The sequence below is a fragment of the Melopsittacus undulatus genome, chromosome 6 (genome assembly GCF_012275295.1).
Source record: "Melopsittacus undulatus isolate bMelUnd1 chromosome 6, bMelUnd1.mat.Z, whole genome shotgun sequence".
NCBI classification, from domain to species: Eukaryota; Metazoa; Chordata; class Aves; order Psittaciformes; family Psittaculidae; genus Melopsittacus; species Melopsittacus undulatus.
This window is the reverse complement of record NC_047532.1, coordinates 7,041,138-7,185,316: the sequence shown is the minus strand read 5'-3', so window position 1 is coordinate 7,185,316 and position 144,179 is coordinate 7,041,138. Positions and strand designations below refer to the sequence as shown.

Sequence of the window (144,179 nt, the reverse complement as noted above, 5' to 3'; positions counted from 1 at the left end):
AATTTAGTTGTTGTGGATAATCTGTTTGTTTCCTTAGTGCTACATAGTTCAGATTGATTTTGCCATTATTTTCAGCTCCACAGGAAAGAAAATGTGTAAATAGCTTCCCTTTTTTTTCAAATTGTGGCAATCATTAACTGTCAACAGACCATCAGACAATCAAAAGGCAGCAGCAGAGATCACCCTGTAAGAAGGGAAAGACCACAAGCTCTACAGGCACTCTCAGGCTCAGGCAGAGCTAGTACTCAGTGAACACAGCAAAATTCAGGCAGCCCTCCTACTTCTGGCCCCACACAATCATGGAAATCCACGTTTTCCTCAGTGAAAAGAGGGATTATGAGCCCATAAGGCTGTAACATGTCCCTGCGCTTCTGGGAGAGTGCACACATAAGACGCTCTGAGCCTTGACGTTCTCCTGCAGAGCTCAAGACCTTCTTGCTCAAATATCACACCCAAGAATGCAGCAAGCTCTCTGCCAAATGCCCTGCTTGAAGATCACCTGCTGGTACCACCCTGCATCCCCTCAATAATACATCCCTGAGCGCTACCAGGGAAAGTTAAAGTCACTCCCAGTTCTGAGCTCCAGACCTACAATACAGACAAAGCCAACTTTTCTGTTCCAAAGCCACTCCTTACTTTTCCTTTTCTTCTGACTTTTCTTGTTCTTCCCCACCACTTACCCATCATCTCAGACAAACCCACAGCAGTAGCTCCACATCTTCAGACCATCATCTTCACACCAAACCCTCCTTCTTCCCCCAGCCAATAGTGCAACACAACACACCCCAACACTTACCTAAAAGCTTGCATCCAAAAACTGCTCTCCAAACTCCACCACCAGCCCAACCCTCCTCCTGAGGCAGCCCTCTCCTGCTGGGCTTTGCCCCTTTTGGCTTTAACTCAGTATAGCTGTGGCAGGTAGGGCTGCCTGAGTAGGGCTTGTGAACAACCAGGTGATAGGTACCCCAGTTGTATTTGAACACCCATTTTTGTGAGATGAGGCTTACTTATGAAGGGTGAGCAATCACATACCACCTCTTTTTCCCCTTATATTTGAGATTTCAGCAAGTCAGGGAGAAATATACTTCCTATTTAGAAAACACTGCTCATGTAGAGCTTGATGCTCCTCTACAAAGTATCAGCAGGTATCATAAAACAAAGCTCCTACTGCTGCTTGCTTCCAGGATTAAAATCGTGTGGGGACTGGGACGTAGTTCTCCTAGCAACAGAGATCCTTCTCCTTACAGTTTCTAATTCACGACATGTCAAAACTACCCATGTACCATCTCCCAGCCACAAGAAACAATCTACCCTCCATTTCACTCCAGCCAATCTGGTTATTTTATGGCTCAGAACAGCACACATCACTTACTGTTGCAATCTGCAGCACAGTTGTACCAAGAGCAACACTCTTCATTTCCCAGAAGATTAGAAGAAGTCTTTAACCAGGCCAAATACTTTAAATAAACATTTGAAGACATGTTTGCATTCTGGGAATTCTTCAATGCTAGCAGATGGATTGATAGATGCACTAGATTAGTTTGGGTACAATATGATCCAATGTGATACTCAAGTGATTCAAGCAAGGAAACCACATGCAGTGCACTGCTTAAGGAAAAATTGTGTGTATTCTTGTCAGGAGCATTAAGATGTTTTGATGCTAACCCTCTCCCCACATACACTTCCTATACAAATATGCCCTGTTTTCATTCATGGCCAGATGGCCACAAGTCCCTCAGTGTTTCTTGAAGTGAGCATCACAGGGAAAATCTTGTTCTCACATACCCTGTATTACACAACTCCAGGGGAGACTGTAGTGGAGCATTTCTTGTGAGGCCAGTGCAGGACTGATGGCACATCCAGTTTTGATGGGTGAGAGATCTGGACACCAGACAGGAAGGAGGAGCATCAAATGTCAAAGCTTTATGTTATGTCAGGTCTTCACATCACCTTTTCACTCACCTCCGTATAATAGACTACCCTTTTCCTCAGCAAGTATTTGAAAACAGTTCCTGAGTTTATCCTGGGAGCTGGAAAAAGAAACTGAGGTTTCTGTGTCCAGCAAAGCTGTCTGTGCTACACAGCCTGGCTGTCTCTGAAGGCAGCATCTCTTTCCCGAGGCAGGCTTTTGAAGAGCTGTCATACTGTGACGTCTAATGTTCAGCTCATGTGCCTTGTTCTTGGATGCCAGCCTTTCACCCTTCGTACTCAGTGTCATTTCGCTGTCAGAGCAAGAAGAGCTGCTGCAGAAACTGCAGTAGTCATGATTGCTAGGGCTGGGGTTGGTGTACGCTCTGTGCAAAGGGGAATGATGGCATGGTGGCAGCCAGGTGATGGCTTGAGTCTGTTTACTCCTGGCATAAGGGTCATATTCTGGCTGAGGACTGATATTGACACCTCAATTTACCTCTTTCCCAGACTTTTCACTAAATTTTCCCCTTAATGAGTGGTTCCTGGAGTGTTTTGTAGGGAGGGGTGGGACTAGCTTCACCTAAATGCATGGCGTTCTCTACCTGATGGTGCCTTTGTTCCCCCCTTAGTATTGTGTCTTTGTCATAGCACTTACCTCTCTGGGAAAATGACTCATGTACATGATGATCGGATAGTTTGATAAAGGAAAAATTACACATATTATACCAGAAAGGAAAATGAAAGATACTTTCCAGGCCTCTGTGTGCACTAAAATAGGCTTCATTTTCCTGGACCAGCCTAATCTGGGACACTCACTTACCATGGCCCTAAGAGCTATATGAAACCTCTGGCACAGTTTTTAGCTTTGTCTCCCACTACTCCTGACTGAACTTCTGCATGGACAGTAACTCCCCTTTCCTTATGACCATGGCTCACCAGAGCCTCTTACCACCTTGTTCAAGGTGTTGAGGTTGTACCCTGGCTGCTGAGGATACTGTTGGCACCGTGATCACCTGCCTTCAGCTTGGTTTTCCTTTCCTGGCTTTCTTTCAGTGCTAGATTCCATGCATAGACAAGACAGGAAAGGGAGGATGGAAGGAGAAAAACCTGCCCCCATGCTCAGACTGTCAGTGAATAAACAGCAAGGACTGAGCAGGATGTGATGGTTGTTTGCAGCAGGCAAATCTAGAAATTAAAGAAAGATGTCACCTGGTAGGTGGGGAATACAATGAACCACACTTTCTGCTGTCCTGTGCACAGCCCTTCTACTGACCTTGGAAAGACAAAGGGGATAAGACCATACAGCTCATGTATTTGACTGTGAGCATAATATGAGCTTGTGAAAAGCTGCATTTGCAGGATGCAGCTCAGCTCTGGTGAAAGCCTCTGGCAAACTCCTACTGTTTTCAATAGCATGCATGGAGAAATCCAGAAACACCAGGCGCTCTGTTGATGTAACTTGATGGATTTGTCAAACACGTTTTTGCAGTTTTACCATTTTAACATAGTTTTATGTGGTGCAGAATCACAAGCTTTTTCTGTGCTTGATGCAGCTTAACTGCCTTGAATTGCTTATAATGGAAAGCTGACCTTTTGTGTGCTGATGCCATACCACATCATGTTGAGGGAGGGGGTTTGGAGGCAGCATGTGCCAAGGTTAGGAAGAGAGCAGTTTGCCGCAGTGGGGTTGTACTACGTGTGCAAGTCTCAACCTGGGAAAGTGGGAGGCGAGCTGTACTGGTGGGAATGACAACTCTGGGAGGTTGAAAGGGATCAGCAGGTATCCCTTGCATTGCACTTGCAGGATGGCAATGGAAAAGCATTCCCATCCCTTAGCAGATGGTGTGTGGCCCATACAAAAGGCAGCAGGGAGGAGAGAATTCAGGTGGAAGAGGCAGACCATGGCAAGGAGATGGCTGCTGCACACTGTAAGGGTTAAATGTGTCTTGCTCTGCCAGGCAGTGTGGCCTTAGGGTCTGAAGAGAGGGTAAGTGTCACAGAAGATATGGGGAAGAAAATGTCAGATCTTGCTAATTGTCCCATGAGCGAGGGAAGGGAGAGGATCCACACTCTGCAACATGCAAGGAAAGGCTCCCTGGTTATTGCTGGTTTTGAACACTTGGTTGAATGAACTCACTTTCTTTCAGCCAATCTTCAGAAGTCTTGGAGCAATTCAAACTGTTTTTGGTTGACAGCAGCTGCTCCACTGCCTGTGAAGAGGAGTGTGGAGCTGAACATGAAGGAGGAGCAGAAGGAACAGTAGCGGAGAGCAGCAGCTCTGCAGTGGCTTGTTTGTTTGGGTGTCAGCCAAACTGGAAATGGGGACATGTGTGAAGCAGGGTCAGGGGAAAGTGAACAGCAGAGAAACTGCTGAACATCTCAGCCAAGACTTTGTCAGTTGCTCAGCACTAGCACAGCTGGTGCTCTTGTGAGGATGTTTCAAGCTGTTATTAGTCCCTGATCCTCACAAGCCTGGCTGCAGCAGTGGAAATGGAGTGGGAGCAGGGTCCAAGAAATGAGTGAGAGCCTCTGACTGCTGCCTTCAGAAGTTGGTCATGGGTTGTGCTGCAGGTCCCCCATGCCTATGATGGAGGTCAGAGCCTCACCAAGCTCTTTTACAGGCCATAACTGAGACCATCTATATTGCATTGCACCTCTCATCTTTACAGATGTGATGAGGATGTGCAAACTGATGGGGCTTGAAATTACAGTCTCAGCCATGCCTACAGTCCACTTGGACAAAACAGTGCTTTGCCTTCTTATCAGGGAGCAGAGGAGGACTCTTCTAAACACATGTGGTGTCCCCACTTACCACACAAGCACACCCTGTGAACTACAGGAAGATGTTTCCCATGTTCACATGGACAGGAACTGTTAACTGGGTAGAGGCACTAAGACAGAATAGCTTTGTGCTGGATGTGTATGTGCTCCATCATGTGCACATCTATCTCCCAGCCAGAGACCATCTGTGGCCTTGCTAATGCTCAGTGGGGAGCAGGAGAGGTGGAGGAGGTGTGGATGCTCCCTGGACAACAACACAGGCATTGGGGGCTGTAGGAACTCACCAGTGCTCATTTCCAAGCCAAACCCTGGCTCTTGGACTCAGTGCAAAGAGCCTCAGACATCAGGTACATTAACAAGTAGGCTTTAATGGTCCTCAGCAGGCAACCTTGGCCCTGCCAGAGTTCCTGCAGCACAGCCGGGAAGATCAAAGCTGTCACGCATGATTGCCAACCTGACTGATGGTGATGCAGGGGAACAAATACAATTAAGCAGGAGGGACAAGGCTCTGCCTAGGTCTTCCCTGACAGCAGTGGGAGGTTGGAGAGCAGCTGGTGTTGATCTGATGTCATGTCCTGGGTTGGGTACTGGTCCCCAGCTTAGTTTCACACAGTGCTATGTGGGAGTAACTCAGCTCTTGGCATCCAGTTTTCAGCCCTTCCTCTGCTCTGAGTGAATGGGGATGGTCTCTCCTCCTCTCTTCCTCCTTCCCTGCTCTGTAATTCAGGGAAGCACCGTGGTCTTTTCAAATCCCTCACCAGGAGCCCAAGTGGGGGATGGGGAATTTCCCTGCGGTAATCCCACTTCTGATGCTGACTTTGTAACAGACACTTATAATGAATTAATTATGCATTATTAGCATCCATTATTCATTCCTATTATGTGTACATACATGTGTGGCACTGAATAATAAGGGAATTATGCCAAACAATTAAATGGCCCTCCACCGAGAAACAGCCTAGAGAGGAGGGACTGTATCATAGGCAGAGGGTGGTTAGGGAAGACTGGCATCAAACTGGATGGGGGAAGGAGGCAAACAGACTATGTAGGAGGAAAGCCAGGGCAGAAGGCAAGAAACTGGAAGAGATGTATGAATTACAGCTGGTTGAACAGACTATTTTTCATGCAAGTGAACATAAAACAATCAGAGGAAATCTGGGTCAACCTTTTTGGGAAAACAAAGTAAGACCCTAAAGGTCATTAAAGTCAAGCCTAAGTGGTTCCTTGAGCAGGAAAAGTTTCCTTTATTGTCTAGTCTGGTTTTTAATGTTAGGCTAAACAAAATTTGCATTAGTTTTGGATTTTAAAAATGTCCATTTCAAAACATTTTATTTTGATGTCAAACCAAAAAATGTTTCAATAATGTCCTGCATGCTTTCAGATGAAACTTTTTGTGGAATTTGACCCAAATTTGGGGTCTACCTCAGAAAGGAAAATTATTGGCAGTTTAGCAATTTTTCAGCAATTTTTCAGCCATTTGTTTTGCTTATTCATGGCATGGTGGGAAGGGAAGAGGAAGGAATCACCCAGTGCTCAGGGGAGAAAGGCAGATCAACCAGCACAGCTCAGAGATGCAGCTGGTGTGCAAAATACCAGAGCTACAGCAAAGCTGGAAAGAGGAAGCTCAGGTTTTCAGAATCCATCTTACTCGGTGGAGATAATTACAAGTGCCACATTCCAAATTTCTTCTTCTGGGAACTCTCTTCTTTAATAAACTTGTTCTAACAAATATATCACAGCCTCTCTAGTACTCAGCACATATCAAAGCCATTTTTAAGATTGAAGAGAACACTGTGGGTGAAAAATAGGAACCAGTGCTAGACATTGTAGGGATCTAAATCTACCTCAACTGTAATACAATTGGATTAACTTGCTTATTTCACATACCCACTACTTAATATGTTAATGAATGCCTGTTTCTGAGCTTGGGTCAGTGCTGAAACTGGAGTCCAAAAATCTCAGGAGAGGCAAGGACCAGTGGGACTTGCTCATGGTGTTCCCCATAGAAACACAGCACATCTTGTCTCTGTACTGGTTTGGGCTGACCTCAGTAGACTGAGCACAGCAGGAAAGAAACCCTCTGGAGGGGTTTGGGTTGACGGCTACTTGATTTGGTCTAGAATACTTCTCTTAGTCCTTTCCAGTTCTTTATATTCTCAGGGAAATGTTTGTACCAGCATAGTTCTAGTGAAATAACTAGACAAAGAGCAATTTTTTCACAGGAGAATCCAATATGCTAACAAAAGACCTTGTTTTCTAAATCAATACAATTAAACCAGCTGCAAAAAGAAAATCAACAACTTCCTAGGTGAGCTTTAAACCTAGGCTTTTAAGAGCCTTTCATTAGACAGACACAAATGCTGTGAGGATGCCCTGATTTCCTATTGCAAGTTAGTGTGAGGCCATGAGGAAAAGATTACAATTAACTCCCTTGCCTCCAAATAAACACTTCTTAACCCAAACTGAGAGTACCCAGACTGCCATTGCTACCTTGAATCAGCTACTAGTTCAGACAACTACTGTAGGCAGAGCCTGACCTGTGTGGAGATGGCTTGTTCCCCACATAAGGAGCAATGACCCATCCAGCTATTTTGTTTGCCCCATGTTCTTGCAGCAGTCTAGGTTGCCAGTAGTTTATAGGAAGCAGGAATACAGGGATAGGAAGAAATGTGCTGCTTTCCTCAAGGAGGCTGCAAGGAGTATCTGAAGTTTGCATTAAGACCAACAAGACCCAAGGGAGAGAAAGGTCCAAGGCTCAGTCTGCTGCAGCTACAGCTGAGTTTTGTCATAGTCAGGTCTTGTGGGAGTTACAAGTCACAAGTTACAAGTTTTCACCAAGATGCAGGAGCTTATTTACAGCTGCTGAAATTCTCAGAGTGATGAGGGCTGAATCAGAGATCCTCACCCTCCCCTTTCTGTTCCTCTTGCATTTCCCAAACCCACATCTGTCATATACCTTTTCTACTCAGAAGAGGCTTTGCCGCACAGGAAAGGTGCATCAGTTTTATGTAACACAGAGTTGAAGCCAAGACAGACACCTGCACAAGCCCTCTTCTTGGCACCCATTGTACAAGCTTTCAGAGCCAAAAGCACCACCTCCTGCTCCTCAGTGACAGCACTGCTAATCTCAAGGCTTTATAGCCAGATCCAAGAAAGGGAACTGATCGATATCTCTTAGAATAATAGAATCACAGAATAGTTAGGGTTGGAAAGGACCTTAAGATCATCCAGTTCCAACCCCCTGCCATGGGCAGGGACACCTCACACTAAACCATATCACCCAAGGCTCTGTCCAACCTGACCTTGAGCCCTGCCAGGGATGGAGCATTCACAGCTTCCCTGGGCAACCCATTCCAGTGCCTCACCACCCTTACAGTAAAGAACTTCTTCCTTATATCCAATCTAAACTTCCCTTGTTTAAGCTTTAACCCATTACTCCTTGTCCTGTCACTACAGTCCCTAATGAAGAGTCCCTCCCCAGCATCCCTATCATCTTCTTTGCACTCCCTTAGACAGCAAGACTCAGGTACTGACCAGCCCCATTTCCCTTCAGACTCAGGAGAACAGTGCGAGGAGCATCCCCCAGTGTCCTCTGATGGGTTGCTGAAGTAACACTGCTGTCTTGCAAGGGGCTGTGCAAGCTCCCATCATGGCCACAACTGTGACACTGCCTTAATAGTTAGAGAGGGATGTGGAGAGCAAGGCACAAAGCCAGCTGCCAGCACCACATGCCTTTGGCTAGCAGAGCTCAGCCCTGCAGGCAGGTACCAGGGGCACCATGAGCAGCATGCATGGAGCAGCCAACAGTGGCTTATCAGCAAGATGCTTCTTGGGGCATCCCACTAGGACATCAGGCCTTTGTAGGAACAGCACCAGCACTGAGACTGCAGAGAGGAGCTGCTGGCAGACTGCTTGTGCCCAAAGGGTCCTCACAAAGAGCTGGGTGGGTGGCTGACAGCCTGGGAAAGGAGCCATTCAAAAGCAGAAGGAAGTAATTTTTCCAATTCAGGTGTGGTTTTGATGTTTCATACGCATTTTTTTCTTTTTTCCAACCTAAACGAGGATGGAAATTTCAAATGGAAAAATAACTTCTAAAATTGACCAAATAAGAACGTCTGAGCTGCTGAAACATTGTCCTGATTTTTTTATATGCCATAGATGATGAACTATGACTGGATATAAATTTATGTTAAAAAGACTGTCCTTTTCTGAGCATATTTATATAGGTATTTATTTATTTATTTATTTATTAAAATATATACTTTATTGAGACCTTCCCTGTTCCACATCTGCTTTTGCCTCACATTACTAAAAAGGAAAAGAATCCACCCAGGCATCCTCCTCTCCTCCCCCCCATCTTCCTGCAAGGACTGTATAGGCCATGCCTGCATTCATATACCCAGGGGACCCTATATCTGGATTCCCAGGGGAAACTAAAAAGTTGGAGGCCTGAGGCTCAGCCTTAGATCACAAGCACTGGGTGAACTAAGGCTAAATTTCAGCTTCATAAATAAAAAATGGAGGAGGGCAGACATAATTTGCTCTGTGGGTTTTACCCAGGGGCAGGGATCGAAGGCAAAAAGAAAGCCATGAGTGGGTTAAAAGCACAGCTCCTAAATCAGGGAAAGCCTAGATTTGGCTTATAATAGTAGAGGAGGAAGCTGATGGAAGACCAGACAGCACATTTGCTATAGGAAATCAGTCTACCTTTTTGCCCACCTGAAGATCCATAAGAAACATTAGGGCAGCACCAAGAAACCATGAAACAAATCCAAAACATGCTTGGTGTTGTACAGATGTAAAGGAAAGAGGCTGCTTTGCTCTGAAAGGTTTGCCTCTGCTCATTACCCACTCTGCAGTGGCCAATTCTGCACCTGGGGCACTTCTGTGTCCCTCTTGGGAACATCTCATCCCCCTGGTCCCACTGCATCATGGTAGCAGTCATCTTCCTCTCCTGTTAGGGACAGCAGGAACAGGACAGGCACCATGAGCAGTGCCTGGGGAGAAAAGGCCTTTACTCACATGGTGCTACGTCAAGCTGGGGAGCAAAGAGCTTTTTTCTGTGTATTTATGGAGATGCTATGTGGCCATTGCTCTGGAGCCTCTCCTTGCTATCTCCCTCATGCAGCCACCTGGCCCTGTTCTTGTACTCCTTTGGTGTCCTTGCCACCACCCTGCTACCAGTCTCCCCTGCCCACCAGCACCCCTTCACTCCCCAGCTCTGGGGGACAGGGCTCAGCTGACTGGGAGGAATGGTATCCATAGACAGAGGGCTGGCAGGACACCCAGCTGTGCCGTTTGCACTCCATCCTTGCTGTACTTTTCATTTTTGGTTGGGGAAAGGGGAGCAGGGGGTATTTCATTTTGCTGCTTTAAACACGTGCAGGATCATCCGCAATAAGAACATTGCTGTGGTCATTAAAAGCAAGTGAGACATGCTGACTCCCAGCATCAACACTGCCACCGAGGGACAAGGTGAGAGCCGTTGGTCTCTCCAGGGATTCCATGACTTTCCTGAGATGGGAGCAACTGGTGTATTTGGGTTGAGGTGAAGACACTCTCCGGATTAGACTCTAGATAAGGAGCCCAGATATCGCCTGGAGAAGAGGGGAAAGACCAAACCATCTATCCATAAGACATAAATAATCAGTGCAAGATCCTTCGCTGGGACAAAAGCATGTTATTCTCTTGGCTTCCCATCACCACTGCTGTTTCATGAGTTCTTCACGAGACAAAGCCACACTGACCTGTTCTAGTGCTGGTGGCATACCTATTTTGAGGTTGGCCTGGATGGCTTCCACCTCCAATGTCTAAGGCATGGAAACTGGGGGGGCCACCTGGAGATGACCCCTCACCAGACCCCAGTAAGACCCAAACTATTCTCATCAGTGTTAACAGCAGAGAAATAGAAGCTTCTTCCAAGCTGGGCAAACCCTGGAGCTGGTGGGCTCTTCTACACCCCCTGCTTGGCTCACAACCTCGTGGCAGAGGATATGTTATGTCTGAGAGACAGCAAGGTTGAATTATGGTTTGGTAGGGTCCTAGATTAGCAGTGTTTTAGAACAGAAGCACTGGCACTGTGAAAGATCAAGCAAAAAAGGTCAAATCCATTACATCAACTTCTATTTTGGCTGAAAATACATTCGCTTTTAACATTAAAAAAAATGTTTTTCCTGGGGTTAGTATTTTAGTGGCATTTATGGGAAAAGCAGACCACCGCTGTCTTGCTTTTCAGGAATATTTTTGGATTTGTTAAGGCTCCTGTGGTCTCCCAAGCTAAAAATATTATTTGGGTTTTGGTTATTACTGCTGCCAAATATAAATCAAAACCAAAGCCCCAAATAGAATCTCATTAGAGGTTGTTTAAAGGTCAATTTAAAGAGTCCCTGTAAGATGGATTATTAAGATTGTGTTAGGGCAACCTGGCCTGGATCTTGGAATGGGTTTGGAGAGGTGCAAATTCCCTTCCTGTCAGCAGACATGCTCACTTGTCCTGATGAGCACCAGAGCCAAAAGCTATCCATCACTAAGCTACAACTGTTCACTGCAGTTGCTGGTCATTTGGTCATTTGCCAAGGTGAGCAGCTCCAGAGATGATGTCTTCAACATGAGAGTGAGGGGAAACACAGGGTCTAGAAGCTTCCATTCTGAGCAGCAAGAGCCATTGATGGAACCACAAGCCCTCGTCAGGACTTGGCTAGGAACTGAGGCCAGTGTGGAAGCTCATCTCTGGCTGCAGAGGGATTAGAGATGTGTGCACAGCCACAGCGATATGATATAAAAGGCATCACAGAAACATGGTGGGATGGCTCTTATGACTGGAGTGTTGGAATGGAAGGTTACAGGCTCTTTAGGAAAGACAGGCCCGGCAGACAGGGAGCGGTGTAGCTACTTGTGTTAGGGATAGGCTAGAGAGTATGGAACTCGGTACTGGTGATCAGTTAACAGAGACCTTGTGGGTCAGGGTCAAAGGGAGAAGAGCTATGGGGGATATTACTGTGGGGACCTGTTACAGACAGCCTGATCTAAAGTAAGCTGTGGCTGAAGCATTCTATAGACAGACAGGAACAGCCTCACGCTTGCAGCCCCTTGTCCTCATGGGGGACTTCAACCACCCTGATATCTGATGGAGAGATGTAACTCTCTCCATCAAATGGAGAGATTGCACAAGCAATCCAGGAGGTTCCTCGATTGTGTGGAAGACAACTTCCTGCTGCAAGTAACAGAGGAGCTGACAAGGAGAGGTGCCCTGCTTGACCTCCTGCTCACCAAAAGGGAAGGGCTCATTGGAAACGTGATGCTCCAGGGAAGCCTTGGATGCAGTGATCATGGTCGAGCCTGAGATCCTCAGGACAGTGAGAAGAGCGTGCAGTAAACTCACTGCCCTGGACTTCAAGAGAGCAGACTTTGGCCTCTTCAGGAACCTGCTTACTAAGGTTCCATGGGATATAGCCCTAGAGGGCAGGGGGGCACAAGACTCTTGGATGATATTCAAGGATCACCTGATACAAGCTCAGGAGTGTTGTATCCCAACTAGAAGGAAGTGCAGCAGGAGGGACACAGACCTCCTTGGATGGATAAGGAGCTGCTGAGGAAACTTAGAGAGGAAAAAAGAAGCTTATAAAAAGTGGAAGCAAGGACAGGCGGCCTGGGAAGAATACAGGGATGTTGTCCAGGAAGCTAGGGGCCAGGTCAGGAAAGCCAAGGCCCAGTTAGAATTTAATCTGGCAAGGGATGTGAAAGGTAACAGGAAGAGATTCTATAAGTATGTAGCAAACAAAAGACAGACTAGGGACAACACGGGCCTCCTCCGGAAGCTCTCAGGAGAACTGGCTACCCTGGGTTTGGAGAAGGCTGAGGTTCTTAATGACTTCTTTGCCTCGGTCTTCACTGGTAAAGGCTCTGACCACACCACCCAAGTCTTGGAAGGCAGACACAGGGACTGTGAGAATGAAGACCTTGGGCCCACTGTATGAGAGGATCTGGTTTGAGACCATCTTATGAACCTGAATGTACACAAGTCCATGGGACCTGATGAAATCCATCCACGGATCCTGAAGGAGCTGGCAAATGAAGTTGCAAAGCCACTGGCCATCATATTTGAAAAATCATGGCAGTCAGGTGAAGTTCCTGACGACTGGAAAAAGGGAAATATAACCCCCATTTTCAAGAAGGGGAAAATGGATGACCCAGGGAATTACAGACCAGTCAGTCTCACCTCTGTGCCTGGCAAAACCTGGGAGCAGATTCTCCTGGAAGGCATACTAGGACACATGTAGAACAACAAGGTGCTTGGTGACAGCCAGCATGGCTTCACTAGGGGGAAATCCTGCCTGACCAATTTGGTGGCCTTCTATGATGGGGCTACAAAAGTGATGGACAGGGGTAGAGCAGTTGATGTCATCTACCTGGACTTGTGCAAAGCGTTCGACACTGTCCCACATGACATCCTTGTCTCTAAACTGGAGAGACATCAATTTGATAGGTGAACCACTCGGTGGATAAAGAACTGGCTGGATGGTCGCACTCAAAGAGTTGTGGTCAACAGTTCAATGTCCAGCTGGAGACCAGTAACGAGTGGTGTCCCTCAGGGATCGTGTTGGGACCGGTCTTGTTTAATATCTTTGTCGCTGACATGGACAATGGAATTGAGTGTGCCCTCAGCAAGTTTGCCGATGACACCAAGCTGTGTGGTTCTGTTGATACGCTAGAGGGAAGGAATGCCATCCAGAGGGACCTTGACACACTTGTGAGGTGGGCTGATGCCAACCTCATGAAGTTTAACCATGACAAGTGCAAGGTCCTACACCTGGGTCGGAGCAATCCCAGGCACAGCTACAGGTTGGGCAGAGAAGAGATTCAGAGCAGCCCAAGGAGAAGGACTTGGGAGTGCCGGTTGATCAGAATCTGAGCATGAGCTGTTAGTGTGTGCTCACAACCCAAAAACCAACCTTATCCTTGGCTGCATCAAGAGGATCGTGACCAGCAGGTCAAAGGAGGTGATCCTGCCCTTCTATTCTGCTCTTGTGAGACCTCATTTGGAGCACTGCTTACAGTTCTGGTGTCCTCAACATAAGAAGGACATGGAACTGTTGGAACAAGTCCAGAGGAGGCCACGAGGATGATCAGGGGACTGAAGCACCTCCTGTATGAAGACAGGCTGAGAAAGCTGGGGCTGTTTAGCCTAGAGAAGAGAAGCTTCATGGAAACCTCAGAGCAACCTTTCAGTATCTGAAGGGGGCCTATAGGGATGCTGGGGGGGACTCTTTGTGAGGGACTGTAGTGACAGGACAGGGGGTGATGGGTTCAAACTGAAACAGGGGAAGTTTAGGTTAGATATAAGGAAGAAATTCTTTACTGTGAGGGTGGTGAGGCACTGGAATGGGTTGCCCAGGGAAGTTGTGAATGCTCCATCCCTGGCAGTGTTCAAGGCTGGATGAAGCCTTGGGTGATATGGTTTAGTGTGAGGTGTCCCTGCCCATGGCAGGGGGTTGGAACTGGATGATCTTAAGGTCCTTTCCAATCCTAATTATTCTATGATTCTATCAAATAACAGAATAACCAAGTCAGAATCCCACAGGGCCTGAAGCTGCTGCTCCCCCTGAGTGCACGTGAGCACTGGCATTTGGGAATGAGATGCGCACATGGAGAGGAAGCTGGGGGTAGGGAGAGAAGAGACGCAATGGTGTAGATGAGCTGCAGAAGCCATGCTGGGACATCACAAGTTCCCCCGAACAATCTGGTATAAGCAGAGAAAATCATTACGATGAATTCCAAGTCCCAAATTTGCATCTTTGAAACTAGGATTGTAGAGGAAAAGGTTAGACTCTTTTTCTGTTTGTTTGTTTGTTTATTCATTTTCTGAAGCTCAGATTAGAGCTGTCACCAGAAGGATAAGCACTGAATCCTGGGTTAAATATTTCATTTCCACAGATGCTAACATCAAGTTGGTTACAAGAAACTCTTTTGCATTGTTTTTCATTTGGGATTTGTTTTTTTGCTGTTGCTTTCAGGCTTTCATTTAGTTTTATTTATTTCTTTACACAGCCTTCTGCTAAATTTTGGGGTGAACAATGGAACCAATAATTAAGCTCAAAGAAATTGATATGAAACTGAAAGGGGGAAGTAAACCCACATCACCTCTGCCTTTCCTTACAATCTTCCTGTGCTCAGCTCATCTGCCTCATGCAACAGTCAGGGAGAGCTTTGCCCTAATTCATGGCAAAGAAGAGATTTTTCTCGAGTATTACCAGAGGTGGGGATCAATTTTAGACAGCAGGGAGTGCTGCCAGGGTCACTTTTATCTTGCTGATCCCCTGTGCATCACTGACGTCAGGGAGCCCACCTCAGACACGCAGGTAACATTGCTTCTGGTACAATCAGCAAAGAGAAGCTAAAGAAAGAAACGATGCTGAGGAGCCACAGCTCCTTTTGTTATATTTCAGAGAATCACTATAAAAACTTCACATGGGAAATTATGTTTATGCTTCAATGCAGTGAGCAAGAGCATTCCATTTCCCTCCTCTGCCATTCAGGCTAAATTCAGCTCTCTCTGACATTGGTATCTTTGGAATACATCTGCTGAATTTATTCTGGATTTCCACAGCGGCATCTGGGAGCAGAACAAGGAACCTTATTTATTTATTAAGGCTATATGGGTTGGAGATTTGTTGCTGCAGAAGGAAACTTCCTCAATATATTTTATGCTTGGTTGCGGCGGATTCAGTGTTACCTCCAGAGGAACAGAGCCAATTAGCAGAGCCAGGGCTGCAGCAGCGTGCACACTGCAATCCTCCTGTGCTGCTGCTGAGAGTGCCAGCTTCCAGGAGATCAAGCAGGGTCTTTCCTGGCTGAGGAGCCTTTGACGTCGGCGCTGATGCTGAGGCAAGGGAGACACGGATGGATTAAAATAGCTCAGCTATTATCATCTTCACTCAAAATTCTGGTTCAATTTAAATTCCTTTGTCAGGAGAACAAGAAAACTGACTTTTTCTTTGAGCAGCTCCTCTCCCTCCTGGCTCCAGAAGCATCTCAGTGCTAGGAACAGCAGAGTCCAAGGCCTCACAACAAAAGGCACCATTTGGCTCCCAGGGAGGTTCCCAAATTTCTTCCAAACACAACCAAGTGCTGGTGGCTCAAGTTGCACGTCCTACTGGACACAAGATACAAGAGGCCAACCACTGTCCCAGTTACCTTAGAGGTAAAGAACCAACCCACACAAAGAGAAGCCCCATGGGCTTGCTGTGCTCAAAACACATTCTCTGTGCCAGGAACTGGAGTTCCAGTTTCACCTTCAACCAGGGCAGGTGGCTCCTGACTTCCTTCACTGTTGCATGTGGGAAAACAGCCATTAATGGCATTTTCCACTTTGCAAAATGTGTCACCTCTGGATGCAATTCTCTCTGCATTTGTGCAGACTGGGATGTTCTCAGACTGGTCTTCAGGAGCTGGCACATTAGGTTTCCCTTATAAGCACATTTAGGTACTTGGTGCTTCAGAGCTTGGGCATACCCAGCTGTACATTGGTCTAGTCCAGGAGGGTGACACCCGTGTCTCTTCTTCATCCAAGCTCTGCCCTCCTGCTTTCCTACATTATATTACTGCATAGAGACTATTTCTCTCACTGCTCAACAAATGGGTCTATGGGATGCCTCAATACAAAAACGCCTCTGAGGAAGTGGTTGAATTTTTCTTGCTCTTCCTGAAGGGAAGACTTCACTATAATGCCCAGTATGACTCTAGCATGGACCCTTCCTTCAGCACCTCAGATCCCGGGGTGCCATCAAGCTACAGAATAATACAGAAAGGCTGACACCTGCACCCACCATCTTGCTTCCTGAACATGAAAGTATTTGATGCCTACCATATATGATGTGACTCAGAGACAACTCCTTTCAGTATGAGGTACATTAATGCCATGTGCTCAGCAGTGTCTGCCTCCAGCTCACAGCGCATGGGCAGGACAGGGATGTGCTGACAGGAAGAAACCCAGGCAAGGAGGAGTAATGGGTAGAGACATGGTTCTGAATGAGGTCCTTATGCAGCTGGGCCAGGTCACACATGCACACCACAGCCCACAACCATCCCCTGCCAAAACTGGTGCTCAGCTAAAGATTTGGAGTGGTGAGTTCCTGTACCCCATCTGTAAAGCAAGTTCTGCCTGTGGGAAAATAGGAAGAACATGGGCAATGAAGGAGGAAAAGCCATCATAGACATCATCCAGTGGGTTTACAGTACCTCTGCTCTAACACCTACAGCCTTCCTCAGTTTCCCACCTTCTCTCCTTCCACCACTCTGTTGCCCTCCCCAGCCTCCAGATCAGAAGATGGTTTTCTTTCTCCTCTCTTCCTTCCCAGTGGCAATTCTTGCTGAATGCGTGACAAGAAGATGAGCACGTTTCACACACAGCTGCCCATCTCTGGAGACCACTGGAGCGAGAGCCAGAGCTGCATCACTGGGTACTCTGCGGCAGGACTCCCGGGAACCATCCTCCCCTTCCCTGGGGATGGGGCTGCTCTGCTGATGTGCTTGGCTGGGCATGAATAGGGCTCATTAGAGATGGAGGAGTCCTGCTGGCCCTGACTGTGGTGCAGGCAGCACAGCATCAGCGCACCCCTCATTCACTCTCCTCTGCATGTCTCTGAAGTGGGATTCATCTCCTTTCAACCCTTTCAGAGCCACCCCTGGTCTCCAGCTGGAGATGGGCACTTCCCAGTCATCCACCCCAGCCCTGCAGCACACGGGTATCTTCTCCAGGGAAGGAGAATTTAAGATGGAGAGCCTGGGTTTCTATTTAAGTACTGCAGCTGCTTCCCAGTAAGGAGATAGCATGCAAAATGTCTGCCCTCCTGTAGAGCCTTGTCATGAATTTGCAGAGGATCACTATAACCCTCCTCTGATGAGGGGCTCTCCAGGTTTGCTCTCCTGAGTGTTTGGTAGAGCAGTGTGCCGCTCACTGCATCCCTGGCCCTCACTCTGCTCATCCTCACTGTGCTCTGCAAACCCCTTGCTTCTGACATGATGGTTATCAAGGCTTTTTCTAGCTCTGCTCCCTGCTATGCTGGTGTCACCTTGTTGGATTTCAGGTGTGCTCTGGGACTCAGCTCTCCATCTAAAACGAAGGGGTAACATACCACCTTGTCAAGGGGCCATGATGGGAACAAGCAGAAGTATACCAAGGAACATTCAGCTGCATAAAAGATGAATTGAGCAGATGGCAGTGATTCTGCCAAGCTCCCCATCACTGCTGACCACATCTGTCCACAAAGCAGAGCTGACAATGCAAATTTTGTGTGGGAATAGTTGCACTTGCCCATAATGGCACTTGCTGCTATACTTGTGATACCAGTGCCTCAATGCCCCTGAATCCTGACCCCAACGCAGAGCTGGTCTCTGCTGGATTCTTATATATGGCCCAAAGTAGATCTGGCATCAGAAGCAGAAGTGCATTGGATGGACTTGTGACTGGCTTTACCACAACTGCAGTGATCACAGAATCCCAGAATCCCAAGGGCTGGAAGGGACCTCGAAAGATCATCTAGTCCAACCCCCCTGTTCAAGACTCTTCCCCAAACAATACTTGTGCATGAAGAAGAATCCCCTCTGCGCTTTCTTGCATGTTGGGGACCTTAGACTGCTCCTTTTCACTGTTCACTCATGTAACCCAAGTGGGATTTTCCCCTTAAGGCACAAGAAGAACCATACTGATTTGGGACAGCTATGTGGGTGTTGCTAATTTCTGCCCACATCTGCCTCATGAATGCAAAACATGAGCTCCTAGTTGTCTGTATGAGAGTACATGATAAGAGAGTATATGAAAAGCTCTTCAGCTGCCTTCTCCAAAATCCAGGGATCTCCCTCCTGAAAAGCATCCACGGGTGAAGAAAAGGCCTCTGGCTGCTCTAAGGAGCAGTGCTTTGCCCCAGCTCACTAGCTGCAAACCCATGCAAACTCTTGACCAACCCATCTCATTCAGGTAAATCCCAAGCTTTAGGACTAGAACTTAAAAAGTATCCAGGGGAGAGGAAAGCAGGATTATCACATCCCTTTAGAAAGATTAGTTTCTATGCAGGGAAAGCCCCATTCCTCCCTCCCTCCCCAGCTTTGGAGGAATTGCCCACACAGTTTTGATTTAGTATTTCCCACCTCTCTTCCTCATTTCAAATCCTGAGGCTCTCCACACCTTCTGCGCTGGAAACAAAGCCTTAAAATAAATTAGAGGAGAAAGGGAAAAGAGTGCACACTGATCCCCCAATTAGCACAGAGCACTTAAGCAGTCAAACCTTTGCATGCTAATTGCAATCAGTCCAAACACAAAAAGCTGAAGCGACAAACCCCACAGCTAATTCCAGCTGATTAAGTCACTCCCCATCCCAGCGGTTGTGTGTGTTTCTGGTTTAATTCCTTGGCCTCTGGACACAACCTGCTGATAAAGGCAGAGCTTTATTTTTACTCTCCTCCACCCACATCAGTTTGCTTCACTGAATCCAATTCCAGGGTCATGTCTGCACACCCAAGTTCTTTCCCCTGGTCTGGACCATGGCGTTGGTTCTTGTGGTGCCAGGGACAGCCCCAGGACTGAAGGTTGGTGGTGTGGGGTAAGGAGCAGGGGAAAGCAAAGCAAGAGCCAAAACGGAATTCACAATATCTCTGAATAACTCAGGTGGGAAGGAGCTCTGCAGGTCTTTGTTTAACCCCTGACCAAAGCAGGACCATCTTTGAAGTTAACTTATGTCCTCCAGGCAAATAGCAAGTATCTGTAAGTATGGAGATCCCACAGCCTACCTGGGCCTGTGTTTTGATGGCTAACTACCTTCCCTATGGAAATTTTTTCCTTTTATGTAACAGGGTCTCCCCTGTTTCAATTCTGTCTCTCATCCTATTACTGTGAAAATTAATTAGGACCAAATTAAATCAGAAAGGGAGTATCCAGACAGAAGAAGAGCTCCCAATTCTCTGTGAGAAGCAGGGTGCACAGCACAGCCTCTTCTTTGAGTACAGCAGGCTCAAACCAAGCCACAGATTCAGACTTTCTGGGGATTTAGCTCCAGATCAAGATGTGTGTAACTACATACACCAATACATACAACTCTCAAGAAAGAGCCTCTCTGTAGTTTTCCCCAAAAAGGGGCTCCTCTTTCCAGTATTCAGCATAGATATGGTGAAGATAAACCCAAGACTAGAGCTGCACACACTGGGTCAGACTCTGCATTATAGTCCCTGCACCAGGTCCTAAGGATGCCAGGGGATGTCATGTGTCAGAACAAGTTCAAGGTGTGGATCTTCAGTTGTGGAACAGGCAATTCTTTTTGAAGGTCCTGACTGAGAAAGCTGGGACAGACATTTAGAGGAAAAAGAACTAGGAAAACTAGGAGCTAGTTGTTGAAGGACCCAGAGGACCCTGAGGTTTGCATGACCTCTCTGGTCCCCATTATTCCTGTTACTTTAGCACAGGATACATCATGAAATGTCAAATCGGTCTTTTGAGCTTAGAAGCAATGAGGTCTGCAGCTCTTGTACAGAGCTCACTGAAGGGTTTTCTTTTCTTATTGTTACTCTGTTAATTAGTTCCTTTAATCAAAGTGTTCTTTACTTATGAGCAATTCTTGGAAGTGAAAGTATAAATAGATTGAGGGCTCAGGCTCTCCTCTCACACACATCCTTCTCAGGTCCTGCAGCTGGGTGCAGAGGGGATGGTGCAGCATGGCTCACGTCAATGAGCAAGGGAGAAACAGGTTCTAGGTCACCAGCACTCCACAGGACAAGGGATGCACAGTGTCACCTTGGCTCTGCCACTTCCAATCCTGTAGGTGCTCAACTGCCCTCAGGATTAGGTTTTACATAGCCAAACATGCACTTCAAACACACACCCTTTCTGTAGAAAGGATAGCTCAGTCTATTTATGTGTAGTACATTGTGTTCAGGAATATCAAAGCCCAGCACTACAGACAATGCTGAACTTCTATTTCCTCCTGTAAGCAGGGCTGTGCTCATAGAAATGTGCTATTTTTAGTTAGTCAGAGTAACGGAGCAGTTCTCACAGAAGGGTGGGACATGAACAGTGTATGGCTTTACACTGAATCAGACAGAAGGCTCAATTCCTTTTTTAGTCCTACATGAAGAAAAGAAATGAAGAAATGAAATTGCTTCACAGAACTGGGGCAGGAGGAAAAAACCCTGATCCTAACATAGGCTCAGCAGTTCCAGTCAGGATGTGGGAAGACTGCCCCTTTTCTACCCAAAGGGGTTTGAAACAGCAGGTCCTACATCTCTTTGGTGGGGAGGGCATACCAGGCTCCTCCATCCCTCCCATTCTGATGGCTTTGAGTTACACGAGGAACAAGATATTCACTATTACAAGAGGTGGACACTGTGGACTGCATCCCTAGAACATATTCTCTAGCAGCAGGTATAGAGTAGATTTCACTTCACACCTAGGAAAGGATAAGGAAACGGCAAGTAGATCACTACCCCCTCTACTATTTCATTGCCTGCCTTTAAGGCCCTCTTGGCTGTGTGTTCAGGAAAATTTCTCATGGGTGGAATGAGATTGCACCATGCACCATATAGAACAGGTCCTGACCAGAGGAGCTTGCTGACCAAGCACCTGAACACTCCTACCTTCCCTGCTCATTGGGGTAAGGTACTCACCAAGGTAAATCCCAAGGTGCTCAGGAAATAGCCACATTTGCTGCCCAAATTTCTCCCTCCACAGACCAGCTGGGAGCCAGACCAACAAGACATGAGACTTCCACCATGCACACTAAAAACTAACCACATCTAGGGGACAACAACTTCAGCTTTCTGCAGGTGTCCCCCAGAAGAGCTACTTGGTCTATGAGGAACTGAGAAGCAACCCAGACACTGCAGTGTTGATCCCTCATCTTCTGATTAGGCAGAACTGCCCCCAGAATGCAGCCAGGGTGAGGAAATCAGTGATCAAAGGGAGTCCTTTGGTTTGCTCCAGCCTCTCTCAGATACCTTCCTTCCCTCTTGCTATGTACTTACAGAAATACATCATTTAATTAATCAGCCTTAAAGGAAAAATAGAACCCCCACACAGGTAATGGATCTTAACACTAGCTGGGTTTCCAGGGACAGAAACTCAAATCAATTACTGGAGCTCACCATTCATTCATCTACATTAGCAAATGCATTTGCCTGCTGTTCCAGGCCCTGACCACCCAGGTACAGTGCCTGCAGGAGGTATGTATGGCATTTAGCAATGACCACTGTTTTCACATTTCCCACCACTTCTTGAATAAGAAAACAATAGATCTCAGCAGTTTCAGTGTCAAGAAACAGCCTGTGCAGGCCTGAATTACTGGACACCATGGAGGACAATTAACACATCCCAGGAAGTCCCTTGCACGCTTCAAGGCTTCCTTAGAGAACTTCTGCCACGCCATTCCTAGAGCACAGGGGCTCTTGCATCCCAGCCTCAAAGCACAGGGCTTTCGTCAGGTGTGTTTTGGCTGTCTCAGGTTTTACCTTTTTAAACTGAGCTCTTGCAGCAGTCCTGCTACCAAATACTGCTGGATCTTCTGCAATGATGGGAAGCAGCAAGAGCAAAGTTGCTCCATGAGCTGTGATGAAAGCAATCACAGCACAACAGTACCCAAGCAGAGCAGGGCTAGCAATGAGATCAATTGATAGCCCAGTGTGAGACAAACCCAGTGCTTACTCCACCAGCAAACCAGGACAGAGCCCAGCACAGTTCATATCAGGACTAGGTCTCAGATGAGGCTGTTCAGGTGACTTAAAGCCTGTTAGTGCAGGCAAGGCCTGACACAGGATAGCAAACAGCATGGCTCGGATGGATTCTTTGCAGGTACCTGGTTTGCTTCAGTGGGTTTACCTACTGCAGGAGGGAGGCCCCTGCAGCTTCTGCTGCTCACTGGTATAGCACAGCAGCTTCAAATATCTGCCAAGAAAAGAGAGAAAAGCTACCCTTCTTCCTTTCTTTCTTTGTCCCCTATGCCAACATCTGGTGGGACTGAAGGTGTGTTGATAAAAGGAGTAGAGAAAAGGCAGAGCACAATAATGAGCTGCACGGCTTAGTCCCTACAGCTGAAATAGAGAGATGTAGGGCTGGTTCACAAGAAACTTCCACACCTCAGATGCGCTAAAGAAAACAACCCCAAATCTCTATGGACAAGCTTAGTCTGTGTGTGAGTCCACCATGGTATTGAATAATTCACAGCACATTAAACAAAACAAAGGTGCTCAACCTGCCAAGAGAAACTGGCCCCTATAGTCTGGTTAGCTGTCACTAGTACCAGGTTCTTCCAGCCCTAGTCTTTTCTAAGTGATAACTATTTTCAGCTGATAACTGTGCGTATCCTTTGTTTCATTCATACTCTTAGGAGCCTTTCTCATCTCTCACTTTTATTTATGCTCTGTGTTTGACTTTGTATAATGCATCCTGTCTTCTCCATTTGCCTTCTGTCTGAAACACTTAACCAGCTGAGGTTTCCCCCTCTGAAGATTTTCCTCTCCTCCTGTAAAGCTTACAGAAGTGCTAACTCCGCATCTTTGTTCCTCCCAGGAAGATGCATGGCGCAGGTAGGGCTGCTGTCCTGGGACTGTGCAGTACTCTTAGGTTAATTTGTGAAATTCAGACTCAGCAGCTGCTGCTACTCCAAGGGAGAAGAAAAATGCTGATGGTAACAGCTGCCTCTGTGATTTATGAGCCATACTGGAGCATCTAGCAAGCTCCAAAGAGCTGCATATGGAAGGGGATTTTCCTGTGAATTACCTTCTTTAAGGAAAGGTACTAGGTATATATTTGAGGGGAAACTGCAGAGGACTCCCTCAGTGATGAGCAGTTCCATCTTCCTTTTGCCTGTCAACCCCCTCCCTGCTGTATGGAATTATGACAAAGTGGTGATCTGAAGACACCTTCAGGGAAAGGATTATCTTCTGTAAAACACTGACCGCTCACCTCTAAGATCTGTGGAGATCACACAATCACAGAATCCCAAGGATTGGGAGGGACCTCGAAAGATCATCTAGTCCAACCCCCCTGCAAGAGACCCCAGTACCTCAACATGAGTGTCTAGGAGCTTTGTGTAGTGGCATGTAGGTCAACGTGTGCAAATCTGTAAGGCAGTGAGAAGATGGGTGAAACATCCTCTTCTGTTTTACCCTCCTTGACACCGTTCTGTGGAGAAGCTTTTCACACAGTTATGGAGACCCAGGGCTCACAACAGCTTCTGCCAATGCAGCACTCACATTGTCATAATAGGTCGTAGGACTTTCTCCTTAAGTTGCACAGCATATCCCTTATCCTGCCTCCAAGGACATTACGATGCTTCCCACCACTCCAGCTGGACAGCTCTACCAGTAAATGACATCAGCTGATTGGGATGACAGTCCTGTCTCGTCCTTCTGAACCATCACTGGATAGGGAGAAAGCTCTTCTCTGCAGCAGGAATCCTTGTAAATTCCCCATAAGGACCACAAATGTTCTCTGATTCTGCCACGCTCCAGTGGGTAGGGTACAGCACCTAGGGGATATAGAGACCTGAACTCTATGTTTCTGGTTTTCTTGTTTATGTCATTCTTGGGTGTTCCCTCTTGCTCTGTTCACATACCTCCTGGGGCATTCACGTGCTCCTGTAGTGTGAATCATCATTGCCGTTTCATAACATGAAGCCAGGTGGACACTTTATCCAACAAAAATGTAACAATGAGCAGTCATGTACTCCTATGCCATTCTTTGTTTTCAGAGCAAAATTTATGGGTTTTTTTTCCCTTTGTCCAGCAAAGCTGACCAGAAACACTGCTGTGAGACAGTCCCAGAAGAGAAAGCTAAATTCTTCTGGGGTTGGTGCTGGGATATATATATATACATATATGTATATATGTATATATATATGCATATATATATGTATGTTGCAGGGGAAGGATGCTGGGGAGATTTTGGGCCTGGTACAGAAATACTATTAGACACAAATATTCACTAATCATTAGTTATTTGCTTTTTCACTTCCTCAAAATCTTGATTTTGACTTGAAACTTATTACCTAATTAATAAACACTTAATAGCACATTCCCTTAATTTATCTGCTGGTAACTGGCTCCAGCACTCACATTTATGAAAGCTTGTCTCCAAGTCAGAAACTAACTTTTTGTTTTCAAATGCAAACACAGCCCTGGATGTATTCCCATGAATCGAAGAACATGTTGTTGTTTTTTTGAAGAAGGACTTAGAACTAGGCTCATGGTTAATTCAACAAATTAAATTAAACCAGTTGGCAACTCTGATTTAAAGTTGGCTCATTTTCACCCATCTGACTTCAAAATGGCAGAATGGATTTTGCTCAAATGAGGAAAAAAAAAGAAAAGAGCTTGCCTTTGGGAAAAGGAACAGAGATTAGAAATAGAAATACGAAATAATAATAGTATTTTTATATCCTTCTTGTTCATCCCATGTTAAGCAGAACAAATGGCTTGCCAGCGCTCTGCCTGCAGGTGCGCGGCAGGGGAGGGATGTCTTTGTCAGATGACAATGACATCCAAGTGCAGACTGAGATGCCATAGTGGTTTCTGCTCCAGCAGGATTGTGACCAGCGGTGCTCAGCAGAGTGCTGACTTTCTGCCCCTTTCCTGTAAAGAGACTCCATATTTACCTGCAGCACCTACATTTAAACTCAGTATTTCAACAAACTGGGCAACAGCTCCTGTTGTGCTCTTCACAGCTCCCTGAGGAGGGTGCATCTCCGCATAGCAACTGAAAGATGAATCCAGTTGAAAATGTTCTCATCATTCACCAATAAACCCACAGAGTGAAAGAATATACAGTGTGAGGATGTGGGTGGGTGAGGATGGATATACCCTGTGAGATCGGGTACATGTTAGATGGGCCATCTCAAAACAGCACCACTGTGAGCTCTGTACCATGCCACCAAAATGCTGGCTTTTTCCACAGAGGGATAGCTCTTTCCTGAGGGCTTGTACAGCAGAGATTTTTGACAGGGAGCATGAGGAGCACAGCCTTGTATCTACCAAATCTGCTGATACTGCTTCTTATTTCAACAACTGATACTTTCTAATTGGTCTTGCATGTTTACCTGACAACATCTCCTAAGAGAATGGTGTGAGTGCTAAAGCTGAGCTCTTCTCTTGTCGCACGAGTGCAAGTACAGGGGAAAGGGATGGGTAGATCTTTCTTCCATATAATGGATACAGGCTAAAGTCAGACACTTCCTTGACTCAGAATAATGAGCTTTAGGGAACTCCTCTAAATCCTGATTTACGACTTGCCCTGTAAATACACAATGCAAATGAGACTGATATTTAACATACAGGCTATAGAGGTGAATTTTCAGTCCTAGAACTGAGGTAGTAATACAAAAACACTGTCTGTAACAGTTTATATAAATCGCATTTTTAACCATGAGCTCCTCTAAAGACAATGATTCCAGCCACAGTCTTTGCTATCGTAATTTGTACCTTCAGTATTGCAGTACTCTCAGCATGATGTCAGAACTTCAGTGAAGCCATTCACCAAAGTTGGTGCAAACCCTGACATGATGCTTGTTAGCAATATCCATTGCTGGGTTGTTTGATCTCAAGCATATTAGCTTTCTGGTGGTTTATAGGAAGGTTTGATGGTTTGGGACATTTTGGTCAAGCAGTCAAAGACCTCAAACCTAGCCTTGGAAGTAGGAGGTCCTCAGTTTTATGGAGGAGCTTTCATCCCTTCAGCAGATATGTCCTGTGATGATGAGTTACTTTTGCCATGTATTTGCTGCAGCCCATCTTCCTACACTGCCCTTTTGGTGTAAGAAACAGCATCAGAGCTGGCTGTTGGAAAGGAATGTGGGCTATCTCCACTTTGTTCATGATTTAACAGCTCTGATGGGGCTAAAAAGTCCATAGCGGGATTCAAGGTTGAATCCTCTGTCTGGTGCCGCATTTCCCAGGGGCTGGTGAGAACACATGGAACAGTTAATATTTAAACTGTTGACACAGTGCCCGATTTAGACAGCTGCTTCAGTGTCACCCTCATCTGGGGAAGTGAATTGTCTGGGGGAAAGCCGCATGATCTAAACAGCAAGCACAAAATGTCTAGGCTCCCTCAAACCACGTGCTTTGGTTGCAGCTGAGTTGGCTTGGTTCTACTCTCCAGGCAGAGAATGACTTACAAGGGCTTTACAGCACAGGTTCTGCTAGATGAAACTTCACAAGACAACTGTCTGGAAAACGTTTGTTGATCTTTTTCCTTCAAAAAGTCTGCATTTTTTCCAAAGCCTGTAAAAAGAACAGTGAAATCATGCTCATTCGAACGCAATGATTCCAGCTGCCTTGGAATAAAATCTTTCATTTCATTTAAGTTTTAATGTCTACTTTGTATTCTAATTTAACTTCTCTGAATTTCCCTCCTTCTGCCTCTTCCTGCTTGACATTAGTCAATGAGAGTTGTGTAGATAGAAATCAAAACACAATCTATTCTTGGACATAAAATGCTCCAAAGATATATCAATGAAAAAATGAAACCTTTTTGATACCGAACATTTCACATGCATTAAAGACATTAGTTTGAAATTTCCAAAGCAACTCATTATATAGAATCTCTGTTCTTTCCCAAATTTAAGAGGTTATATACTTGCTTTAACTCATGATAGCTGGCAGAGCAATGCACTAAACTCTGCCAAGTTGCTACGTTCCAAACTCTGGGAGGTTGATCTGCAGAGGTATTTTCTGCAAATACAGTTAGGAAGGAGTGTATTGATAGTCCTTCATGCTGTTATGCACACTGATCTGGAGGATTCCTTTCTACAAACTGTGTATTATTCTGGATATAAATTCCCAAGCCATTGAAAAGCCAGAGGAACTTGGATGCTTTAATCTCTAAGGGGTTTTGAAACTGTGGAGCTCTCATTGTTTGAATACTCAGTAAGTTTATCAGAGCCATTGATGGAGGGAGCTGGGTCTCTTTAGCTTGGAGAAGATTGAGGGGTGACCTCATCAGTGTTTACAAATATGTAAAGGGTGGGTGTCAGGATGATGGAGCTAGGCTTTTTTCAGTGATACCCAGTGGTAGGACAAGGGGCAATGGGTGTAAACTGGAGCATAGGAGGTTCCGCGTTAACATCAGGAAGAACTTCTTTACTGTGAGAGTGACAGAGCACTGGAACAGGTTGCCCAGGGGGGTTGTGGAGTCTCCTACGTTGGAGATATTCAAGGCCCACCTGGACAAGTTCCTGTGTGATGTATTCTAGGTTACCCTGCTCTTGCAGGGGGGTTGGACTGGATGACCTTTTGAGGTCCCTTCCAACCCTTGGTATTCTGTGGTTCTGTGAATATCCCTGCTGTTACTAGCAGAAAAATCTTTTCAGTATCCCATGACAGAAGTGGACAGGTATTGAATTTAATGGGGTGTTTATTGCTGCAAATGTTGTAGACCTGCCCTCTCTGGGCTTCCAGGATGTCTGGGTGAATACTGGTGTTGCTTACTAAGGACATGGGTTAATATGGCAAAATTGCTGTAATTTTAATCTAGACAAAATATTCTTCGTAAAAGGACAGAGGATAGTTATCTTGGGCAAGTGTGAACCCTGGGGACTGTCTGTGGATATGAAACAGCTATTAGCATGTTGTCCCAAACTATGGCTAGAAGAAATCATTAAAGCTTTTTCCCTGTTGCAGTATGAGATCTACTCATGGAAACCCGAGGGACAATAGACTAAACAGAAGAGAACAGGAAGGTGTGGTGAGATTAACAGGGCTAGAATCCCACTTCAAATTAAATGAGATGGCAAGATGAGGAATTATTTACAGCAGTTAAACATACACACATTTATCTCTTTAATACAATGAAGGAGGGGTAGAAGGAGCATCACAGAAGCTCTCCAGACTGGCAGGTTACAGGAAATGTAACTCGCCATCACAGCTTGAAAAGATTTCTGGTTTGCTGCCCTCTGCTCTATTCTTTCATCATTAAAGTGTAAACATGGCAGACAGCACCTGCTTGCTATTTCTTTTTTAAAGCTACCAAATAATTGGCTTTTACTCTTTCTATACTGGGGGCAAAGCCTCTTTATCTTTCACTTGTGATTTTGGTGAGGCTGAGACCCTCAAGAGTTTGGACATCCGAGCCTGTGGACCAGATGTCTAGCTCACGTGTTAGGTTTCTAAAAACTTCAGCTTTAAACAGTTATGGGGTCAGTGGAAAGGAATTCCAAGAGGAAAGGGCAGCAATGCTCCTAGGGCATCCTCACTGTCAGGAAAGGGCAGCTTCTCAGGTCAGTATGGCTTGGGGCTTCTAAAGACAAGAACTGTCCTAATGGCTGGTGGGGGGAGCTAAAAGTTGAGTTGTAATATTTGAAGAAAGGAAGGTAATGGTTTTATATTATACATAGACTTCAGATATTACCTGCCAAATGCCATACAGTTGGTTTGCTGAATGGGTGGTGGCTTCAGTCAGTGTTGGAGAGGGGAGCAAGAACTAGATTCCATATGTTGGGTGCTGAATGGAGTTCCTAGCATGATTTTTCATCCTGACTTTTCACCCTAGCACCCACACTGATGCCACTGGCAGTAGGTCCCAGTTAAGAAGAGATTCAGATGCCTGAATGCCCAGCTGGAGCATATCAGACAGTGTAAATCTTCCTGTTTTCCTGCTTGAGTGTGGCAGAGAGAGCATGTCTCTGCTTCAGGGGTGTAAGGATGGTTCCACCAGTGGCAAGCAGGTTGCCAGCATCCCACTTGCATTCCTGCACTGTTCAATTCCCCTATATTTTTAACCCTTAGATGTATGCTTACAGTGTAAAGCCACAGAGGTGTGGAGCAGACTAAGCTGTGAAAGAACACAGCCTGGATGGAGCATGGACACAGTGCAGCTGCAGTGAGCAACTTTGGGCTAGTAACTGTTTGCACTACAGAGAACTGGGAATTCAAAGCTAGCTCCCTCCTTTTATCTGCATTCACAGCTGACCATGCATCTCACCTCTCTAACAACATCCCCCTGTATCCCCACATTCCCTTGCTACGTGATGCACCTGTCTGCTCAATACATTTGCCCACTCTGCCCTAGTTGTCCATGGTTGTTCACACAGCTTTACTTGCCCATTCAAAAAACTTCTAGATGACCCCAAAAGACTAAGTCTTTTAAACTTTTAAAATGAAATTTGTGAGTTTAAGACTCAGCCAATTAACATGAAATACCTCAGTGCCTTACTGATAACGGTCCTGTCCAATCCACTTTTGGTTAACACAGCGAAGTCCATAAATCCTTGAGTACTTCACTTGCTTGTGGAAATAGGACTCAAGAGCCTTTGAAAATGTAATCTATGAACTTTGTTCATCAGAGTTAGGGTAAGTAATTCACCTTATGGTGAAATAATAAGTCTAGGGATTTATTCTCGTTTTCCCTTAGGGTTTAGGAACTGTCACAGAGCTAGTGCATATCCCAGCTCTTGGTTAAACCCAGCAGAAAGCTTGGACACGCAGAAAACTTTGCTTATGTCTTAGTAAAGTCTTAAGTCCTTTGGGCACATATTTCAAGTGGCATCACTACAGTTATGTTCTAAGTTAAGGACTTCGTGAGAATCCTCTGGATGGTAAGGTCAATTTGCTTTCTGAGGCCAGTAATACAGATTTGGCCTAAGGACAACACCTTGAAATGGAAACATGTAAGAACATTCAAACCAGCAAAGAAAAAGTTGGCTGTTTCTCCTTTAAAGGCTGTATTTTATAAGTGTTACTTTTGTTTTGGGTAAGAAAAAGAAAAAGGAAACCCCCAAGCCCAAGAAAGATTCCTAACCAATTGATAATTAACAGTGTTCAAGTACATTTATGTCCACATACAGCATTTGTTAAAAAAAGAAACAGTTTTTGTGTTTCAACACCTTTTTTTTCCAAAAAAAACAAAAGAAAAAGAAGAAGAGAAGAGATGAATGTACACATTACATCGGTTTGGCACTGGAATGGACCATTTTTAAAAACATTTCTCGTCAGTATTTATAATGGTTTGTACAAAATTGTAAACTGTTTTTCAAGTTTGCTTGTTTTGTTCATGATCACCTTTCAAAAACCGCAGGAACAAAAACACACCAAACGGGACCCCAAAATCAAACCAAGGAAACTCTCCCTGCCCCTTCCCCTTAGAGAAGGTGAAGGAGACTGTTTCTGAAAGCAGCCGGCAGTAACGGGTGAGCACGTCCTGCTGCATGGTGGGCTCCAGCTGACACAGGACGGCTCTGAGAGCAGAGTGCCACCCACCAATCACACCTTCCAGCCTCTAGAGTAGACAAAGATGGCTCTTTAGGTCATTTTATTTTATTTCTTTGTTGGTTCCCCCCCCTTTTTTTTTTCTTTTTCCCCTTTTTTTCCTTTTTTACAAAAATTTCTACATCTAAATCACTTTCTAGAAACATTATTTTTCCTTCTTTTTTTACATCAGTTGAAGCAGAATCTGCTTTTGTGAAAAAAGACAAGGATCAAGGTCTTATTTCATGCAGAAAATGCAAATTAAAGATCATAAAAATGGGTGGTTTGTTCTGTTTTTTTGTTGATTTTTGTTTGTTTTTGTAACGCTGTACAAGATGCAATGCAGCCACTCAGAGTATGTTGAGATGGTCCACAGCAGTCCCTTTGATAGTATACATTGACAATGATCTCCCTGTCCTGTTGTCACTGTTGTTCAGTTAGTTGTTTGTCTGAATTTCAGGCCACATAAGATGTCCCCAGTTAGAAAAGACATTGCCGCTTCTTCATCTTTGAGAGGAAGATGGAAGGGTGCAGTTTAAGAGGATGATACATTGGCATAAATGGTCTAGGTTTTCCTGGGAAGGATTTCTGAGCCTTTGAGATCTCATTTTGTTCACTTTGATACTTCTTGGAATAACATCCCTATAGTGAGCACATTGTGAGAGGGCATTTATCATTCAGAAACTGGTTTCTCTTCTGAAAAGGGATGTGATTTCACACTAAGGAACAATATTATGACATGCCAGGCAATGGAAAGATAAAACATCACAGACTGGACAAAGGTTCTGTCACTAGGGTTGAGTGTATTCCCAATGGATGGGATATTTCTGGGTAACTCTTGAGGCTTTCTTTTATTCTCAGTTTTCCATGTTCTTCTCCAGCATCCAGCTATTCATCCTTCCGGATGTTAGAAACTTCTGTGTGACAACTGCTGAGCCTTTCTAGAGGGTTGCTCGCTAAGGATCTTTCTTTTTGGTCTGCCAAGCACATTGGCTCCAACCCAGTGAAGCTGTCAGATTCAGGCACAATTTTAAGCAGATGTGCGGCCATCAGGTCTCCTCCTGTGCTGACTTGAGAAAGGGATGGGGTTTTGCTGAGCTGGCGCACGGTGTGGGTTTAATCTCACCATGCTTCTCTGCTTTGCCCATCCCCTTCTTGCTTTGGTGCAGCTGAAATGGGAGAGGGGGAAGTTGTGTCAACCTCCCCTCCCTTTCTAACCTCTTCCTTCACCATCACCTAGCCTTGACAGAGGCTGAAACTCGGGGACTTCTGCTCAGTCTCTGCTTGTGAGAGGCTCTGGGGCACATCTCCCATTTCTCTGCCCCCAAATTCATGGGACTGGTGAGATCTTTGGCAACAGCTTAGAAGCTGCATTAACAAAATATATATTCCTGTTGAAAACACCCCTCATGGGTCCCCAAATAACACTGAGGCAGGTATCACAGGGGTCTTCAGACTTCAGGTCCTCTGGGCCATTGCCTCTAGAGAAACAAGGATAAGTATCTGCAGATATGCCAGTGTCAGCTTTCTTGTGAGGTGCGCCTCCTCCTCAGCTTCCCACCTGACATGTCATGATATTGTGCACAGGCACTGCTGCAGTGCCTCTCATCTCCTGCACCCACCACCAAGACCCTCTGGTCTCATTGGGAATGGCCATTGCCTCAGCAAAGCTTGGTGCTGGAGCAGCACAGGCTCCATGGCCCTGGGCACAACCAGGGAACGGTGATGAGAAAGAAGAGACTAACCAAATGCACCATCCCCTATAGGTAAAAGTAAAGAGGACCTGCTCAAAGACTGAGTGGGGTTGAGAGAGTCCATCCCAGTGTGGGGCAAAGCATCTGTCAGTGAAGAGGCAGTGCTGGTTCCTTTCTCTGCAGAGAAGAGTTGAGATCAGCCACTGAGAAATGCCTCTGCTAACCTGAGACAGGACGTTCCTGATGCTGAAAAACTGTCACTGTCCCTTGTCTGAGTCCCCAGGAGGTTTCAGCATCACAGTAAAGGCAATCATGTTTTCCTTTCTTGATGGCCTGTCTTCTCCCAGCCTGTTGGTTCCCAAGTCCTCCCCAGCAGGCTCAGCAGTGCTAGGGCTGCCTGTGCAGCTGGGGAACGTGAGCCACAAGACAGCATAACCAGTGAAGCAAACTGTAGCCAAAGACATGTCCAGAGGGCTGGGAAAGTCAGGGAAAATATCTTTGACCCTCCTGCCTGGATACTCTGTCCGCTGGGTCCCCAAATAAGACCTAGACCCAGCATCTGAGTATGGCAATTAACCCAGGAGCTGCCCACGTCATTCAGCTGGCATGGCACTGAGAGCTGGGAGGCATCAGCCTTTAAGGCAAACCAATACTGTTCTGCTGTTTAAAACAGATACTGGAGGAGAAATTATCACCCTCTCCAAAAAAACAATGTTACTCACCATGTGCTATCTCATCATTTTTGGGGGAACAGTTTGCCAGTGTAATTGCTGATCTCAGCCTGTGTAAATGATAAAATGTGAATCCCTGTATCATAAATGGGTCTACCGCTCCTCATCTCCCCACTTTGTCACACACATATGCGATACTATTCTGTAAATGCTTCCTGTCTGTGGCACTGGCAAGTTCTGGATATCTTAGATGGGAGCAGGCAGCCCATAGCATAGAGCTGAGAACAGGTGGCTTGAGATAGTTTGGGTCCATTGTCTCTAGGAGATAGATGATGACAGCATAATCTTCTTGGAGCAAGGATAGCATTCTGTTCCAGGGTTTTCTAGTCTAGAGCACAATAGGGTGCAGGAGCTCATGCTCACACAACTCCTTGTTTTGGCTTTGCAAAAAGCTTGTCCTTGCTTATCCACCAGTCCTATTTGGCCCACTCATCAGCAGAAATGGCTGAGTCAGGGCTGTGTGGCTGCACCGTGCTGATGTACTCTAGCTGGAGTAGCATCTGCAGTGGAAAGAAGCCTTACTGCTGAACAACAGCCTTTCCTAAGAGAGCTGACACGTCCCTTTGGTTTGACTTCCACCTAAAGTTTTTTTTTCCTTCAGCCTCACTGCAGTAACACAAGCAACACAACACTCATTGACCCAGCTATAGGAAAAAGCCAGTTCTGCCCCATGGAGGCAAGACTGTCCTCTGCTTTTCCAAAGCACTAAACATAAGACAGGTAATTTCTCATATTGCTTTTTGCTCTTGACACACCTCCCAGTCCAGACAAAGATGGATTGTAACACAGAGGGTCACCTGTATGTCTCAGACTCACTACCATCATCATCCTTGACATTCCCCATCACTTATTTCTGCTGACTGGAAGCTGCATAGAAACCAGGAGCCCTTCAATCCAAATTCAATCAGTGCCCTACACTTGAGCCTACACATTTGTACTTCTGCTGAAGAATTTGTCTGTGCAACGCCAATGGCCACTAAACCAGATAACTAAGCTTAACAAATTTAACACATAATCTCTGTTTTTCACTCCCTTCTAAACCCATTCTTCACAAAACTTGCCAAGAACAGCAAGGTTCTACTGAATTGCAAAGCATCTTAAGATAAATCTTCATATTTTCTGAGCAGCTGGACATTTCCTAGCACTTACCACGCTAGACTAAGTCACAGGGCAGAAAGCAGCAGCAGCACAAGTAAGTTCAGACTCATACTGCCTTCATCCATGTTACTTCATTTATGCAAGTGATACTTGAGATTGTCTTCACCCCCATCACTACATCCCAAGGTACAGTAAGGCATAGTGCAGGTTGGCTCTCCAGGAAGAGACCATGTGTGCAAGAGGTTAGAGTTCAATACACAGCCTCCTCCTCCTCCCATTGGCCTCAGGGGTGGTAGGATTAAACACTAGAAGTTACTTATATACCATCACTTCCAACACTACTGCCCACCTCTTCTGTACTGCGCTTGGAGGTGGATCAGGGAGCCAGCCCTAAGGTCACCATCCCAGCGGGCTGCACCTCTGTGTGCAGGCACAGGCACCAGGTTTGCTCTCCAACTCCTGTGGGAAAAGTCTGGGGAAATGCGTTATAGTATCAGCCTGGAGGACAGTGCTTCTTTATTACACTTGTCACCTTTCAGCTGTTCTTTACTTCCGAATGTACAGAACCATTTTTATTTGGTTTACATCAAGACATTAGAAATCAAACATTTTCAAAAAAAAAAAGAGAAAAATAAAGAAAAAAAAGAACAAAACCAAACAAAAAAACAAATGAAAAATAAAACCCAAGCCCCAAGACTATATACATCTTCTCCTCCCGAGTCTCCGCTCCCCTCCCTCCCTTCCCACCCTTTCACCCTCCCTCCCAGCATCTGCGTTAGGTCCTGCTTCCAACACATAGGTTTCACATCTCTCACCCAAACCGATACTCCCAACCCAGTTTCCATGTCTACTGTAAAGACATCCCACCCTGCTTGGTAAGCCCAGTCGCATCTCCAAGAAAGCATTTGGTAACCCACACGGTGTTTCTTGCCCAGTTGTCTCTGATCTCTGACACCAGGGGAGAGCTCAGCCCTACCCCAGCTTGGCATTTGCTCCTCTGCGCATCCCAGTCCAGCTCCTGCAACACTGTCCTGATGCAAATGATTGTCCCTGCTTAAAGGGACTGAGCGCATGCTGATGGCATTGCACCAATATCCTATTTCTGACCTCACCATCTCCCAGAGACCAGGAGCTCTGCCATGGCTGGGTTTCCTCGAGTGCTGCCTGCAGCTATACCCAGCCTGTCTGACACAGTGGAGGTCCCCAGCTTTCAGTGCTCTAGTCCCTTCAAACCTTGTATTGCACATATATTTTCACTATTTACTTTGCTTCTGAAGTTACAGGTCTCTCCCATCAACAACTCTCCCCTCATCCAATCCTCTCTGTCAGGATTTCAGTAACCACCTTCCCTAAAGCCTTTGGTCTGCAGCTCCAGAGGTTTGTCCCCTGCCTGATAACAGAGATTTAAAACCCCTTCCTCCTCCTCACAAGAAAGAAAACAAAACCAGCTCCCCCCACCCACCCCTTATCTCCTCCTGCCAGAGCCTCTGGAGCAGATCTGGTCAAACAGACCAGCTGAATCAGTTCCCCGCATGGCTCTGCTTCTGGGAAGTGGATGTGCTGTCCATTGGACAGAGGAAGTGCCAAGCCTTGGCAGGTTCCCTACTTATTTGCAAGACATAAGCTGCTGGCGTGGTGTCAGATGTGCATGCAAGAAAGCTGGATGCCAGTTAAGACCTACAGTCCTGTTTGTTTCATGCACTGTGAACTTAACCTATATACACTACGGGCTGGTTTATGCTTGAAGACATGAATATAAAGGTATATATTTTCCTTTTACTTTAGTCACCAAAGCCTTACTTTCACCCATGGAATAGCAGGGATTTGCTAGAAGGGCTCTTGTTTTCCTCTTTTGCTCTTTCTCTCATTCTCTTTTCAGTTCTTAATACTCAAGGTGAAGGGGGGATAGGAGGGGGACAGGTAGGATTACAGTCCCAAGGTCCTAGTTCCTAAAGGTCCCTGAGTGACAGCACTATACAGTATCAGAAAATGAAACAATAGAGTTGTGTTGGCCATGTATATCCTGAGAGAGATTTCATTTCTATTTCTCCTCTTCCTTCTCCTCCTCCACATGCCTGCCTTAGGCTGTCATACATGGGAAAGTTGCAAAACGTTCTCCCCCAGTCCAGTTCCCTCAGGCAGCCCGGAGCATCCCTCATGCTCGTGTTTGCAGTCTCTGCTAAAAAACACAACCCAGCAAGCAGCAATCTTGCCCCAAGCTGCAAACAAACCAAGCCCCTATCAGAATTGCCTCCTGCACCACTACAGTGAAAGTCAGAAGCAGCTCCACTTTGGGACATTCTTTCCTCCCTTTTTCCTACTCTTCCTTTACAAAGAAAAGGCAGACAGCAACGGACACATGAGCTGCAGTGTGAAAATCCCCTCCACTTTTCCTATGAGATGATCTTTGTACCCACTGCATGAGAGGTTCATGCCTTTCCTCATGCTTGTGATGGCTTGAAGCCTCTGAACCTTAAGTGTAATCAAAAATGCCTTTTTTTCTCCACTATCTTCTTTCTGGATCACTGGACCTCAAAATGAGACATGGGTTTGTTGTCTTTCTTAGTGGTGGATCTGGACAGCTATGGAGGGTGAAAATGGGGGTGCCACCTCAGTTACGGAGGAGAGCATTTCTAAAGGCCTTCAGCATTCTTCCCTCACCCCTGTATGGGAACATATTTTCTATTACTCGTTTGAGACACAGGACACTCAGTTGTTCTCCAGATTTCTGCCCTGTCACCAGAAATTATAAGACAGTTCCTGAACTGTGAAAAGTCCTGACCTCACACTCTTTGGCAAAGATTATTGTGTAGGACCAAATAGTCCAGATGTCTGAATATATTAAGACTGACTCTATGAAGTAAAACTGACCTGGTAATACCAGGTCAGAAACATTCAAAGAGAGAAACTAGGACAACTCCTGATAAGAAAGAGAACCCAGCCAACAGAGAACCGAGGCAATAGCAAAGGAGTCTGGCTTCCAGTCCCAGCAGGTGAAAAAATAAGCTGGGCTGAGCTTTTTCCCTGGAAAGCTTTTGGATTGTCTCTATGAAATTCTGGGCTCAATCTCTGATTGAAGCCTCAAATATGAAAGACAGCCCAGCTGTGCCTGATCTCCAGCTGGAGGCCCTGGGCTGTACCTGCAGGGTGCTGGATGGGGTCAGTTAGGACCCTACTCTGTGTGGGGCTCAGTGCCTAAGCAGCAAAGAGCATAGCGGGTTTTGCATCATCTGTGTGCTGTTGCTCCTGCTGGTCTTTGGGACCAGTTGAGAGGGCTCTCAGGTCTCTAACTCCTAACACACATCTGTCAGGCTTTTACTACAACTATCAAATGACTGGAGGTCCTGAGTCATCTCCCCCAGCTTCATAGTATCTTACCACATAGCCGTTTGTTCTCCCTCCAATGGTTATAAGCTTCTTATAACTACCTCGTTTTATCCCTTCTCTGGTTCTTACCACCCTTTACATTGCAATCACATATATAAAGGGTAAGTGTTTAGATATTGTATTTATTCATCAATCAGCTGGTTAGACTCCCCTTGAAAACTGAACCTGCTGATAGCCTCCATCAGGAAACTGCATTCATCTGACATGCATATATCCACCTACATTATACTGCTGATGTCATAAAACACAACCTTATGACTTCCATTAAAACCTTTAAAAGCCATTTCCAAATAGAATTCCACTAGAAAGCATAAGCTTCTCCATTGGCCAGGTTTTAACTTCCTGTGTATAGGGTAAACAAAATTACCCAATCCAGCACTATCATTCAGCTCCATTCACTTTTCAGGCTTACTCCTGTACAGACACATCTAGACCATAAACTATAACAATATTGGGAAAACCCATTTTCGACAGCATCATTCTTGAATATGGAAACCAACAAGAGACTGTTCTGCAGGACAGCTGGAAATCTAAGTCTGATTTAACAATTGTGCTAAAACCTTGGTGAGTCCAAGGAGGCCTGGACCAAATGTGTGCATGCATGAACATGAGAGGGGGAGACAGAGATAGGGAGTGATTGAGAAGGATGGATGCCCTATTTCTATGCTTAGGATTGTTAGTAGAAAATGCATAAGACACATTAATGATATAAAAATAACAATACTTATTACTCTGATGGGCCCTGATCCTGCTTCATCCAAGTCAAGGCAAAACTCTTCATGACTTCAGTGCTACTAGGTCAGGCCTATAATGAATGATTCACATTTTCTATAGAGACATGAATGATTGATTGAATGAATGAATGAATGAATGAATGAATGAATGAAAAGCTGTGCATTAGATGCATCTGTCATCTGAAAAACAGGAGTTTCCCTGGTCTCAGAGGATCACTCTGCTCTCCCAAACAATGAGAATCAAGGAAAAAAGAAGGGATGCTAGCAGGAAAATAAAGGAATGGCTGGATTCAAGGTAGTGTGTATGTCTGGCATGTAAAAACCTCCATCAGGTAAGAACAAGGTTCTCATCTTTACTCCAGGAATGGCAGAATGACCTTAGTTTTAAAGTTTTGCACTTGTGAATTTATTATTTTCATGGCTTTTGTTAATATTATAAGGGACATTATTAATCATCAGTGATTGCCAAGCTGGCCAGTAATTCAGCGATTTTCCTGTCAGTCACTGGCTCCTTTGGAAAAACTTGACCTTGCTGTCCAAGGCCAAGTTAGTTACCCTTCTGTACCTTTATAATGAGTGCCTGTGGCTGGAAGCTGCTGCAGACTTAGGGGCTTCCATAAGCACTGACAAGCTCAGGATTTTCATTGCAAGCTTCACCCTGCCCAGGCTTTGAAGACTGTTTTCTTCCAGCAGGATGGTGCTGCATGGAATTCTACAGCATCCTTAGTTACATCTTCTGCAAGAAGGGACACAGGGTGCTCTTCTCTACACTCCACATATATTAACAGACATAAAGCAAGGCCTGATAGAAGCAGTACAGATCAGAGGGTTCCAGCCCACAGTTTGCTTCTGAACTTCTTAGGAAAGGGGATAATTATAATTTCCAGACTTTTTCATTCCAAAGCACAAAGTTAAATGACAACCACCCTTTCCAGCACCTTGCCATAGGCTATGGTCACTCAGTGGGCTGGAGTGTGAAGTCCCTTGTCTGGCACAAGGAACAGGTATGGGGGGGAAGGGTTGAGTTTTCAAGAGTCCTGCAACTGCCTTTCTCACCAAACGCAGTAAGAAAGACGCAGTGTGGGAATGATTTGGAACACCCCCCCCCCCCCCTTTCAGGGCTGAATCAGCTTAGTCTATGAGAGATCAGATGCCAGCAGTGAACAGCAGCACTGTCCTGTTGCTGACCCCCAAAGCCCTCTCTTTCCTCAACAAGTATATATTTGCACAGTCTATCTCCCCAGCTCCGTCTCTAGTACGAGCTGAGACTCCGACCTCCAACCTCACAAAGCTGCAGTGAGCAAACAAAACCCTGCTATTCCCCCAAAACACTGCCAGTTAAATGTCATCTGTGTTCTCTTTCTACAAAAGACATTACAAAACCCCCCTCCCCAGCTCCCCTCCCCAGAAAACATGCTTGCACGCACACATCCGTATCTACATACATGCGCACATACACGCACACAGATGCTTCGCACACACACACACGCACTCATACAGGAAAAACAGTTTGCAAACTCCTGAAGGTGGAAAAAGGCAACTTGCAAATGTGCCTTTGTTTTTGATAAGCTCCCTCCTCACTCCCCCCCTCCCGTAACCCCACATTGCCCCTTCCCTCCCAAATAATTGCCTTGTCCTCCCCCCTTCCCAGCTCTTCCAAAATAAATATTCTTTTTTATTTGTTGGTTTAAAAGATTCTTTTAGGCTTGTAAGCAAGAGAGAGGGAGAGGGAGAGAGAAAAAGAAAAGAGAAATCTCATGGCATGAGAATGAACCCACTGTCTCATGAATCCATGAAAGGATAAATATGAAAGGGTTAAGAGCAGTGACAGAAGAAAGATTAAAAAAATATAACAACACTGAGAAGAGGAAGATGAAATTCAGTAGTGAAATGGAAGTGAGGATAGCGCGTTAGTGAGCACAGCCAAAGATAACCTATCGCCCCACCAGCTTTTGACTCGATTTCTTTAAATCTCCCTCCCCCCCTTTTTTAAAACTTTTTCTTGTTTTTTGTGTGTTTTTTCTTTTTTTATGTCATTTTTTCTCTTTTTTTTCTTCTTTTTTTTGATTTTTTGAGTGTTCTTTTTTTTTGTGGTTTTGTTTGTTTGGTTTTTTTTACAATGGTTGAAGTCCTTCAGCAGGAAACCAAAATCAAGGCAAACACATCCCTCCCTGAAACCAAAGCCCCTCCCATATACCCTTCTCTCCCTTACCCCCCCAACACACACTCCGTGGTTCTACATGTGCTGAAAAGAGAAGAGTAAGCTTAGAATAAATCTAATGAATCAAAGGAATAAATGATAATGATAGTAAAGAGTAAAACCCAAACCCAAAAGACCACAACACTCCTGTGTTGTCATTGTCTGAGTGTCTGTCCCTATCTCTCTTGGAGGCTGCAGGCATCAATTTACATAGTACAACCAGTAAACAAGGTTGAAGAATCCAAAGGTGATTGGAAAAATGATTCGTGACCACTTGTCAATGGTGCTGACGTCTGCCAGGTCTGGGATTTTGAGCTTCAGCTTAGATGACCGCCGGCGGAGACGGCTGTTGGCACGGTTGCGGGCTGCAGCATGGTGGGTCAGCGGACCATGGCGGTCCAGGGTTGGGTGGTGACCAAATCCATCCCGAGAGGCCAGCTGCTTGCGGAACTGGATTCCTGAGCCTTCGAAGGACATGACAGAGTTTCGAGAGTCGCCAACACTGCTCATCATGTCCGTGGCCAGCAGCTCATTGTTCATCTCCAGAGTGCTGAGGAGGATGTTACCGTAAGGGTCAACCTACAACAGGGAAGACAGAGAAAAAGGTAGGGGGGATATCCTGTGTACAAAGCACACAGGGACACCCTCCGGGATGATGCTGAGCTGTTTTCTTTGTAGCAATACTAGTGACAGGGTCATTTTGTGAGCTCTGAACCTGGACTTTTGCATTTGAAAACGTTGTCCCACCAGTGCCGGAGTCAAAGGACTAGCCACATGTGCTTGCAGCAGACTTCTAAGTTGGGTAGTATGATTTGCCCAACACGGTAGAAATAAAAGCCACATGGGTACTTCTGGGTACACAAGCTCTATGCAAGAGGATTGTCCTGATGAGACTGGCTTGAGGATGACGGCAAAATGATCAGGGAGAAAAACATTCCCAGTAATCACCAGACAGGGGAAGTGGAATTGATCTCTCATGATGAGAAAGACTGCTCCACAGCTCACTCAGGACTGAATGAACAGTGGAGTCTGAGGTTTCCTGCCACAATGAAAGAAGGGGACAAACCTGCTCTCTCACCCTCTTCTCCTCGTAACGGTGACGCTCATTGTTGGCCTTGCCGATCCGTTCACTCTGTTTCTTTTGCTGCCGGGGGCCTCGCCCGAAGAATATGTAGTTGACAAAAGCATACTCCAGGAGTGCCAGGAACACAAAGACAAAGCAGCCCATGAGATAAACATCGATAGCCTTGACGTAAGGGATCTTTGGGAGAGTCTCCCGCAGATGGGTGTTGATGGTAGTCATTGTAAGTACCGTGGTGACCCCTGTAAGGAGAGGGTAGGTGCTCAGTTACGAAGGTGGGATGGTTTCCTGAAATGCTACCCTCATTTACCCTACCCCTTTCTCCAAGCTGGACAACCTCAGAAAGGACAGGATCAGTGCAGCTGGGAAGAGAAGTGCCATTATTTTTTGCCCAGCTGCTTAGTGCAAATCACTGCAGACTACAAACCAGATGCCAACAGTGGGAGAAAATGTCAAAGCTGAGTATCATCAGGATGATGGGCATAAACATCCTCTGGACCTTGGATCTTTAAATCCTCCCTGATCTTCCCTCTTTGCCTCAGCATGGTAGGAAACATTTCAGTCTCTCTCAGCCTCTTCTCCCTTTTTTCTACTTCATGAACACATCAGGTTTCCCTACACGCTACTGAATGCCTCAGTATCCTTGACATGAATTTATAATTGGCTGTGTCTTTCCAATGCCATGAATAGGAGATAGAGTGAAGAGATTCCCTCTTCATGGTGCTTTCTTTCTGTGCCTACATCATAGGCTTCTGTCTACATCCTTGACCCCATCAATTCCCACCTTCCTCTCACCAGCTTTACCACTCACTACTTCAACTATAATCTGTACACACTCCTCCCATGGTTCTCATGCTCTCCTTTATAGGTCTAACTCATATTTCTCGCATCTTGAATAAACATTACTTGGTCTCACTGAACACATTTTCCCCATCTACTCAGTCTCCAAGAGCCTGGTGCACCATAATTACTCTCATAGCTTCAGTCTTCCTCAGTTTCTTCTCAGCCTCCTTCCTTCTCTGGACTGTCAGAGTGGCCTCAGATCTGTCTCTTTGACAGTCTTCTGCCAACTTCATTAAGATGGCAATGAGCCTTCCTGCTTAATTTGAGCGCAGTAACTTTCCCTCTTCAACCTAATCTTCTTTTCCGACTTCTCTAGCTCAGCTGTCCTGCTTTTCTTACTACCTTGCTGATCTCTTTTCTTCCAGTGTCCCTCCTCCTCATCTCTCTTTTGGCAGCTCTCTTAGTCTCCATGACCTTAATTTGCTATTCTGGTCTCAGCCCTACCTCTACAGTGATGGCTCTCAAACCTCTTTGTGCATCCTGGACCTCTGCTTGTCCTGCTTCCTTTTCACCCTCATGGACTCTTTAGTGTCATTCTTGATAAAAGATTAAAGATTTGGAGAACTAATAGTCTTCAGTTCACAGAAGAATAAACAGAAGTGAGATATATTTTTACTCACAGAATATATTAGTTTGTCTATATTTAGACAGTAGTCTAAATATCCAGAAATCTGGGGCAAAGAAACGTGGAATAGAATGTTATCCACATCTCCATTAAGAACTGGACAAGTTGCAATGGAGACTTTGGACAAAGAAGAGCTTTTTGATTGAATAAGCAGGCAAATCTGGAGATAAAGCCCAGAGGAAGCTGTGGAGTCTCCTTCTTTGAAGCTTTTTAAGGACAAGTTATATAGAGAGCTGTCAGGAATAGTTCAGGGAGAGCTGTTACAGCTCTGATCTACAATGTTTTTCTTCTGTCTTCTCCTCTGAATCCAGATGTCAGCAGAAATTCAACATCTGTGCATCTCATGTCCATCCTTCTGCTTGTGCTTTCACTGTGCCAGTAATGTCTGCCATGGACTCTTTTTTCATCCCTCAGTGATTATACTCTTGTCAATGCAACTTACCTTTTTAATTTACCATGTTATCGTTGCTCCCTCCCTGCCTCCCTGCTCAGCCTCTCCAAGCAAGCACAGCCAAATCATCTATTTTATATCATTGTATAAAACATCCTTCCTTTGCATCTTCTCAAACTCTGTCTTCTCCTAGAGTCAATTTCAGCCCCCAACCTTTTCTGCAGGACCTGGCCTCTACCTGTGCTTGATTGCCTCTCCAAGCTGTTTCCCTTTCACAGATGAAGTCCTTCTCCCTCCTTGGCTCTCCTATTTCCTCTGAACTTTCTAACATGTTGCACAGCCCCATTCTCATATGCCAGCCATCCCCCCTTTCTCCTGTTCCTTCTCCAAAATCCTCAACTGCAATCCACCCCCACTTCCCTTCTGTTGCTTAAAAGACTTCATTTATTTCCTCTTATAGGAAAACATTCCTATTTAGGGGAACATGCACTTAAGAATTCAGACTTCAACTACTGTGCCACATTTGCCTTGGTTATGAAGGTCTTCAGCTACAAAAAGTGTCTGTATGTGGCTTAAACTATCATGAAAACGTGTAATGCCATTTCCTTTATTTTTTTCATCTTTTAGCCATTCATCCACCATTCTTCCTACTCTTTGGCCACCCACCCTCAGCATTTATCATCCAACTAACTGGTCCTGGCACACCCGTTGGCCAAGATGTGTCCAGATTTTCTTAAGAAAACAAGTACAAACCAGAGTGAAGGAACTTATGGGCTCATGGCACGTCATAGTCTTACACGTATGAGAAGCTACGGTCACTTATGCTTTTGTTATAGAGTCTAAACTTGCACCCACAGAAATTCATGGGAGAACTTATACTGATTCACATAATACAGCTTGAAGCTTGGGAAGTACTGATACTTCCGAACAGAAAAAGCAGCTTTTCTGGATGAAAATTTGTTTTCAGAAAAAAATGTAATTCTTTTTGGATGACAAGATTAAGAGTCCTATGTGGCCTTCTTAGCTGCTACCTCATGAAAAAGAGGTATTTTCTTATAGATGTCCCAGCTGATCTCCCTCAAAAAAGCACCTTCTACAACATATAATGAAAAGGTACATACCCAATGCCACTCGTGCAGCAGAAGCATCGTAATTGATCCAGAAGGAGACCCAGGACAGGATGGTGATGAGAATAGATGGCATGTAAGTCTGCAGGATGAAGTAACCAATGTTCCTCTTAATCCGGAAACTCAAGGATAAGCGTAGATAAGAACCTGTCAATTAGATATTAAAGGGAGATGTTTGAGAGGAGGGAATGGCTGTATTTATGGTAAGAGCTTAGGTTAGAAATTGGAATTCTATTTGGAAAATGCTGTCAAGAGGCAGGGATAATGAGAAATTTCTTTTTTCTCTTCATTTAGTTATGCAGACTCATCAGTTTTTAGAAGGGGGCTCTTCAGAGTCTGCTCAGATGGCTCAGAATATTAAGAAGAAAGGAAATTCTACATAAAATACATTATCACATCAAGCATCACTGGAGAATGTCCATTCAGTACTGAAACTGCTATTATGGTGTGTGCCAATTTGATACAGGCTTACACAGGAGACTTTAACCCTATATCTAGATGCAGTGAGATGATTTTCCGATGTTTCATGTGCTAGCTTTGCCTCCAAACAGCAATGAAGATCTGAATCATATTTTTCCCTAGCTGTTCTAAAAATGGGTTATGGTCAGACTGGGTAAATTCATATGCAAATAGAGTACTGTTAGTTAATCTCTAGGTCTTTTTTGTTTCTTTCCAAGTTGTTGCAACTTCTTCCTAATCTTTTTCCAAATCTAATGGGGATACTGATATTTCTACAGTTCTTTCATTGGAGTAGGGTCATTCAGACAGGAACAAAGCAGGACCTCTCTCATTGCTGTGAACCAAAGTCCAAGTCATTCTTCCTTACCCTAGGCAACACAGCAGTCTGAAACATGGGTGTAATCATGGGTTGGCCGTGAAAATTACAAGACAGTCCTTAATGATCAAGGAAGTAGACTAGGAAAAAGAAGGTCATGTTCTCCCAACATTATATGCCATTTGCATAACTTGAACACAGTATTTCATCAATCTTTTCATGAAGGTCTTACCTATTTAGACTGCAAATTTCTTTTGGAGGAACACTACCTCCTGTTGCAGGTCTCTAGATCACCAGTGCAATGGCACCTTGCTCCCAGCATACCCCGAGGTGCTATTGTAGCAACATCACCATCTGCCACCACTGCTGATGGGCTCAGGCTGTGACTTCATGGCATTTCAAAAATTGTCCTATTTAGCAGGTGTGTGGCATGCTGTTTTGGCAGTGAACTCTGTGCCAGATCTAAGTAAAGCCAGCAACCAAAATCCAAACCCTTCCAACTTTCCAACTGGCAGTATGTGAATTGTCCAAGGTATTCTCTCCAGATCTTTCTATTGCCATGCGCAGATGGGTTTGCATCCTATTATAGACCACTTTCTTTTCAACTGATATATTCTTCTGCTTACTATTGCACCTACAGTAGCTTTGAGAGCAAGTTAAAAACCACATGATAAGGTAAAGGCTGAGAATCTTCTAAAGAGGTTCTGGTTTGAGCTCAGTTGGTGTTTCGACTGTTCTGACTAAGAAATGAAAACAACTGTAGCAAAAAAAAAAATGTTCCCATAAATGTCTGAAGAGAAGAAGCAAAAAAAAACCCAAAACCAAAACCCAAAAAAACTCAAAACAAAACCAATTTGATGATTTGTCGGGCACAGAAAATGCCTCTTTTCCAAATGAATGGGACCCTAAACTGAAGCCTAGATCCTAAGTTAATGCCTCAGCATCTGAATCAGAGGAACACCCACAGATGCTGATCAGCAGAAGGTTTGCACATTCCATGGCATCCCTTCAGCAGAGACTTACCGGTGGTGAAGACCACTTCCCTGCTGACCAGCCTCTGCTCGATAATGGTGAACTGGGGCAGCTCTAGCACCTCCATCCCAGTGACGGCAGAATCATTTCCTTGCCAGAAGAAGACAATGTCATCAACCGTGTAACCATCTGCAGAGATGAAGAAGCACAGAGTGAGAACTAAGCTGACAAGCTGGAGCTGGTAACACCCCCATTTTCACTAAGTTATCTGGAAGTGGATCCAAAGGGAACCCCACACCATCAGATAGCAGACATAGCTCCTCCCTACTGATGTACATTTCTTCTTCAGCTGAGCTTGGCAGTACAGTCCTCAGGGGAAGAGGAAAAAGGTGGTCAGAGCTCCCACTTCTGGCTAGAATTCAGCAGAAAAAGGTGAGAAGTGGCCAAGCCTTGACTGGCCACTCAATAATCTCCATTGCTGATATGACAGGGACTTGTGCATCAGAAGCCTGTCAAATGCATCAAACACTGCATTTTGGTTTTTAAAACCTGCCTCCTTTTACCAGAAGGGGGAGATCACACAACACATTCCGGTGGGGACAAGGTAAACAGAGCATCTAGGTATTAAACATTCCCAGAGAGAAAAAGATCCAGAGCAGCAGTTGAAAATTGAACATCAGAGAACCTTCTTCTTCTAAGTACCATCAGTCAACATTTGGAGCCGAGAACTGGACAGAGTCTGAGATGAGGGGTTGCTTTTACTATGTGCTGACTGAAAAAGCACTAATAGGAGAAGAGAGGGAGTCAGGCTGGTAACACATACTCTTCCCTAGTGTTTCAGGGGAATGTATGTCTTAATTCAGTCAACGGTACAGCATTTTACCAACCTATACTTGCCAAACAAGGAGGAAGTGCTGAGGAGCCCATAGAAACAGTCCCAGGAGAAAGACTTCTTGAGATGTTCTAGACTTATAGGGAATGAGGCCTAAGCAGCTCCCTTCCCATCAGTGTGATGTTTACAGTCCTGCCCATTGCCTTTGTGAGCAAGGATTCATCTCCACTTAAAAATGAATGCCACTTGTGGCAAGCTGGGTTTTGAAGCACTATGGCTGTTGCTGCACAAGGAGTGGCCTCTTAATCTAAGCAAAGTGCAGAGCTGCTTAGGAGAACCTCTGTGTGCAAAGAAGCAGTAATATATGTACAGGCTTTGGTACGTCACGGTGCAAGGCTTCCTTTAGAGCATGAACTTCACCTATGCCCATAGACCACTTTAATTCACAGCCTGCATTGCAGCATGACAGCCTTGTCCACAAGCCCTTGCAGCAGAGAGGCAGTTGGCTGGCGATACCTAGCAAGGCTAACATCCACTAGAGAGCTGGCATCAAAACCAGCACCAGTGGGATCTGGGGAATGATGGGTTGTTGAATGTACCATGGAGGAGATATTCTGCTACCTAGCCACAGATCAGAGCTGAACCTTTGAGGATGGTGCAAGAAGTGGAGAAAGAACTGAGAAGCCTGGTCTAATCTCATAGCTGACCCTGCTTTGAGCTGCAGTCTGGACTAGAGACACCCTGAGGTCTCTTCCCAAACTGAATTATTTGATGACTGTGTAGCCTCCAAACCCACATCCTGTGCTCTCAGTCATTACTGTGCTTATTCATGGGTGCTAAGAAATAATGATCTTCCAAATGCCATGCCAGATCTGCTTCTGATGTAAAACAGCCAAGCCAGGGCTCCACCTCCTCACCTCATGGCATGATCCTGCTCCCATAGCAGTAAGTGGTAAAGAACCCACATCTACGAGCCCACAGAGATTTGGGACCCTTAGGTTATCATCTCACCTGCCACAGACATTGGGTTACCTCTGGGTGTTGCGCTGCCTCAAGTACCCCAGCTTTGTGCACAGGACCTGGTATTTGCATCATCTGTGAGGGGGAAACTGCAGCATCTTGCCCAGAGCACTGAGACCGAGTGTGGCAAGCAGTAAGAAACAGCCACTCCTCCCGCTGGTTGCTTCCAGCAGCTCAAACACTCTCAGCCGAAAACATTGTGTACGATTTTACATTTGAATTCATCTGGCTCAGACTTTCAGACTCTGGTGGTTGCTCCCAGTTTGCCTAGGAGGTTACCAAGCCCTTTCCACCCAGCACTCCCCCTCTGCAGAGGTGCCCCAGCCTGTAAACAAGTCACCTCTCTACCTCCTTTGCAGTAAACAAATCAGATTGAGCTATTGAGGTTTCCCATTGCAAAACATCTGCTCTAGCCCTTGAACCACTTCCAGCATCTTTGCTCAACCTCTTCTGATTTCTCAGCTTCCTTTCTTTATTTTCACACCCAAACATAGACAGAGCCCCTTTCCCCAGATCACCAGCAATGTATTCAGAGGCTAATTGATGCCCTGTTCTGATTCATAGCTCCCTGCTTTATATAACCAAGACTCACTCCAGTCCTTTACAAGAGCCTTGCTACAACCCCTCCAGCAATGATGCTCTGGGGTGCCATCCCTTCATCATTGCCCCAGGTCAACACCCATGGGGGTACAAGTCCCTCAGAATGGCAGCCTGGCCTGTGCTCCTGCACCCAGGCACAGACCTTTGCATTTAGCTGCATTCAAATGCATTCTGGATGCATTCAGATCAGGAGGTATTCATACGTGCAACAAGCAAGCCATGCGGACTGCTATCTTCATCATCCACATATTTAACAGCAGTGACTTCAAATTTACTTCCTGATCTGCAATGAAAATGCCAAATTACAGTAACTAATTTTAGGAGATCTCGCAGTTAACCAGCTCTATTCCATTTATTGCATGACCTGCTGGTATGGGGTACCATTTTCTGTATCTTTTTTTTATTATGGCATTACGCAATACGAAATCAAACGTGTTTTTCAGGAAGCCATTTTTTAAAGTGATTCAAAAGGGAAAGGTTGCTCCGTCTATAAATAAATGCTTTGCTTTGATTTCTAGCTTTAAAAAGAAAACCAGATTTCCATTTTACTTTTAAAAACAAAAGAACTTGCACAAAGACAAGGAGTTTCACCCTGGAATATCATAAAGTATTGATATGACATCTTAAAATGCCAGATTAACAGCCTGTTTGCAGCCTGCCTCATCAGGCTTTTGTTGAATCCCTGCACACAGCTAGGCAGGGGTATGCGGTAAGGACGATTTGTGGGATGAAGGGATAGGATCAACAAGCAGTGCCAGGACTGGCTTATCTCCTGCAGGTAAGTATCCTGAGCTACTGCAGAGAAGGAGACCCCAGCTGCCTGCTGCTGCTTTCCAAACCCAGCACCTCTGTATCATGAAAGGGCTATTTTGGTGGGTTTGGGGTTTTGGGTTTCTAATATGTAATATTTTTATGCCAGCATAAAAGGACTGTTATTCCAGAGCTGTGTGGACTTGGAAGCAAACAAAATGGAGCCCTGCAGATTTTGAATGTGCAAGTGTGTAAAAGACAAAAGCTCTGAGGAAGGAAACTACTGAATCTCTTCATCTCAGCATGGATCTTAGAAATATCATAAGGAAACATAGCTTTGACTAACAAATTGGCTTGACATGTCCCATTAAGAACAAAATCGCAACGTGGGGAACTGTGGGTAATTCTCTGCCTTCTGTTTTCTTGGTTGTACCGTAAACTACTCTCAAAATGCTAAGGAGTGCCAGAAATGACATGTCATTAGTGCCTCCAGCAGGACCTAATTTACATCCCATTACCCGCCACACCAAGTGCTGTGCATCCTGAGCAACCCGAGCGAGCGGGAGCAGGAAGGGGGCTCCCAGGCACAGGCAGGGCTGGGAGGCTGCACGGCACCTTCCAGCTATGGATGCCGTGGGACCTCTTTTATGAAGAAAGCAATTCTCTGATAATCACTGCTGAAACTGCATCATCATTACAGTGAGATCTGCTGCTCTGGACTGCTCCTGTGGGGATACTGCAGTGCATTTTTATGAGGGAGAGCCGGACCTCCTCCGCCAGCACGGTTGGAAGAGATTTTCCATAAGAGCCAAGGGAAGATCCAGGTGTGGGAGGGCTTGGTTCCCATTTCCCATGCAGAGCAGGGCCAGTCATGAGTGAGGGCAGGCTCCCAGGGATTTGTTAGGCTTTCACCCCCCTTCGGAGAGTGAGAGTGATTTTAATGCCCAGCCTGCTGCTAAAGCTCCATTGTCCTGGGCATGTCACCCACAAGGTCCTTTCAGGATGGAGGTTGAATTAGGGACCCTGGTCCTGCCCATAAAACACTTGGGAGGCATCCCAGGAGCAGGACGCTGTGGGATAGACTGGGTGGCATCAGGTACCCCGGGTGGCAGAGGATGGGCATGAGGCATACGCACAGCTCTCGATCTCCAGTGTGCAGTTCTGCTGGTCCAGGGGGTACCTCCGCAAGTCCATCATGCAAGCAGCTGTGGTGGTGATCCTAAAAGGGGAAGGGAGAAGAAAAAATCAGTTGTGTTTTTCCTTACAAAATATAAAATAAAACAAAAAAAAAGAAAAAGAAAAAGAGAAAAAGGAGAAATGAAAGGCAGACGTGAAAGTCAGGCAGCATTTGGGGCTGCTGTTTCCCTGGAAACCAGGGAGATCCATGGTGGGAGGTGTGTGGGGCGGGGGGCTGGATGCTGCTCAACCTCAACTGTATGGCATAAACCCTTCGTGACTCACGTCAGCAAGGCAGTATCTCTATTAACAGGGTGGGGAGGGATTTGTGTTCCTCCTCTGTCTCTCCCTTGAGAGAGACAAAGGAACCAGAAGTAGGCAGAGCGGGGAATAAGAGAGGCATGTCAGTTTGTAAGAGGGAGACTGGCAATACGTGTCCATAAAACCAAACAGGTATTGATTGAATTGCCCAGCAGTGACCTATGGAGAAGAATAGCTGACCACATCACCATTCTTCTTTCCTCCTGAGTTGCTCCAATGACCTACCTGCAGCACCCTCCCTTCCACCCATGCCCTCTCCATCGCACCCACTTTGGCACTGCCAAATCCAAAAGCCCAGACCCCACAAGTGTAGGAAGAGGGCATCAAGCAGGAACAGAGCAAATCCACATCTAACTCACCAGCTTGGCAATGTTAACAGACTGCCCCTGTTTCTCAAATATATTACTGCCCTTACTCCTTAATGCAGTTTTCTTCCTGTGTGATGTATGTGCGCAGAGTACTGAAGATGGGGGAGAGATTGGTGCATTCCCCCCCCCTCCTTTTTTTCAATTAACCATCTGGAAGGCATTAATCAAGCTACACATTTTTTTACTATGTAGGCATAACCAGCGAACTGTTAACAAGAAAGCTTTATCTTCTGAGCCCTGTGGCTTGGGAGAGAGAAAAGGGAGGGGAAAAAAGGAAAATCAAGAAAGCAGAGAGGATGAGATGGCAAACCAGCAAAAAAGGGGAGAAAAAAGGGAAAAAACCACCAAAGGTAGAAAAAGAGACCAGAAGGAGGGAGAGAATGGGTGAAGCTGGACAGAAAACTGCAAAGGATGGGGTAAAAAGGAGGTGGGGGGAAGCACCCCCAGTGGGGCAGCATCACCCCATGGGTAGCAGGGCAGGGGCTGCACAGGGCAGGCGAGGAGCCCCGCAGAGCTGCTGTCTCTTTAAGAAATCTCGTGTGCTAAATTTATCTCTCTGCTGTCTGTGAAGTCTGTTTGTAGGAGATGAAGCCTTGAGGAGAGCCTTTGCCACTGCCTGCTGTGCTATAAATAGACCCGAAGAGACGGAGGGAATTTATATATATCCTCAGTGAGTCTAGATACAACATTGCAACTGCCCTCTCTCCGGGCAGGGGGCCCAAGTGAGCTCTTAACCCTTTTATCTGGAATGCGGTTGGGGTGGAGAAGAAAGCTCGGAGGGGGGAGAAGGATAACGGGACATGGAGCTCTTAAATATTATCACTGTGGCTTTGGTATTGCATGCATTGGTATTACAGCCTCCCAGCTTGGCACCCCTAGGAAGGCTGCTGGAAACACAATACTTCTCCCACCCTGATCCTGATGGACCAGAGGAGGTGGGCACAGGAGAGCATGGTAGAGACAAGGACCTGAAGCATCCCTGGGGGGAGCTGCACCTTGCCCAATGAGGCAGGTGCAGAGTCCGTCCTGGCCAGGCACCGAGACCAAAGAGTCATGCACGGGCATGACTCATCCCCCTTTGCTGCACAAGGCATATACTATATATATATTGTACTGCACCCGTGGGAAATAGCAGTTACAAACGCGTTTTCCTGTTTTCCGCAAAGTGCAAGATGCAAAAATGACATTTTTCCACCCCATTTGTGCAACCCTGGGGGCTAAAACCTTTCCACAGTGTCCACCCCAAAACTGCAGCCTGGCTGGTTAACTTGGCCCCCACAAAGGACATCCAGGGGAAGCCTTTTCTGGTTTGAGAGGGACCCTCTTTCCTCTCACCAGGATTTGCTTATCACCTGCAGTGCTGGTTGGAAATGCAGAGCACGACACAGTGAGCTATGGCTACCACCCTCCATGCGCCAAATCCTGCTCACAGTAGCAGCCAGCATAAATCCAGAGCCACTCCAATGATTTTTGCAAGATCACACCAATTTATCTCAGCAGAGATTTACATCAGGGCAGAATTTAGCCCTTCTGGTTCAAAAATGAGAGAACCTCAGGACAGGTAGGACAAAAGGGAGAAAAAAAGACTAAGAAGGCATCTGTCCTCAAAAGGCACAGAGTTTCTCCTTTTTTCTCATTAAAGGGCAGGCGTATCTGCACTGTATAGTTCAGCATCCTCCAATGCTGCTCAGGCAGGTGAGACCTGGGACCACATAGGGTGAGGGTTTTGCTCTGCTTTCAGAGTAGAGATTGCAGAGCCACATGCCAGGAAACACCCATCTGGAGCAGTTCAGCTGTGGAGCAGTACCCACAGTGAGGTGTGCCTGGCAAGCCCAGGGATACCAGCACCACAGGACCACATGGATGTGGGGCTCCTGCAGCATGACAAGATGTGAGGGGCAGGTGGCCTGGGGCATCGAGTTCAGCTCAGGTCCTGCTTCTGGGCTTCCTAAACTCTGATGAACCAGCTCTACTTGGGATAAAGCTAGCGGCATCCCAGAGAGGAAGGAGTGTTTAATTCTTCAGACTTCAGATGTCAAAAAGCATCCTGGACACTAGCTTCCCTTTGCTGTACCCTGCTTGTGGTCCCTGGGTAACCCACAGCACAGCACCTGCCACTGTTGGTGAAATGCCCACCTATGGTCCTTGTGACTGATGCAACATTCACTTGCTCTTAGATCAAGAGATTTCTCTAGCTCCTTTGGTGGCTGTGTACTATAGGCAGGTGGGACTCAAAGGTATGAGAGGTTCCATTCACCTCTCGCAGCCAGAGGGCAATGGAAGCAAAACTCAGGCTCCTCAGTGACCTTGTGGGGCCACAGGACCAACCTCTGCCTCATGCTTTGATGAGTATAAATGTACTACCTTGTTACACTTCAAGCTGTTGTGAGATGTGTTTGCTTGGCGCATAGAAGATGGCATAGAGAAAACTGGATGGAGAGCTAGATGATGGGGATTTACACTAGGGAGCTCCTGCGTGTCTCAGCAGGGTTAACAGGCAGTAATAGTGGAAGGGAAGTAAGAGGTGGAAAAATGAGGAGAGGATCAAAGAGCGATGATGGCATGAGCACTGATGGAGGAGGCAGGAGTGGAAATGAGCGACAGCAGAGCAGATAGTGAGGGACAGGAGGCCACCAGGGTAAGAGAACATAGGAGAGGGATATGGGGAAGCAAGGGGTAAAGCAGCCTGGAGGAAGAGAACTGAAGAAGAAAGAGAGGTTAAAAGACAGAAAGCAGAGGAGTGGATAGTCACTCTGTGGGAAAGGAGATGAGGAGACAGAGAACAAAGCATCACCCTGTAAACAGCTCTAGACAGAGCACGCTGCCTCCAGAAGACACAACCAAAGTGAAAGGAAGCAGGGAGCGCGGGGGCCGGAGGGAATGCCAGGGAAGGATGCCACCTTCCCCGTGGCGTTAGCAAGAGGCGCTGGCGCCCGGCCAGGCTGCATCTTCTCCCTCTCCCTCCTCCTCTCCAGCTCCTCTACCCACCTCCCTCCCCTTTCAAACTCAGAAATTTGTGTGGTGTGAAATCTCATCTGCTTTGACGGCAATTCACAGAGACACTGCATCCGAGATGATGCGCACGATGCGCTCAATGAAGGGCCCCGCTCCCTCCAGCCCAGCCACCACCTCCACATCCCTTTTCCTCCCACAATCTCTGCCCACCTCATAGGCCTCCAGTGAAGCCCCCTCACATGTCACAACCTTTACACCTCCTTCCCCAAGAAAGACGTTCATGCCCTTGCCCTCATCCTTTCTCTCAGGTCTGTAGGCAGTCATGCTATCAAGCAGCCAAGTCCTCACTGTTCTGCTACTTTGCTGCACACCTGGCAGGTGGGCACAGTTCATGTGGGGGACACAGGGCTGTGGAGAAACTGGGGGGCAAAAAGGGAATACGTATTCATGAGATATCAAGCTTCTCTGCCAGGCTCTGAGCTAATGGAGATCCCTCTTCTCTGCCAGCACACAGTGGATCCAAGCAAAGCCAAAGTAGCATGGATACCTTGCTCTGGAGAGCATCTTCAGTCCCAGGAGAGGTTGAGACAAACCATCTCTAGAAAAGCAGCCATGAAGCTCTCTGAATGCTAGATCTCTATTTGCTACTATGAGGAAAGCTCTGCCAACTTAAAGCTTTTGTTGACAAAGCAGATGCTGGCACAGAAAGGGTAATGCACCTCACCCGGCTGTCCCTCTGCCTGCTCTGCAGCTGAACTCAGCAGCAGCAGAGGACTGTCCCACCACAGCTGCAGCTCAAAAGGTAATGCTCAACTTGCTGCAAATAGAAATACTTCTGTTCTCCACAGATACTTCAATTCTCTGACATGAACACCACCAGCCATTTCATTCCCTCTCCTGCTCTCCACATCACTGTTTACTTATTAATGGCTTCTGTCTTACTTAGAATGATTATATAAATTCACAAAGACTGAGCATCATAGAGCTCCAAACTGTCATTAAAACCTGCCATGGTTGAATGTTTTATTTCCACCTCCTCCTTATTCTGTTGCTGGCTGCCTCCAAGGTAACTGCACCTTCAGCTCCTGCCTGAGTCAGATCTCCCTGCAACAAACCTCAGCTCTATAGGCCTTCAGCCACCCGTTCATCCTCTAGATCATTTCCAGTGTCTTGGAAGAACCAAATTCACCAGCTACAAGTGTAAGGAGCAAAAAATTACTTCCCCCAGGTAGAATCTGATTTCAAACTGAGCAGGTCCAGGTTTAGATTGGATATAAGGAAGAAATTCTTTACTGTTAGGGTGATGAGGCACTGGAATGGGTTGCCCAGGGAGGTTGTGAATGCTCCATCCCTGGCAGTGTTCAAGGCCAGGCTGGATGAAGCCTTGGGTGATATGGTTTAGTGTGAGGTGTCCCTGCCCATGGCAGGGGGGTTGGAACTGGATGATCTTAAGGTCCTTTCCAACCCTAACTATTCTATGATTCTATGACTGGGTGGGTGAGAGGGGAAGCCTGTTATCTTTGAGGGATTCCTAAAGCAAGTGGTCTCCTACTTCCCTCAAGCTCATCCCTGCAAAATAAACTGCACTGTTTGCACCATAACTGCATCTATACCAGTGAACTAACCACACCTGCAACTGGTTTGTGAGCCAGTGTCTATAGTGTAGCCTTTGTCTACACTTACATTCTTAATCTCCAGAAGAAGGGTCTGGCTGCATGCAAAATACCCATTATGCATGGTTACCAGCCTCTGCTGTGCTCCAGCTGGGAAATGCCCAAGAGACTGTTTGTGGACACAGACAAAAACAGGAAACAAATTGACTATGTGGGCCACTGATGTCCAGTGCCCAGGAACATTCCCTGACACCTTTGGCTTCAAAAGGATGCTGCCTAAAATTCTGTATGGATGAGAATAGGAGTATAGCAGAACTATCCCCACTATTGCTTTTCTAATTCAAGGAAAGACAGAGCCAGCAGTTCAGGCACTTACCTGTCCTGCAGTTATGGATTAAGTGTCATTACATAGGGACTAACACAAACACTTCCACAGAAAAAGATAAACATTTCCTTAAGTTGCTGGTTGCAGCTGTTTGGATTTCAGCTCTCCCGAGAAGCTAAAGATGCTCCTGTCCCCCCGGGATACAGACTCCCAGAGCTCACAGCAGTTTGTAACAATAAGGCAAAGGGACGGAAGCAGCTCGGGTTTTGCAGGACTTGTGCAGGCTAACCCCATGGGGGAAGTTAGACTTGTAAGGGAATTCTGGTGACTAAGAGCAGAGAGAGAGGCAAAAAATTGCTGTTTTGCTGAACAGGGAGAAAAAGAAACCCAGACAAACTGATTATTTTTACTCTGTACATTCTCCAAGTCAGCCATAAAAACATGATAGCAAATGTCACCTTCTGCCTGGCAGTAAACACAAACTTTGAAGGGCCTGGAGGGATTTATAAACCCGTGGTGAATTCTGCCATTCTTTTAACACTGCCTGATCTTTGCAGACTCCTGGAGGTCATGTTAGAACCAAGAGCAAGGCAAGGATACGGAATATTTTCCACTTGTGTCTGCTTGCCTAAAACTGACTCCATAATCCTTGGCACAATCCTGCTAAGGTCACTCTGTTTCCAAAAGCATCTGTGCTTGCATAGGCATCCTTTGATAAATAACAGTGTGCGCTGCACTCAGATGGGCAAGGAAAGAAAACCTCTTCTAAACTAGTACTTAGGGTACCAATCATTTAATTCACCCATTTTTCCTGCCTGCAAAGTTGCCTTGGCTGCAAGGTTTTGCTTTTCTACCTCTTCATTCTATTCCAAATGTGCTGTGCATCTGGCAAGCTGTCAGCTGGACTGGGGAACAAGAGGGACTCAAGTGGAATATGTTTTAAGAGAGATTTGTTTGTTACAGTTGTTTCAGGCAGGAGTGACCTGCACTCCACAGAGCAGGAGGTCTCTTCCTTCAACAGCATCAGGCTGGGATGAAGTTGAATTAATAAAACAGTAACTCATAACATAAATCTGTGGGATTTGGCAAAGAATTGACAAAGTCCAAGGATGGGCTTAGACTGATGGCTGGGATAGGATAAGGAGGAAGACTAAAGAGATGCTGCCAGGGTGAGCTGGCAGTTTTGAGCACACAGGTGATTTGTGGGGAGAGAGTGGGAATCAGCTGTTTGTGGATACTCCTTGACCTCGATTTCTGCTAACAAACAAGTCAGACTTATAGGAGATGTAGCACAGGCAGCAATTCCAGCCAGGCCTGATGATGTTTGCCTCTATTCTTACAGCACTAAGGATGGAGAAGCAGCTCTGGCTTGCTGCTTTATCCTGTTACAGTGAGCTCCAATTTCTTCCACAGTCTCTAAAATTCCATATTCCTCAGCTTCCTTCCAGTATTTCCAGCTAAGTCCCCCATTCCAGCCCTGGGAATGAAAAATGTAGAAGGGGATCTGCCCTTAACTCAGCTGAAGAACTGAGTTCCCATTTAAAAACTCCCTTCTCAGCCACCTATGAAGACTTCTCTGACCCCCGTATCTTTGTGGGAGCTGGCCCAAAGCAGAGCTCTGTGATGGGAGCCGGGCAAGGCTGCAGGACCGGCTCCAAGGGGCTGGCTGGATATACACAAGCTAAACTCTTCTCACCCAGGCTGCCAAAGGAGAGATTTCTATTGCTTTTGCCTAACCTGAGAAGGGAGCAGGCAGAGCTACTGGAGGCAAAGTAGAGCCTGAATCATCTCTCACATTTCCAGAGAAGCCTCTCTCAGGGAGGGAAAAGGAAGCAAAAATAACCAATTTCTTCCCTTCTGGTCTATTTTCTGGGGAAATTAAAATTGCTCAGTGGCTTCAGCACATGAAAAACTCCTCACTCTTAACCCATCAGTCCATCTTCTCTGCAGAAAATCAAGTAACACCCATGGCAAGAACAAGGACATGGTTGCAAACTGCAGCTGTCAAGTGAGACCGGAGCAGGAGAAACCTTTCTATCAGCTGGAGAAACCAATAATTCTGGACTGGGTCCTAGGGAATATAATACAGACAGGGCTGGGTCATGATCAAGAGGCAGGTTGGAGATGGGACATGTGAAGAAGTCCCTGAGATGAGCTCCAGCAGAGCACCAGCCATGGGGCACAAGGTCTGGCCCTTGCTGCAATGCAAGGGCTGATGTACCCTGGGAGCTGCTACCTTGCGGAGAGCAACTGACTGATGGGAACGTACCCCATGAAAAGCAGAAATGAAGCAGATACACCCAGCTTCCCTCAGTCTGAAAAAGTGAGTTTTGAGCTATTTGAAGTATGCCAGGTTCTCTCCCCCTTACTTTAAGTACAGAACAGGTATTTACACTTATAAGGACAGCTGGGGTCTGCTTCCCTAAGACAGCACTCATTGGGCTCAGAGCCCTGATACACTTCTTCACCTTTGTATGCATCTGAACTGCCTCATCTCTACAACACACCTCACTGCAGTGACAATCATGGACAGGAACTAAAATATCACAACACATGCACATGCTCCCCACCACCACCTTCGCAGGAGGAGATCCCTCATTCTCCCTGCACAAGATTTAGTCTCCGTCATCAAATTCCTCTGCAGATTTTCAGTTGCTCAGTTTACATTGCCTGGGCTCCTCGCCAGCCAGGCATTGCATCTCGCTTGCTGTCCACCCGGCTTCGTGCCTGCTTCCCAGCATCCCACTCCCCCTGTGAGCTCAGGGATGCAGTCTGGGCTCCTCAAAGCACCTGTTTTGCTGGAATCTGGTTTTATCCCTTCATCATTTCAGTATGAAACCAAATTGCCCCAAGATTTCCCTAAAGAGTCTTTTAAAGCTGGTTTCAAATGTGATTTCAAATTTCCATATGAGAATTTCAGCATTGTTACAGTTGTTTCTATTTTTAGCTCTATGGCAAAATACTGATGACATCAGCATTTGACAAGTGTCAGCTTCTTTTGCTACCAAATGGATGCTGCACGGTCTAGAAAAGGAAATGAAAGTCTCAGATTGAGATGCATAGCTTGTATGTGTGACAATGTAAAGCTTATTGAATATTGAGGCAGGAGTGGACCAGTCTCTGGAGGTCCAGAGAAAGCCTCTGATGACTCTGTTACTCAGATGTTGCTAATGGTAGTAAAGCAGTTTGAAATAGCAAGGAAAATATTGATAGAGGTGAAAAATTCTCTACATAAAATTGAGAGTGAAGCATCAGCAGTCTCTGAAATGCTTTTTCTTAAAAGAAAAATTTCACCCAATTTTTTTTTTTTAATTTGATGAAATCAATGCAATTTCTGGCAAAAAAGCCATTGGAGGAAAGATACACGGAATTCAGCCAATGCTACCCAGCTCTTTTTCACTACTTCATCCACCTCCCTCCACTACCCATAGCTGATTGATTTGTCTTTGTGGGTAGCTCCTGTAAGCCTCCCTTCACACTGCAGACTTTCCACATCATTTTAACACTTTCCTGCTCTAAGCCACAGCTGACCAGCTCTCCTTCTATGCTTCACAGGACACTTCTAACTCCTGCAAGGTGTTTGGGGGCCAGGTGAACTCATGCCACCCTAAAACCTCTATCACCTTTGCCAGTCTGCCTCTCTCATCCCTCTTGGTGTTTGTAGAGACAGGAATGCCCTTTGGGATGGATCTGGGCTCCAGGCCCCTGTTTGGGGTTTTGAGATGTATGCCTTCTGCTAACTCATTGGGGAAAGTGGTAGGGAACTCCAGTCCTGACTGCAGCCCCACAGCAGCCCAGCATCACCACCCCAGCACAGCCCACTGCTGTTTATGCATTCCTTTTGTTGAAGACCTGGCAACCAGCTTTTAATCCAATCCCAGCGGGAATTAATTTTGGAGTAAGCTCTTATATTGAACGCTTTCCTAAGATGTAGCTATATTACATCTGCTACACTGCCTTCATCTATTAATTTGCTAATTCTACCAAAAACAAGCATATGCTTTCCTGACACACAACTTTCACAATGGAGAGGAGCAGAGGAATAAAGGGCTTTATTTACTCATGCAAACAAGTTATCTGAAGCCTGATCTCATTGTCACTAGTCAGAAACAAAATACCCATTGACTCCCATGTGAGCTAACTTGGACCTTGGGGTCTGATCCAGAGCTTGAGCTTGAGCCTGATCCTGAACACTTGTTGAAGGCAGGGGCCTGCCATGGTGTCATTCTCACTGGTCTCTGACATCAGAGGCTGCTGGAAAGAAAAATGACTGTTGTACCACAAATAGCATGATTGAGTCACTTTGCTACAGGATCAGCTCAAAGGAGGGGGAAGTGACTGGCAAGAAGGTATCAGGAGAAGGAGCAGAGCTGTGCTATCTCCTTCAGAGAGAAATAAACAGGCGAACAAAGGAAAAGGAACAGAAATTGCCTCCTTTGGCCTTCTTCCATCAGAGCAACTCCATTTTATGAATCCTCCTGAAAAATGCAGGAAAAGACAAGAATAGGCTTCAAAATACAGGAAGGACCTGCACTTTTATTCCTGTTTGCAAGACAAGCGTGGGTGTCTTTTTGCAAAGATTAAGGGAAAGGTGAATATTTAATGACTACTTTCTTACTTGCTCACACCTGCCGTGCATGTGCCTGTATTCTTGAATAGGATCGCCGTTATTCGCACCTGCAAAACTGGACCTAATATTTCTGTTGTCAGCAAAGTCACAGATGCATGAATCAGTACAGAATGCAGCCCTAGAGAAATCATTGTTCATACTGCTATGAATAAAGCTAAGAGGGACTTCAAGCATTAAGGGCACGTGGCTTGTACCCCCCCCAAACCTTAGTGCTTCCAGCACAGTCAAAGCCAGCCTGACCTGAGGTACAGCTGAGCAAGAGAAGCTGCAGTTACTCAGTGCTTTGTCTTTGCAATTGCCATTTTCTCCAGGGGCAAGAGAGCAGCTTCCAGGAAAACCAGCCAAAAGTTAAAACAACACAGGCAGCTCTTACAATGGCCCTGGAAATAACAGGGGCAAACAGTTATCATGCTCTTTCTTTTGGCCTGGATGCAGTTTTCCTCATCTCACCCGTTAACACAGGTCATGAGGGGGAGCTGAGCTCCATTTCCCACACTTCTGGGCCCCATGGGAAGGGGATGGACAGTGCAGGAGATGCTTGCACAGTGTCCCAGCCCAAGAGCAAACCCTCCAAGGACTTCCATTGCCTGCTACCTGTGCTTCAGGGCTCATAGCACTCATTATTTGAACTGACTAAATCACAACTGATAAAAATACACTGGCATTTCTTCTTCTTTTGCTGGGCAGGTGTGTGCAAAGATTTCCCACCAGCATGGGGGAGGCAGCTTTGCTTTCAGGTGGGCTGGCTCAGCAGCAGAGAGAAGCCTGAGCTTAACAGCATTCTTTACCTCCTCCTTCCCAACAGGCTGAATTTATGCTCCTACCTACCCCAGGCAGCAGCATCTTGCTTAGCTTTGTCTCCTGTTTCAACACAGTGAGGGGATTTGGGGCAGTTAGCTGTGGGAAGGCTGCTGGTGGGTCAGTAAAGCTGATTCAGGGTTCCCTGGTAGTATCAGCTGAGCAATATCACTGGCCTAAGGCAGAGAGATGGATGTACCTATCCCAGGAAGGGAGAGGCAGAACAGGGACGGAGTCACCAAGTGAGACTTGTTGCACCTTTTGCTGTCTGTGGGGCTGGAGCAAGAGGCATTTACTAATTGGAAGGGAAAAAAATAGTACATACATCACCCCACATATCTCAGCCTATGCCTCAGCACCAGCAGTGACTGCTGCTCTTTGGCTTCCCAGGGCTCTGCCATAGGGAAAGCACAGGGTGCAGCCACCTTGCTGCCCTGGCAAGATAATGCCCAGGGCAGCCTCCTACTTTGCTATGCCTACACCAAGCCCTACCCTCCCTGAAACATCCCTGCTACTTAAAGAAAGGAAAAAAATCATAGCAAGTCAGGCTCTGCCACAAAACACGAAGCAGCAGAGGAGCTGATACTGTAAATGGGAAGGGTGGGTGTACCCTCTCTTTGAAGGAGAAAGGTCTTTCCTCCCCCTTTGCTGCACTGGGATGTGAGCCCAGAGCTATCGCTATCATTTGTGAATGTGGAGACAGGTCTAAAAAGCTAGCTGTGAATTCTGGTAGTCAAAAAGGAAAAAAACACCCCACAAAACAGAGAGAATAAATGCACAAAACAGACAAATACAGGGCTGAGAAAACCATTGCCTAGATTTCAGCTACAACATTCAAACCAAGTGCTCTTGCCTATAGGTGCAAGCTCCCCTTTTAGCCCTCTGTCTCCTCCATTTAACTTTCTTACCTACCCTGGCATCTCCCCATATCCAGATAATGACAAGCGTTGCCACCTCCACCGCACACAAGCACAGCACTTTCAAAGGCTGTGGATTTGCCTATGTTAATTCATTCCAAACACTACAAAAAGCCTCATCACTGAGTACCATTTCCCTATTAGGTATCAACTTTCAAGCCCCAAACTTCAGAATTACACCGATAAAGAGACATTTTTCTTTACCTATATAAAAACACGTCTCCTATCTCATACTCAAGAAGGACTAAAGTGGTTTGACTCAAATGCCACAGAAATTCAGTTTTAAGTATGAATGTAACACAGTCTCATCCCAATAGGCTAAACTTACAGAAAGTCATAAGCAACTGAAAATGAACATTTCAAATGGAAGCATTATGCAACATGAATGACAGTGACCTGAAATGCTCAGAGCAAACTATTCCCATCTCCAATATTTGTCTATAGCAGTACAGGAAACATTGTAGACCTGAAGGAAACAACCATGTCCAACCTGGGCAAAGGACAGATACTTAAAACTGTGCAACACTCGAGTAGCTTGTGGTCTTTTGGGTCCTTGCCCTACCAGAATATCTCTGGAAGTGGGGGAAGTTTAGATGAGATGTCATTCTTGACCGCAACCAACAAAGATTCCCCTTAGACTTACCTCAGGCCATACAGGACAGTCCCATCCGGATGGAGCCGAATCATGCGGTTCTTCACTGTCACCCCATGCAGAAAGGACTTCTTGTCATTCAGGAAATAGGTGTCAGGCAACCACAACTGGTCAGCCACCCGGTTGTCCAGGGTCAGGTTGAGAGGAAGGTCATTATATGCCAGGCGTTTGTCCCGCCAGCTCTGCTGGAAGTACATGGTGATGGTGTAGTCCTGGGAAAGAAACATGGAAACATCAGCCTGGCTCCAGGGCGGAGACATAACTCTGTCCCTTCACTATTGACACTGCTCAGAGCTTTGGTGGGTCTCCAAATTCCTGGGCACCCAAATGTTTGTGCCCACATCTTCAGTGTTGGGGTCCGTGTTTCATTCTGGGAAAATGGAAACAAGACTGAGCTTTGTAGGGGATGAAAAGACATTACATGACTCCAACTAAACAAAACTGCATCCCACTTTGTTGTGCCAGTCTGCGTAGAGTTTGCCTGCAAAGGTACTAGTAGTTCTGACTACAGTAGCACTAAAGGATGTCAACCAACAGTGGGCTACACTGGGCTTAAGGGGATTGATCTCCCAGTTAAGTCACATAAAGGTGTCTGGACACAATGCAGTCACACTTGGCTACTGCTTCTTCCCACACAGCTGGTAAGAGCCAATTTTAGTTTGAGCAGAAACTCTGGAGATTCCAAAGGGCACATGGAGAATCTCACCTCGAGACCAAGGTTTCAAAGTCAACCCAGGCCATCCGTGACAAGCTATTAGCACTTGCCTTGTTATATGAGCTAAGTCGGGAGCTCATTGCGATTCTCAGGAAGGGACATATGTGACGGAAATCTGTCATCAGTGGAGCATGGTCCACCAGTAAAGGGGCAGTTTCCTAACTATCCCCAGCTAGAACAATGCCATGCATATCTCCTGCTCCTCTCCTGCTCAGTTGGAACTGCTGCTAAGACAAGAATTTTATAGAAGGCAGGGAGAGCTGGTTGGTGGCCCACAGCTCTAGTTCTACAGAAACCATACTAGCTGCTGGGTGGTAATAGGACATCCAGGAGAGAGCCAGAGGCCCCAGATCAGCTTGTTCAGAGGCACAGTATTGTGGCACCAAAGTAAAACAACAATTGTTTCTTCTAAGGTAAACAAGTAGTACAGGAAGGGGTCTAGTACACACCAGTAACAGAAAACATTCTCGCAACAGGTCTTAAACAGGTTCTGAGCCAAGATTTCTGGGAGTAAACCAACTGACATTAAAATACCAAGATGTTGCTAAAGAAGTGGGCAAAAGTCTTGCTGATGGTGGCCTTATGGAAGTCAGTGATTTTTCAGAAGCCCTTAAATAAAAAGCATTCTTGCAAACGCATGCAGTCATCTAGAATAGGGGGGGCAGAGACACATTTTCTTTTCCCAAGCAGATACCTACAGTGCCACAGGAATCCTTTTGGTCACACAGATTTGCATGATGGGCATTTCTGCTCTGCAAATTCCAGCTCTGTGTAAGGGGCTGGTGAGGACCTTGCTTGTGTGGTAACATCTGGGCTGAGCACAGAAGTATCCTGCTGGCCTGTTTTCTCCCATTGACTTCACTTGAAGCCAGGTTTCATTAACAAGTCTGAAAACAAGCTCAAATAATCCCACATTATGGGTATGCCAGATTCTGGGTATCTAAACGTGATTCAGAAATCTAGAACCACACGCATATCCAAAAGGTCACAGAACAAAATCTGTGTTGTAAACTAGATACAAAAGCTATATCTGTCACTTTCTGTGTCATATTGGAAAGAACAAAAACACAGTGACAGCTTTCTAGCCAAGAAGCAGTTTTGCTTTGCTCATAAAAGGACTGTTAAACTCCTGCCTCAGAAGCCTTGCAGTCCATCTCTCAGGGCACAAACATACTCATTTTGGTTAGGACCTTGTAAAGGAAAATGTTCTTCCTGCTTCCCCTGCCAGGTGTTTGGACCTGCATTGCAGTGAGAGCACAGAGGAGCAGAATGCCTGAGCTCCTGGAGCCTCTTACCCTCCTTGGTAACAAGCCTGTGGGAAGAGGCATCATTTCCATCCTCCCCCTTCGAGGACTCCTCCCGCACATCTTGGCGAGCTGCTTCACTGACCTGCATTTCCCTAACGCTTGGCAGAGCCCTGCAACACCTCACCCCTCACCAGGGCACCCTGCTGCCACTGCAGGCTGCTGCCAGCCTTCAAGCAGCAGCAAAGAAGAGGTGGCAGTGATTCTGCCCCCCAACAAAAGGGACAAGGTGCTTACAGAGTGATGGGAACAAAGTCAGAATGGTGCAGGAATAAAAGCCTACACCCTAACCATCAGGCTGATGGTGTTCTTCAGGTGCAGAGACCTTTCTGGGGAAGAACCACCAGCCCAGCCCTGAGTTGAGCAATGTTCTCCAATCTTCCTGGGCTTCTTGGCACAATAGATTTCTTTGGGCAGCATCATGGAAGTCTGGAGCAATTCATGACCATGGTTCATCTAGTGCCTTATGTTTCCCTCAGCCCCTCTCTTTCTGCTGATTCGTGTGCTTCACTTCATGTTCTCCTGCTCTCCCTGTCCCATCACGCAGCTAAAGAGTGGGCAGGATTTCTGGGCAAAAGGAAAAGAACAGGACAAGTGTCCATCCCACAGAGGTGTTACTAGAGGACTGTAAAATGCTCAGGCAGGGACAGAGTATGGCCAAGGCCAGTTACTGCTGTGGCAAGGATTGGAGAGCTTTGCAGAGAGCTCCCTGCCAGGTACACCTACTGCACCAGGACACACACTGAAGTGAGCATGCATGTTCCAGGCTAACCCATGTAACCTCCTGCTTCATCTGGTGGCTACTACAGAAGCAGAGGCAAGCCTGGAAGAAGGGAGATACGGCTCCATCAGAAGCTCTGTGCAACATTACACTGCATAAACCTTTGGGGATTGTTCAGTGTGAACTAGGATTTCTGCTTCTGAAAAACAAAGACTGGAGAAAGGGGAAAAGGGCTTCTGAAGGGTGGACATGAACAGAAGTTCTGTGCTTCTATCTTCTATCTGTCCCTCGATTTTCCACCCCCATTAAAAGCAAGCTTTCCAAATATAACTGCAAACTTTCTCTGGCTAGGTTTTGTAGCTTAACTGGCCATGCCAGCTTGTACCTACCCTGGCCAGCATCCCACTGCGGGAAATTGAAATGCTGTAGACAACAGCACTGGCAAAGGGAAAGCCTGTTTTGAGACCCAGATGAGCTGTGCTGAGCCTCACTGACTTATAAATCACATGCCCCTTATGCTAAGGGAGCTTGTGTGCTTCAGAAGAAGGTGTTCCTCTCCCCTTCATCTCCACTAGCCTTGGTTTCTCCCAGAAGTCTGGTACCTGGTAGCTCACAAGCTGCACAGCTCCAGCGCTGTTTCCAGCCCCTTTACTTATCACAGCACTTCTGTGCTGCCCTCCCTGCCCTGCCAGGCAGATCCCATGTCCCTGTTACATGTGAGACCACTCTACAGCTCCTTTCCAGCCCCCCCCCCCCACCAAGACATGACCTGATGCTGCTGGAAATCTGCTCAGCATGGCCACCCCCATGGGATCCCCCTTCTCATGCCTCCTTTCAGCCTGCTCTGCTGAGCAACTCCTTGTGAGCTCAGTCCCATCTCATTTGCCTTCCCTGTGCCCAGGTTTTCCCAAAGGCTTTGCTCTTTCTCTCTTCTCCTTCTTGGTGTATGATGCCCACAAACAGAGGTGAGAGCAACACGTGGAGCCAGCGCACGCTCATGTTGTAGAGGTGCCTCCATGTAAGGAGGGAGAACAGGTCACTTAGAGGCAGAACAGGTCACTTAGAGGCACACAGAAGCCCCAGGAAATGAAGAGGAACTTGGTGGCCTCTTGCTGAAATGACAGTGTTTCCCATCAGCTACTGAGGACAGGGCTGCTAGCATCTATCTCCAGATAAGAGGAGAAGATTGACAATTACAGCCTTTTCTGAAACTCAGCAGAGACCCCAGACCAAAGATGACGTAGGAGAACTGAACAGTGAAAGGCTGAAACGTTGACACAAGAGGGCATGAACTAAATACCCTAAGGTATTTCCTGCAGGACCCCAGAGCAACAAATTCACTGAAGCTTTCACAGGGATTCCCCAGTTTCTCAGAGGACAGGAGGGGTAAGTCTAAGGGAACAACAGCAGCTGAGGCACAGCAAGAAGGGAGATAAGTTGGCCCATTTTCAGTATAGCATCATATGTCCCTTTCTGCTCACCACAGTGAAAGAAAGGGTCCAAAACTAAGGACCCCTCTTCTTCAGAAAGAGCTGCCCTTCTCCTGCACAGTTGTATGTCAGCATGCAGAACAAACATGGTCTATATCCCAAGTGGTTTTCTTACAAGCATGCTTCTACTCATTTGGAGACACAGTGGTATTGTATCAGACCAAAAAGTCTTTCTACATTTGTAGCCTGTCTTCAGAAACAGTGAATAGAATAGCAGGGAGCAATATAAGAAAAAGAGAATCTCTGTTGTGATCCTTAGCTCTCCAACTACTTGAAGCTTAAGGATCTCCTGAGCCAGAGCTGGCAGCTTTTGAATTGAAGCTACTCAGTTTCTCTTCTGAGAGCTTGTTTTATATCTCAGAATATTGAGCCTTCGGTATCTGCAATCTTGTGACTATGGAAAGTGAGTTCCATGGTTTAGCTTGTCACTGGGGGAGAACTGCTGAATGGGTTAAACACAGGACAGAGCCGTATGATGACAGCGTCTGACATCCTGCAATGGCCATTGTACAAGGCAAAGTAATGAAAATAACTTTCCACAAGGCCTGTGGAATTTGCTGAACAAAAGCATGGAGACAGGAATGTAACAGTATTTTGGGAGGTCTAAGCATTAATGTGGAAAATACAGTAAAAGTCATAAAAGGAAGCAACAAACAGTAAAGAATAGCCTAAGGAAGCAGGACCTCCTGCGGCAAGGCAGGAGCTCTATCTCCCAACAGAAAGCCACCAGGAGCATCCCCCCAGGCAGGCTGCTTCATAAACCCTCAGTGCATCTCCTAGGAGATGCAGATCATTGGCAGGTTGGCTCACATCATTTTCATTTGTGCTGTGACCTATAGAGTCCCTATTACTAAACTTGTCTGGAGGCAGAAGTGTGCATGCTCACTGGGGCTACACTAGATTCAGAAGTCAGGGTTAGGAATAGAAGGAATAATGTATGTGAAAGGGTCAGATCTTTGCTCAAAATACAGTATTTCTGGCAATCTGGGTGTTGCCTGTGCCAAGTCCATTTTGTGGGTGGCAAATGATACTGATACCTTCTGGGGGCTTTGAAAGTGAAGTTGACTGTTTCAGGCTGCCAGTGGAGGTTGTGTTTCAGCAAGCACTTGTAAGGTACTGGAAGCAAGAACTCTTCTGCAGGGGAGGGCACACACTGCTCTTCTGCTGCTGCATGACTTTGGGCTTGAGAGATAAAGGAGGTTTTGCAACTTGCCTCTAGCATTATCTGCACCACTTGACTTTGTCCTCCCCATTTCTCCTCCACCCTGACTTTGATAAAACACTTTCTTTTGGAGAGTTGACCAAATGGAAGTCCTTCCCCCCATAAGCAAATGACATATGGTCTCCTTGTCCAAGATCAAAAAAGAACATTAGGAAAGCCAAGATGCTCCAGAAAGGAGGAGAAAAATGGAACATCTGACTTAGTAAAAACCAAGCTGCCACTGCCAGAGACTAATGAACAGTTTGCTGGCTTCAACTTCTTTGATGATTAAACACCATCTTCTGTTCCCGTCATTCTTGAGAAAGAAATTAAAGGACAAAGTAGTCCTCAAGTATGTTTCATTTTAAGGAGAGGGTAGGGAAATAAGAGGAATTATATTCAAGGGGAGGAGACAGGATGTGTCTGCAATCACTGGCCAAGAATTGGAGCCGTGTGAAATGTACAGGAGAATACACAAAGGACAGAGCAAGAGGGCCACCGCTCTTCCTTAGCAAGCTCACTGAAAAACCTACTTTGCCCTCATAAGGGGTTGTCCATTTCCATGCAGATGAAGCAATGGGTCCCAGGCCTTAACAAGTACCAGTAAATCTGACATAGGTGAATAGCTGATGGCAATCTTTCCAGCTCTAAGCACAAAGTCTGTTCAGACTCTTACCATTGCTAAGGGCAGGAGGCAGCAGCACTTGTACTTTCTGTACTTTTCATGGGGAGAGTATTCTGCCAAAATACTGCTTTTAATTTCTCTTTTGGTGCAAGCCAGTGCCCAGTTTACAAGTCTGATATTCTGCATAACTGTTATACATAAAGTGACAACTGTTTTAGACACTGTCCTTCTCCCTATGCTTCACACAAGCCACAATTTCTTTCTACCTTCCCGATTTTTGAATAACGAGATGTCAGCACTGACTTGGGCATCAGGAAGAGCATCTTCCACCTGCAATCTCTCTGCCAGTAATGTAAGGTGACAGGAAAAGTTAGCTTCTAGGATCACTTTATGCCCTCCTGTGCTGCAGGTTTTCGTGCTCTTGAACTCATTTCCTTTAGGACCTGAGAAGTACTTTGCATGGAGATGCTCCCTTCACTAATCTGATCTACTTTTGCATTAATTTGCATGTGTTTAATTGCTGAATGCATGTCCAGAAACTGGGACAGGTATCAGCTATATTCTCAACAACTGAGGCCGTGCAAGCAAAGCATCACTATGTTGCCCTATTTCTCTCCTGCCATGCCTTAGCCCTGCAACATCTGGGTTGGCACTGGTCCTGCAGGTGCGAGATAGAGGACATACCTAGATGGGTCCTAAGCCAAAAGGGCACTATCTGCCCACGACAAGACTTTCAGACTTCACAGCCTGCATATCAATGCCTTATCTGAGCAGGAGGCAGCACCACATGTCATCGGCTTAACAGCCCCAGTGATAGTGGGAGTGGAGGTCAGGAGGAGGAAGCCAGAACTGATGGGCACAGGGATGAATATCACCTGCTCTATGAGCACATGCAACACAGCAACCTTGTTCAGCGTTACAGGCAGCAATCCCAAAATCACCACCTGCAGCATGACATCTTCCTCAGCAAGCTCTTAGAAAACAATGCCAAGCAGTTTCTATTCTTAAGCCATAAAATCTGTGAGCAACTCCACACTATTGCTGCTGATCTGGTCTCCTCCCTAGGCTGTCCACTAACTTGTAAGCTGAGCAAAACCCAGTGCCCATTCTACCCCCAAAGCAGGATTGTTTCATCTTCCAATTTCTGCATCACTAGCTAATTTCCACTCCAAACCTCATTGTAACTTAAGAAATGCCTTCCCATGCCAAACCAGCACAGAAAACCATGCTTTGTCCAGACAGCCATGTAGGGCTAGAGAAGTAAAGTTAGACATTAAATCCTTTAAAAGGTGGTGCATGAATCTGACCTGTTTTCAGGCAGAAAGTCAAAGGGAATAGTGCTTACACTACCCTCTTGTCCTAGATGAGCTGGGAACTGCTAAGTACTCATTGTAATACCAGGAGAGATAAAAACAGGATGCTCACTTTAAAAAGCGGGAGTTCCGGCAGCAAATCCCCAGCTGAGTAATTTCTTCAGAAAGACCACCTCTACTTTCCACTGTTTGCCTGCACTAACCTAGTTGCTCCACAGCTGCCTTCTGCACACCCAGAAGTCACAGGACAGAGCTGGCATCTGCATCCCACCTCTTTTCCCCTCTCCCAACTCATCTTTTTGAGCTTTCTCAGCGACACCCTTACTGCCTTACAGCATATCACAAGTGTCCTCCTGCATACACATATTGGCATATCTAATACACAGCCATTAAAGCTAAAAATGTTTTTAATAATCACTTTGCATTTAATTAAACATGCAACAACTAGCCTAATAGAGTAAATTAAATTTGAGTGAGACATTTGAACAGTGACTAGTGAAGATATCAGCTTCTAAAGCCCTCAGAAGGACAGGGGGAGAAAACTGTATCATGTCAAGGGAAAGGTGATGCTAGGAGACCAGGGATGCTCCTTAAACTTTTCCAAAGGGGCTTCACAGCCTCTGCATGTATCATCGGAAAACTTTCACCTGGTGGTGATTTTCTTACTTCTTGCTTGCTGAGATGCTCACTTCAAGAGATTAAAACTCAATAGGTTTTCTAGCAGGAGCAACCTGGAAATGGAAAAGTGTAATTTCTCCAAAACATTCCCAGAACTTTTCACTCCTCTGTATCTCTCATATTTAAATGAAACATCCCCTCTACCTTGCCAAGAGCTTTACTGGACACCAATCAAGTCAGACTCTGCCTCAAGCAGGATAGGTTCTGCAGCCCTCCACACAGACACTGACTAGTAGAGATTATGGGGGAAAAAGGCTGGAGGAATGTGGAATCAAAGCAGTTAAGGGGTTTAGTATCCCACTGGAACTAGGAAATTTAGAAAACACCTCTGGGTATCAATTTCACCTCACTTAATGCTAATCCTGTAGAAGACTTCGGGCACTTTCACCTATGCCTCATTTTCTCTTATCTGTAAAAAGAAGACACTGATTCTAACTTGCCTCCATGCTGCAGTCTGGGATCCCCACATCTCTGGGCAAGTGCTAAGTGTGTAATGAATAGAAATGACTTTTTCTCCCTGGGGAAAGTAAGCAAATAAATAAATAAAGCTTGTAATTCCCTGTAGCAGTCAAGACCACCAATGCAGTTTTAGGGCTGTATAAGTAAAGAATCATGTTATGAATGAAGCGATACTACAATATATGGTGAACAAAATGCTGTATACACAGCTCTAGCACTGAAACCATGAGGCTGTCTGCAACAATTATCAAGACATGCAGTAATTTAAAGACACTGTTTTAACTTGGGGAAGGAAAGCTTGACATTCCAGGTTCTGAAAACTGTCACAAAGACATCATTGCCCAGGAGGTAGCCAGAGTCTAACAAATCCTTTAAATGATGCAAAACAATTAACGTGTCCTGAGCAGATCACCTCAACTAGGCTGGCACAGATAGGCTTGACCAAACACAATGGGTTTATTTCCTGTAGAAAGCAAAGTTGGAACATGCAGGAAGGATAACAGGGCATAAGCAGATAAGATGGTGAAGTGCGGAAGAGTAAGATCTATTTCTGGCAATAGAACAGTTAGGTCAAGGCTGGTCTCCAAAGGGTAAAGAATAACAGCCCTGTACTTTGAAAAGCAAGACCTACTTTTCAACAAGACCAAATAAACTGGATGCAACTTATGGCACTTGAAAACCCTAAGACTCCTGCCTGCAGAGATCCGATTGTAGATCTGGGGTGACTGCTTCTATATAGGAGTATTCTGCATAGCCATATCTGTGGTCCCTCAATCTACCTCTGTCTCCATCCATGGCTTAGTCTGCCCTTGGGTAAGTCAGGATAAAGCCAAAGAAACCAATCCAGGCTGCCACCAGCAGCAGTGAATACAATATGGCCCATATTATCATTCCCCCACTTTAGCAACCCGAGTCTTTGCTGCAGGTTCATAAACCTGATGGATGGGTGCACTGTAGTTTACTGACAATAGCATTCAAAAGGCAGCTGTATGAAACACTCCTGTTTCTGCTGAACAAGTCAAGCTTATTACAGGACGCATGAAGCAAAAGGAGATTTCAGCAGGCTGTGGAGGTCCACAAGCAAGCAGACTTTGACTTCACAGCCAACTGGATAGCAGAGAACAAGCTGCAGTCTCTGTCCATGCTGAGTGAGTGCTCTCTGCAGTACCAGGACCAACAGTCCTGGAGCCAAGGAGCTCTATTTGCAGAGCTGGCTGAAAGTTGTTGGCAGGGAGCCCATGCAAGCTCGGTAAATAAAGTATCCAGATAATAAAAATACCCAAAAGCAGTATTTGATTTTTCTGAGGGTTCTGATACAGCCAGTAATGCTGAGAGGGTACAGAAACCTGGTGGAAAGGAGTAGGAGCATAGGGCAACACCATCCTTCCAGAAAAGTAGACACAATGTAGGTCTGATGGCTCACAGCCTGTACAGCTAAATACCTGACACTCATTCATGGGGGGACAGTTGAAAATGAAGAGACTTTGTGTTCAGGAACTAGACTAAGATTCAGGAAAAGTAGGCTTGGACAGGAGCTTGTGTATTGTAAAACCTCAAGCCCTGTTGAACCTTAGCTGCAAACTCTTTATGGATAACAGGGTATCCATGACCTAGGAATGCATTAAAGGGGATGGACAGGGGAGTACAAGTCAATGGCTGCCTTCCTCTGCAGTCACACTGAAGTTAAAGGAGATACTGTGATAGCATTTTGCTGCAGCGGAAAAGGGAGATGAGGTTCAACCTGTGAGCAGTGAGTGTTTTGGGTTTGCTTCCCCCTTCACTAGAGCTTCAGATGGGAGCTCAGCACACCCTGCAAAGAGGGAATACTCCAACCTGGTGACCCACTGCACCCTGGCACAGACACTAGAAGGCCAGTTGTGCATACCTTGCAAGCAGTAACATAGAAGAGGCCAGTGCATCTTGCCTTTTACTCCTTCCTCTGCCATTTTTCTGGCTGAAGCTGACCTCAGACTCTACTTGTGTCAGGCAGCAGAAACTACCCACGTTTCACCCCACATGCATGAACACTTTCCTTGCCCTAAAAGATCCCTTCTGTCTGACTGAAGGACCTTTCTGGATCTCCAAACAGCTCAGCAGATCCTCTTCCTTTTACCATCCCTTTTCCTTGAATGTTCATTTTCCTCTGTAGCCTAGCAACTCAGCACAGACTCAGAATATTAACAACTCCTGTCCCCACACACAGTCTTCTCCAGAGGCCTGAAAAATGTGATGGAAAAAAGGCTGAGAGGGGTAAGAGCAAGCACGAGAGGTAGGGAGCATGCAGGGAGCTTCTACCAGCATTCAGAAACAGCAAAGCTATTCAGCTGTCATATCTGCCACCTTCACTTAACATGTACATAACATATAGAGCTATATATAGCCGCATTTATTTACATATTCAAATAGCAACACCACACGCACACACTTGTATTTGGATTTCAGTTCTATATTGAGGCACTGGCACTCTTGCGCACATACACTCTCTACTGCTAGATGCTTTAAATGTATATATGACAAGATGTCAGAAGGTCAGATTCTCAGCATCTAATTTGGTTTTCAGTCAAACCATATGAAGGTTTCACTTGTGGGAAGATACTTCAACATTCTGCAGTAATTCTCTCCAATGCTGCAGTATTGCTACTGAAACAGGTGGCAGTTTGGAACATTGCTCTCAAATACTGGCAGCTTTTTAATATATATATAAAAAAATATATATAAAGGTTGTGGGAGTTCTGCCTGTGTAAAAACCTGAATAAAACTTAAGCAGGAAAAGAAAAGAAAATATGACATTTTTATCCTGGGCAAAGTTTGCTGCAGTAGCAATTCTAACTACTACAGGAATGCCAGGGTGCAAGCTGAAGCAGTTCATACCACCACCATACAACACTGACAGGTTCAGATCTAAAGATAACTTGGCTGATACAGAAACAGATGGAGCACTGCAATACATAGCAGTGTTCAGCTGAAAGCATGCTGCAAACTACATAGCCATGGACTCTCATCCTCTCCAACATGACTTCTTTCCTGCCATGGGGTGGAGTCACCTAACCAAATGCAGAGTGAACTTAGCCTCTTCAGTGAGAGCACAGAGATGCTCTCATTTGGGAAATTGCCTAGTGAGCAAAACGTGTGAACTCTGCTTCTCAGCACTGGAGCAGGGTTGACTCAGCCCTCCTGAGGCTTGAACTGGTGATACTGGAGGACTTCAAAAGCTGCTTCTTAGGGATAACAGCATCATGGATAGATACACAGGGGGAATCATTTATAGCAAGCATTGCCACCACTTTTTATTTGTGCTGAAGACATCGAGGTCTAGGCTAGGAATCAGCCAGTCTACCCAACAGCTTTCCCATAACCAAGACTTTCCAGTTATGCAGACAAAAAGATTTCTGGAAATTCTCCCATTAAAATATCATGTGAATGCTGCAAGATGCCTAGGAAGGAACAAGCATTGTAGAATAGAAAGCCTCAGAGGCAGAGACACATTCTCTAGTCCAGCAGTTCACAGTCTTTCTTCAACAGAGAGCTTTTTTCAGCTAGGTTTCCAGAGTTTACCATCTAATGGTCTATGTACATGGCAAAATCATTCAATTGAGCCAACAAGGACATTCATTCAAGGACATCATTAATGTTCAAAGCATCAGAGCCCTGCAGCACAAGCATAGGAGACCCCTTTATAGGGGAAGGGATAAAGGTGTCCCCTCCCACACGAGGACACCTCCAGGCAGTACAATGGTAAAGACCTGGCAGGACTGCTGCTTTACCAGGCTACACATGCACCAAGTCCTTGAGACCTGTGTCTCAGATGGAATTCCTGGTGCTTTCAGCTGGTCATGGCATTTGAAGAAACTCTATGGTGATCTTTGGGTTGTTACTTAGCAACTTGCCTCAAAGATGTAGTGAATTTACTGGGCTGTCTCTGCAGCCAAGCAACACCAGGACCAAGGGCATAGGGAGAATTTTGTCATGGGAATGGGATAATCTGTGAAATATTATGGAAGACAGATAAGATTTTTCCCTTCTGCAAGTTGCCCAAAATGCAGTAAATATTGACACATGAGTCACACTGACCTATTTTCTCCTTTTTAAGCCAGGACAATCTCATCTGTTTGCAACCAATTTCAGAACCAAAGGATGGGGAGCACTTCAGGCCTTTTCACAGCTTTGTTTTATTCTAACTATTCTGTGCAAGGCTCTACCCTCTCGTGCAAAGACCATTCTTGTCTTTGGGGCAGAAAGAGGATCACTGGTTATATAAATTTAAGCACCCACACACCTCTACCATCACACTGCAGAGCACCCCTGAGGCCAGATGCTTTACTTGTCCTCATGCACTACCTTAGTTAGAGGGATCCTTCAGCATAATCTGTTGGATTTCTGTCAAAGAAAAGCACAATACAGTGAGCACATATCCACACCCAATTCTGGTCTTTTTAGACTATATAAGAGCCTCAGCAGTCGCAGGGTGTCACCATTGCAAGGATAGACAAAACAACCTAAGATCTAGCAATGGCAGATAAGATGGGTCCCTGACATCTGCTCTGCTGCAAAGATGTTTCTAGAAGTTCAGTCAATTTCTACTCTTCCCATATATCTATATGAGCCACAGAGCAAGCAGTGGCATCTCCTGCCTGCAAAAGGGACCAGCTCAAAGCTGCTATGTCTAGAGAGGTTTGGAGATTATTCTCCACCCTGCTAAAGCTATGTTTTGTTTCTCCAAACATCCCTCTAGCAGAGGGAAAGCATCAAGATGATGCTGCTTTCCTTCCACTAGCCAAGTGGTTGTATGTTTATGCACAAGCTACTTCCTATTGCTGGAGAAAGAGAGACATGAGAAGGTCACCGAGGTGACTGTAAGTAGTTGATAACAGTATGCATAGGACACTGCACACAACCATTGTGTTGGACTGCCCTCTGCATCTCCTGGTAACTCTCCTCTTCATGTACATGTACAGAACTTCCAATGTTTGATTTCCTAAGCAAACAACCATCCAATGCACTGCAGCCCTGTACACCAGGACTTGGGGTGACAGCATCTGCAAGACTTAAGTTGTACTGAAGCAGTCATTGGCAGAGGAAGGTGCAAACACTTGTCAGCTGTGAAGAAACCTTCCATCTCAGCTGTATGTTTGCAATACCTTAGTTTACATCAAAGCTCACAGAAGGTCCTAGCACAAGAAAAAAGCATATAACCCCTACCTGTCCATGCCAGCACAGAGCCTGGGGATATCTCACCCTAAGTTAGAGCTTACCAGTCGTACCATGCCACACTATAGGATCTGGCTCTTCTCCAGCACCGAGGCTCTGCAGCATCCTTTGCTACCTGCCACACTACCATCCCAGAAACCTACAGCAATACAACAGGACTATAGTTCCTGCAGTACCATTACAGCTTATTATCAAAACTTCCTCTTGGTTTCACCAAGTTTTTGGTATTCTCCAATATTCAGCAGCCTTAAATACCAAGATGTAATGTATACACACAGGTTCAGTGTAGATACCACAGTATCACAGGGCTGGAGATACCTTAGGCTACATGGAAACATTTACAGCACTGAAGTGTCATGTCATACTTATATCTCATAGCATATAACTCCAGAAACCTCTGACTGTAGGATTTAGATGCTTTAACCTTTGCTTTTTAAAAACCTTTAGACACCCAGGGACATAGAATAGACTGACTGGGAAATATCTGTATGTCATTTCTCCACTGAAAAGGGATGACAACAAAACAGAACACTCTCAGTTAAGAATAAGAGAAATGCTAATGTATTTGAAAAAAATATATGGTAGTATAGATACAGTACAATAGTAGAAGCCTCTTCTTAAAAAATCTTGATTTTTAAAGCTCCAAACATCTATACCAATGGAAAATGCTTTTCAGGGGCTTAGTGCAGTGATGTTGTTTATATCCATTATTGCAAGCGTACAGAGGGTATGCTGAGGGTCCTCACAGGCTACTGCCAAAGCAGCATCAGCCCCAAGGAAACCAGCATTTTGCATACACAATTTGATTGTCAGAACAGTTTGAGAATAGATTGGACATCATGCCTCCAGATCAACAATTCACATGGATATATATTCTTCTGCCTTTCCCTTCTCCTTTCCTGAAAAGGTCCAAAGGCAAAGAGCTCTGAAAAGGAGAATATAGAGCCTAAGAGGTTGCTGTGTTTGGTGTGTTTGGTACCAAAGAAAGCCTCTCATGGAGCCTAGCCATCCACACTGCCTTCTTTCATCAAATACACCCAGCATACAGCAGTCAAGCACACATATTACTGTGCATGAGTTAAACTGGAATTGAAATTCAACTAATTGGTGCTTATTCATATTTCAGTGAAAACAGAACTCTAAAGCCTGATCAGGACAGATTCCACCACAAAGGCTATCTCAAGCATGACTAATTAATAGAAGGGGAATTTGATGTAATGAGAAGAGTGATGCCCATTGATGATGGCATAACTGTCCTGGTCAAGATTACCCTTACAAACAACCTGATTCACTTTCTTTTGAGATAAAAGCCAATTTAAAACCCTTGCTGCTCATCTCTGTCTTGGGATGTGTTTTACATCTCTCAAACAGGGAAAACTTCTTTACCAAACAAGCCAGTTTATATTTCAAGCAAGCTTTGGGAAGTTGGGAAATAACAGACATTATGCCAGTGCAAGTGCAGTTGTTCTGACAAGACAGTAGCATGACAACAGGTCATACATGAGTAGGGAGCAGGAAGCAATGAAGCATCAAGGCCAGCTCTGCCAAGCATCCTGCACCAACCTCTAACCTATCTGCACTGCAAAAGGTATTGCCAATCCCACAGGCAGTCCTTTTAATGCGTACATTCCTGCAAACATTTGTGTTTGATAGCGTTATTTCTTGCGCTATCCCTTTACAACAATCCTTTTGTAACTTTTCAACTTGTCATCAGGTTTATAAAACTTTAAAGCTAGTGCTATACAAACTGAAACGATGTTATTGCAGATGTAGGAGAGCATCTTGGGATGAATAAATTATAGGAGCCACAAAGAAATCACAACTACATGGCTGGATGCTCCAAGCTGTCTACGGTGTGCAGATATGCGGGAGAGAGCAGGTTTAAACTGCACAGATCATAGGGCACGAAAATTGAAGCGTTATGAAGGGGAACCATCTCGTATTTCAAATGCATACAGAACTTCTGTTGTTCTTCTTATTGAAATAGTTCATCAATGCTTGAATCTGTACTGTCAGGTATTAGAAAAATACATCCCCAGAGATTACCTAGAGAGAGGCAAGGCTGCAGCTGGAAGTATTAACCTCTTGTCCCACCACAGAGCAAGTACAATATACCCTGAACAGGCTAGTCCTCAGCTGTGTGCTGAAAGGACATATAGGAGTGGGGAAAGACTTCCAGCTCCTTCTGAAGCCATTGGTACTGGATACCATCAGAATAGGATCCACCAAAGCAGGTTGGTTGAAGCAGACCACTAAGGTGACAGTGACTTTGGGCAATACTCAAACCATATACAACAAGGACAGAAGCCTGCATGCTGCTTCAGCTGCAGGGTGTCTTGAGGTTCACACTGCCAGTGCTCTTCATTTTCGTGGGTCAGAAGTACTAATAGGCTCCCCAATAACCTTGGTACCATACTAAAGAGCTCTGAACACAGCACTGTCCAAGTGCCACTGTGCATCAATGAGCATCTATAAATACCTGCATGTGTTCCATGCTTATTGCAATCAACCATCTGTAGCAAAATGTCATTCAGCAGATAACTCATCCAGCTAATTTCCTTTAAGGAGAACTAGGATATACCATCCTTCCATTCTATGCAGATCTGAGCTACTGAACATTATTATGAAGATATTCCTCTTTGCAGACTGCCTTTAAATCCCCAACTTGCAAATTTGTACAGGATATGAAAAGACTCCCAGCTAGACTTTTCATCTTCATGGATCAGCACTTCCCAGAGGGTCTGTCAGTCAAACATGCCCTCCCCAATACCTATTTGGCCTGGCCCCTGGCATCTTTTCCCAGGCATTTCAAGTGATGTCACTCCCCAAATAATCCTTCTAATCACTGACAAGAAAGGAGGTTGCAGCTCAGCGTTGCTTAGCAGGGCTAAGAGGAGTTTGCAGTAATAAAGCATTACTCTAGCAGGTGAGCTTGAACATACGGCTGACCACACACAGGCAGCAGCTATGATGAACAAGGTGCCATTTCTCTTAGTAGTAGTTTTGGTCCCTCATCACTGGGAGACCACTACAAAGCCAGTACTATATCCAAGAACATTCTGCACGCTCTCATGACTCCATCTTCTGAGGAATATCTGGGCACGACCTTCAAGGACATAGAGGTGCATCAAATTTGCAGGAAATACACAGCATGTGCAGGCAGCTGGAAAGCATTCTGTATATCAGAGTGTCTGGGAACTTCCAGCATAAAGACTTAACTGTGTTGCCTTTGTAGAGAGTCCTGTATCCTCCAGGATTGAAATGTCACTACATCATCACTTTGGGAATACATTTCCTATGCGAGTGAAGGCAAGGAGTGCTCTTTAGATCATGATTGAAGCTGTATTCCTCCATCTCCAGCTGGACTTGTGTGGAAAACAACCTCTGGAATCATGAAACAGCTAACCACTGATAGCACTTGCTCCCTGCCATCACACAGCCAGCAGGCACTAAGAGCCCCAGGGCAAGACACAGGAGAGCTGGGGGCTCTCCTCAGCCTGCCCAGCCCCAGCACCAGGGCCATTGCTCCCAAAAGGATGTCTGAGGATTAATTAATTATCCTACAAGGGGCAGTAAGTAATAACACTCCTTGTGGAACAATAGAAGCTATTTGGTTGTCATGACAACACAGCTTTACTTGTGTGCCTTTAATTTATTCATTGCACAGTCCCTTTCCCAATCACACATGATGTCAAAAAATGCCTTGTTTTTCTTGCCAGCATCCATGTCCAGAGCAGGGGTAAGGCACGGCCCTTTCTCTGGGGCATCTGTCACATACAAGAATGATGCCTAAAACATATCTTCAGGAAACTTATACCACATGAGAATTCTTCTGCTCCCTAAATGTTTGCTCTTTAAGATGATTCTGATTTTTTAACCCCTTTTTGAAGCCACCTCTCCATGGTGCTTATAGACCTTGATCTTGTGTAGGTTCTCACACACAACCTCTTTGTTCCCCATTCCCTCCTTTCCCTAATATATGTAAGAAGCATGGGCAGATTATGCTTGTCAAGTAAAACAGAGAGCCAGGAGGGAAAATGAGAAGCCCAGAAGTGATATTCCTTCCCAGTATCAACAGAGCATGGCATGAACAGCGTCTGGTGCCCAGCCTGATTGCAGCCATGCCACAACCATTAAAACACATAATGTCTATCAATAGGGCTGCCCAAATCCTGCAAGATCCAGAGCAGCATGTGGATAAAGGTCCATGCCAGGAAACCTGCTCTCCCATGCATCCCACAGAGACATTATTGCTGCTGTTTCTGCCCACAGCCCCATGCATACTCATTTGCTCCAGCCATTCTCAGGCAGAGGGAAGCAGTTGTTTACTGGAGAGGGGAGAGCATCACATTCCCATGGCAAGGGTTGGAAAGCGTTGCTAAGGCCTGGCCACAGATCTTCACAACAGGTATGACAAAGCACTTCACCAGCTTTTGTAGTCCACACACACATCTCCAGCAGAAGATTCATCCTGAACCTGCTTCTGCAGTGCTCAGCTATCTTCTCAGGTCTAGAGAAGATGATCAGTGCAGGTGGTACAGGTAAGGTGAAAACTAAATCCCTCACTCCTTTATGTCTGTGTAAGCTGGGGTCTTAAGCTGCAGGTCCAGACCCCAAATTGTTCATTCTGCAAGGAAGGTGACAGCTGGTTCATCGCATAGGAAAATTCAGGTCCAAGTTGAGACCGGGGGAGGAGATGACTCAAAGTTGAGCTCTGGCCTGACAGGCAAGATAGATGGAACTAGGTTAAGCCATCTGGCTCTTCTAAGTTGAGCCTAACCTCAAACACAACTAACCAATGCAATGGGGACATAGGTCTGTCCTTGAATTTCTGACTGTCCACACTGTCCAGTGTCACTGTTACTAGACCAAGGTGTAACACGCCATGCAGGTAAGTATGGTAATGGTGAGATGATAGCAAACAGCCTGCAGAAGAGACTGTTTCATGAGAACATGGATGTTTGTGGCTGGCCCTTCACCCTGGGTTGTTTGCATCCAGGATTTTCAAGCAGTTTGGAAACAAAAATGACTTATTCAGATTGTCTCTCCTCCCCTCCTCCCCACCATGCAACAGCAGAATAGCTGGTGGGCCAGGGAAACAGGGCAGGAGAGTCCAGAAACATCTAAATAGGACAGGAGCACTGGGAGACCAAGGTTTTAATTGACTTGAACAGCAAGAGCTCTAAACTGGCCTAGGATTCTCCTGAATGGGTAAGGAACTGAGGAATAGGACAGCTGCTGCCAGGAGATCCCCACCAGCCTTCCACTCCACTCAGTCTCTTGGAAAGGGGATTGGAAGAAAAGCCTCTGGATAGGAAGGGAGAAGGTAAGATTAGGCAGTGATCAGTGCAATCTATGCCCTCTGCTAGGTGCGAGGGGCTTCTGAGATACAGATAACACAGGCTTAGATGTGTACCCAAACCATGACCAATATAAGTTTCAAACATCACCACAAACTGTTTCTATCTGAGCAGATATTTTCTTCTTAGTGGTATGAAAAACTACAGCCTAAAAATGCCACCCAAAACCAGAGCTCCATTAGATGCCTCCCTTTCCAGTACAGATCTCCAAGGAAATGCCAGATTACCACCAGTAAACATGGAAAGCCACCATTTCTCAACTTGGCAGGAGCAGGCTAACTGTAAAGCCACCACTGCCTTTGTGTCAACTGAAAAGTACAATTCTCATCTACTCTTTTATGCATAAGCATTAATGGCCCTGTAAGGTGTCTGTGCAACCAGCACAGAAGTATAAGGGGTGTGAATATACTCTGGATAAGATGCCACTAGCTCCAGAGGTGCCAGCAGAGTTCCTCCATCCACATGTTCACAGAGATACTTCAGTGCGCTGGTATAGATATTGACTGACCCTACTGGAATTTACCCCACATTAGGAACTGAACTACAGTCTTCCAGCATGTCCAACCACATCACAAGTACCAGCAGCAGGGGTAAGTGTGCACCACAGAGGTCCCACATTCCAGTCCTGTCTTACAAAGTGTTGTTTCAGTGAGTTCAGGGTTGTTTCAGCCTAGGGCTGGGCTGAGGCTATGGGGGATAACTGAGAGGCAATGTCAGTAACACAGGCCACTCGGGGGGAGGAAGGAGCAAAGCTCAGACTGAAACCAGCATGCTAAGAAATTTGGGAGAAAAATGTAATTTCTAGAGCCCAGTTGAGTGTTTGATTGCCTTTTTCATCATAGGTGAAGAAATCATCCTTGAATCCCTGATGCTTTAGTGAGGAAGAATTCTGTCTTAAACCAGAGCTCCCATCACCCCTCAGAATTCTGTGTCTAGAGCAGAAGAAAAAAAACACTTCTTCAGTACCAGAGAAGTGTCACTCCTCCTCCAACACCTTCCCAGCTGCAGGAAAGATCTGTAGTAGGAGGTGAAGGAAGCAGGGGTGTGACTACCCTGCTTTTCAGAATGCACCCTCAGATCTGAGGTGGCTCCAAGGAGCCATTGTCTTGGAAGCACATCTCAAACAGAAAAGGCAAGAACAGTTTATTAGGCTGTGTTCTTGTTCCCAAACTTACCATGTTGACTTCAGAGATCTGGTCAATGCTGGAGATATGGATGCTCATTCCCACTGTGACAGGGTTACCTGAAACATAAAGGGGTCACGTTAGGACCATATTCAAGCCTTCCTCCCTTATCTGCTATTAAAGAATTGCCTAGGAATGCACGGATGTGATTTTAAACAGTCTCACATTCCCCAGTTATCAAAAATTTCTGAATCACATGTACTCTAATCATTTGAGCACATTTCTCTAATTCCAGGCTTTACAGGCTCACCCTTAGAAGCAGTGCAGCCAAGGCTTGATTCTTCAATTCCTGGAAGTTAATTACCCCCTAGTTATACAATTATCTCTGGTTATTCCAAATAATGCCCTCAGAGACCATCAGTAGGCTCCCAGTGGACCTGCATAAGGTGTTACTGATTGACCATACAAAGAACATAGCAATCAAGCCCATGCAACACACTGGCTGGAAAGATACTTCAGCTCACTCCTCCATCACTCTGTCAGCTCTGAGTGCTCAGTCTGAAAACCCCAAGTGGATTTTAATACCCAAGATACCAGACAAATACAGGAAGCAGATCTATGAAGTGAGAAAGCAGCATTTGTATAGCAGCTTTTCAGAGCAGACCTGAGCTTGGATTAGAGAACAGATTCCCCATTTCAACAACAGGCATCAGGGCACATGTCACTCCACATCCTCTCGCCTGTAGCCACAGGCAGGCATCTATGCACAGGTTTGCTGGGAAATGCAGATCTTCCCTTACCCAGTGACCAAGCACCCTCACACTGCAGTAGGTGTCACTGACTGACATGTGAGATAAGCCTGTGAAGGAGCACCACACAAGGGCAGCTGCAGACAGACCTATTGCCCTCTCAGGGCAAGAGCTGTATTACCTGTATTAATCTCAAGGCAGAAACCAGACATTTCAGCCAACTCTTCCAGATGTGTGAGCATCCCAGCTAGATCCAGACTCATACCCAGTTCTACCTAAGCCCTTTTCACAGGCAGCTCCCACAGCCAGCCAACAGGACAGCCCTTTCAGTGAGGTTGAAGCCACATAAAACAATTTGCAGAGATCACATCCACTACAAAACCCTGCAAAACCCCTTCTCTAACCTGAGATGGAGTTTCTGAGTACTACCCCTTTCCTGTCATCCCCACCACAAGAGCACAAACCCAATCCCACTGCAAGCAATGCCTCTCCTCTCACATGTGCAAGGTGGAAAATGACTCCTTGCAATGCAGCACTAGAAAGGGAATGGCAAACAGTTATGCCACTCGAGGTATTAACTCTTCCATGTATTCATTAGGAGATATAAGTGTTGAAATATTTACAGATAATCCTGAAATGGCTTAGCAAGTAATTAGGAGATTGGGGGGAGAGGGGAGAACCACACAACTGGAAATGAAGTGATTTTTTTAATTACGTGTTACCAGAAGTAGGGAAGTAGTGTTATTAGGGCTGTCTTGTGATTGGGTGCACTGTTAACCGCGACCCTCTGCTGCAAATTAAGCAGCATTATCCTTTAATGGAATATGAACAACACTGAAAACATCAGAATCAACAGCTGTAATTAGGCCCTGCTATGCAAATGACCTTAAAGAGGTAGTGCTCTTCCCCAGCACCCCTGGCTCACTGGTAGGGGTGCTCAGGACACCTTGCAGAGCCTCTGGGAATCCCTACATAGGCGCAGTCCCAGCCACGTCTCTGGTGTACTCTACATTCATCTTTCACAAGGGAACCAGGTGGGAAAATAACCAAGAGTCACTTCAGGGAAAGCTGATTTTCCTTCATCCTCCCTTGTGCCAGAGGCTCAGTGCCACAGGAAAGCTTTTAAGGAAGTATCACTTTGGTAGATTGTCCTTTTTTCCTGAAACTTGGACCTTGTGATAGAAGCCATGGCCGGAGAAGGAAGTCACCACTTGCCTGAGGTTCTTACAGACTAGTTGGTTACAGGAGGAAAGATGGTGCCATGCAAAGGGCTACAGCAGAGCTGGGGTGAAGCCAGCCCCTGACTCTGGAGTCTTTCTGTCATTCCCTGTTGTTTCCTCCAGTAGTTGCCCTACTGCCTGCTTTACCTTCAGTTTGTCACCATGTGTCCCCTCCTTCTTCAATGCAAAAAGTGGTTCTTCCCCCTGCTGCTGTGTAGGAGACCCAGTGAAACCAGCAGGTTGGGTGGCTATAGCAGGGGAGCACTGACAGTGGCAATATACAAACATTTGTCAAATACCGACTCTATCCAATCTAATCTATCTGTCTAGACATTTGTGCTGTGTTCATCACCATGGTATCTGAGCGCCGGAGGTCATGCTGTGACTCAGTGTCAGAGCCATGGATAAGATCCAGACCTCCTGATTCCCAGCTCCAAGGCGAACACTGGAGTGGAGATCAGCTACACTGTTCCCCATCACCCTGGGCTCAGCTGCACCCAGCTCCCATGCGCAGTCAGCAATGTTCCTCTTGGCTACTCTGAGCACAACCCCATCCATCACAGCAAGTGGGAGGCTCTGCTGCCTGCTTGCAAGCCCTGGTGTGTGTGCCGGTCAGCTCACAGGCAGTGTGTGACTGTCATACAAACACTCCAAAGATGAAGGTATGCAAAGTCCTGCCTTTACTGGACCAACTCTTAGCTTGACCACAGGGAAGCCATTTCACCCTCTCCATCCCTATTGTGAAGACTGGCTTGAAGACTCCTCAGGACAGGGACACAAGAGCATGTACACCCCCAAGACACAAGAGCATGTCCTACCTCTACTGCAGCTCAACAATAAACTAGATCGGCTGATGCCCAATGTTCAGGCTGTAAGTAGTACACAAAATAAACAAAGGACATCAATTCTGCCAACAATAATAGCTTCAGGCAAGAGGAATACAAAAGTAGGGTATTTAAATATGGGATAATGTCATCTGTGAGTTTGTCCAAAAAGGCAGGACTCTGCATTTGTGCATCTGAGACAAGGCAAAAGAGGAAAACCTAATATTAAAGGTCCATGTTTTCACCTGTGCCTTGCCAAATAGGTGCAAAAACCTGTTCCTCCTCCCCTTAAAGAAATAGCTTATGCTTAGCTTATTTGTAGGCAAGATCACGAGTGAGGGAGTGTGAGAAACCCTGCCACATTCACCCAGGAATGGCACACTCACACATCCCCTTTTCACACTGCCAATGGAGGGATCACCAACATTTTCTCCTGAAATCAGTTTGATGCCTGTGAAAAATGTACTTGGGAAGCTGGAAGGGAAGCAGACAAAAGAGTTATAATAAAACCTGCCTTTTTTTTTTTTTGCAAATGATACTTGTCACATATAAAAACAGTCAAGGTAGAGAACAAGTTGTGCTAATCTGCAATATTTTCCCAGCAACCAGTTATTACTTTCACATTTTATAACGCTTAAAAGTCCCAGAACCTAGAGTCATGTTGCTATGGTAGAAGTCATTCCTATGGAACAACTGCAGAGGAAAAGGTTGTTTCCACCCTGTGTCTGCCTGCACTGCAACCAGAGGTGATGGCAGCCTGGATCAAGACATCTCTTCCAGATGTCAGCCTCGCACCTCAGCTGTAGAAAGCAGCAAAGACATAGCACACAATTTAACATAACAGGTCTCCAGACAGTGTGTTCTTACTTGAGCAACCACCCTGTACTGAGGTCCAAGCTCCCCTCTTCTCCACTCCTACCCCCGAATGTTAGACTAGAGCAAGCTTGGGTTTCTTTGCCATCAGATCCCCAACTGCAATAGAGATCAGCCAAAAAAGACTCAAAACCAGGGCAGACAAACAGAGCTTACTTTATCATCCACTGAAGCCACACCAGTTTTATGAACTACAGCCAATGCTTTGAGGAGCCTGGTTGATGCATTTCTGACCACGTGAACTTGGCAATGTTGGCAGAGCCAAGGCTTGCGGTTGCTAAGGGACAGGTATCAGCCTCAAACCTACCCTTTAGCTTAAACTACAGGAGCAAATGCACCAACAGGGATCCTGGGAGGTTGCACAGCCCTTATCTTCCCCTGAAGCAGAGCAGAGATTCCTTTAAATCACCAGCTCCCCTGGACAAGCTCATCCTGCATTTCACTAAATTTTCCTAAATATCCAAACTGAAACTTCTCTGCAGTGTAAATGCAGTGTTGTCTCATCATTTCCCCCCAGTGACAGCAAAAGAATAGATCAATCATCCTTCCTTAACAACAGCTTTTATGTACTGAGAAACCATGACATCCCTCTCCTTCCTCCACCAACACTAGATTAAACACACCTGATTTCTTCAACCTCTCCTCAGAGGTCATGTTTTCTAAAGCTCTGACAATTAGTGCTGCTCTCCCCTGGCCTTTTGCCCATTTGTCTACATCTCTATTTTACATCATGGTATCCATAAACCAGCCACAGAAGTGAACGTCACCAGTACAAAGAAAAGAAAAAGCAACCTCCTGTGTACAGCATCGGAGAAGCATCTCCAAACCTACTGCACCCACCCTGGGAGCTGCTCACTCCGTGTAGGAGGTTAGAGATGCTAAAGGGGCAGCCTAGCTCTTGCCAGTAGAGTGCATCATGCATGCAGCAAGAGGGAGTACAGTACTGTCTGTTTAGGACAAGAGGAAAGATTATTCAAGACAGCTTTGTGCATGAGCCCCAGCATTCCTTGCTTGCACCCTGCCTGTGGCACCACCAGTCTCTGAGATCTCTGCAGCAGCAGGAAAGCTGCTTTAAGGCCTTCTGCTAGGTAAACAAACCTGATCAGAGATATTAGAGGCTTCAGCCACTAAACCTACATACAGAACAGGTCTGTGCCTTACCCTGCAATGGTAAATACCCACATAAGACCACATAAAACCTTGCTTCTCATCCCCTGCTCTCCAGAAGTCAGAGGACAGCAGTGGTACTTGAGACCAGAAACAGCAAGTCCCAGACACAATTGCCCTGCACAGACTGGCAGAACTGTTTCTGCAAATGCAGGGTAATACAGGGTAATACAGGCAGGCATGAAGAGGGCAAGGTCTGACAATAAATGTAACTACAGGATTGCAGCACCTTATCTGCATTTTCAATGATCCTCACCCCAAACAGGATCAGCAGTTAGGATACTGTCAGGCTTGCCAAAGGCATGATCAGTGGACAGACTGTAATTACACTCCCAGGACTTTTTCTTTCAGTCTTATTCCTGAACGAGGGAATCAGTATCCCTGATTCAGTATCTACTCGCTCTTTGTGCAGAAAATGGTTTGCCCAAGCTACTGCCTCTGCTTTGTTCACAGCACTGAACCTCAGGGCACACTGGCTTTATGTTTACAGCTTAAAACCATGACCCACGTCACTGCTACATGCAGCGATGAGTTGGTTATACAAGGGCTAATAGACATGGTTAGTTAGGAGGAAAGAGCTCCCAGGTAATCAGAGATGCAGAAGGTCACACATTTCATATGAGCCTTATCAGTAGCTGAGGAGCTGCTGCCTGGGTGCAACCATATGATCTCTTAAGAAGTCTCACTCTGGGCCTCCCAAACCTGCAAATTGAATCGTTTTCAACTGATGGACTATTTAGTCCTGGGCAATAGATTTTTTTAACCCATCCAAAAGATAACTCAAAGGATACTCAAATTCACAATGGAGGAGTCTTCACCTGCACCCCAGGACAGGAAGGATGGAAATGCTCCTGGATTTTCACCACATAGGAGGATTGTAAGAACAGTTTACAAATGGGTATCTTCATAATAGCTGTGCTCAGGGATCTCAAGACTGAGGCTCTGCTACAGCAGCTAATAAGAGAATGTCTAAAAGATGCCATCCCAGAAGGCTACTCAAGCCAATCACAAAGAAGTTTTCCAACACTGATTTTCCTGTTCCTTTCCTATTTATTTATATATTTTTTTAATAGCTTATGCACAACATCAGGCACATACTCAGTTAAGTGTTAACATTGCTCGAGGAGTGAGAAAACTTGACTGTGTATCACAAAAGCAGAAACATTTTGGGAACCACTTTCACCCAGCATCACTGATTTGCGGTGACATCTGGAAGTGCCAAGTTCAGCAGGGTCTCTTTAGAACCTACTTAAACTTTTCCAACAAAATCTAGGTTTAAATACCCATTAAATATCCTCCAACCCTTTTTCCCACTTGTTTTTTTGCTTATTTCCATGACCTCTCCCCCACCCACAGCCAATGCTGCACACTTATCTTGCCAGGCTCAGCACAACAGCCAGGGACATCCGACACATTCAGAGGCTGCTACTCCCAGCATATCACTCCATGACATCCATTGCATTTAAAAGAGCAAAGCATACCATGACATTATGCTTTTGGCCACTGTTACACAGTACCAGAAAGAGAGATGGTCTCATGGCAAGTCAGCAAATATGACATTGCCTTCTTGTCTGTGGGGGAACAGGGAGCTGTTAAGGACTTGCTGCTGCTGAGGAAGCTTCTCCACATAGAATCATAGAATAGTTAGGGTTGGAAAGGATCTTTTCAGCAGAAAGACAAAGCCCTGGTCTCCAAAATATCTGGGGTTGTCAGTACCTGCTACTTCCTCGTGGATTCATTGTTGTGCAGGGGCATGGAGCTTGCAAGGAGGTCTGGCAGAAAACAGTTTCTTCTGCCTTACAGGTTTCCTGCATTTTGCCATACTTCTTTAGGGAGAGCTTGGCACTTTTAAAGCTGCTGAGCCTGTGCACAGAACAAGATTGTGCCTAACCTTGCTAGGTTTTCCATCCATCCCCATCAGACCAGACACAGCATCACCCTGTGCAAGGAGGCTAATGAAGATTTCCAGCCTTTACCATTCTGTTCTCCTGGCAGCCTGGCTTTTCACCTCATCCAGTCAGATGCCTTAGTTTGAGCTATTCATTTTAGATGGGGTAATACTAGGGACTTCCAAAGAGAAATGAAAAGTTAGAGCAAGCTCTCACCAAGACAGTGATATCAGGGACAGCACACATGTTTGATGTAGTATCTGAGGGAGGGTGCAACTATAGCAGAGCTCTTGAGCAGACTTTTGGGATATCTACACACTGAACAAATCAAGGGCTTCAGGAACAGACAAGCTTTCTTCCAAGCAAGCAATGAGGCCAATTCAAGTAGCCAAGAGACACAGCACTTGCAGAGCAGGCAGGAGCTGACCACTCAAGTACTGCTATCCTGTGATGCTCTTTGCAAACACACAGGTTAACCTTGATAAAGGCAGCCACTTTTCCAGCATGTTGTCAAATGAAGCTGTCCCTGTAGATCCGAATAGATACAGAGCATTTTCTCAAGCAAGCTGTGCCTGCTTGTGAACCAGTGCTGAGGGATCCTTATGGAGGAACAATGCTTTCCCAGTGCAGATGTACCACTCGTTCTGTAACTATTCTAGGGAAAGCAGAAAGTTATGGAGCACAATCTGTGAGGCACAGTGGATTACCTAATCTATCTCATGGGCATTTTTAATGGATTAGTAGGTATTAGAGTGGAATATTGCAAATATCCCATGGAAATTTGGAAGTGAGAGAGAACAATCAACTGGCTGCAAGAACAGTGTAAAGGTTGTCTCAGGGGTATCCAAGGATTACAGATGAAGCTAAATAAGGGTTGATTTTAAAAGATGTTGGTAGAGAGCTATCCAAGATGAATAAAAACAAGGTCTAAAATGTACAGTCTTAAAAATGGAACGAAAGAGTAGACATCAACCCTTACAGCATCTGTACTACTGGTGGGCTCAGCAAAGCACCTGTACACACACAGGGAGTTCAGCATTGAGGAAAATTACTGACTGCTCAGAATGCCATCTGCTCTTGGGAGAGGCCTAGGTCAACATGCAGGAGACATTGGGTTTTAAAGCTGTTTTATCCTCAGTGACGAAGATAGCCTTCCATATTCATCTCTCTTGCCTGGGTGATGCACACTTGGTAAGGTTACAGCAAAGTGAGGGGAAAATAAGTTCCCAGGTGTGTCAAACTGCATATTTGTTCTCATTTACAGACATACACAACTGCATCACCTGACCATGCCTGTTCATTATGAACCTGGCACTACCAGTGCATCCCAAGCAATCAACTCTAAAAGCAGCTTTACTAAGAGCACCAATTCTCAACTACCATTGATTTCTTGAAGCAGGCAACACCCAGCTCAGACCACAGCCAGTTTACTTTGTAGGGCTGCCACAGCCATCAGTTTATTTGCTGGAGCAGTGTGGTTGCAGAAGGCAGATCCAAATCTGACCAAGGCAATGCCCTGGCTTCCTGGTGCACTGTGCTGCTAGAGCAAGGATCTCTCACCTGCCCTCCCCTCCCTTTCCTTGTGTCCTCCAGGGTATCCACACAAACCAGCTCTGTAGCTTTGCAGGCTGCAGGGCACACACTGTGTGTTCTGCTTTTACATCCCTCTCTACAGAGCTGGGCACTAAGAAACACTGCATTTCCCTGTGGTTACACTGGGCTACCCCTGGGCAAAGCAGAGACACTGAGCACCCCAGATCCTTTTAGCTGTTTCTCTCCATGAAGAGCAGCAGCAGGAGGGCAACAGAGCCTCCTGAGCAAGCATACATTGTAGACTGACAGCAGATCAACACAAGACAGGCAATTTTTCCCCAGCTGCAATGTGAAGCATCAGACCCACACTGATCAGCCACCCCCATGTTTTTCCACCTGAGAAGACTTCCCTCCTACCTCTGTCAGGATCCTGGCAAGCAAGCACATCTCTCCTGTGGGCCCTGCCAGTGCAGCCGTGGGGCACAGCTCTGCCCTCCTACCTGGACCCTGGGCAAGGGGGGGACTCAGGAGCAGTCCAGTCCTTTTGCTTTTACTCAGGCCCTCAGAACTTGTGTTTGCTCAATCACCTTACAGCTAACTCGGGTACTTCTCTGTATGCCCATAGCTACCACTCTCCCAGGTCAGGCAGGCTCAGAAGCCTTTGGCACTCTTCTGCTCCTCATTTCCTATCCTCATTCCCTGGTACCCAGCTTTTTAAGAGGGCAGACCTTCAGAACTGTTGCACACAGACACTAAGTATTTTGAACACTAGGTACATGTGCAAAAGGGAGCAAAGGTGTTTAGTCACATACCCACAGCTTCCCACCAGAACACACTCATCACAAGCCTCAGTGCAGGCAGCTACCTTCTCCTGCCTCTTCTCCAGATCAAGAGGTCAGCCTCAGAGCAGACCCTCTCCCAGGGCTCTCTCACAGCCTGGAAAACTCTTTTATAACCCAAAATGCTGGATACCTATGCAAGTGCTACAAGGTCCATAAACACCCATACATTTTTAAGTAGGATTAAGGCTGAAACCCTACTGCTGGGACCCTCCCAGCACCATGACATTGCTTGCAGCAGCTAAGGAGGCAGGAGAGCAACAAACTACCTTGGAAAGCCATAGCACTATACTCCTATTCACAATCAAACATCTCCTAATGGCAGGGGTGGTGCTATATGTAGGATATCTCATCTCATCCTATGCCACTGCTTGCTGGGGACTGATCCAACCAACATCCAACTACTTGGCTCCCTCCCTCCACAGGACCCTCCATCTTCCTTGTTCTCCCATGTTGCCCATCAGTCTCACTTCTTGTCTTCCTACTCAAGGCACAAAGGTCCTGATCCACTGGTTCAGTGCTGGGTTTCTCTAGCACACTACCAGTAACATTTGCCACATAGAGGAGCCCGTCTCTTATGTGCACTGGAAACAGCATCCCCAAACAACTGCAGACCTGGCCTGTACTTGAGTATGTGATCCATGTGGGGACACACTCTCACACATTACCAAATCCTGCGCCATCTAATCCCCTTAGCTGAAAATGAGCCAAACCAAATTAATTTAAATGGGTTAACACAAGCTTCCCTTTCCCCGTTCATACCAAATCCATTACTCTGTCTTGGAAATATTTGTAAGACCAACCAAATATTTGGACTTTTATTTTTTTAACAAAATGACAACAAGAAGGTGTTTTCCTTTTTTCCCCTTGTTTTCAGATTTTAATGAGTTAGTCACACCTCCTCATCGCTGTTTACATACTTGTCTTTAAAGTGTACCAAAACACCTAATTCCTGGATGGAATCCAGTTGGACACATGCAATATGAAGGGAAAAAAGAAAAGAAATAAGACAACCAGGTGAGGATGTGCCAAACTTGCACAGATATTGAAACCAGGGCTGGGACATCCAGGAACAGCAGGGGACAGACCTGCTGTGGTCCCCTTGCTGTAGCTCCATGAGATGCTTTCTGAACATTGCCTTTATCACTCAACACAAGGTGAAATCAGTGGCTGTAGCACCCAAGGGAGAGAAGGTCAATCCTTCCTTGTTACTTTATGGAGATAGAGCCCTTTCCTAGTTCCTTCCTTATCCCTACTGACAGATTCTGCTAGTGGGGCTCTTGTTAATGCTGACTATAGATGCCCCCCACTGCCATGTCTGCACACCCAGTACTTTCCTTGTCCTATGAAGGGCACATGGCCCTTTAGCTCAGCTTGAAGGCAGAGCTTTGGGGTAATAGAGTGCCCAAGACTTAAGCTCAGCGACAGTCAGGACAGTTACAGTGCAAGTACTGAAGAAAAAGAGTGGGTCAAGCCTAAAAACATCATGACATTCACGTTAAAATCATGAGTCTGAGTTAGAAATCATGAGAAACAAAGCACACACAAAAACAAGCCTCCCTCTTTCCTAATGTTATACATGGGATGACATGTTCTTATCTCCTGGTTTCTGGGTCACTTGGATGTGCCTTGTTCAGGGTGTTTTGTTTTTCCCTGTCTTGAGACAGAGAAAATCTTACAAGACTTGGTGATGACTGAGGGTTTTTGGAAGAAGAATTCAAGTTTGTAAGTTGGTCACTTCTGAAAGACTGAGCCCTGCGTTGGTGTTTCCATCATTTCAGCAATGATTGGTTTTCAAAGGTGCCCTGGAAATTCAGCAGGTCAAAAGCTACCAGGTTACATTTTACCCCAGCACCTCTTATTAAGAGCTAGAAGTAACTGCCATTTGCTCACCAAAATAATTGCTTTCACTCAGGATGCATGGATGAGCGAATCTTGCAGAGCTTTTACATATATATTCATCTCCAGCAATTCATCAACATAATAATCACGCATTATTAACTTGAGTACTCATCACTTTTTTTTCTCTCCAGCTTCAAATACTAGCAAGGAGCTAGTGTGCAATAGGGAGGAAAAACATGTAGGGGAGCTTGTGATGGGTGTTCTATTTTTGATATGAAAGGAGGATAAGAAGAAAAATTCCGCTCATAGCCTACCCTGTCCCTCACTTCCATAAATTTCCTATGAAGCTGAGACCCTTCCCAGGGGCAGACAGGGCTTTCCTGCAGACCTCTACAGAAGGTTTCCTTCTTCAGTGTTGAATTGAAGGTGACAATGCTCCATCAATGAGCTCCCACCTCTAACCTGGGTGTCCTCCTCCCCTGATGTGACAGCCTCTGATGCTACACCTGCAATGGGCAGTCCCCTTCTTCACACATTCCTATGAACTGCCCAGTGTAACCTCCAGACCTGGCTTTCCCATATTACAAGTTTCCCCCAACCTGGAGGAGTCATCTGCTGTGGTCTCACTAATGCAAAGCTCCTTAAAGAAAGAAGTCTGCAGATAGATAGCTCTATGGCCAGTGGGTAGGAAAAGAGCAAGAAGAACACCAGGAAGCTGCCTGGTAGCTGAGGGGATGTGTTTGGAAAGATGTCCTAATCAGGAAACCCATCCTGGTTCTGTGATGTAGCTGCTGTTAAGACCTGTGGAAGATGAAGGGGCAGTTTGGTGTTCTCACATCTCAGCTGACTGAGGAGCCCTGGTCAGGAATGTAAGCACAGGATGATAAACAGTCAAAGGAGTCAAGTGAGGTACATTGCTTCTGTGTCATTGTTCTTGGTAGGGGTTGGTCTGTGTAGTGGATAAAAGCTTACCATGTCTTTTAGTGGCTGAAATGACCCTGCAGGCTAAGAGAGCGGAATCTTGCACTGGGGCAGGGAAGGCTCTGGTGTCCCTTCTTGCTGACAGTCCACGGTGAGATTCATTACAGAAGCACAAGAAGAGTGAAGGTTGGAACTAGTGCAATAGGCAGGACATCCTCCCCACTTTTTCTCCTGTATGGCACAATCATACACAGTGAACGTGTCATCTGCCACATACAATTTTCTGAAATATCCAGCCAAGGATCAAATCCTCAGAATGTCAGTTTTTCTGACAAGGATGGTAGGGAATGTCCTCCTGCTCCATCTGCCAGAAGGGGAACTGTTTGTGAGCAAACTTAATGCCCACTGCATGTGAGAACCTTTCCCATGGCTGTAGCCCTTTCATTTCTCTGCAGCTAGAAGGGGCCCACCTGCCTTTGAGGATTTCACAGTCAAAGAAAAGGTCACGGTTTGGTGACCAAGCAGTGGACCAGAGCATTAAAGGTGCTCAGATCTGTTCTCATGAATAAACAGCAATAGCAGGAAGCTATTCCTCATTCTGCCACAGGTTTTCTGTGTCATCTCCAGCAAGCTGCCCCCTCTTGAAGTCCCCTAGATGTAAAATGGATATAGCGGGGATCCATCATCCCATGGGTAGTAGGGAAGATTTGTTAGTCAGTGTATGTACAGCACAGGAGACTTGCTGCTATCTGTCACACGGAGCCCATAATACCACCTGAGAACAAATTACATTTGTGCATAATCAAAATCACATCCAGTTCACCCCTGATTTGAGAATTGTTTTTGGCTTGTGATGATGTCCAGAGCAGAGAGAGCACAGCTTGATTTCCAGAGCCCGGGCTGAGCTGGCAGAGCTGGCAGGTAGAAATATCTTGTTTTGACTGGTAAACTGAGCAAGTTTGACATGGAAACCACTGAGGGAGAATAAATATGGAACAACAAGATGTAATTTTTACAGAGGCCCTTTTCTGACTATAACGGTATTTTGAGCCATCCCAGATTTGAGGTCCTCAGGTCTGAGGAAGGAAACTCAAGCCACAATAGGTTTGGTTAAGGCTCACTCCTGTCACAAGCAGAGACATCTGTAAGTGCATAACTACTTAACAGCACTATTCCTGCAGGACTACAAAGAGCAGAAGAAACAGGAAAGGGAGGGGGGAAAGATCAGAGAGGAAAAAGGTTTTTATCTCCAACACAGAACCAAGGATAAATGCCAAACTCAGAAGAACAGCCCATAGGAACTGCTTGGTCAGTGTTCCCCAAACCAGCCTGAAATTCATACCCTGCTCAAAGCAAACAGCAGCTCTTTTGCACCCTGGGAGGGAGGGCTGACTGAGAAGAGCTGTTTATTTCCATTTCATGGGAACAGGATCAGTCGCTGGATCTCCAGAATACCTGTTTATTATTTGACTGATCTGCTCCTGCTATAGGGCTCCACCATCCCACATTTCTCTTTCTCACATATGTGATGTGAAATCCTTTAATGGGCTTTATGCCAACATTAAGCACATCATTTCCCTTCTCCATATTTCTAGCAATGTGTTAACAGGTTTATTATATTTCACATGAAATATCAAGATATAAAGAGACATTTAACAAACCCCACCAAGGTCTATCCACAGGAATGGATCCTACAGACTTCCACACCAAATGCTGTCACTACTGCTGAGGAACCACCTTACATCAGCTCAGCCTGACACTTCAGTACCCTCCAACTTCTTTTCCTTTGAAGCAGACATAGGTGACAAAAGTGACATGCACACACAGCCTGTGTTTCATGTAGCAGTAAAACTACAGCACATTCCTTGGCTTTTATCTTTCGTGCTATGAGGGTTAAAAATATCTCTCTGCCTAACTGGGATATTTGGAGACTTAGGCAATGAACAATGCAGATATGTAAAGCTGCTCTGATGAACAGCTCTAGGGCTGTGGGAATATATTTTGAGTAATCAAAAGGACTTGTACTAATGGGTTTTACACTCTTTTTACATTGTGCTTTCAGTGGCAGTCCCTTGAAGGCAAGTTTACCAGCAGGAATAATCTCAGAAATGGTGAGTGCTCTGTAGATGTTATTCAAGGAGGAAGATGGGGCCAGGTGAGATGGCAAACAGCCTCCTGACTGGCTATATGCAACAATCTGCTTTTAATGAGTTAATTAATTAAGATACATAGGAATTATTCTACTAATCAGAAAGCTGAATGCATTGTATTTGGGCATAAAAATCTATGACTAAGAAAAGAGGCAAAATTCATGGACTAAATGTTTTGTTAAAACACTGATAGCATCTTTCTTTTAGAGAGGTATCTCAGAGCCCCTCATTAGCCACCATGAACTACTACAGACCACCTCCAGCACTGCTAGAAGGAGGCTGTGTCAGTGAGTGGCTGAGCTGCAGGGAAATAGTGCACCAGTCGAGGGTGAAAAGGAAGGAGGAGGGCAGCCGGATACAATTATCCAACATGGGCTTTGGCACAAACAGGAGAATCAGCATCTCCTCCAGTTCCTGTGAAAGTAAACTGGCTTAACGGATGACAGCAAGACTTGTGCCCACCACCTAATACCAAATCCAGAAAACAGTGACTGGTACCAGCAAGAGCAGCTCTAGGCACACAGATAGATCAGAAACCCAAGTTCAATTTGATTCTGGGCTGAAACTCAGGGTAACACATCTTCATTGCTCTCTTCATTCAGCCACCCGAAACTCCCTTCACTGCTCTGTGTCAGAGCTTCCTGTCTCTGAAGGAGGATAATAAGAATCTTGGGGAGCCATAGATGTATATACAAATATATCTAAGATGCAGCAAAAAGTTCACAAGCTCTATCACGCTAGGATGAGGGTCTAATATTATAAAATATTATTACACTAAAAAGTATATATGTGAAATCTATATGGATTAAAGTTAGGTGGAAGGATGCCCACTGATGAATGGGTGTTATGGAGCCAGTTCTTAATTGAACAGTCCACAAGATTCTTGTTCACTCCTTTTCCTTGTTTGATAAAGGATGGATTTGCTGGGAGGATGACGCAGGATTAAATACCAGAGGATAGTGCTGACAGTGGTGTCCCTGCCTGATTTGCTGAAGAAGCTGATGTAGGTATGGAGTGAGTGATGGGGAGGCCTTTGGGAAAGGGAAGAAGATGTTTGTGTAACTGAGTCCTGTTCTCCAGGACTGGATGTGTCACAGGGGTTCCTAGTGCTCCTTCCTGCACAAGTCACTAAAACATCACAGGTTTTGGTGAACTCTGCATGTCTTTCTCTTGGGGCACTACATTGAGCTCTGAAATGTGGCTGAGATCAATAGGATCTGTGCTTACAATATGCAGTGTGCTGATGGCAATGCTGCCAAGTATTCTGGAGAATCAGGTGTTCTAGCTGAGCCCCCCACAGCAGGGGATGCCTTTGGCTCCTTGGAGGGGAAATGTGAACATGTTCATGCTGCACTGGTGAGATTAACAACAGATATAAAGCCAATCGATTCTGGTTTGTGAGTGGGTAGGAATGTGAAACAGTCAAGAAAGTATCAGTCCAAGATGGTCTTTGCTTGCCCATTCCCAGGCTTTGCATCAGACATTCATCTCACTCTGGACTGGCTCAACCTGTCCTAATCACCTGCCATGACCACCTCAGCTAATCCCCATTGTCATGCTCCCAGCCTGTCCCCTTCTTGCATGAGGGAACAAGAAAGATCAGCTCCAAGTGTAAATGATATCTCTTGTGTGCTCTGTGGAGGTGCTCAGGAGGAAGCAACTATTGGACCTTGCCTCCGGATGCACCCTCACAAGGGGACCAAATATAGATCCATGGAGAAACCTCAATTCTGGCTTTTCTGAAGACCTGAAAGTCTGACTTTACGGCCTCAAAGTCCTTTTCAGAGCATATATTTCCTATAAAAAGAGCAAAGTGAAAAAAAATAGAAATTCCATCATGTGGCAATGTGCTAACATCCACATATGTCCCAAGAAGGACTGGATCCTTTCATTTCCTGCCACTTCAGTTAATGAAGAAAGACACAACAGCAGGAGGTTGTCATCTTCCTTCTGGATTAGTCCTAGAGAGGATGTGACCCATGGTCTGAAGCCAGGAGTCACGTAAATGAGAGAGGAATTGAGGGCTGCACAGCTGCAGACAGTTTTACTGACCAAGAAGATCCTTTTCTCAGGAGCTAAGCTGTGGCTACAGGCAGCCTTGGTGACATATCCAGCTTTCCTTCAGACACTGGGGCTTGCAGCCTTCTCCAGACAGCTCCTGCCTTTCCTTCCTCAATTTACCCCTTTCTCCAGTGTGATCCATATTCACCCCTCTGCTTTCAAATCCTCTGCCCTGCCAGGGTATAGAGCAGGGGGGGTGATATTTCCCACTGTAGTAAGGCTCTGTGAAGTGCAGCATTTGAGGCTAACCCTGTGTCCAGCTTAGGGCAATTTCTCCTATGTACAGTGGAGGAGATGGCCCCGGTTGGGGGAGTGCCTTGCTGCTAAGCCTCAATTCCCTGCCCTGAAGCGTGCAAAAGAGTTGGCTCAAGGCATCTCAGAAGCATAGGGAAAATTGAATCTGGCTGCTCTGAGATTTAAGCATTTTTGCTATAGAAGTGGAGGGGAAGAGAGCTGGGGAGCTGAGGACTAAGCCCTGGAAGGGCAGGTTTGAAGCTCCTACAACCCTGGGACAGGCACCCCAGGATCAGCAGGCTGCCCCCTTCCCAGCCCCACATCCTGGCCCTCCTGCATCAGCACCACCACTCTGGGATGCTTCACCAGCACCAGAGTGAACATGGTGCTTGTCCTACCTGGGTTACTGGCAGCCTTGGGAACCTGCCTGCTGAGCATGTACCTGGGCCAGCCTTGCTGAAGATGCTGCCAGTTTCATCCCCCAGCATCTTAGGAGAGGAAAAAGCCCAGCAGGTACCTGCATCAGCTTGTTCCCAGAAATCTCTGAATCATTTTGCCTGAAATTTCCCCCTCCCCTTCAATAAGTCAAAGCAAACTGCATGGAAAAACCCACAACCACTGTGGCTGAATCTTATATGCAGTAGAAAACAGGGACATTGTCAAGATGCCTTAGCAATGTGTAATACCACCAGACTTGGCTACGCAAGAACCCAAATTCCCATTCCCCCCACTACAGACCCACTAAGAGTAGCCGTTCTTAAGACACACAGGATTGGTGGGGCAGAGCTCGGCCAACCCTCCAGCTTCTGCTGCATCCATGCCAACCAAAGCAGCCACTTTCAGAGCCCTGAGCTACTGAAGATGCTTCACTGCAACACTTTATGCATCAGCAATCATTTGTTTCCACAGTTTGAGGTTTCAGGTGATGCTGTTATGCAGGGAAGGACTGAGGATTTCATCCCCAGGTCCATTAAATTTGGAGTGGCCTTTGAAGAAGGGGAACCCTTGGGGAACAAGCAGGACATGGAGGCAGGTGGGTCCCAAGAAGGGTGGAGGTGTGATGGAGCAGAGAGGGGCTGAGGGCAGAAGAGGCAATGGATAGAAAGGAGGGAGTCCAAAATATTGAGGTTTGGGTGTCAAGGGAGAGAGGGGTGAGACTGGGCAAATGAGAAGAGCCATGGGAAGCCAGGTCCATGCCCCAGGGCACATGAGGAGCAGGACAGGCTCATTTCAACCCAAAAGTCCTTATGTGCTATTTGTCCTTAGGGAAGCATGAATTAAAAACAGAGCAGGGAAAGCTGCTGGATCCACAGGCATGAATTATTGGATTTAGTGTGTAAACCTGAAGGCTTCCCGATCATTCCTTTTTCACCAGGCATTTTCAGGCACCGTGCACACCACCCGAGAGAAACAATAGGAACCCTGCACTCTGGGTGTGCTGCAGGCAAGGAGCAGAGAATGCCCTCACCTTGCTTTTGGCTAACAAGATCTGCGATTGCTGCTGGGGTCCCTTTCCATCCATGCTGGGGAAACAGAGGCAAGTCCTTGAAACTCACAAAGTTTTGGGCTGGAGATGTTGCACCACCAGAGAGCAGCTGAGTCACTGAGCTCAAGTGGGATCCTCCTGCCATTCCTTCATTTCCTCCTCTACCCTGGGGCAATACAGTCTTCAGTTGCTTGCTGTATTTGTGCTTGCTTTTTTTTCCTCCTATGGAACTAATGCTTCTGAAAGCAAGTGCCTGAGAGCACTTACAAGAACCAGGATGCTTCTCTGAAAGCTCCCTCTCTCCCCTGCCCGTGGCCCTGCAATGCTTCCCAGACCTGATCTGCAGCATCCTCTCCTCATCCAGTCCTAAATGGTGAGCATCATGCTTCTCTTACTGTTGTGTCACGGCTGTGCTTGCAATATACCCACCGGATACTGCCGCACCAATGTACTGTCCATCCCCAGGCCAGGGCCAGCTGGATTTGATCTCTCTGTGAGCTATGCTGCCATGACCCTTAGAGCTGAGCAGGGTCCCAAGAATTCCCTGCCAAAAGACCTTCTGCATGACTGCTCTTCTTGTACCAGGACACAGATCTCCCTCTTTAGCAGCCCAAAAGCCCTTGTCTGCATCTGTTTTCTACCCTGCAAATCCCTCCTCCAGGGCTGTTCTAGATCCCCACCACAATCCTGGTCAAACCCCTTAGATCTGCTTTGCAGTGACCCCCTGCCCTTTCAGTCCCAGGCCATCTCCTTGCTCAGCCCATGGAAACTGTTTTGTGGTCCCCACATGTTCCACATCTCTTCAACGTGGTGTGCTACCCTATGGCTTGGGGGACTGTCCAGGGCTCCCCAGACTGGAAGAGTACACAACCTGCACCCCAAGAACTGATGTACCTGCATCACCTTCAGTACCAACTCCTCCACCTCACCTGATGCTTGACCCCCACTGAACAGGGATGTCTTTCTGGAGGAGTTGCTCCCAGATTCTTCTATCACATCCCCATATCTCCAGCTCTCCCCCTTTCTCCCATGTGTCCCCCCATTCAGCCCAGCTCCCCAGATGAGCACGTCACGCTCACTGCCACAGCACCACCCCTGAGAGCCGACCTGCTCATTGGCCTAATGGGTTTCCAAGGGGGTGATGGAGAGGGGAGGAGAGCGTGTGGCTGACGCTTCCCAGGCACTCAGCTCGGCCCAGAGCTAACGAGGCATCTCCAAATTAAAAAGTGAACTGCAATCCCCAGCAGGCCTGTCCTCCTTTTGGCATTAGTCGGAGTTCTCTTTCTCAAAAAGAGGACTGGAGAGCAGTGAATTGCATTTGGAGCCACCGAAGCAACACATCCTGGATGCTGGAATGAAGAGGCCAGGCTGTGGGAGCACTGGCTCCATTAGAACGGTTGTGAGGGGCAAGATCTGCCTCACCATGGGAAGGAGCACCAATGGTACATGGGAATAGGCTCTACATCCAAAGGTACCTCTTGCTCCATGGGCAGCAACCATGGAGAAGACACCCCAGGGTACAAAGGTGGTACCCTGCCTGTGGGGCTGAGCAGGAAGGGACAGTGCAGGGGTGATGATATGAGGGATGATAAAAAGGAAACAATGCTGCTGTAGGAGGAAGATACAGGGAAAGCAAGCAAGGAAAGGGCTGAGGCTGGGGGGGAGCTTGGCTTATTGCTTTTGTGGGTTGAATTTCTCACATGGGAATCATCTGGGAAGGACCTTTTTCTGCCCACATCTCTGGGGTGCCCATCACTGCCCTCCTGCCCCCAAAGCCCTCATCCTTGAGCTGCAGAGGACTGAGGGACCTGGTTTCTAGAGGTGTTCTCTGGAGCAGCTCAGCCTGGCTCACAGGCAGCTGAGTGACAGCTGCTTTGTTCCAGTCCTCTCCATTCCAGCTGCAGACAGTTGCCTGTCTATCCAGACCCCTCCATCACTGCTGGGCCAGCCCTGAGGCAGCCCCATGCCATTCCTCCAGGGCACACAGCCCCAAGCAGGACCTGCCAGCCCTCTGAGATGCTCTCTTGGCCATTCACAGCTCATCCTGAACTGGACTTCCTGGGATGAGTGCACAACTGAGTGAATGAAGAGTGATCCCCTTCCCCAACAGAGATAGCTTACACCCGTCTTGCCCAGCTAGAAAGCAGCTGAATGGTGGCAGGCTGGTCCAAGTGGAGCATGAGGTGGGCTGCAGGGCAGTGAAGGGTGCTGGAAAGGGGGTTCAGCCCAGTCCCATGCATCCCTGAGAGACACATACACATGTTCTAGGGTTTTGCCTAAAGTGTGCCTTTTTCAGCTGCATGCAGGTCACTGGGGGGAGATTTGCCCTCTCCACAGTGCTGGATGAGCTAGAAGCCACAAAGGCTTCTAGATCCTGGCATGATCCCACTGGATTTCTCCTGGCAATGGATCTGGCCCAAAATCACAGAGAACCAGTGAGCACTGAGGATAGCAGTGGAGCAACAAAACTTCCCCCCCCCCCCCTTTCCCCTAGGATTGTAATGCTTGCCCAGCTTTCAGAATCACCTTTCAACCCACCCTTAACTCTAAATGCTGCAGGGACAATTTTGACCAGATAAGCTCATCTTAACAGGGAAGGGGACTAGATGTGCCAAGAGTGAGGGCATCCCCACACACCATCACCAAAGGCATGGCCACTGGTGCTGCCAGCCAGGACTTTGCACTCATGAGCAAAGAGAAGAACAAGAATGGGTGAAAGGCAACAGTGAGACGAGTGCAGGAAAGGGGGTAACCATCATCTTTCTATTTCTCTGCTTGAGTGAGTGAAAATGCAGCTTGTACTTTGGGAATTCAAAGTAGAATCAAATTAAATGTAATGGTTGCCCAACGACATGCACTGTACATCCAGGAAGGATGCCGAGCCCAGCCTGTTCATCACACAGACTCATGCAGGGTCAGCAGCACTGCCCTGAGCCGTGTGTGCCCTGCCCAGGTTGAGGGAAGGGGTGTCTGTGTACTGGGTACTGCAGGGACCTGCTATCAGAGCACATAGGCTGTGAAATGCACCTGCACTAATGGACCTCTATCCCCATGGCTCCCTGCTGCACCCCTCTGCTCTGTGCCTCCACGGAGCTGGACCACCTACTGTTTTACTGTATCAGAATCATCTCAGTGGCTTACAAGATGGTTTTCTTGCAGTTTTTATGTCATCTCTGCAGTTCTCCCCCTCATAAAATGTGACTGCACCAATTCCTGTGATTGGGAATGTTGAGCTAATAGGGACATTTCATGTTTCTTAAACAGAGCTAATAAATCAAATACACCCATATCCCATGTCCAAAAGAGAGAAGGGAATTTGGGGATGCCTGTTTCCTTGCAGAGCACTGCAATCTCCTCTGAATTGGTTCCCACTGCACTGAAGTGACCTCCCAGATGCCCCTGAGTGCTACAGAGGTATGAACATCACCCAAAGCCCCCAGTCCTCCATGAGGCCAGGGTCCAGCAGCTCCCGCTGCTGCCATCTGAAAGCCCCTCTTCCACCCTGGCGTAGAGCATGGTGGGGACTGTGTACATGAGGAGGGAAGGCAGCCTCTGATGAAGGGTAAGGGGCAGTCAGTGGATGGGGGCAAGTTTGAGTAGGTTGCAGGGGGACCAGAAGCTTCAGGGAGAGACAGATTTGTTCATGGAGTCTCAAGAAACTGGAATAGAATCATAGAATCACAGAATAGTTAGGATTGGAAAGGACCTCAAGATCATCTAGTTCCAACCCCCCTGCCATGGGCAGGGACACCTCACACACCAGGGTGACTTCAAAATCTGATTAAATCAGTGGCCATATTCCTCCACCCCTAGCTTCAAGGAACTCTGGATTAGACCCCTTGAGAGGAAACTCCTCCCTTGTACCACCATGGAACTGGCCCTGGCATCTCTCCTCCTTGTGAGCAAAAGCATCAATCTGCTTCCCAGCAGTCCTCTGGAGAAGGACATCTCTACGTGGTTCCTGTCCTCCTGCAGGCTGAAGATCTCCCAGTCCCACACATCTCCTTGTGAGGAGGAAAAAGTATTGCCCAGAAAAGACTGAAAACAGCCAAACTCGGCAGGCTGGAGACAGAATTCCTCCAAACTCCCCTCCCTGTGCTGTCAGCTGTGGTTCTCCACTGCCTGCTCCTCTCCAACAAATGGTCCTTAACCGTACCCAGGAGCATGACAGGACCCAAGGTTTATCCACCAGGATGACAAAGAGAAGGCCCTTCCCATTCTCCTTCTTGCTCACAGGACTCAAGAGAGGAATTGCAGATCCTTGCATCTCCTACTGAATAGCAGCCAGGACACCAGCTCCCAGGGAATATTTTATCCCATATTGTTGCTTGAAGGGGCAGCCTGGCAGAGCAACCAACAGACCAACATTCACCCCAACCCTCTGCAGGGAAAAGAGCTAAAATAAATGGCAATGGGAACAGTAGTGGAGGAGGGATGATCTGGAGTCTGTGATGGAAGGAAGTTTGGAGTAAAAGAAAAGCAGGGTGTCTGTCCCAACAAAATATCCCCAGGGACATCACGCTATGGACAACCCAATTGTGTGCAGGAATGGGTGATGGTGAGAGGAGAGGAGCCAGTGAGAGGAAGGAAACCAGGAGAGAAGAAGGAAAGGTGAGGGAGAAGGCAAGAAGGAGCTGAGGGCTAGCAAAGGAAGGGAGGAGATGTCAGATGGGAGTGTTTCATGAGGCCAAGCTGGCAGCACGGACACAGGACAGCCCCCGTGCTCTGCTCCCTGTGAATGGCCATCACCATACCTCCAAAGTCAGGCCTGAGGCGGACGTCATAGCCCTTCAGCAGTTTGTCCACAATCTCTTTCACCACAGAAATATTCCCAGTGGATGGGCTGAAAGACAAAAGAAGAGAGTCCTCATCATCCCTTGTGCCATCCTGGCTGGGCAGCACCACCACAGCATCCTTCGCACCCCTTGGCACCAAAGCTCCTGTGTGTGCTGCAGACACCCAGCTCACTCATGTTGAATGTCCCTGTACATGTCTTGGCCTGCTCAAAAGCCCCAGTGGGCTGCTAGGGCTCCTAAGCCATCCTGGGGAGTGGCACAGGAGTCTCTGCAGTATTTTGGCTCTTCTGTGGTGCACCCTGATTCCTGGGTACCACAAACTCCATCCCTGTGCACTCCGGCTCGGTGTGTGCCTGCATCCCAGCAGTGCAACCAGGCTGTTGCACCCCTCAGTGTGGGCACCACTCACCACACTCACTCTTCCTGGCCACTGAACCACACATTTGGGGTGCCTCACTATGCCCTTCTCATGGGTGGGTGCACACACACACACACACACACACAGAGGCAGAAATTGTCCTTTCTGTTCCATCAAGGTGTACATTGGGTGGCTCCAGCCTCTCTCTTGCAGAGCTCACTCCCTTTTGCCTCCCATGCTGAGCACTTGCTCCTGGTCTCACCCTGCACAACATGGACTGGTCACACAATGAGGTCTCGACTACATTCAGTGCCCCCCAGCAGTCATCCTGCACTGTCACACACCAAAGTGCAGCCTCTGCTTCTCAGTGCACCCAGGTATTTCTTTATATTATTAAAGTAAAGGAAAAAAACATGCTACTTTATTCCTATGGCCTCAACATACGGCTGATCTTTGGCGTGTAAAAATGCCTTTTCTGTCACCCAGCATCATTGTGGCTTCTTAGCAACACGAATCAAGAGACAGAGTCAGGGGAAGAGAGTCCATTTTTCCCTCTTTGTGCCAGAGCAGTGATCCTTTCCCTGCCGACCCCATGACTTGCACACAGGAGGGGCATCTGTCCTCCCCAACACCGATCCAGCCATTTCAGAAAGAAGGGATCTTCTCCTAAAAACAGCCCAAGAGCCAAAGCAAAACTGAAGGTGGGAAACCAGAAAGCAGAGGATGCTAAAAATATTGAACCTATTCAGAGCTGCAGGGTATATAGGTTTTCTGCCTGAATACCCAGCCTCTGTGCCACCCTCATTCCCTGCTTTGCATGAGAATAGAGACCCTGCTGGTGACAACTGCTGCTCTTTGCAGTCACCCACCACAACAGCATGTCTCCCTGTCAACACCACCTCCCACATCCATCCAAGTCAAGCTGGAAAGCTGCACCATAGCACTACCACTGCCAGCCAGCCCCGTGCCTCAATGGACACAGGGGTTTGCACTGACACGTCCGTGTGTCTGCACACACATAGACACACAGACGTGCTCTCCTGATGGTACGAAGGATGTCTGGACTACTGCCTATGCACACAGAGATACAGACACATGAAGGTGCTGGAGCTCGAGGGTACAGCTGCGATAAATGCACAAACATGTGTAGATGTGTGTGATGACACCCAAGTGTGTGTGAAGATGACTGTGGGTGCAGATCTTGCTTGGGTTACGGAAGCATTCAAGGCCGGGTTGGATGGGGCTTGGATCAACCTGCTTTAGTGGAAGGTGTCCCTGCCGATGGCAGGGAGATTGGAAATAGATGAGCTTTAAGGTCCCTTCCAACCCAGTCTCTCCGTACAGGTGTAGGTGGAGGCATGTGGGACCACAGGGAAGTCTGAGCATGCGTTAAGGCTCTGGATGCACAGGCTGTGTATGTGCAGGGATTTCTCCACGGAACAGGGATGTGCAAATGTGAGACAGCACACTTCCCAGGCCCAGCTTTGGTGCATGGACAAACCATTCGGCTCAGTGATGGAGGCTGTGTGTGTGGGGAATGTTTGAGCAATGTTCCTGAGTCTGCAGCTTAGAGGGCTCTTCACTGCATGGCTTTAATCACTGTAAAAAGGCCAGAGAGAGGCACACGGGTGGACATATTCACCACACTGTGTCTAGGCTGGCAAGGCCCACTTCACCTGTGGATCTCTATGTAGGTATGCGAGGTTTTGCAACATGTTTATGTATATATGGTCACCATGGATGGATAGTGTGCACCAGTATCTGTTCATCTCTAGACAGTCGTTCCCAGGTACATAGATTTCCATAGTCATAATTTCCATATTCATACTATTAGACACTATGTATTTCCCAAGGGATTTAGACACTTCTGTAGAGATTCACATGGGACACAAACTCAGGAAGCAGTGTCGCCTCCATAATACAGGCAAGGAAACTGAGACAGAGGCAGTAACCAATGTGTCAGGGGCCCTGCAGAGTGGGGCGGTGGGAAAAGGGATATAAGGCCTCTTTCCTCCTCATCAGCTACAAGTTGGCCCAGTGAGGACGTCCACTGCCACCCTGAACAAGGGCAAGGCCTCTTGCCTCATGGTGCTATTTTTGATCCAAAAAGCCATGTCCCCCCTGCTGAACAGGCAGACCCAGCTGCGAGCAAGCAGCTGCATTTAAGTGCTATTCCTGGCAAATGTGGGTCTGCATCCGCACAGGGAGCACGTTCATCCAGCCCGTGAACTGGATTTTTTAATGCTGTGTCCCTGACTCTCTGTGGGTGTGCATGTGCTTTGCATATGCACATGCACTTGCAGCCAAATGTCTGCATACATGTGCGCTGTGATGCTGACTGGGATGTGTGGGAGCAGCTGAAGGCATGTGCACATGGGAGAGTGTTTTGTCTCCAAGGTGTACAGATTATACATGCAGACTACAGGTGAATAGCAGCCCTGGACATAAGCAGATACAAATACACATGCAAGGTCATGTCTGAGCAAAGGCTTTTTACATGGGCATTGCTTGGACACTGCCTCTTAAGCATGCTGGTGTATGTGTCCATACACAGTGGAACCAGGCATGAATGGTGTGGGTAAGGTGGGTACGGATCTGCGCATGTGCGTGTTTATAACTATGGGAACATAAATCTTTGTATATAGAGATCTGCAAGGGACCTGCGTGTGTGCGCGTCGGGAACACACTGCTCAGCGTGCCCAGCTGAGCAAGGAAATGCCACAGCTCCCCTCCCATCAGGCTTCATGCACACCGTCATCACAGAGGTACAAACCCACCTGCATGTGTGAGCAGGGAGGGCGAGGAGTAGGCAGTGCTACTCCTGTGTGTGAAGGCAGTGGATAAACGCCTGTGTCAGAGCAAACAGGTGTTCTCCGTACACCTTGTCCAGGCTGGATGGGTGCCTGGATCGCTCAGAGTGTTCCAGGCATAAACCAGGAATAGCTGCAGCTTGAGTATGCAGGGTATTAGTGCAGATTTACATGCCTACACGCAGAGCAGGTCAAGCATGCTGTGCTCTGTAGGTGTGTTGTGAGATACATGTGTGTGCATCCTAACAGGCATGGACGAATGCGCACATGCAGGGATGCATCTGAATGCCTCGCACCCACAGATGATGATGTTGCATGCCATAAACCTGCAGGGAGGCACAGACATTGCCTCCACTACACCGCAGAGCCAGGGCTGTGTTACAGGCTGGATGTGCGTGTGTGCTGTATGTGTGTGCTGTGTGTGCAGACACAGGCACACAGCTCAGTGCCATGCACTCCTTCAGCTCCCACAGACACCATGTTACACAGCAAAACGTTTCATTTTGCCATTTTCCCCCAGGTCACGTACTGGGGCTGGGGGGAGGATGCGCTGCAAGTGGGTTGCGAGGTGGGCTCCATCTGCAGAAAGCCTGTACCACGTCTCATGTATGAGCATCCCTCCTCCTCCTAAAATGACACGGGCTGGGAAATAACAACAGCAGGCAGCAGGGGAAGCGATTTGGGGAAAGAACCCCCCCTCCCCTTTCCCCCGTACAGATCAATGGAGAAAACCCCAAACCAAACAAACAAACCCTGGATCAGCCCCCCTGTCCCTGCAGCCTGGGATCGCAATCCTTACCTTTGCGCACAGCAGGCGAGACAAAGAGCTGCTAAAGCAGAGACAATTCCACTCAATCTGTCTGCCTGAAATGTCCACATTTCCACAAAGACGAAGGAGGAAAAAGAAATCTTTGGAGGGGAGGGGAAAGAAGGATGGATCTTCTGAAATCCCCCTCCAAAAAAAGGGGGGGAGGGAAAAAAAAACCAACCCCCCCCCAAGCAATGTTTTCCTAGAGAAAAAGAATAATGAAAAAAAACCCCTAAAAAATATGGGGGAAAAATATTTCCCCCCCCCCCCCCCCCCGCCTTCAGTGCCAGTCAAAGAATTCGTTTCTTCTTCCTTTCAGCATCCTCTCAACAAGAGACATCCTCTGGCAATGGAGAAAATCCCAAGAGAAAGAAAAACAAAATGCCCCAAAATGGGCTCAGCAGAACGCGAAGCAGAATCACACAGGTACGAGGGAGAGGGGGAAAAGGGGAAAAAAAGGAAAATAAAAAGAAAAAGAAAAAATAAAAAAGAGCTCAGCGTCCCCCGAACACTCCACTTGGATTATTTTTCCTCCTGCTCTTTTGCCATCCGGTTCTGCAGATGTTGCATGGCTCCTGCTACCCACCTTCAGAGGAGGAGGAGGAGAAAGAGTGTGTGTGTGTGTGTGTGTGCGTGTGTGTGAGGGGGGAGGCGTGCGTTATCTAGCAATGTGGTTTTATTCTGGATTTTACCCACTTGCTTCCCCTTCCCTCTTTATTTTCCGAGGGGGAAAGGGAAGCAACCCAGCCCCACCGTGCAGTTCTTTTATTATAGGGAAATCTCAGCCTCGTCGCTTGGAAGGTTTGGGGCTTTTTCTAAAAGGGTTAAATAAAAGGAAAAACAAATGCAACCCAGAAAAGAAATAAATAGATCTATGCATGTGTAGAAAATGAATAAATGCCTGTCTGCAGAGAGCTGCTCTCCGAGGAGGACTGGATGTCTCCCTAGTGCTGTTGCCGCAGCTCCTGTGGAGTTTTGCTGCTCATTGCAAAGTCACAAGAGGAGGGGAGGAGAGGGGAGGGAGTTTGGGGATGGGGAGGGGGGCACTCCGACAATCCGGGATCCTGACGTCATGGCTGACAACATTAACCCCTGCTGCCTTGCAGAGGGGATTTTGTCTTTCTCTTTTAGCCAGGGAGGTGTGAGCAGGGGAGAAGATGGGAGAGGTGATGGCATTTGGGCAAGTGGGGGACATGCCTCTGTAAGAGTGGCTCAGCTGCAAGCACTGATGGGTGCTGTGGTCCCTGAAATAGTGTGATCAGCAAAGGCTGAACCTCTTCCTTCAGCCACAGAGATAAGAAAGAAGGTGATTTACTGAGACTCTTTCCATGCCAGGGGGCAGAGTGGCCTCCTCCTGGGGTACTGGGGAAGAGCTGAAGCCTCTGATGGGGCTGGAAACTTCCCTAGGCCAGGGAAGCCCAGCTCAGCAGGGATGCTCAGCTTTCTCTGAGGGTGCTGTTATGGGTACAATACAGTTTGTGGGAACAGGAAGCCTGAACTCACAGAAATGCTGCTGAGGACCATCTCCTGGTGCTGTGGCTTTGCCTGCTGGCATGGTAACAACCATTGAAATCTTCACAGTCACAATCTCCTGTGCATCAGATTCTCATCTTTATCTTAAAAAAAGTAATATAATTAAAGGCCTCTACATCAGGTATGCAGTAATGTATTTCCATGGAGGATTTTTTCCTAGGAAAAAGAAGAGATCCAGCAGCACTTTGAATGCAGAGCAGAAGCCATGGCTGAAGGAGGAAACATCTGAGCTCTCACACCAGGACCATCCTGTATGCCATCTCCTCTATATCTGCCTGGCAGCTCAGGGCAAACCCTCCAAGCAGGTAAGTCTCCACTCCCCTGGTGCTGTCTGGTAGCTGTGTGTGAATAGTCTCCAAACCCTTCTTGGCCAAAAGGGAAGAGCTGATGTGTGACTGCAGCTGGGCACAACCACATTCAACATGCCTCTGAACGGGCACAGGGCAATGCACACTGGCCACTGGGCAGCAGCCTCATCCTGCCCTTCCCTGCATGAAGATCAGTGGCAGCCTTGGCTCTGGGGCTTATAGTGCTCCCTTTCCTAATGCTTGAGTGCTCTGCCTCTCCTTCTCCCCCAAAGAGGGGTGGAGAGTGACCTGTTTGAAAAGCCCCTCCATTGCAGGCAGGACAGAGCTGTTGTGATGCACAGACATTAAAACAAGGAAAAGCTGGGTTGTGTGATGCACTGTACTGGTGCCACAGCTCAGGCCATGTCCCAGCAGGGAGGTCCTGGGGGCAGCCAGCATGTGAACCTTGTGGGGACAAGGAGGGCCCAGGGAAGGTTTTGCATCTACAGCAAGGCTGTGGTAGAGTGCATCTTCTCACCTACCTGCTGCTGAGGCTGGTGGAAAATGATGTCTGCTTGGTTTAGACCTGGACCACTCCTGCTCCTCCAGACCCCTGTGGGTTAAGCTCAGAGCAGTGACCCCCTGCTATGTTTTCTCCTAGGCCAAGCAGATAAGTGACACTTGTCACAGGCCAGCAAATGTGTCTGTGGGTCCCAGGATGAAGCACAATACCCACAGGCTTTGACTGCATATCACTCACTGAGGCTTTCCAGGCTGCAGTTAGATGTAGGGACTCAACCATGACATCCAGCTGTGTCTGGTGGTCTTTAGCTGCTTCATAGCCCCAATCAACCACTGCCTGTCTGCCTAGGCTTTTGGTGCTGGACTGACTGCTGTGCAAGGATGCATGCCCTCAGATGTGCCCTAGCTTTGACATGCCCTGGTCCCATGAGTAATACATGCTTTGCTGTAGGAAATTGAGCCAAAGCAATAGAGTTTCCTTTTGTGCCTGTTGAAGAGGAGCCAGCCCAGCAGACATGAATTGTGCTTGGTCAGGCTCAAGCCCAAGCCCAACCATTTCCACAGGGTAATTTGTCTCCTGTGTGGTCACTTGTGCCTCACTTGGTGTGCCTGGCTCAGCAGCACAAGATATGCCAGGATCCTGCAAGATCTCCCCAAGTACATGGGTACAACTGGGAACCATGAGCCTGAGATGAGCTGCCTCAGTGCCTCTCGGGTGCCAGTGATTGTACAGGTACAGTATTTACCTCATCTGTTGCTGCCAGCACACAGGTCTCCTGGCAGCAGAGTGTTTCTGAAGCACTTAGTCTGAATTAAGCTGCTGGGTACCAGGGAGAAGCTCTTGGGGAAATGAGAAACAATTGCCTCTGGGCACCAGAGACCCCATTTAGCTCCTCCTGGGTCCTCCTAGTCCCTCCCTCTTTTGGCCCCTTAGCACTGCTCTCTCCCACCAGCTATGATTGCATGTTACTGGCTAAAAGGTAAGGGGAAGGCAAATGTCAGAGGCATACATGAAGAGGAAAAATTACGCTCACAAATGGTGACATTTGTGCTTGCAACTTCACCCAGTCGGGAGCAGAAACCATGTCACATGAATTATCTGACCACTCAGCCACAACGGGGAACTTTGGAAAGCCCGTTGCCTAACAGTGAGTGCATTCAAAGCAGCTGTGGTGTGCTCTTGAATAATCTACCTGAAGCCATGTTCGTAAATAAAGCACTGCTTTGGAATTAGTCACCCATCTCTACTGAGTCTCATTAAAGCTGATGCACATTGACACATGATGATGCTTGCTGAGGTGTTTGTTTCTTGCCTCTGGAAGATAGTCATCCTTGAGCCCCCCCAGGAATCCCAAGTGCTGGGTATCCCTCCCCTCTGGGGCTGTCTGCTCTCTAGTAAGAGCCCAGCAAAGGGTTTTTCTGAGGTTCATATTCTGAGTCTAAAAAGAGCTCAAGAAACTGCTGGGGATGATGTGCTGTGGCTGTAATCACCCTGAAGAGGCCATGGAGGATTGTGTTCATAGCCATTTGTGGTTCTCCACTATTAAATCATTTGTTTTCACTCCTCTCTTACTTGTTGCTGTGTTGCAAGCTCCACACCCTGACCTCCCTTCTTATCCTGTGGCCTCCACTGACTCCAAGTTAGAGTCATTGTGACAGTGTTGTGCCAAAAGCCTCATGGCTTATGGTCTATAGCCACCAGAGATAGTGCAATTTACCTTTTTTCTTTACTTTTCCCCTTTTTTCTTTTTCTTTTTTTTCCTTCTTTTCCCATGGTGTCTAGCAGTTGAGCACTTACTGGGTCTTCATCTGCGTGTTATTTCCACCTTTGGGTTCATGGCATGGTAATGAAGAATCAGTGTTGTCCTGAGGGCTTTGCATGCGTAAAGCAGTGAGGCAATGAATCAGATTGTCTCTGCCTTTTAGGAAAAATAGGGAAGGAGGAAGGCTGAGCTTTACCAGCACCAAAGGATGCTTTAGACCTCCTCTCCAAGCATTCAGATGCACTCAGCAAATAGATTTCAGCAGAAAGTATCTAACATTAGGAAATACCATAATTAGAACTAGTGCTAGGGAGCACCCAAAACACAGGTGTATCAGTACCACTTAGCTGTGTTGCTTCCAGCCCCAGGAGGTTTCATGCGTTCCTCCTGCTGAAAGAAGGAATGAGGAGCTCTTTCCCTTGCCATCACGATTGTCACTAAGTGCTACTTTTCTCAAGGGCTTACCATCAGGGTGGAAAATCTTCCTGGTCACCTCTCCCTGCTGGCAGGATGGCTCTTCTGCCAAGCCAACAACTCACAGCAGAAGATGGTTTTTCTTCTCAAGCAGAAAAAGAATGAGGGAAGGGAAAGCAAAACAAACCAGGCACTGCAGGAAAGGAGAATATATTCAGTCTTGGAGTCAGCATTTCTGTGTGGAAGGTGGAAAACACCCTGAAATAAATGAAGTGTACCTTGATGAGGTGGGAAGAGAGGTGGAATAGAAGTTTTCCCACCTGGTGTAGCAAACAGCTGCTGTCTCCTGCTGCAACTGCATCCAGGACTGAACTCAGCAAACCAGAGAGCCTTCACATTTCCAGCTCTAGGTTCCAGAAGGAAAGGTTTTCCCTCAAGCTATCCCATGGGACAAATGCTCCATCAGCAATCGCAGGGCCACCTAATCACCTTTGTGTGCTGGCAGGAGACCACAAATTGGAATCCCCATGTACTGATGGGGTTACAGCCACCTTGGACAGCAGCTCCTTGGACAGAAGGTGACAGCATTTCAGCAGCTCTGTGTCTTCTAACTCCTAATGTATTAAACTGGAAGCTCTCCCCTGCCTCAGCACACTATATGCTAAATGTTATATGTTCCCAAGGAAATATTACAAAGCCATAGTGGATATACAGGGTTGCCCATCTTCTCTTAGTTAAGATCCTTCATCATATTCCAGGATAGTGCAGCCTTCTTCAGAGGAAGTGGAAATATTGACCATTCTTAGGAACCATGAATGGGTGATCTGGCCAGCAGAGCATGCAGTCATGTACCTCCTGTGTGCCCAAATCTCTTTAACTAGAGGATGGAATGTGTGGAGGGGAGGGAGAAAGGATTGTCTTTGGAGATGGATTAATGCACTAGCTCCCATTCTAACCTGTCTTTTAGCTTGTGAGGCTGCAGACACAATCTAAGTTTGGGCTTCCATCACTTGAAAAATGATATGGCCAACAGAAGGTTCTTTGATTATGAGGCTGTGTCAGCTGTGGTTGTTGAGAAGACTTAAGTCCTACTTCTCCAATGCAAGAACAGCTTCCCATGCCACAACCTTCTGCTGCCATGCACAGACAAGATGTTGAGCTTGTGGCACAGGCACAATCTCCTCCAGCCATACCTGAAGGCTAGTGATGAGTAAGGCAGGTGAGTTGGGTCTGTAAGGCAGCCTTAGGGCTGACATGCATCCACAGAGGAGCTGTGGTACCCTGGGAGGTGTGAATTTGTTCCTGCATGCATGTTGAGGGATGTAGAGCCTTACTCACACTTGCATGTTTGGCTGTACGTACCCTGGTCACAGACTGACACGGAGATGGGGATCAGCTCCTCCATGGTGTCATCCTGCCCAGCCCTGCTTACTGTAATGGTGTGTCATCTACTTACCCGCTTGGACATCTCACCTCAGGGTTGTAAACACAAACTCTTGAGCTGTGGCAAAGGCCTGCTCAGGTTTGAGCTTAGCACATGAAAAGCCCAAGTTTATGTTCTGTTCTCATTTCCACAATGGTGGATAGGAGCAGCGGCAATGCCCTTTGGGACTGGCATTTCTGATCTATTATGACTGGCAGTGTGAAGGGCATAAGGGAAGGAAAAGGCCCTTCAGCCCCTGCAGACAGTTCTGAAGTGCCAAAAAGTGCTTCCCTGTTCATTATTGTTAACGATGGAGATCTGCCCTGACACAGAGTGTGTCTTTTGAGCCCATATCTCTCATGAGGCATCCCCGTTTCAGAGGGTATAGCAACTTTTACTTAGACTTCCCTTCTAAAGCAAAGCTCCTTGTTTGTCCAGCTACAAGGAGATCCAACAAAAACTGCTCAAAGCAGCAGTGAAATGGATTGCAAGGTCCTAGGTAAAAAATTCCACCACATGGAGGTGTGGATGGTTTCAGCTCTGCTTTCCCCTCTGTCCCTGCAACTTCTCTGCTCCGAGGACGGTCAGGGCTCAACACTGTCACCCAGTTGCTGGCCCCTGCTGGCCATGGGCACGGTGTGTTCCCATAGCAAGTGCCACCTGGAGCTGTGTCCTCCCAAGCAATGCAAGCACACAACACCTGCACTGAGGGGCCAGAGCCAATGTGACAGAAGAGATTGTTCCTGCACACCCTGGGGCACCTGCACTCCATTGCCCCATCAGCCTCAGGGAGGTCAAGCCCACATCTCCTGTGTCCCAGGCACATAGGAGAGGGTGAGTCTTTGTATTTTATCCCATGGCAAAGCTCATTGTGGTGTCCTCCAAGTCTTCCCCTTGGTGGTTGGAGACAGCTGAGGCTCTCTCCCATGACTTTCCTGCTCAGCAGAGGCTGGTTGGGTCACCAGTTTGGGTTTGCCATGCCTGGGTCCAGGGAAAGGCTCTGATTTTGTTCTGAGCTACAGAGACCAGTAATGAGTGGTTATTTATGTGGGACTGAAAAACTGGGTGGAAAAACTCCCTTGACATCACCAATCCCAAAGACCATATCCTCCAAAGGGACTTACACGGCAGTTGCCCCTCTTGAGGAAAGGCACTTAACTTCCTGTGTCCCAGTGTCTGTAGAGCATTTAGCACAGTGCAGCCCTGTAGGCAGGACCATGGACACTCCGACAGCAGAAAGTCTTGCACAGCAGCGCTGTCAACCTGCAGCTTTCCACTGTTCCAGTGTCACACCATGCCAGGAAGCCACACCGCTCAGTTCCCAAGCAGACCAGGACCCCCTAATTATGTGCAGGATCAAGAGGTCCCCACTGGTAGTGCTAGTGCCCCATTCCCAGTTGGGATGCCTCTGACTTTCCAGATTTGATCTTAGTTTTGACTGGACACGTAAGCCTTGTTTCAGTGATGGAGCCAGTATACCAAGTCCAGTTTTTAGTGTGGAAATGCGAGAGGACACATCAGAAATGTGCTTTCTGAAGGCACATGCTGCTTTGGGAAAGGCAAACGCTTCCTCTAGGACTCTTCCTGCCTGGGACAGGGTATTTGCAATATGTCCTCACTGGGAACAGGATGTGTGCTCCTTAACTCAGGATTTTATGTGAGATAATTTGTGTGTGCTTCCCCATGGTGTTTAACCACTGCAGTGGCTGACAGCTCTAAAACAGGTGACTGAGAGCTGAGTGACTTTTACGACCTGAAAAAGGTGATAATTGTGCTGAAATTTGCTCTCAGGAGTGTTATATGGCTGTCATGAAACGCAATTTGTACATTATAGGATGGAAGACAGTGAGATGTGTGTCTTGCTCCTGAAATAGGTCTGACAGTCCATCAGGCTGCTGACAACAAGCAAGCACAGGTCATGCCTCGACTTCTGAAGTCATTTTAGTGTTCACTCTTTAGATGTGAAAATCGAACTCCTGTGCCAGTGTGCAGAGTATCAAATGAAACCCTGCAGACTGCAAGTCCTGTGCAGGCTGAAGGCAGGGTACTTGTTAAATCCTCTTGGGAAACAGCAGTCACTCCGGTGTTTCCTACTCTTCCCAAGTGTCTGGCTTCCAGCCTGTGGGGCTGTGCCCAGAGGAAGCTGCTGCCTTAAAACAAAACTCAGTGTGGGACTTCCCATGTGCAGAACTGGGAAGGTAAAGGCAGTAATTATATGCTAGCTATGCCTCTGCCTTGGAAGAAAAACCAACTGAGATGATCTCTGTGTTCCCTCTTACACTGGTAAGAGACTGCCTTCAGCATTACAGAAAACACAGGGCTGGTCGTACAGGTTGGCTCAAGTCTCGTTGTCCATCTCCTGTGATTGTAGCGTGGGAGGTAGATGTCAAGAGTGAGCAAGCTGCACAGGAGGGACAGTGAAACCATGATTGGTCTCAGCCAAACTTATAGGTTTCTCCTTTCTGCCTTCATCACCCCACTCTGTCCCAGCTTTCCTGCTCCAGGCAGAGCAGCACCAGAGCAAAGCCATTAGGCACTGCTGTAGGCCCCTCAGCCCTGCCAGTCCCCATGTCTGTGAGGTCCCCCGTTGGAGGAAAAGAAGGAAAATCCCCTGTATATACAGTTTATTTTAGAGCTTAGGAGTGAAATCTATGTGATGCTGTGTTGCCTGGCAACAGGCCGGGAGTGATGGAGCACAGGGCAAGTCTTCTCCAGGGCTGAGATGGAGAGCATCATCTCCATCCACAGTGCCTCTGTGTGTGTGCACTTAGCAGAGAAGGGGAGTGTGATCCAGCAGAGAGGGATGTTTCTTGGAGCAAAGGCACAGGCATAAAAATGTGAGAATAACCAAGAGGGAGATGAAAGACTGAGGGTAGGGGGAGAGAAGTCAGAGAGGGAGAGATGAAAGGGGAGCGCTGGGAAGACATCTGAGCAGCCATTGAGCTGCAAAGGCTCATGGCTCTCATCTCCCAGGGGGAGATGATGTCTTTCTTCAGATATGTCCAAGCTTTGACCCAAATTACTGCAGGAAAATGCAGTTTTCCCCTAAGCATCAGCAGCATTTCTTCACCTGTGAGGGATTCACATGGTCCTGCTGCCCTCACAACCCCTGGAGACCTCAGACAAGTTTTGAAACTAATTGCACTGATTTGGGCTAAGGGAATTTTTCTGTGAAAGGAGCATCCACGGAAGACTGCAGAGTGAGTAACACCACTTGAAAGGATAACACTCCCAGTTCGTCCGTCCCAAGCTGACCAAACTCAAGCTAAGGGGTGAGGCATGGTCAGCACAGAGGGTGTCAGTGTAATGTCATGTCCTCTACCTGTAACTGTCCCTCCACGTTGTCAGAAGGACATCGTCCACCTCTTTGGCCATCTCTGCCTTCCCCTTTTGCTTTTTTAGAGTAACCACACTATCTCGCAGTGTCCTCAGGAGGAGGCATTCATCCATGCTGCCTCTGGGACACATAAAACAAGGTATCTTGTTCACACTCGCACAGTGATGCAGTAGTAGGGTTGCAATAGACTGCGGTTTCCCCGTGCTCAGCTCTACAGTCTTAATAAGTAAGATAAACCTTTTAGCTCAGTTTTTTCCATCTTGATGCTTTTCCACCCAGCCTGACTGAAGACAATGTTGTAACAGGACTTCTACCTGGCAGAAAATCTCAAATCCAGCAATAGATTTATCCTGATCTGGAAAGATGAGCAAAATGCTTTCCCTAAGTACAGCTGTAACAGAGATGTTGGGAGAAAGTTTTGCTTTAGCTGTACCTTTCTTTCCATTTCCAATATGAGACGATACTAAATTTAAACTGATAACAACAGCAACACTTAACAGAACAAAGTCTATTACAATCCTTTATTGTGAGTATTGAGAGAAAAAAAAACATCCTTTGCAGAACATGTCCATTTTGTACAGTGTTTTCTGAGAAAATTAATCTATTGCTTTCTCTTTAAAAATTAAGGTTCAGCACAGCACCTGAGGGCACAAGCGGAGGCAGTGTTCCTTGAGGCTGGTGCATGCAGGGTGAAGCAGCTGCGAGACCAGGACTTGCCCTGGTTGCACTGAGTTTGCCTGTGTCAGCTATGCTGATAACCATGGCTGTCCTTGCCATAGCCTGAGCTTTGTAAGGAAAAGAATGAAGGGGTTTTAAGAGCAATACCCAGCAACCTTGACAGAGAAGAGGGTTACAAGCATGTTCCCTGTGCCGGATGGAGAGGAGCTCTGAAGCCTTCCTCATCTGTCCTTGTGCTGGGCTGCTGTCCCTCGCACTCCACTGCCTTTTTCTTGGGCAGAGGAGTCTTTTCTCAGGAAGAGCTATTTGTAATTGAAGCAATAGCTGAAACATCTGATTTTCCACCAGCCAACACCTCCTGCTGCAGCTAGCACCAGCCTAAAGTGACTGCAAAGACATAACACTTTGGTAGCACGTTACATTTGCTTTATGCTGGTGCCAGCTGTTGCAGGAGGTAGTAGAAAATGAGTTGAAGCTAGCACAAGAACTTCTGGAAAGCTATGGACACAAATTTAGGCTGTATCTCATGTCTACTGTAAACTGAGGCACGGATATAGGGGTGCAAGCTTTCTCAGTTGTCCTGGGTTCAGCAGGATTTAAACCACAATATCAGTGCATGCCCATTTTTCCTTCACAAAGATGCTTCAAATTCTTTCCATTCAGGTTCCAAACGGATGTTTTCTGTGTTTACCAAATTCATTGAGGGGAAATGTTTCCATCTAAAGTTCACAGGGAAAATTAGCTTTTCCAAGGAAACTGCAGGGAGGCAAGAGAACAAAATAACTAGAAGGGGAAGTATAAAGCATTCCTGCAATGATGCTCAGAACAAACCTCCTCCAAGAGGGAAAGGCAGTTTCCTTTATGAATGGGAATTTGGAATTTCCAAAGTCAGTGGCTAGGCATGTGGGGCTTGAAGATATCAATGATGCATTTTGTTTTCTTCTTTAATTTAATAAAACCAAATCCAACTGCTGCATTTCCCTGGGGGGACCCAGTGGAAGCGCACAGCAAAACCTAAATAACGCTCAGCTCCAGCTAAATCCTGACTTTCATATCTTTTTGGGTCTTCTAAAAAGGAGGACATAACACACCACTACTTACACTGGAGTGAGGTGACCTGTATTTCTGCTGTCACCTTCCTCCAGTCTGTGTTTCCCAGAGCAGGGACCACTTTTCTTCCACAGCTGGAAAGAAGGTTATGTAGACATAACCATAAAGGACAAGATAAGACATAACCAGAGACAAACCCAGGAGCAGAGACAGAGCTGGATGCCTGTGTCCCTGGGGAACCTGCACCGCAGCCTCAGTGCCTCAGCCAGCAACCTCACAGGAGAAGCAGCAGCTTCCCAGCCTCCTGTCCCAGCTTCTGCCTGTGAGGTTGTTTTCCAGACCACCAATATAACAAATCTTTCAGCAATGTCTGCTCAGTTCTGCAGAGAAAATGAAACCAACATGTTGGTGATACCCAGGCATTCAAGCATAGAAACACTGCTTGCAAGGGAGCTCTGGACATCATCTGCTCCAACCTCCTCTCACACTGCAAGCCATCCACACCTCTCAACCAGCAGGCAAAGCAAGAGGCACTCCAGATCCAAAGGGATTCTTGTTTTCCCAGTCTCAAGTAAGTGCTGATTGGTCTGACATTGCTTTCACCCTTACCCCTTCCCACTACCTTAATGACAATTTCCCCCCACCCCAGGGACAGAAGGGAGGATATCCTCATGTGAGCTTTGGACCAGAGAGCAGATCCACTGTTTCCCTGTCCTTGGAGTCAGCCAGCACCCTGGGGGAGGCAGTTATCTCCTGGTGGTGACACTCATATTTACATCCACAACTCTTCCACAAGCATCTTCATGGTGGCAGAAAGAAGCAGCACTCATCAGACTTTCTCTTCTTTGCTTCCTGACCAACCCTGCAGCACATCTCCCTGGGAAGCTAGGGCTTTAAATACACTCTAAAAGAAACCATGCTGGCACAGGGCTCCTCTGCTGTGCTTTAGCTCCCATAGAGGAAATAAGTGGGCAACAGCCCTACAGCCCAGCCTGATCTATGAGCTCCCTCCAGCCCTGCCTGCTCCCCTGCAGTGGCAGCGAGGGTAGGAAGGCAGCAAGGCATCGCAGGGAGTTGAATAGCTGTTTGCTTTATTGTACCTAATTCACAGTGGAAGAGCAGGGGTCAGGAGGCTGTTTTTCATGCCAAGATGTCCTGATTAAGTCAGGCACTGATGATGACATCTTAAAGGGGCTGATGAGGGGTAAATCATCTCCCAGCACTGGAAGCTCTGGGGGAAAATTACTCCAAGCCGTCCTGGTTAGGGGTCAGCATCATCCAGGCACATGCACATCCCTCCATCGCCAGCCCCCAGGAGAGCGGAGCGCTCCTTCCCAGTACAGTGATGACAGCCGCTGTTGACATGGCAACGCGGGATGCTGCGGCGGGGACGACCGGGCAGGAGTTTGCAATCGGCAGAATGGGAAACGTTTGATGGATTAAAACACACCAACAGCACGCACCCTCCCTCTCGCACTCACTCACTCCACCTTGTGCTGCCAAGTTGAATAACGATGTTATAGTGGTGGGAGAAAAACAGTGTAATCTGTGCCCCTGTAACAAGGGTTACAGAGGCTTTAATCGCTTTGCTTCTTGATATCCTCTCATTTTTTTCCCCAACATCTCCCCCTGGGGAGGCAAAGACAGGCGTTGGACAGGGATCTGGGGTGCAAGCAGGAGACCCAGGCTCTGTTTGTGCCATGATATCCCATGAATCTCATCATCATTCTGGACTGCTTTTACCCTTCTCAATACGAGATGGAGAGGGTGAATCTGAATTACAGGGGTTTTAATGGCTTAAGATCCTGGGCTTGTTAAGCACTAGGCAATTCTTGTTTATTATTAGAAACCATGCAAAGTGTTCCCTAAGGAGCAAAGAGGAGTGAAGAGATAGAGGGGTTAAAAAACCAAACCACAAACAGCACAAAGCAACATGTGATGAGAAGCAAAGCCACCTGCGACACCTAAACCCACTCAGCCATCAGGACAACCACACTGGAGAGTCCTCCCTTATGACACTGCAGCTGTGTCAGGCCCCTGAGTGAACCATCAGACCCCAATTGCCCCACCCTGGTCTCTCTACTAACAGCCACCCAACCATTGGGCTGTGATTCTATTTAAGCTCAGTCCCACAGTGCTTTGGGCTGTGCTGTTCCTGAATCTGTCTCTGAGAGCATCCTCACATCTGCTTTGGATCTGGACTACCTGGATCTGGTCTGTTGCTTTGCTTTGTGTGGGAGACTGCTCTACCATGTTCAGGTACAGTAGGGCTGCACCCAGGTTGGTAGGGACACTATTTGTGCTGTGATTGCCTTTGGCTCCTGGCTTTCTCTCCATCATGGAGCAGCTCTGCTCTTACTTCTTCCCCAGCACTCAACAGGAGCAGCTCTCTGAGGACCCTTCTGTAGCTGATATCCAAGCAGGAAGGCAGACAGCAGCTTTACTCACAGAAAGAAGGTACTACTTGAGTTCTCTACACTGTAATTTCTTGTGCAGTATTTCCTAGCTTAGCAGAGCCTTCTATGGGATTGTGCAGAGCAGGAGCCAGTTCCTGCCCCTAAGTATCTGTTGAGGCAATAAGTGAAGGCCTTTCCTTTGACAAAAGGAGTGTCCTAAGGTCACTTAGGAGGTTTATGTCAGATCAATGCCTTGTCACTAAAATTTACCTTTAACTTATGGTAGGGTTTTAGGCTGTAATATCTTGCATTCAGACATGGTTGGGCATGCTCCTGAATAGGTGGATAGGCAGTTGTGTCCCTTTTTGCAAATGGAAAAAGAAGATTGGAAGAATGGTCAGTGGGAAGCATCAGCCCAGGTCCCACATCCAGGCTGCCTTGCTTGTGCCTTCTACACATGCAGGAGCACAACAGCTTTGCAAGACCAGTTTGTGTCTGCTCCTATGAGGATGGACAGGACCCTAGCATGGCTCTGTGGTTGAGGGGATGCCAGCATCAGATGATATGTTGCCTCTCACCAGGGACTGAGCTTTTTGAATCCCTTCTCCAGTGCCCTGCTAGCACAACAACCTTCCCCCCTGTATCCTGTGGACAGGTTGAGCATAAACCCAGGGACTTCCCTGAGGATAGGTTGTGTGGCTTTGTGTGAGTTCTCAGCCCTGGTGCAGAACATCCAGCAATGGCAGAGGAAGGAATCCTGCTGCTCTGAAGGGGGATGGGGCTGCTGTTTTCCTATGTCTCTACCATGTATGCAGGGATGAGACATCCACTCCAGCAGCTCGTCACTGCGCCAGGACCAATAGCTGGTGGTAGAGGGAATCCCTTTGCAGGGGTAAGCACTGCTGAGCCTAGCCAGCTCCTGACAGGGATCCTCTATAGAGACCCAGTGAGCAGCATCCTATCTCCTCCCTCATCCTCCCCAGAGGAGCCTTTGGAGTTTCCACTCTCCTGTGTTGTTTGTCTCCCCCAGCACAGCCACCTCCCTCTCCTGCATCTCTTCTGCCTCACTCCACACTGCTCTGCAGCTTTCTCTGCTCAAAATAATCTCTGCTAAGGGAATTCCTCTCCCTCCCTCTCCACTCTCCTGCAGTATTTCTCCCTGACCTTTGCCCTAGGAGATGTAGTTGAACATTAGCCTGAGCATCATCTCTCACTGGTGATCTGTAGCAGACTAGATGACTTTAAAACCCTCCTGCAAAAGCATCTTGTTGCAAAACCAGGGCATTAGAGAGGAAGACTTTGCTCTCCAGGTGGGATGTTTGCTGAGGAATTATTCTAAGCACTGATTATCCTAGCAGAGTGCTGTGTTCACCAAGGGCACTCCCAGCTTGAGCAGGAGCAAAACCTGAGCCGAGGAGCAGCAGCCTTGGCACTGCTGCCAGCATCCCTCTTCTCTCCAGCCACGGGGAGGTGCCAGCCTCCAGCAGCAAACCATTCCCTGCTGTTGTACTGCAGGGAGCCCCTGTATCCACCCCACAGACTGCAGGGGAATCTGCAACTCATCACCTGCAGATCCCATTATACTGATTGCTGGGGGCTGTGTTCCTGTGGTTGGACTTGGTTCATTCATAGGGCAGAGTGCTCTGGACCTTGGTGAAGAACCCAGGGTCAGCAGTGGAACCAGATGTCCTGAGAGACAGGGTCTGAAGTACTGCAGAGCTTGTTCTGGTATTTGGTTAGTCCTGCCCTGATTAGGTACTGTTTCTTGCTTCTGCCTTTTGTTTTAGCCACCTTCCTTCTGCAGCGAGCTGCTGAGTGTTGTGATTCCTCTGCAAAGTATTGAAGGGACTTGGGCAATTACTGCCCCATAGCAAATGGGTTTTGCCTGTTGAGCTGGACCTAATACCTGATGAGCCCTAAAGGCAGAATGATAGCTGGGGTGCTGTACATGCTGTATTGTGTGCGTGTGCTGCAGCTGCTGAGCAGGAATTTAGTGAGGTGAGAGAAAGCTGCATGTATAACCTTTCTTTCAAAATACTATAACAGTCTAACACAAGCCTGTGATGGGGATGGAGTAGCTATTTTTAGCAGAATGCTTCAGGTGAGTTGAAGCTTCCCCCTTTGTTGCCTGTGTCTTCAAAGCACTTCTTTCAGCCTGAAGAAACAAGGCTAATAAGTCTCTTGCTTTTCAGCTCTCCTGGCAGTGAGTCTACAAGTCTTAGATGCTGCTGCAAACATGGGCATGGTGTTCCAGCTGCAGCCTGCACTGTTCTGTGTTACCGGTCCTAGGTAATAAAAGGAAGTGATATAAAATTATCCTAGATATGAGAAAGCTGGCAAACCCTGTGTGTGGGCTTCCCTTGAAAATGGGCTGGGAGGTATCAGCAGCCTCAGAGTTTCTATGGATAATGACCTGGATTATTGTAACATACTGCAAAGGTGATGCTAAAGCGGTGGCTGTCATGAAGATGTGGGCTGTGGCAGGGTAGTTAGCAGGGTGGTAGCTTTATGCCTTTTGTAGTGGTACACCCTCACTCAGCTAGGATAATGCACAGAGGGGGCTGATGGTGCCATCCACCCAGCTCCCAGCTGAGGAGGAAAACTAGGTTGGTAAGGGATGTAATCTTAAATGCATTGGGTAATACTGAAGATTGTCTGGTTTTCTCTCTAAAAGATAGTTCCCCCCCAGGGTGACTGGCAAAGCCAGCTCCCTCAGGAAAGCAGTCCTGTCTAACCCAGTTTTATGCCATGCACTTAATGCAATGAATCTCTTCACTTTCCTCAAAGATCTTCACTTACAAGAAGATCCCTTGGCACCCGTTTCAAAACACAGAAGCCTTGCTCACATGCCTTTATTGGGCTGCTTTTAAACCTGGCACAGATAAGCAGCACAGATAAGAGCTGTTATGTAGTTTGCATTCAGTTAATAAATATTAATGCTGACTTTAAGGTAGGTGGTGTGTTCTTGTGTTTCTGCCAGTTAGCTAGTCTGCTATAAGAAATGGCTTATAGTGCCTCAACTTTTAATGAGGGTTTAAGAGGGTTTGAGCTCGTGGAGTTTGAGGCCAGAAGGGTTATTTGATTAGTTGTTCTATCTGGGATGTCCTGAAGTTCCAGCTGGTTAACACCCTTCTGCTGATGGTCCCAGTGACTTCAGCTGGATGAAGGCAGAGTAGGTGTTTGGCAAGGCCAGCTTGTTGGAAGGGTGGTATTTTGACTTATAGACCTCCTGTAAACAGCTGCTCTTATGCAACCTAATGGAGAAGGAATACAGTTGCAGGGAATGCAATACTTAATTACCCTTGCCATTAGAAGTGTTTGGTTTAACTTTTGGTTAATTTCAAACTCTGATAGTCATTTTAGAAGCAAGTCTTGTTTCTCACCTACTTCCCCATGGCTAAACTAACTTGGCTTACTGCTGAATTTGGAAGGTTTTGCATTTGAAGCTTCATTTTTAATGATGGAGGGTACCTGCAGTCTCCTAATGTGGGTGCAAAGTGTGGGAGCTGCTTAGCTGGGAAAGCAGGTCTGTAACTCTTGGGAGTGTTTATTTGACATTTAAGCTCTCCTCAGTGGTAGCTGATAAGGATGTCCTGTGTTGGACTCGAGTCCAGTGGATTACAAATGATCCTGCGGAAGACCTAGGGTGAATGCCAAGTAGTCTGCGCTGTCAGTGTGATGCTGTATTATAAATGCAGCTTATCCTCCCTCCAAGACTGCCTGGGACCTAATGGGTCAGGTAAGCTCAAAGAGGAGAGGAAAGCTGTTGTTAAAGCTCTAACTGGAGGGCAGATGCTGATTCAAGGCAGATCCTGACTGGTAGCAGCCTTGTGTCCTGTTTGCTGTGTCTCAGCTTGAGGTTGCCAGGAAGGCTTGCTGACCCCTCTTTGCAGCACACCTCTTTAATTAAGTGATGCATTTGCAGAAACCAGTGCCACTAGGGCCTAATAAAGCTTCACTGAATAAAAAAAGCTGGGCTTGGCTGGTGAGACATCGTGTTGTGACACTTCCCATGGAAATATATGTAACAAGGGCAATTTATGCACCTCTGTCATACCTGGTAATGTATATACACATTTAACACAAGAGAAATCCCCTGTTCCATGGGGATTGAGGGCTGTTTGGCAAAGTAAGCACTCTGCCATCAAATGAAGAGTTCAGATATGTTTCCCGGAGCCAGAAAGCCTCTGTTATATTTAACCCAGCAGTTTTCACACTGGGAGAGTAAGTACACTTTTTATATCTCATTTCTGTGCTGGGTGCCATGCTGCATTGCAATTGTGACAGAGGTGATACGTTCCCCAATAACACCTTTACAGGCTTAGTACATCTGAGGCTCCTGGAGGGTGTGGGAGAGGAAAGGGAGGCAAAGGCAACTGCAGAGCTTGGAGCCTCTGGTCCTGGTGTCTGATGAAGCTCTCCTCCCTTCCCTTCCTCATGTTCTGACCTCCTTTCAAGCCCCACAGGTAGTAAAGCAAGCAAAGGCTTGAGTTAACTCTTGAATGTTAGGAGTGGGTGAAGATAAGAAGCAAATGGAGGAAGAGATGCAACATCCCCATCTATGAAGTCTGGGATAGCTCTGGAGGTTGAGGAAGTGCTATCCTGCTCATTGCAGGGCTTGTTTTGGACCAGGGTGGTGCCCACTTTCTCTCAAGGCATCTATTCAGACTAAGACTGAACCAGAGCAAGCTTAGCAAGAAGCTTTAAGCTCTGTGATTATTCTCATGCCATCCCTTTCCTCCACCAGCAGTAAGTGCTGCTCCACTGCTGTGGTACGCTGTGCTTAGGAGGGTTGGAGATCGCACTGATGCTCTAGGAAGTGTTTGGGCTGTATTCACAGGCTGCTTTCCCAAGAGCAGAAAGATATGAGGGTTGTGATACCTCAGTCTGAAGGAGCTTTCCATGCCTGGGGCTGAGTGCTGGAGCAGGACAGCGGGAGCAATTAAGGCATGTGGATGCTGAATCCCCTTCTTGCCCCAGAGGTGAGTTGTTGCCTCAAGCAGGGCTGAGGCACACTGCTGTATCTGCACAGGCAAAGGGGATCTCAAATGCCATGCTGCTTGCTATGTCTGTGAGCCCTGGGGAAAGGTGTAGCACCTGAAGTCTCTAATATTAATCAATATCCCTTCTCATGGGGAGCCATGAGTGGAAGCTGACAGGGGAGCAGAGCCTCTGGTGGAAGCTGCTGCAGCTGCAGGATGGGGTACTGAGCTTTGCAGAACACTCCTGCATCCCTGGGGGAGGAAGACCTGACTTGCAAGATTACTGATGAGCTGTGGACTCTGCTTTTCATACCTGGCAGAGCAAAGAGGGTGAAGGCTTCCCTGTCTCTCTTGTCTGTCCTATGGGATATCTGATATCTCAGTTTACAAGTATCCACGGGGAACTAAAAATGCTTTACAGGTGCAGCCTTACAGCACCAGCCCTCTTTAAAAAGTAGGGGAAACTGAGGCAGGCTACTATACCATCATGATCAATATGTTAGCATGACAGTCAGGAATATGGATCTTGCAGGCTTTTCCCATCCTAAGCAGAGCTGGGAGGTTACCTGGATCAGGGTTAGGAGAGTACAAGAGGGTTAAAAGTACCACCTGTATAGCAGAAGCAGTATATGTGCCTGATGAGGGGTTCATCCACAGATGTGGAAAGGAGGCAAGACAGCAGGATCCAGAAGTTATTGTACATAGGCAGCTGGCCTGGCATGTTGCAGAGGACAGCATGTGTCCTGCCTGACAGAGAATCACCATCTGAGAAATGGGACTTGGGGCATGGGGTAGAAATAAGGGGGATGCTGGCAGTTTCATTTCAGGTTAATGGAAATATGATTAACAGTTGTAATTAACTGATGAAATGGTGGCTAATTCTCTGCCCCCTCCCGATGATGTATGAGATGCAGAGTCTGCCTGTGTCCATGGTTTCTGCTTATGGCAGCACTCTGCAGCATCTCAAACTTTCTGCCTCCAACCCAGGCCCCAGTGGGTGTTCCCATGGCTCCTGCTGCTGAGGCTGGTGTGTGGAGCTCTCCTGTACCCCAGGCTTACTGAACCCAATCCCAAACCTGCCTGGTTGGGAGACTTAATATCAGCAAAAGTAATGCTGGGAGTGCTGAGGCAGGAATTGAGAAGGAAAGTTGATCTCTGACAGAGCAGCTGCTCAACAGTAAGGCTGAGAGACTCAGCCTTGGCCATGGCTCACCAAGGATTGGGGGCCCAGCTGAACAGGCAGCTAAGTGAGATGTCATTTCCTGACATCAGGAGCTGCCTATGGGTCTTGTGTGCCCTAAAACTGAAACACATGCCAAGCCTCCGAGACCAGAGAGGCTCGGGGTGTGCTCCCAGGTTGGAGCTGATGTCCCAGGTTCACAGTGTGGGTTGGGCTGGCTGAGATGCTGTGATTGCTTTCTCAGTAGTTTTAATTCCTCATTCCCTCAGTTCCAATGCCATATTGCTGGGGGAGGTAGGGGGTGTGTATGATCCAGCTTATGTGGGTGGCATCTCACCAGCCATGAGGTGCTGAACTGATGCTGCATCGTCTACTGAACTAGTGCTCCTCTTTTTTTAGTAGCACATTCATGGCAAGGTCAGTACTGCAAAGTATTCTTATCCCTGCCTCTGTCTTGTCTAGGCAATGGTTAATAGGCTGTATAAAACAGGAATTAAAGTATGCATGGAGTTAAACTTCCCCATTTAAAAGTCAAGGTAAACTTGTACAAGCATGTGTGAGCAATACTAAAGGAAAGCACAGTATGCATGGGCTCCTAACATGAGTAGGGCAACTGCATGGGTGAAAAGGAAACAACTTTCTTTGGTTTATTCCACTACGAGGGTAACATTTGTCCCTACAATGAAGACAGATGGCACTTCTGGTGCATGTGCCCAGGCCAGACCAGAAACTGGTGCTCTGTCCCATCTAAATAGCTATTGCTTTCCCCGGAGCAATTGTGAAGGTTGTGCTTTTCACTCTAAAGGCGAAGAACAAGGCAGGTGAGCTATATTTTGTTTGATTGCATATGCATGATTTAAGAAAAAAGTGAATATCAATTCCTCTAAGGATACCTGATGAGCATTAAAAATACAATTGCAAGAATAATCAGGTCAGACTTCAAACAAATGCAGGGAAGCAGATTTGTTGAAGAAACAGATAAGCTGTTATGTCACACTTTGTCTGAACAGTGTCTTAAAAGCTGATCTTCCTCTCAGAGATCAAGCCGATGTTCTTCAACCTGCTTGCCCACAAGCTTTAACTAGCCAAGAAGCTCTAATTGGAAAGAAAAGCAAACCCCATGGTTTTAAAGATCCTTTCCAGAGCTCATAGCACTGCATGGCAGAGAGGGCTTGTGCTTCTGTGGCTTATGGTCGGTGCAAGCAGGACCACAGCGTGGGGGACTACCCCGAGGGCTGTGAACTGACCTGTCTTGTGATGGGCCTTGCTGCCTGCTTGGCAAGGGGAGTTTGAAGAAGAGGTGTGAGCCCATTGTATGTCTGCGGTAGTATAAGCTGACAAATGCTTGGTTCCAGGCTGTGGCTGGGAGCTGCAGGGATGAAGCTTCTTTGTGCTGAAGCTCTTTCTCCCAGCAAACCCAGGGTGAGAGGTGCCAGCTTGTCCATGGGATGTTAACAAAGGTGCAGGGAGCCTGAACTCCCCATCCCTCTAAACCAAACCCAGTGATTCCTCATATGTCCAAGTGGAACAGTTGTTTAGGCAGGGAGCTCCTGCAGGTTGGCACCTGCTGGGTAGGAGTTTAGCCCCATGGCTTTGTTCCTTACCTTGTTGGATAGGTTTACAGGCTGGGGCCTGTCTGGTGCAGTAGAGCTGGAAATGCAAACCCAAGCTCTTCTGAAAAGCAGTGACTCAGTTACTATCCATAGCTCAACTTAGAAAAAAAGCCCAGATACACTAAAATGCCATCTTACAGTCACTTACCTGCAGAAGGGCACTTTTATGCTTCACTGGAATGCAAATGCTTGAATAAGCTTCAGTTTAAAATGGAAATTCATCTGGGAACGCAAAGGTCTCCCATGGACATGTCCACTTATCAGAAATGCACTGGTTGACTTGAAAGGCTGTGGCACATGTCTGCCAGTGACACTATTGTTGCTTTACAGCTTTTCTTAGCATGTGAGCAGCTTAGCCTAGTGAAGACACTGCGGGAACAATGCATTAAGGGCTGCTAGAAGGCTGTGTAAAAGGAGGGAGGGAAGCCTCTGAGAAGACAGGACTGTGTCCATCTAACTAAAGAGCTGCTTGGATTTCGCTGGGGTCCAGAGAGCGGCTTTTGAACCAGTCTCCTTAGGAACCAGGTGCTGCGTACACAGAAATTCCCAGGGAGCTCCCTGCCTGCTGTTTGATCGCTCTTTACAGGAATAAATATGCATAAACAAACCAAACCGCACCTCTGCACCCAGACCGCTGCTGCTTCTGCTCTGCAGCGCTCATCCGGCAATCCGCTAGCACCAGTGGAGGTGCAGAGGTTTCTATCCGAAAACCACCTGAGCGCTTGTGGCCGGGCTGAGGTTGGTTCTCTCCAAGCTCCAGCACGGGCAGGAGGGATGGGAACATGGGTGTCTCCCTGCAGGGTGTTGCTCTGGGGTCCGCTCTGGTTTAGCGGAGGGATCCGTACCATGCCCGGTGTCGGGGTCCCCAGAGCCCCGGTCCCGGCCCAGCAGCAGCAGCGCTTCCCTCCCGTGGCTGGCAGAGGGCAGCAGAAGCCGCGGAACAGGCTGCGAGCCCGGGTTAGGTGCGGAGGCAATTGCGCAGGGTCAGGCTGGTGCCTGAGCCCGGCCGGGCTCATCCACTGGGCTCATCCAGGCTCCTTCCCTGGGCACTCCTGCAGGCAGATGTTGCTGCTGCCAGTAATGCCTCTTGCCTTCATCTCTGTGCCTGCTGAAAGGGTCTGTGCTGTCTGCAGTGTCTACACTCTGCTGGTGTATAGCCATAGAAAAGAGCAGGATTTCAGCTGGAGCAAGTGCATTTCTGTCCCATGCTGGCATTCAGCAGCATCCATCAGCAGAGGGCTTGGAACTAGATGGACTTTGAAAGTCCCTTCCAACCCAAACCAGTCAGTGATTCTGTAACTGGTTAGCCCTCCTAGCATGGCTCCTGGTACTGCTTTCTCTCCACTACAAGTAATCCCCCCTTCCAGCATTCTCTGGGCATGGGAGGGAAGTGGTTGGGTTTGATAAAACAAATCTCCCAGCCCATGATCAGTCTGTGCACTGATGCCCAGGAGGAGTTCTGCTGTATCCTCGCTGGCACCACTGCAGGTTGCTGGCCACAGCCATAGGGATGGGAATGTGACCAGCACAGGCTGTGGGTAGAGACTGAGAAAATGAAGTGCAGAAGGGAAGTAAACTGAAGGGTGGGGGGGAGCTCAGTGCTGTGGTGAAAAGAAGGTCTCAGTGCAAACCCCTGGGCTCCCCTTGGCGTGCTGTTCACTCACCACCAGCCTAGGACCCTGCCTACATCCGGGGCTGATGCCTCTTGGTTGCAGGGCAGTGCAAAGGGACTGGCCTGGGCTTGGCTCTGGATGGAGCTTTTTTCTCTCCAGAGTAGTTGACTCCAGCCTCTCATTGATTTCCATTTGAGTCAGACACTTCTTAAAAGCCCCAGAGGGAGCTTGCACAGCATCTGTATCTCTGCAGTTTCCAGAGCAAGTGTTGTGCCAAATATCTCTGTGTGTGAATAGCTGAGGGAATCCCTCTGTAACCTCCTTTTTATGGATGCCTCTTTTTAGGTCTCCCAAACCAGGGTATTTGGGTGCTAGTCACTGCTGAAGGACAACAGTCCCCTTTAGAAAGAGGTGCTGATCTGTACAGCCAGCATCCCCCCAGCTGTGGCTTTCTTTCCCTCAGTGTTATTGGAAAAGGTACAGTTCTTCTCATGCAGGTTATAATCTCCTAATACCTGAGTAACCTTCACGGGTGTTTAATCCCAGTGCAAAACACCTCTTGCAGATTGTGGTGGTGTCCCTTGACCCTGTCCTCATGGCCAGGACCAGATCTGGGTCTGTTCCTTGCAGCATGGCAATCAGTGCACAGCACTGCCTGGCTCTGGAGGCTCTAAGGTTTGTTTGTGAAGGGCTGAAGGCATCTTTACTGTTTCTCTTTACTATCTCATCACAGGGCTTTGCTTTGCAAAAACTCTGCTTTGAGAAGTGTCTTAGTGCAGGAGTTGAAAACCTGATTCAAACGGGTGGCTCCTTGGTGAGGACCCTTTCTTTCTTTGAATGTTCTCATCCATTTTCACCTAACAAAGCTTTTTTGTTCTGGTTTAATTTTTTATTTCCTACTGGGAAGACTTATCAGGCCTTTCCACCTCCCTCAAAGTGATGGAAACCCCTCATCGCTTTTCTTGTGGGTAAAATGGGAGTGAAAAAAGGGACTAGGGCATTAGCTACTTGTTCAAATATTCTGATTTCTCTTTCACTCGGGTGAAGATAGAAGGATAAAGAGGAGAAGAGAACTGAGATTGTTCTGTTTCCTCTGAAAAATTCATCGATCTTGCTGCTGTTCTGGCTGGTAGAGAGCTTAAAGTGGAAATGTAAGGCCTTGAATAAAAATGTAGTTTTCCAAAGTTTCATTTTGCATTTTTAAAGCTGTTTTTCCAAAAAGATAGAAAATTCAGCAGAAGCCACTTTAAAATTAAAAGGCTGCCAACATCACATCCTTGTAACTCTGGTTCTTACTAGCAGAACACTGCTGAAGCCTGATACAGCTGATGTGCAGTGAGGTCTGTTTGGTTCTTGGCAGCAGCTCCTCATCTCCATTGTGCCTTTGTATCGTGTTCCTTCCTCCCAATTCCCTTCCTCTCTCCATCAAAGGGATTTGGAGCACCCTTACCTGTTGGCCTTGTCTGCATGTCCCAAAAGCACTGGGAGAGCTGCTTCAGTGCCATGTCCCATGGAGGTGCTTTGGAGTGAAGCCAAGATGAAACTTAGACCAAAAACTCTTCTAAGCTTTGCTGTGTAAACTCGGCTTGAGGAGGGGGAAAAAGCAGGACAGTTGGACCTCCTCTCTTGCCAGGTAGGAAAAGGCTCCTGCGTGTGCCTTCCCACTGAGAGATGCAGACTTTTCTACCTGCCCACATTCCCTTTTCTGTGACCTCTACAGTATAGGTGTTCTTTGTAGCTATGGTTTATATAGACTGAATGAAGCACTGGCTCTTAGATCAGCCTTTTTAAGAAGTTGTGTTTCCTTGTAAGCAGCCAAGCATTTTTGTGGCCCTGGTATTCTCCACCTGGATTTCATTAGTCTTTTAAGCCAAACTTTTTCTCCTTTTCTTAGCTTCATTTTAACCTTCTGCTCTGAACCAAGCTTTTATGTATGCTCATGGGGCTGAAATGTGCTGTCAGTGAAGCCTGACGTTGAGGAGTCGGGATATTGAAACTGAATCTGTCTCTTTTTACCTTTCCTCACCCCATGCTGTGCATATGCATCAATACAGCCCAATTACCTGACCCCCTGGATCTTCTCTTGAAGCACCACTGCCTCATTGAGTGCACAGACACCCAGTGCTGGCATTTCATGTGGCCTTTAGGTTTTCTCTTTTGCCTATTGTAGGATCCTCTGCTTTGCTGCACAGTAGTACTCATCACTATTGTATCAGACTGCTTCACACATGGTAATGAATTTAATTTCACACCACCACTACTGGAAGACAGGTTATTTTTATCCTCTCTTTAAATCTGTGAGAATTCACACGCAGAGCTTCAAGCAGAAAAGCAGTGAATGCTTTTGGCTGTCAAACTGAAGATATCTAGGGTCATGATTTCGGAATGCTTAACCCCGGGGGGTTCTCTGCAGTGCAGCTGCTCCTGACTAACAGTAGTGGGTGCCTGGCACATCTGTAAGGCAGACCCAGGAGATCTCATATTACTGGGAACCGAAGTGGCTCCCTATGGAAACTTGGGCTTCAGTGGCTCTGTTGGTACACTGTAAGAGCCAGAGGCAGCACCTGCTCCCACAATGTGCCCTCATAAGATGAGCATCCTCTATCTCTCTGCAGCTTTATTTGTCACTCATTATGGGCAACAAATAGCAGTTCCCTGTAAACAGGAACTGATGCTACTTCATTGTGCTAATTCAGTCTGGGATAGATGCATCTGGCTGGCTGAAAGAGCTGGAAGTCCTGTAGTGAAGTAATAGGATTATAAAATTAAACATGATCATAATTTGCTGGCCTTTCATCTGTATGTAAGGGCATCAGGGTTGCTCTGAATTCTGATGCTCCTGATTGAGTGCTTGACTCTACAGCCTTGTGGGTATTGCTTCTGATGAGGCTTCACAGACTGTTGGCAACAGACACTTGGGGATACAGCACTGTTTATGGGCTGTGGTTCCCTCCCCACATGCTTTGGCTGCTGGTTATGGTCCAGGGTCTTCTGTCTTCAGTCCAGCATTTGACCACTGTGGCCTTATCTCAGCTCTTCCTACCTGCCCAGTCAGACCCAACATCCCTGACTAGACAGAGCTGTCAGCTACTGAACTCTCCCTCTTGTCCCTCTTAGTTTGGAATTCCTATTGTACATGTTCAATTTGTGCTCATGCCCTTGCTTTTCAAAGAGCATTAAGAAAGGTTGCTTGGGGGCTGAGTGGTGTCCAGCTGTGTGCTGGGTGGAGTATGGGAAATACTTCTTTGTCCTCTGTATTTCTGCTTTTGTTAATACCAATGTTGGCCAACATCCTATCAGGGGCAGTGATGGACAAATATGGACTTCAGGAAATGCTATGTGATTATTTTCCTTGTGGATGGATGCTTGGGTTGGCTCAGCAACACAACTACGAAGCATGTGTGCAAGCAAGAAATGGGAGAAGGAATGCACTAGAAAAGGAAGGTGGCCTTTCCTGCTGGAATACATGACTGACTGCTGTGCTTTGAATTCAGGGGACTTGGGAAGTGCCCAGGACAGAAGCTGCTGATCCATTAGTGGTGATGTCATCCTGTTAGCTGAAACATCACCTTTGGATGGAGTTATAATCTTCAACAAAGTAATCTGCATTGAAGCTTATAATGTACAGCAACTTTAAGACAGCCTGGACATGCTGCCACTGTCAGGGCCCTTTTGTTTTGCAGCTTGATAGAGGGGTGTGTGTCTGTGCCTCTCTGAGGGTAGTCACTTGGACTTTCTGAGTGCATCTCTGTCCTGCAGAGGTTGCAGAGTCATCTGTTTATGCTGCTGGTCAGTACTGCAGCCTTGCCCTGGCTTCCTTGGCATCTGAAAACTGTTTTGCTAAAAGCTTTTTGTAGCTTCTGAGCTTCTTGAAGAAACCCACTCCACACAAAAAACCCAAACTTCCCCATTTTTATCCTTAGGAAGGGGTGAAGTTTTACAAGTACCTTGTGTTGGTCTTTGTGTGAGGCTGGATGCTGTGCTTTGTGCCATGACCAGCTGCAAGAGACTTGAATTTGGGTGAGTCTTTTCAGGTTTCCATAATGGTCCTTTGCTAAAAGTGGTTATGAGTTTCCAATCTTACCTAGGGACAAAGCTTCCATCTGTTCAGCCTGGAGAAGAGAAGGCTGCATGGAGACCTCATAGCAGCCTTCCAGTATCTGAACAGGGTCTACAGGGTTGCTGGGGAGGGACTATTCATTAGGGACTGTAGTGATAGGACAAGGGGTAATGGGTTGAAGCTTAAACAGCAGAGGTTTAGATTGGATCTAAGGAAGAAATTCTTTACTGTTAGGGTGGTGAGGCACTGGAATGGGTTGCCCAGGGAGGTCGTGAATGCTCCATCCCTGGCAGTGTTCAAGGCCAGGTTGGACAGAGCCTTGGGTGATATGGTTTAGTGTGAGGTGTCCCTACCCATGGCAGGGGGTTGGAACTGGGTGATCTTAAAGTCCTTTCCAACCCAAACTATTCTACGATTCTATGATTCTCTCCTAATAGTACTTGGGAGGATTTGTCTGCCTACAGTGATTGCACCAAAGCCCTTTCTGCATGGGGGCTGCTTTGCCTTTGTGGAAAAAGGTAGAGATAAGCAAGGAACTTATGGGACTACTGGGGTGTAAGGTAGGGCTGAATCTCCCCCTCCCCAGCCTTTTTTTGATGTCTTTTCCTTTGCTGATGGATTCTGCTTTTTTTGCACATGATTTTCTGTCCTCTTTATATGCTTTTTTTCAATTTTGTTAATGGCAGCTCCTGTTTCAGATCCTCTTCAATCTTAATTAATGTGATGCTTATTCCCACTTCCAGATCAGTAATTATTACATCTAATAAGACCTAGTCCTGACGTGTGTATTACCTCCTGCTCTCTCAACACGTTGCAGTTCGCTGTGATGCTACAGCAACGCAGTAGCACATCACTCCATGCAAGAAGGTCCCTACCAATCTGGATTTCAAACAAAGAACAAAAGTATCAGACCTAGAAAGAGACCTCTGTACACTGTTAAACAGAAGGAGAAGCTGCTGTAGTGGCACTTTTCCTGCCACAGCTCCTGGCACCTTGTATGGCTCCAGATCTGCGATCCATAGAGAAAGGTTCACTCAGCTGCTGCTGAGCCTGCTTCCTCTGTGGAAGCTGATGGTGGGCCCTTGGAATTTAGCAAAGCTCTTTTCTTTCTGCCTTCCTAATTATGATCTCTAGGACTGCAAATTGTCAGGTTTCCATCAGAATCTTGGGGGCTTGTACATGGAGAAATTTCCACTTAAGAAAGAAACAAATGTCCTATTGAAAACCTCTGGCTGGGGCCCTTTCAGAATTGCTCCAGAACATGTGCTCTACTAAACACGACCTAAACACATTCTAAACACCACCTCCACAGCCTCCCTCCAGACAATGGAAGCTATCTGGGGGTTTGCATATCTAATGCTTCCCACTGATCACTTACCCTTTTGTATAAGAAATATAACAAAGTAGCCTGATTAACTGGGATTGAAGGAATTAAGCCTGTGTTTGTGGAGATAAGGATCAATGAGGTCTCTTTTAACACACTTGTTACTCTGGGCTTCCTTTGATTGGCATATCAGCAGCTACACACCATAAATTACCTTGATGGATTCCCCTGTGCATCTGAATGTAAAAGAGATGAGGCAGAAGGTTATTTTAGTTAATATTCCAGTGTGTGATTTGCCAGGTGCTGTGCAGCTTCTGTCTTGAGCAGTAATCACTGCTCTTTCACTTCTAAAGCCCATGGAAATAGCACTGCAGCTGTCCTTGAACCTGGCTCTGAGCTTTCTATAGCTCTCCTATTCCTTGACCTTTCTGCCTGAGCTATCCCTTTGAGCAGTACATGCCTTGAGGAGGGAGCAAATGCTGTGAGACTGAGGCAGTTTAATTACTGACACAAGCTCTTGGCAAGACCTAGCAGGTTCTCCCAGGTGGCTGGCATGCATCCTGGTGGGAAGGAGCTAAGGAAGTGTTCCTGGGTGCATGTGGGTGCAGCAGAAAGCTTGGTGCTCCCCACTGCAGCCCATTAGCAGTGAAGTGAGAAGCTGCCTTCCTCAGATTAGAAAGCACTTGAGGATGTCATTTACTCAGGCAGATTTCCCAGCTGACTGAGCTGTCTTATTCCACTAATTATAAATCAAGAGGGTGGCATGTGCAGTGGCTCCCAGACAGGAGAAGCTCCCTCCCTAATGGTGAGGCTGGCTGCACTAGGAAAAGAGGAATGGATCCTGCTAATTATTATCCTCTCCCTTCCAATCAGTTTGAACAAAGTAGAGCTTTCTGTGGTAGATCTTGCAAAGTTTGATGCTTGGGTGCTGCAGCTGCTGCCCTCTAACAACTGAGGCCCAAGTCCAGCCCTGCACATGAAGTTTACCAGCACTGGGGGTAACTCAGAGTAACAGGGGTAGCACTGGCTCTGACTGGCTGCTGCCCAGAACCTGGGGCTATGAAGGTGTATGAAGGAAATAACTCACCTGAATCTTTGGTAGGTGTTTGACCAAGCCATTGTAGGACTGTCTTGTTCTGCCTATTTTCAGCTGGTGTGGGAGGGAGAACACTTAGGAAGAGTTGCTCTTTCAGATTTCCCAATTACAGCATCTCTTTTCTCATCTTGAGTGTCCTTTAGTTCCCTAGCCTTGTGTTTTCCTATTTGGCTGAGGCTGACTGCATTTGCGGAGGCTCCATGTCCCATTGCCAGACAGCTGATAGCAGCAGCAGAACATCTGCCTGCCTCTGCCCCGTGGCTCTTCCTCCTGTGCCTAGCTGCTTTGCTCTGCCATGTGCCTTCCTATCTTCAAATGCACAGCTCCTCTTGCTGCTTGTCTCTCATCTGTTTACACTAAAAAGCTCTCCTGAAGCAGACGGGCACTGGGAGAGCATTGATTATTGGTGGTATGTTTGTAGGCACAACTACAGCTGGATTCTCCAAAGCCCTGTGCCAGGAAGGAGTCCCAGATGCCTGCCTAGGGTCCCATAGGCTAGTGCCTGCTTCAGTGTCTGCTCAGTTCTGGCAGACAGCTGGTGTAGTGGTTTCCAATGTGTGTGTCTGAAGGTGTCTCTGAGAGTGGGGGTCACTGTCAATCCTAACGAAGTTAAGGATGGGCAGGACCTGGACTGATGTATAAGCGTGCTTCCATTCCTGGCGTTAGCTGTGCAGATGCTGTGTGCATAGGAAGCTCTGTGAGTGACAGGGAGACAGCCCTTGGCCTTTGAGCTGCCCCTTTTTTCTGTGCCCAGCCATGTGCCAGGACAACATGAACCTTTTCTGAGCAGTTCCTCCATATATTGACTACTGAGCTTCTGTCTCAGCCTCAGCTTCCCACGAGGCTGCCTCCAAGAGCCAGCACTTGGAGTGTCCTATCTCCTGCAGCCACCACTCACCTTAATATCATGAAGAGCTCTTATTACCTGGGTCTCTGCTGTTTTGTTTCAGCTAATTAAAGCTGATGAGATCCACTCGGTGTTAGACACTTGCTTGTCCCTCAGCTTCCTGTGGTCCTTGTAAAGTTTACCAAACATGACAAGATACTAATCCTTTCAGGGACCGTAGCACAGGCAATGTGGTGACATTTAAAGCTCCTGTTAAAGTAGCAGGTTCAGCTGAAGCCTATAGGAACCTTCTGCTTTCATGCTGACAGGCTCTATCCACATCCATACTATGTGGCTAACTACCTGTCTTGATCCTAAAACTGTTATTTTGAAGAGCGGTCTGTACAGTTAGTCTCCAGATGGGGTAGTTTCCTGAGTGCAACAGGGTTCATACTTCCCTTGGGATTTATTCACCTAATCACCTTTGCACCTGAAATAATCAATATCTTTGTTCCAGGAGGCTCACTGTTATTTGGTGTGCAGCTTAAACTGAGCCCAGTTACCAAGATATGATGAGACCAGGGACATTTTTGGGATGACAAAGAAAGCTGAGGAAGGTATCTAGAAGGGAGGGAAGACCTGGAATAATATACTCCATGTAATATGAACATGGGGCATTTTCCAAACACTTCAGCTAGTGTTATCAACTCCTGCAACTTCTAATGTGAATCTCATTGTATTTGGCCCTGTTTCAAGTTCCAGATTTTGTCTTCATGCCACTGTCCACTTCCTTCTGAAACAAACAATGAGCTCACAGCTTTGTGGGTGCAAAGGCAAGTGGAGAAGGACCCTGCATCAGAAAAGCAATCAAGCAGGACTCTTAAAGCCAGCCTTCCTAAGCACTTGATTTAGATGAGTGTTAGGTACCTAAATTGCTTAAGCATATCTGGACTTGACAAGCATGCGCAATGTTAGAAATAGAAATGCTGAGGCATCCAAATCCTTATGGCTCCACGGGGGCATTTTTGAACTGATGCTGCTATTGTAACTGCAGAAGAGAGAAGAAAGAGTATGTGAACAGGTCTGTCTCTCCAGGTTTATTTCTGCTCTCGCCAAGGGACTGCGGGACAAATACAGTCTCTTTCAGACCCATTAGCTTTTATGAATTTGTTCCTCTGCCAGCATATAGTTTTTGATATTCCAGACAGCCATCCCTGCTAAGAGAGCTCTGGTACTTCTGCATGGAGTTGGACCTGGCTTCTGGAGATCCAGATGGACATTTGTCACAGAAGCAAAGCTCCAGCTCTTTGTTTTGTCAGGATCTGCTGACATGCAGACCTTGAGCTCTGCAGTGTCTTGCAGGAAGGGTGATTTAGCTCTTTGAGTTGTTGAGTGAGTATATGTGCTGAGCATCTATGTAAAATGAAGGTATATAGCTGTCCCAGTGCCCACGTCTGCATTTCCTTGGGTATGTTTAAGCTATGGGTAAAACCCCAGATATGCTGGAACCCTTATCTAAAGTGGCAAGGATTATGTGATCTTGTACAGAAACACCACATTGTGCCTCAAGCATCCCTTGGGGTTGTATACATATATCAGTACTGCTCAGGGAATGCGGAAAGGTGAGGAAAAAATCTTTTCCGCTATTGCACAATAGGGACATGGTTTAGTTGTGGCTTGACAGTGATGGTTTAACGGTTAGAATCAATGATCTGAAAGGTCTTTTCCAACCTAAGTGGTTCTATATGGGATACGAAGAAAAAGCTCCCCCTATTTTCTAAGTGTTGGAGGTGGACAGTTTCAGCAGCAAGAACACCTTTTTGCTGTGTATTGGAGAGGGTGGAAAGAGCACCATGTCCTGCAGCCCCTTCCCAATGTTACAGGGGAAAAAAAACATAGGGAAAGTCTGCTCTTGTGGGCACCAGCAGATTGTTACCTATCACGTACCTTTAACTCACCAGCACATGGGCAATAACAGTGGGTTTACTGGTGAGGTGGTGCCCACAGGGCAATCCTGATGACAGAACACTTTGAAGGATAGCCTTGTATTTAAACTGAGCAAGGGGAAAGGCTGCTCATGAGCTGTTTCTCAATAGCAGGGACAGCACAGCTTTTTAGGTGACTCTTTACTCCCTTCTGGCAGGCTTTGAGGGCTTCACCGTGGACAAGGATGGGAGGAGGATGCCTTACCATGGGGAAAAGAGGTGTCATTCTGCCTCAGCCCAGTGCTATGCCTATCTGCTGGGGGCTGGCCCAGGGATCTGCTCCCTGCTCAATGGTGTAAGAACACAAGCTCATTGCTTGAGGGGTGCAAACATGGTGCTGCAGAGGGCAAACAGCAGCTCTATACATATATGGGAGGATAGGATGGTGACAGCAGGGCTCCCAGCATCATGCACTGTGAGCGGTGACCCCCATCTCCAACCCAGGATGCAGGCGGGTGGCTGATTTATGGCCAAGGCAAGATAGGGGTCTCTGAGTTAAGCTGTAGGCGAGTTGCCATGGAGATGGGTTAATAAAGTACCAGGCAGCAGCCAGCTCTGACGCTGCTACGGTTGCAAGGAGCAGGCTGATGGGGAGAAGGGGCAGCTGGCCTGGTGGGGATGGAGAGTGAGAACAGGGTAGCACCAGGAAAGTGGGACAGGACTTGGGTCTGTAGGGCTGTTGAGGGTGTTTTGAGAAAGGAAGGGAGGATGGGAGAAGAGAGTCCCTTCTCTCAGCTCTTTGGAAGGAGGGTGTCAGCATGGTGCTTGGTGGTGGTGGTGAGTGGGACCAGCAGCTTTCAGGGAAGTGGCTGGAACCCGGTGCAGCCAAAGTGTCTTTTGTCCTGGTCTACTGCCTGTATCAGCCACCTGTATTCTTAGTGACTGCAGGCTTGTTGCTTCCATCAGCAGCATGAGAGGGAAAGCAATGTGGATGCCAGCTTCAGGCAGGACTGGTGCAAAGGACACTGCTGTGCTTAATGTTGGTTTATGTGTAGGGGAAACTGGACCTGCTCCATGCCAAGGCAGGTGCCTGCACACAAGCAGTCAGAACCTTTCTAACCGCAAGCCCTGTGCTTATGTCCCTTCAGCCTCAGAGCAGGTCTGCACCAGACTGTGAAGCAGAGTGTTACTGGTGCATGTCTCCCTTGACATACTGTCCTTCTGCCTTTCAGCACTGGGGAAGGCCACCCCTTCCCTTACTTGGTCCTCCGTACCAGCCATTGCAATGTAACTGCGGCCAGCTCCTTTAAATGTATGGATGTTGGGTGGGATGAATGGGGAGGGCATGGACTTGCCTCCAAAGAGATGGGTGTACTGGAGCTATTCTGCACATCCCTAAGTTCTTGCTGCAGCTTGCACCTTCAGAATGGACTTGCTGTGCTTTGTTAGCAGAGCTTTAATCTGCAATCCCATTCAGTTCAAGGGCACTGTAGCACGGACCTAATACTAAGCCTACTTTTACTCTGGCTAGTTGGGTAAGGTGATGGGAAGGAAAGACTTAGATAATTATTAGTGAGATATTCCCAAACTGCTGTACTTCCATTTTGAGAGATTACTCCTCCGTAACATGGTGACAGCTGTATTTTAACCTCGATCACCATAAGAAAGGTTTTGCCTGAAAGCCATCAGCTCCTGGAGTGAGCCAGAGTTCAGGCAGGTGTTCCAGCAGGTTAAGGGAGGTGAAAGCTTATGTGTTTTAAGAAAGAAATAAAAAGCCTTATGATGGAGTGATGCATTAAAAGATAATTGCTTACAAGTTTCACAAGATGTTTTTATGCCTCCTGAATTGATGGATGTATCCACAGAGACTGATGT

At 46.8% G+C, this 144,179-nt stretch overlaps 1 protein-coding gene across 2 annotated transcripts; it reads right to left on the bottom strand.

Annotated features, from left to right (window-relative positions):
- Window positions 1-40,652: 40,652 nt before the first annotated feature.
- LOC101869171 (gamma-aminobutyric acid type A receptor subunit theta) lies at window positions 40,653-110,583 on the bottom strand. Of its 2 annotated transcripts, none has more exons than XM_005151205.4 (9): window positions 110,274-110,583; window positions 106,265-106,353; window positions 83,774-83,841; window positions 63,516-63,736; window positions 50,906-50,988; window positions 46,619-46,756; window positions 44,815-44,967; window positions 41,820-42,076; window positions 40,653-41,332 (listed from the first exon to the last, which is right to left on the bottom strand). In XM_005151205.4, the coding sequence occupies exons 1-9, from the start codon at window positions 110,351-110,353 to the stop codon at window positions 40,955-40,957; spliced, it is 1,467 nt and encodes a 488-aa protein (XP_005151262.1). In that variant the 5' UTR covers window positions 110,354-110,583; the 3' UTR covers window positions 40,653-40,954. The 2 variants fall into 2 exon arrangements, with proteins under 2 accessions (XP_005151262.1, XP_005151263.1); XM_005151206.3 differs by having other exon boundaries at window positions 41,832-42,076.
- Window positions 110,584-144,179: the final 33,596 nt, after the last annotated feature.

Bases quoted from the DNA above. Each gene is read 5' to 3' on its own strand.
- LOC101869171 (XM_005151205.4), bottom strand. From the start codon at position 110,353: ATGTGGACATTTCAGGCAGACAGATTGAGTGGAATTGTCTCTGCTTTA. The intron at 106,354-110,273 runs GTAAGGATTGCG...TTTGTCTTTCAG, and splicing joins CTCGCCTGCTGTGCGCAAAG to CCCATCCACTGGGAATATTT. The intron at 83,842-106,264 runs GTATGGTGATGG...TTTATGTTTCAG, and splicing joins CCTCAGGCCTGACTTTGGAG to GTAACCCTGTCACAGTGGGA.